General features: G+C 34.9%; 27 protein-coding genes, 3 long non-coding RNA genes, 4 other non-coding genes and 1 pseudogene across 45 annotated transcripts in view; 17 read left to right on the top strand and 18 right to left on the bottom strand.

Annotated features, from left to right (window-relative positions):
- The window catches only part of LOC103867166 (zinc finger protein 10-like), a 6,268-nt gene extending 4,333 nt beyond the window's left edge, over nucleotides 1-1,935 (bottom strand). The window contains exon 1 of the mRNA XM_033291056.1: nucleotides 1-1,935. This exon is cut by the window's left edge and continues 4,333 nt beyond it. Within this exon, the coding sequence (XP_033146947.1) occupies nucleotides 603-1,478 (876 nt within the window). The 5' untranslated portion in view covers nucleotides 1,479-1,935 and the 3' untranslated portion in view covers nucleotides 1-602.
- Nucleotides 1,936-5,385: 3,450 nt separating this feature from the next.
- LOC103867165 lies at nucleotides 5,386-6,097 on the top strand. The gene has a single exon (XM_009145204.3). The coding sequence runs from the start codon at nucleotides 5,501-5,503 to the stop codon at nucleotides 5,741-5,743; it is 243 nt and encodes an 80-aa protein (XP_009143452.1). The 5' UTR covers nucleotides 5,386-5,500; the 3' UTR covers nucleotides 5,744-6,097.
- An 862-nt stretch (nucleotides 6,098-6,959) lies between these two features.
- LOC103867164 (aldo-keto reductase family 4 member C8) lies at nucleotides 6,960-8,866 on the top strand. Its single transcript, XM_009145203.3, has 7 exons — nucleotides 6,960-7,210; nucleotides 7,297-7,347; nucleotides 7,470-7,546; nucleotides 7,641-7,728; nucleotides 7,808-8,083; nucleotides 8,171-8,413; nucleotides 8,525-8,866. Exons 1-7 carry the CDS (start codon nucleotides 7,103-7,105, stop codon nucleotides 8,609-8,611), a joined length of 930 nt encoding a protein of 309 aa, XP_009143451.1. The 5' UTR covers nucleotides 6,960-7,102; the 3' UTR covers nucleotides 8,612-8,866.
- Nucleotides 8,867-11,707: 2,841 nt separating this feature from the next.
- On the top strand, nucleotides 11,708-13,854 carry LOC103867163 (NADPH-dependent aldo-keto reductase, chloroplastic). Its single transcript, XM_009145202.3, has 7 exons — nucleotides 11,708-12,005; nucleotides 12,314-12,364; nucleotides 12,549-12,625; nucleotides 12,723-12,810; nucleotides 12,923-13,198; nucleotides 13,275-13,523; nucleotides 13,606-13,854. The coding sequence occupies exons 1-7, from the start codon at nucleotides 11,886-11,888 to the stop codon at nucleotides 13,675-13,677; spliced, it is 933 nt and encodes a 310-aa protein (XP_009143450.1). The 5' UTR covers nucleotides 11,708-11,885; the 3' UTR covers nucleotides 13,678-13,854.
- LOC117133918 lies at nucleotides 13,812-14,839 on the bottom strand. The gene is made up of 2 exons (XR_004457987.1): nucleotides 14,642-14,839; nucleotides 13,812-14,604 (listed from the first exon to the last, which is right to left on the bottom strand). It is a non-coding gene; the product is annotated as an uncharacterized LOC117133918 (long non-coding RNA).
- Nucleotides 14,583-16,860, top strand: LOC103867161 (NADPH-dependent aldo-keto reductase, chloroplastic). 2 transcript variants are annotated; one of them, XM_009145201.3, is made up of 7 exons: nucleotides 14,583-14,804; nucleotides 14,884-14,934; nucleotides 15,399-15,475; nucleotides 15,572-15,659; nucleotides 15,869-16,144; nucleotides 16,226-16,468; nucleotides 16,574-16,860. In XM_009145201.3, the coding sequence occupies exons 1-7, from the start codon at nucleotides 14,685-14,687 to the stop codon at nucleotides 16,658-16,660; spliced, it is 942 nt and encodes a 313-aa protein (XP_009143449.1). In that variant the 5' UTR covers nucleotides 14,583-14,684; the 3' UTR covers nucleotides 16,661-16,860. The 2 variants fall into 2 exon arrangements, with proteins under 2 accessions (XP_009143449.1, XP_033146945.1); XM_033291054.1 differs by having other exon boundaries at nucleotides 14,642-14,804; nucleotides 14,872-14,934.
- LOC103867773 lies at nucleotides 16,730-19,027 on the bottom strand. Its single transcript, XM_033291057.1, has one exon. The coding sequence runs from the start codon at nucleotides 18,173-18,175 to the stop codon at nucleotides 17,510-17,512; it is 666 nt and encodes a 221-aa protein (XP_033146948.1). The 5' UTR covers nucleotides 18,176-19,027; the 3' UTR covers nucleotides 16,730-17,509.
- A 244-nt stretch (nucleotides 19,028-19,271) lies between these two features.
- Nucleotides 19,272-20,962, top strand: LOC103867160 (aldo-keto reductase family 4 member C10). Its single transcript, XM_009145200.3, has 6 exons — nucleotides 19,272-19,482; nucleotides 19,588-19,638; nucleotides 19,729-19,805; nucleotides 19,893-19,980; nucleotides 20,061-20,585; nucleotides 20,669-20,962. The coding sequence occupies exons 1-6, from the start codon at nucleotides 19,363-19,365 to the stop codon at nucleotides 20,750-20,752; spliced, it is 945 nt and encodes a 314-aa protein (XP_009143448.1). The 5' UTR covers nucleotides 19,272-19,362; the 3' UTR covers nucleotides 20,753-20,962.
- Nucleotides 20,963-25,256: 4,294 nt separating this feature from the next.
- Nucleotides 25,257-34,765, bottom strand: LOC103867159. The gene has a single exon (XM_033291055.1). The coding sequence runs from the start codon at nucleotides 27,919-27,921 to the stop codon at nucleotides 27,016-27,018; it is 906 nt and encodes a 301-aa protein (XP_033146946.1). The 5' UTR covers nucleotides 27,922-34,765; the 3' UTR covers nucleotides 25,257-27,015.
- LOC103867771 (glycine-rich protein 2-like) lies at nucleotides 29,157-29,495 on the bottom strand. Its single transcript, XM_009145860.1, has one exon. It carries the CDS (start codon nucleotides 29,493-29,495, stop codon nucleotides 29,157-29,159), a length of 339 nt encoding a protein of 112 aa, XP_009144108.1.
- A 250-nt stretch (nucleotides 34,766-35,015) lies between the features above and the next one.
- On the top strand, nucleotides 35,016-37,213 carry LOC103867158 (protein RETICULATA, chloroplastic). Of its 3 annotated transcripts, none has more exons than XM_009145198.3 (7): nucleotides 35,016-35,129; nucleotides 35,302-35,941; nucleotides 36,013-36,111; nucleotides 36,178-36,398; nucleotides 36,483-36,632; nucleotides 36,700-36,764; nucleotides 36,850-37,043. In XM_009145198.3, the coding sequence occupies exons 2-7, from the start codon at nucleotides 35,399-35,401 to the stop codon at nucleotides 37,041-37,043; spliced, it is 1,272 nt and encodes a 423-aa protein (XP_009143446.1). In that variant the 5' UTR covers nucleotides 35,016-35,129; nucleotides 35,302-35,398. The 3 variants fall into 3 exon arrangements, with proteins under 3 accessions (XP_009143446.1, XP_033146944.1, XP_033146943.1); XM_033291053.1 differs by having other exon boundaries at nucleotides 35,094-35,129; nucleotides 35,289-35,941; XM_033291052.1 differs by lacking the exon at nucleotides 35,016-35,129 and having other exon boundaries at nucleotides 35,399-35,941; nucleotides 36,850-37,213.
- A 188-nt stretch (nucleotides 37,214-37,401) lies between these two features.
- On the top strand, nucleotides 37,402-38,145 carry LOC103867157 (non-specific lipid-transfer protein 1). The gene is made up of 2 exons (XM_009145197.2): nucleotides 37,402-37,787; nucleotides 37,886-38,145. The coding sequence occupies exons 1-2, from the start codon at nucleotides 37,457-37,459 to the stop codon at nucleotides 37,900-37,902; spliced, it is 348 nt and encodes a 115-aa protein (XP_009143445.1). The 5' UTR covers nucleotides 37,402-37,456; the 3' UTR covers nucleotides 37,903-38,145.
- A 1,270-nt stretch (nucleotides 38,146-39,415) lies between these two features.
- LOC103867156 (protein NRT1/ PTR FAMILY 5.6) lies at nucleotides 39,416-47,013 on the bottom strand. Its single transcript, XM_033291051.1, has 4 exons — nucleotides 41,988-47,013; nucleotides 41,645-41,862; nucleotides 41,011-41,555; nucleotides 39,416-40,307 (listed from the first exon to the last, which is right to left on the bottom strand). Exons 1-4 carry the CDS (start codon nucleotides 42,130-42,132, stop codon nucleotides 39,713-39,715), a joined length of 1,503 nt encoding a protein of 500 aa, XP_033146942.1. The 5' UTR covers nucleotides 42,133-47,013; the 3' UTR covers nucleotides 39,416-39,712.
- Nucleotides 47,014-47,396: 383 nt separating this feature from the next.
- On the bottom strand, nucleotides 47,397-50,667 carry LOC103867155 (copper transporter 4). Of its 2 annotated transcripts, none has more exons than XM_009145193.3 (2): nucleotides 49,156-50,667; nucleotides 47,397-48,329 (listed from the first exon to the last, which is right to left on the bottom strand). In XM_009145193.3, exon 2 carries the CDS (start codon nucleotides 48,109-48,111, stop codon nucleotides 47,662-47,664), a length of 450 nt encoding a protein of 149 aa, XP_009143441.1. In that variant the 5' UTR covers nucleotides 48,112-48,329; nucleotides 49,156-50,667; the 3' UTR covers nucleotides 47,397-47,661. The 2 variants fall into 2 exon arrangements, with proteins under 2 accessions (XP_009143441.1, XP_009143443.1); XM_009145195.3 differs by having other exon boundaries at nucleotides 47,397-48,304.
- Nucleotides 50,668-50,747: 80 nt separating this feature from the next.
- On the top strand, nucleotides 50,748-53,118 carry LOC103867154. Of its 2 annotated transcripts, XM_033291058.1 has the most exons (3): nucleotides 50,748-51,852; nucleotides 51,918-52,093; nucleotides 52,282-53,118. In XM_033291058.1, exons 1-3 carry the CDS (start codon nucleotides 51,532-51,534, stop codon nucleotides 52,283-52,285), a joined length of 501 nt encoding a protein of 166 aa, XP_033146949.1. In that variant the 5' UTR covers nucleotides 50,748-51,531; the 3' UTR covers nucleotides 52,286-53,118. The 2 variants fall into 2 exon arrangements, with proteins under 2 accessions (XP_033146949.1, XP_009143440.2); XM_009145192.3 differs by having other exon boundaries at nucleotides 51,918-53,118.
- Nucleotides 53,119-54,683: 1,565 nt separating this feature from the next.
- Nucleotides 54,684-57,262, top strand: LOC103867151 (phosphatidylinositol:ceramide inositolphosphotransferase 2). 3 transcript variants are annotated; one of them, XM_009145190.3, is made up of 12 exons: nucleotides 54,745-55,095; nucleotides 55,164-55,253; nucleotides 55,529-55,615; nucleotides 55,699-55,767; nucleotides 55,843-55,923; nucleotides 56,002-56,073; nucleotides 56,144-56,204; nucleotides 56,278-56,377; nucleotides 56,451-56,546; nucleotides 56,635-56,681; nucleotides 56,762-56,871; nucleotides 56,953-57,262. In XM_009145190.3, exons 1-12 carry the CDS (start codon nucleotides 55,063-55,065, stop codon nucleotides 57,025-57,027), a joined length of 921 nt encoding a protein of 306 aa, XP_009143438.1. In that variant the 5' UTR covers nucleotides 54,745-55,062; the 3' UTR covers nucleotides 57,028-57,262. The 3 variants fall into 3 exon arrangements, with proteins under 3 accessions (XP_033148768.1, XP_033148767.1, XP_009143438.1); XM_033292876.1 differs by having other exon boundaries at nucleotides 54,727-55,095; nucleotides 55,843-56,073; XM_033292877.1 differs by lacking the exons at nucleotides 56,635-56,681; nucleotides 56,953-57,262 and having other exon boundaries at nucleotides 54,684-55,095; nucleotides 55,843-56,073; nucleotides 56,451-56,634; nucleotides 56,720-56,871.
- Nucleotides 57,263-57,319: 57 nt separating this feature from the next.
- Nucleotides 57,320-59,259, bottom strand: LOC103867153. Its single transcript, XM_009145191.3, has 2 exons — nucleotides 58,006-59,259; nucleotides 57,320-57,645 (listed from the first exon to the last, which is right to left on the bottom strand). The coding sequence occupies exons 1-2, from the start codon at nucleotides 58,389-58,391 to the stop codon at nucleotides 57,399-57,401; spliced, it is 633 nt and encodes a 210-aa protein (XP_009143439.1). The 5' UTR covers nucleotides 58,392-59,259; the 3' UTR covers nucleotides 57,320-57,398.
- Nucleotides 59,260-59,504: 245 nt separating this feature from the next.
- Nucleotides 59,505-65,504, bottom strand: LOC103867150. The gene is made up of 5 exons (XM_018658832.2): nucleotides 63,825-65,504; nucleotides 63,484-63,733; nucleotides 63,088-63,243; nucleotides 62,775-62,986; nucleotides 59,505-61,106 (listed from the first exon to the last, which is right to left on the bottom strand). The coding sequence occupies exons 1-5, from the start codon at nucleotides 63,999-64,001 to the stop codon at nucleotides 60,747-60,749; spliced, it is 1,155 nt and encodes a 384-aa protein (XP_018514348.1). The 5' UTR covers nucleotides 64,002-65,504; the 3' UTR covers nucleotides 59,505-60,746.
- On the bottom strand, nucleotides 64,964-65,058 carry LOC117134521. The gene has a single exon (XR_004458706.1). It is a non-coding gene; the product is annotated as a small nucleolar RNA snoR27 (small nucleolar RNA).
- On the bottom strand, nucleotides 65,112-65,209 carry LOC117134520. The gene has a single exon (XR_004458705.1). It is a non-coding gene; the product is annotated as a small nucleolar RNA snoR27 (small nucleolar RNA).
- LOC117134519 lies at nucleotides 65,251-65,344 on the bottom strand. The gene has a single exon (XR_004458704.1). It is a non-coding gene; the product is annotated as a small nucleolar RNA snoR26 (small nucleolar RNA).
- A 258-nt stretch (nucleotides 65,505-65,762) lies between the features above and the next one.
- LOC103867148 lies at nucleotides 65,763-66,635 on the top strand. The gene has a single exon (XM_009145187.3). It carries the CDS (start codon nucleotides 65,807-65,809, stop codon nucleotides 66,497-66,499), a length of 693 nt encoding a protein of 230 aa, XP_009143435.1. The 5' UTR covers nucleotides 65,763-65,806; the 3' UTR covers nucleotides 66,500-66,635.
- On the bottom strand, nucleotides 66,538-67,452 carry LOC103867149 (protein transport protein yos1). Its single transcript, XM_009145188.3, has 2 exons — nucleotides 67,256-67,452; nucleotides 66,538-66,910 (listed from the first exon to the last, which is right to left on the bottom strand). Exon 2 carries the CDS (start codon nucleotides 66,897-66,899, stop codon nucleotides 66,663-66,665), a length of 237 nt encoding a protein of 78 aa, XP_009143436.1. The 5' UTR covers nucleotides 66,900-66,910; nucleotides 67,256-67,452; the 3' UTR covers nucleotides 66,538-66,662.
- A 14-nt stretch (nucleotides 67,453-67,466) lies between these two features.
- TRNAM-CAU lies at nucleotides 67,467-67,538 on the top strand. The gene has a single exon. It is a non-coding gene; the product is annotated as a tRNA-Met (tRNA).
- Nucleotides 67,539-67,621: 83 nt separating this feature from the next.
- Nucleotides 67,622-69,681, top strand: LOC103867770 (annotated as a pseudogene).
- A 337-nt stretch (nucleotides 69,682-70,018) lies between these two features.
- Nucleotides 70,019-72,445, bottom strand: LOC103867147 (protein SSUH2 homolog). Of its 2 annotated transcripts, none has more exons than XM_033292874.1 (7): nucleotides 72,232-72,445; nucleotides 71,970-72,158; nucleotides 71,849-71,900; nucleotides 71,452-71,774; nucleotides 71,243-71,384; nucleotides 71,029-71,154; nucleotides 70,019-70,554 (listed from the first exon to the last, which is right to left on the bottom strand). In XM_033292874.1, exons 1-7 carry the CDS (start codon nucleotides 72,254-72,256, stop codon nucleotides 70,170-70,172), a joined length of 1,242 nt encoding a protein of 413 aa, XP_033148765.1. In that variant the 5' UTR covers nucleotides 72,257-72,445; the 3' UTR covers nucleotides 70,019-70,169. The 2 variants fall into 2 exon arrangements, with proteins under 2 accessions (XP_033148765.1, XP_009143434.1); XM_009145186.3 differs by having other exon boundaries at nucleotides 72,235-72,430.
- A 611-nt stretch (nucleotides 72,446-73,056) lies between these two features.
- Nucleotides 73,057-76,796, top strand: LOC103867146 (neutral ceramidase 2). Its single transcript, XM_009145185.3, has 7 exons — nucleotides 73,057-73,664; nucleotides 73,750-73,958; nucleotides 74,261-74,569; nucleotides 74,652-75,154; nucleotides 75,221-75,346; nucleotides 75,842-75,905; nucleotides 75,986-76,796. The coding sequence occupies exons 1-7, from the start codon at nucleotides 73,360-73,362 to the stop codon at nucleotides 76,699-76,701; spliced, it is 2,232 nt and encodes a 743-aa protein (XP_009143433.1). The 5' UTR covers nucleotides 73,057-73,359; the 3' UTR covers nucleotides 76,702-76,796.
- A 109-nt stretch (nucleotides 76,797-76,905) lies between these two features.
- On the bottom strand, nucleotides 76,906-81,934 carry LOC103867142 (F-box/kelch-repeat protein At4g38940). The gene is made up of 4 exons (XM_033292875.1): nucleotides 81,385-81,934; nucleotides 81,181-81,315; nucleotides 80,944-81,080; nucleotides 76,906-80,749 (listed from the first exon to the last, which is right to left on the bottom strand). Exon 4 carries the CDS (start codon nucleotides 78,058-78,060, stop codon nucleotides 77,014-77,016), a length of 1,047 nt encoding a protein of 348 aa, XP_033148766.1. The 5' UTR covers nucleotides 78,061-80,749; nucleotides 80,944-81,080; nucleotides 81,181-81,315; nucleotides 81,385-81,934; the 3' UTR covers nucleotides 76,906-77,013.
- A 190-nt stretch (nucleotides 81,935-82,124) lies between these two features.
- On the top strand, nucleotides 82,125-86,161 carry LOC103867140 (acetyl-coenzyme A carboxylase carboxyl transferase subunit alpha, chloroplastic). 3 transcript variants are annotated; one of them, XM_009145180.3, is made up of 11 exons: nucleotides 82,125-82,374; nucleotides 82,491-82,864; nucleotides 82,944-83,126; nucleotides 83,479-83,639; nucleotides 83,738-83,852; nucleotides 83,936-84,090; nucleotides 84,167-84,218; nucleotides 84,292-84,360; nucleotides 84,439-84,516; nucleotides 84,588-85,749; nucleotides 85,831-86,161. In XM_009145180.3, exons 2-10 carry the CDS (start codon nucleotides 82,520-82,522, stop codon nucleotides 85,731-85,733), a joined length of 2,304 nt encoding a protein of 767 aa, XP_009143428.1. In that variant the 5' UTR covers nucleotides 82,125-82,374; nucleotides 82,491-82,519; the 3' UTR covers nucleotides 85,734-85,749; nucleotides 85,831-86,161. The 3 variants fall into 3 exon arrangements, with proteins under 3 accessions (XP_009143428.1, XP_033148762.1, XP_033148763.1); XM_033292871.1 differs by having other exon boundaries at nucleotides 82,143-82,374; nucleotides 82,485-82,864; XM_033292872.1 differs by lacking the exon at nucleotides 82,125-82,374 and having other exon boundaries at nucleotides 82,520-82,864; nucleotides 84,588-85,745.
- A 2,572-nt stretch (nucleotides 86,162-88,733) lies between these two features.
- On the top strand, nucleotides 88,734-92,064 carry LOC103867139 (laccase-4). The gene is made up of 6 exons (XM_033292873.1): nucleotides 88,734-88,996; nucleotides 89,594-89,745; nucleotides 89,831-90,075; nucleotides 90,246-90,374; nucleotides 90,468-91,391; nucleotides 91,702-92,064. The coding sequence occupies exons 1-6, from the start codon at nucleotides 88,901-88,903 to the stop codon at nucleotides 91,830-91,832; spliced, it is 1,677 nt and encodes a 558-aa protein (XP_033148764.1). The 5' UTR covers nucleotides 88,734-88,900; the 3' UTR covers nucleotides 91,833-92,064.
- A 3,891-nt stretch (nucleotides 92,065-95,955) lies between these two features.
- On the bottom strand, nucleotides 95,956-100,882 carry LOC117134071. Its single transcript, XR_004458189.1, has 2 exons — nucleotides 100,653-100,882; nucleotides 95,956-98,689 (listed from the first exon to the last, which is right to left on the bottom strand). It is a non-coding gene; the product is annotated as an uncharacterized LOC117134071 (long non-coding RNA).
- Nucleotides 100,883-102,543: 1,661 nt separating this feature from the next.
- Nucleotides 102,544-104,957, top strand: LOC103867138 (transcription factor DIVARICATA). 2 transcript variants are annotated; one of them, XM_009145178.3, is made up of 3 exons: nucleotides 102,550-102,657; nucleotides 102,882-103,468; nucleotides 104,216-104,957. In XM_009145178.3, the coding sequence occupies exons 2-3, from the start codon at nucleotides 103,029-103,031 to the stop codon at nucleotides 104,661-104,663; spliced, it is 888 nt and encodes a 295-aa protein (XP_009143426.1). In that variant the 5' UTR covers nucleotides 102,550-102,657; nucleotides 102,882-103,028; the 3' UTR covers nucleotides 104,664-104,957. The 2 variants fall into 2 exon arrangements, with proteins under 2 accessions (XP_009143425.1, XP_009143426.1); XM_009145177.3 differs by having other exon boundaries at nucleotides 102,544-103,468.
- Nucleotides 104,809-109,199, bottom strand: LOC103867769 (protein NRT1/ PTR FAMILY 5.5). Its single transcript, XM_033291649.1, has 3 exons — nucleotides 108,740-109,199; nucleotides 108,009-108,502; nucleotides 104,809-107,935 (listed from the first exon to the last, which is right to left on the bottom strand). The coding sequence occupies exons 1-3, from the start codon at nucleotides 109,136-109,138 to the stop codon at nucleotides 107,125-107,127; spliced, it is 1,704 nt and encodes a 567-aa protein (XP_033147540.1). The 5' UTR covers nucleotides 109,139-109,199; the 3' UTR covers nucleotides 104,809-107,124.
- Nucleotides 109,200-111,953: 2,754 nt separating this feature from the next.
- LOC117134072 lies at nucleotides 111,954-113,421 on the top strand. The gene is made up of 2 exons (XR_004458190.1): nucleotides 111,954-112,151; nucleotides 112,281-113,421. It is a non-coding gene; the product is annotated as an uncharacterized LOC117134072 (long non-coding RNA).
- On the bottom strand, nucleotides 113,264-116,637 carry LOC103867137 (glycerol-3-phosphate 2-O-acyltransferase 6). The gene is made up of 2 exons (XM_009145176.3): nucleotides 115,804-116,637; nucleotides 113,264-114,355 (listed from the first exon to the last, which is right to left on the bottom strand). Exons 1-2 carry the CDS (start codon nucleotides 116,437-116,439, stop codon nucleotides 113,486-113,488), a joined length of 1,506 nt encoding a protein of 501 aa, XP_009143424.1. The 5' UTR covers nucleotides 116,440-116,637; the 3' UTR covers nucleotides 113,264-113,485.
- Between the last annotated feature and the right edge of the window lie 2,386 nt (nucleotides 116,638-119,023).

The following is a 119,023-nucleotide window of genomic DNA, read 5'->3' as shown; positions in this document are numbered from 1 at the left end:
TATGAAGTATGAACGAATATGCTTAGTCGCTGCAGAGTACCTATATGCTAATTTTCATATTCCACACATAATCCTAGCAAAGGTTTGCTAAAGGAAAACTTAAGCATAACTTACTTGGCACATTCATCCCCCATTAATCACTCTACTGCGAATATATATCTCAGTGTCGTTAGAAATTGATAAATGAATGATCTTTTGGTATGTATATGATTCATTCGCTAGGACAATTTGCCTTGAATAATTATAATTGTAACAGTAACGTGATGATTTATGTTTCCCATAATAATGAAAGTTCTAAGAACATATTAATTAAGATAAAACTGTATAAAACAAGTTTCTCAAGCCTCTAGTTCTTTACATACAGATGCTACTTAACTCTTCCTTAAAAATTTCAGAACTGTAAATTGTTATTTTAATACAATTCTCAAAATAATAGAAACAAAGCCTCCACAATATGTATATAGCCATATATTTTGACAACACAAGTCCAAGGATAACACAAAGTAACACATACATCCATATAAAATTTTGTATTATAAATATATATTATGGTTTTCTTTACCCCTTGCGTTTTGGTAGATATTCATGGATGATCCCATCAATCAGTTTGCCTTTCGGGGATCGCCTCCTAGCCTAAGCTCAAGATCTAAATCCTCAAAATGACCACCCTTATGTTTGATCTCCTCGTTTCTTGTAATTATGGCACTCTTACAAGATAAACTTGAAATGAATATCGACGGCTGCGATGAACCCTCACGCATTCGTCTTCTCTTATGGATCATATCACCCTTCCCAGTCTCTTCATCCCCCCCTTGAGCAGTAATCGGACAATCCTTGTGGATCACCAGATTCATTCTCACTGACAGATCAGTGGTGTTTTCAAGATTAACTTTTGCTTTATCCCCGTTCTTTGGTACATCTCTGTCGATCTTTCTCTTCTTGCTTCCTTCCATGAAAGGAACTTCATAAAGATCACAACCCTTTTTACCCGGGCACGACCATGGGGAAGAAGATATAATCTTTTTAGAATTATTGGAAGGTTCTACAACAAAAGATGGCGAAGAGGAAGAAACCCTAGGAGTCAAGTATGGTAAAGAAGAAGGAGAAGATGAAAGATCAATAACACAGGAGCGTTGAGACTCAAAACGATTAGGATTGGAGTTAAAAACCAAAGTATAGCTAGAGGTTTCACGAACATCATCGCTATAATTATGAGATGGATACTCCGGAGGGGAAGAGGATTTGGAGAATAAGTATTGATCTTCAGATTGCTTTAGCCGTGCTCTGTCTCTTCGGTGAACGTTCATGTGGCCACCGAGGGCTTGAGCCGATTTAAACTCTCTCCGGCAAAAGCTACACGAGTAAGATCTCGGCGGCCACAAAGATCCGGCGGCATCGTCTTCCGCGAAGGCCAGCTCTTCCCATGATGATTCTTTGTTGCTTTTCTTTGGAATCCAGACGCCACCAGGTTTCTCCATTCTCTAGGGACAACTTGGAAGTTGACGCCAAACCCTAGAAAAAAAATTTTCTTCTTCCTTTTTTTTGGTGGTTAGAGGAACCCTAGATGATTAGTATTAGGTGGTGGGTTACGGAAAAAGATGAAGAAATTGTGTAATGACAATAATGGAGGTCAATTTGTGATAAATAAATTTAAACCAAAGCGAGTGGATTATTTTAAACGATCAAAGGGTTGTTATTTAATATATTTGATTGATCGGACCGTAGGGATTTTGTGAATACAGATGATATGAACTACTTTGGATTTTAGTAAGAGTTTGCTGACTGATCTAAAATCTTTTATGTTTGCTTATTCCAAGTGGATACCCACAAGTAACGGATATTTGTATTTTGATTTTTGCACTATATTAAATTATGTGTACCGTTCTTCGTTCATATAAAAAGTATTGTATTATATAATCTTGTGAATTAACAGTAGCTATACTAAATTACTAATCCACCGTATACTACACACCTACTTAAATGAAGTAAAATTGAAAATGAAGTAAAATTGTTCTAACTCTACTCCATTTTTGTGGAGTGATGAAAAAAAAAAAAATAGATTACTCTATTTATAGAGTAAATTTCATTATAGAATAAGATATTTAGTTGGGTTGAAATATTTCTTACTCCATGTTTACTTCTACTCCATTTTAGAAAAAAAATAGAGTGTGGATAGAAATGCTCTTATATATTTTTCTTTGCGGTGATATGATTTTTTTGTTCTATCAAAACTTATAACTAGGTGCGACCCGGCAAGCAAGTAATTAACATGTGAATTAAGAGAGAAAAAAGAAAGCTCACGAATATAATTATTATTGATAATATTAAAAAAAACTAAGCGTCCACGTTGAATACACCTTTGTCCTCTATATATATTAACAACATATTATAAAACTAGTTCATAATCGAATTTACTTATTGTGTTAGTGGTCTAAATAGTAAATGGGTTGCTTTATTGTGTTTCAGATTCAAATTTCTCTTGGTACATAGTGTATTATTCAAATAAAATTTTCTTAGTGTTGATTCCAAGCATAAAGAAGATAATGCTTATAAAGTCGTAACTCCCGTGATCTCTGAAGATCAATTAACATTTTACCAAAAAAAAGAAAAAAAAAAGATCAATTCAATAGAAAGTCACAAATAGAGGACACATAGTATTGGGAATATTGGAAAGGATTTGAGGTAGGATAATATATGTATTTGGGCTTAGGACGTGAATATGAGATAAAAGGACCAACCCACGTTTTGGGCTTTAACTACTCAAGGTCCATATAAATATAGACAACTCTCAGTGAACAAGCAATCTACTTGTGATGGCTTGTGAATGGTCTGATGGTAAACGAAGACAGGATTTCCAAGTAGCTTAGATTTTGGATTCATAGTAAATGCAGTTTTTTCAGATCTTAAGTAATCCAAAACTCAAGGCAACACATTGGCTATCAATGAAGACTACAATGGAAACTGAAAAAAATGAAGACTACAATCAGTCTTTAGGTCCAGTCAAACTGGGAATTAGTGGACACAATCACAGTCATTACCTGATAAAGCTAACATTAAACCAAAACAAATCAATCACACTCAAACATCTTGTTCAGTACCAAAAGATTATTTAATTCCCAGCTTTATCTGGTAATGACTGTGACTGTGATGGCGTAGCTTCTTGTTCGCCCGGCCGAAATTCGTAAAACTCTCTTTATTATATTTACCCCCCAAACGTCATCATTTAACAAATTTATTTGACGATTTTTGAATATTGTGTTCTTAAATAAAAAAGAAAAGGCCTCACAAGATTTGTATAAACCGAAAGGTCATGCGATACCTGCCTCTGCTATATATAAATTATTTCATTGTCGTCTGATTTGTCCAAGTATGGAAAAAGTATAGTAGATTAGAAAAGGTCTGCAACAAATGAATAATTTATAATACTGCTTTTGAAAAATCCACTAGAATAGTTATAGACAGAACAGTCAATTTTCAACTCGCTAGCAGCCTTAGCTGCAAAACATTATTTATAATTGGAAGTGGATAAAATCAATTGTATATGGATATATTTGTTGAAGATAAATCCGTTGGACCAGCCGTGGTTTCATATCAGTTCGAATGTAGTTTTCAGATTCTTCTTGTAGCCAATTTCACATTCAAAGGGATTGCTTCTCTCTTTAACCTTCAACTAGAGATTGACCCGCACGCCCGTGCGGGTGTTAATTTTTACGGTTTTATAAATTATTTGTTATTTTATCATTAGTGTTATATATTTAAGATGTGTCGTCGTATAACTAATTGTATTCAAAATATTTGGATTGAATCGGGTAATAAGATTATTTTTGGTACAAATATACACTCTTTTCAGATACATTGGTTAATTAAATATTTTTATATTTCTACACATCAAAATCAAAATCATTCAGACCCGAGAGGATCCAACTCAAGCATCATACATAAATTTATAATATCCAAGTGGCGCCTAATTTAAAAATCCAAAAAAATTAATCCCGAAAGAAACAACTTGTACCTCAATGAGTATCCGAATGTCCATACTTAACTGATTTTGCAAATAGATTAAAAAGGAAACTCTTTCTATATATTTGGCAAAAATAAGAAAAATAGAAAGAATTTTTTATTTAATAAAATAGTTATATGAAGTGAAATATTAAGTGATAATAAATGTAATACTTTTTAATTATTTTGATTTAAATTATTATCTTGTTCATATAAACTATGCCTTTGAATTATGTGTTTTGCTATGTAATTTTTCACCAATTGGAACTAAGACAAAAGAAAGTTTTAGTAAAACATATTAAACCAAACTATTAACCATATGCAAAACTCGGTTATCTTACATTTTTATTTTTTTATAATTGCACAAAGTTAATATTGATTAACTAATAAATAAAAATCTACATTATTACTTTTACGGTAAATATAATTAATGATGTGATATATTGTTAAAGTAATATAATTAATGAAATTACTAAAATAAAACTATACTTATATTTTTATACATTAATATTTGTTTTTCATAATTAGTGTTTTATATTTTAGATATGTCGTAATATAACTAATTGTATTCAAAAGATCCGGATCGAATCAGATAATATGGTTATTTTTGGTACAAATATCCAAACCCGTTTCAAATATATTGGTTATTTAGATATTTTAGGGTCATATACATCAGAACCAAACTCATCCAGACTCAAAAGGATTCAACTCAAAACCTACACATAAATTTATAATATTCAAGGAGTGAGTAATTTTAAAACAAAATAAAACGATACCCGAAAGGAACGACTCGTACCTAAGTGGATATTTAGTGTTCATGCCTAACTGATTTTATAAACTAATATAAATGATATTTTTTATGTGTTTTGCTAAATTAAGTGAAACTGAAAGAGTTTTTTTATTTAGTAAGCAATTATATTGAGTGAAAAATTAAGTGACAATGAATGTAATTCATTTTTATTATTTTGATTTAAGTTATGATTTTATTCACTAAACATGTTTTTGAATTTTGTTTTTGGCTACGTAATTTTTCACTGATTGAAAAAAAGATGTTATAGTAAAACAAATTAAAACAAACGCTTAACCTTATGCAAAACTCAGTTATTTTACTTTTTTTGATTTTATAATTGACACAAAACTAATATTAATTAACTACTAAATAAAATCTACACTATTATTATTATGGTAATATAATTAATGATGTGAAATATTGTTAAGACAATATAATTAATATGAGTGAAATATGGAAATACAATTAATGTAGTACTGCTATCTTCGTTTCCAAACAATTTTCAGTTATAGTACTATTCATGTTTCCAAACATTACTAAAGTGTACTTCAGTTTTAATAATATAGATATAATACTAAAATAGTAGTTAGCTAAATGACGTGGGAAAACTTGTGGATACCGCAACAAATCACGAAACACCATGTGGCAGTTCCGACTTCCCTATAAGACCAAACGAGTCTGTTTCTTTGGCTGCTATAGCAATAAACATAAATGGAGGGTCTAATCCCGTTTGTTTACCGAGCCGTCATGCAAATCCGTTATGGCCACGAGCGTTCTTCTTCTTACTACGTTCGTCTTCCGGGCGATTCTGGCCGGTTTGGGAGAACCGGTTTGGAAGTGTCTGGTCTCGGATTTTCCTCTAATATGGCGTCGTCGAAGACCACGAGCACGAACACCACGTTTGCTGTTTCCACTGGAGCCCAGTCACCAGTTCATCGTCAGGTTATGATGTGATGCACACGCATTCCATGGGAACCTGAAGATGCTCGTGAGGGAAAGGGTTGGTTTGTGACGTTGTGATTAATGGTTCGGCTTAATGTGTGGTATTTTTATGAATTTTATAGACTTGGACCTGTCGAATAAACCTGATGTAATAATTGGGATGTGAAGATTAATTCTCTAAGCGTGGGCTTTTAACCCGAAGGTAATCTCATGGGGTTCGTGTGTGTGTGTTTCGTTCAAAGAACTTTTAATTGTATAAAAATTATATCAATATCTTTGGTTTCTTCGTGAGAAACTATGTGAATATTTTGGTTTGTTCTTGAAAAGTTGTGTAATTGTCTTTTGCTTTGAATATTATTTAATTTACATTGTTTCTAATAAATTAAAAATTAGAACGTGGTATGTTTAGAGAATGAATCAAGTAAATTGCCAGGAATATCAAGATCTTGAAAATAAGTTTCAGTCCCTTAAAAAAATTATTCATTATACCTCAAACGCATAATACAAAGACAAGACAGTCTTGCACACAATATCAGAAAATAAATGTCATTCATATGGCACATAGTTACGAGTTTGTTGGCAGAATATTAATTAAATCTTATTATGTCTATTATAGGCAAAAAAAATTACAAGGAATATTAATATTTGTGTAGGTAAACATAATGATCATTGTTAGAGTTTCTACTAAAACTATGAAATATAAAAATATTTTGAGGCTTTTATTAAAAGTTTATTTTAATACAGTTTTTATTTGTTTATTCATTTTATTCATGAAATTATAATATTAAAATAATTATACTGGATATTATTATTTTTTTTAAAGTGTGGGATATAACAAAAAAGGTTCAAATAAAAATCTGATAAAATGTAATATATATATATATATATATATTAGCTGAATGCTAAAATATATATTGATTTAAGAACTATTTCACATAAATATATCATATATGCGTTAAAAATAATATATATGTTGTAGTTAGGTAACAAATCATACTTTTTAAGACAAAACTAAAAAAAAAATCCAGTCAATATATTAGATGATTACATTCCCAAAACAGCATGGTATTGAAAATAACCTTCCACAATACTTAAATCATAACAAAAATGTATTAACAAGTTGAACATATAACCCAATAAGGATAATAATGTTTTCATGAGAAAAGATAACGCACTACAGTGACAGGCTGACAAGCTCCATACAGAAAAAGCGTAAAGTGAAAACGTGTCATCGTTCTTACTTCTTACCATATTTTGCTTTGGAAACAACGGAGTTGCGTCTTTTTCTTTTCTTCTGCATATATTCATCAGATTCTCTCTTTTCTTTTTACTTTTTATTCAATAGGATTATTAGACCATTTGAATAAAAAAATGGCGACTCCGATTCGATCGTTCGAGCTGAACACTGGTGCCAAGTTACCTTCGGTAGGTCTCGGAACCTACGCCTTGGTCCCATCAACAATCGAACAAGCTATCAAGGTATTACACATCATCGCTTCGGTTCAAGTTTTGAGCCTTTTGTCTTTGATTTGTTTTAATATGCACTCTCTCTTTTCGATTTTTAGGTTGGGTACAGGCACATAGATTGTGCTTCGATCTACGGCAACGAGAAAGAGGTAACCAATTTTCTAATATCACATAATTTGAGTGAACCATTTGATGCTATAAGATTGTGTGGTTGAAGTGTTCTGTCTCTGCTTATTACGTTTTTCTCACGCTATGATTTCTTATGTACTAGATTGGTAGCGTGTTGAAGAAGTTAATAGATAACGGTTCCGTGAAGCGTGATGAGTTATTCATCACTTCCAAACTCTGGTTTGTCTTCTATTTACTACCAACTTCTTACTCTTGACATGATTTTTAGTTTGAACACACACATATGTTCATGTTTTTCTTTTTGGTTCGGTAGGTGTAATGATCATTTGCCTGAAGATGTACCTAAGGCACTAGACAAAACTTTGCAGGATTTACAGATTGACTACGTTGATTTATATCTGGTACATATATATATAACCTAAAAATTGGATTCTTACAGTTTGCTTCCGTTTTCAATGTGTATGTGTTTTTTTATTGAAGGTACATTGGCCAGTGAGCTTGAAGAAGGAATCACCTATGCCAACACCTGAAACACTCACAAAGCCTGACTTGCCAAGTACATGGAAAGCAATGGAAGCTCTCTATAACTCTGGAAAAGCTAGGGCAATCGGTGTTAGCAATTTCTCTTCAAAGAAGCTCCAAGATCTTCTTAACGTGGCTCAAGTAGTCCCCGCTGTTAACCAAGTGGAATGTCACCCAGTGTGGCAGCAACAAAGTCTTCATGAACTATGCAAATCCAAAGGAGTTCACTTATCCGTGAGTATACAAAACACATTCCGAATTTACTATTTTCTTTAGCCGGTGTGATTAAAGAAGATGATCTTTATTTTTTTGAGATTGTAGGGTTACTCTCCTTTGGGCTCCCAAAGAGAAGCAAGGCTAAAGGTTCTTCAGAATCAAATTGTTACCGAGGTTGCGGAGAAGCTTGGGAGGACCACCGCTCAAGTGGCTCTTCGTTGGGGACTCCAAATGGGTCATAGTGTTATACCAAAGAGTTCAAGCGAGGCTCGACTCCAGGAGAATCTTGATGTTTTTGACTGGTCCATACCTGAAGATCTGTTTGTCAAATTCTCTAACATTCCCCAGGCAAGTTTTTTCCTTTTTCTTTAAATTATTTTCTTTCTATGGAAGGTTTGAAAGTAAGATCTTAATTTTCCCTTTGTTGCTGATGGTTATCATGTCCATTAAATCTTGCAGGAGAAGTTAGTACGAGGTGTTGAATTTGCGCATGAGACGCTCGGCTTCTATAAGACCATTGATGAGCTATGGGACGGTGAAATTTAAGGAAATTCATCAAGGCGCAAGAGACCATCTAATTATATTATGTTTAAATAATCCTTCATGTTTGTTCTTGGTTAGAAACACTTTGCACATTGATGTGTAGTGTTCTCTATTTCTACTTTCATTTTCAATACTCCTTTTATGCTTAAGTTGGTGTGTAGTATGTTTTGGGGTTATTCTTTGCAAAAGATGAAACAAATAATATTATTCTCCAATCTATTCTATTAAAAAGGGAATGAGAAGATCGATGATTATGAATTTCCCTCGCAAAAGATATACGTTGACCCAAAAAAATATGTCATCTCTTTGGTTCTCGTTAATGTTTGATTTCGTTGTCTAACCGATTTTGTCATTGTGATAGAAGTTAGAACGCAAGTACCTTTACAGTCATATGCTAAAAAGGTGTTTCTTCTAAGAATTCTTGAGAGAATATTGAGAGAATGAATCAGGTAAACTGCAAGCAATATGGGAATTTGTTAAGGTAAACAGAATGATCATTGCTAGAGTTGCTAATAAGAAACATAGCAAAGACGGGTTCAAATAAAAACTTTGGTGAAAATGTATAATATTATTAATTTTAAGTGAGCATTAGAATGTATAATATTTATTTAGAAAAAAAAAACAATAACAAATCCAGTCGATGGACATTCCAAAAACAGTATAGTATAAAAAGAAAACTACATGTTTCACAATACTTTAAATCATAAGAAAATTGTGTAAGAATAAAAACTTATCTATCTTGTTTATAAGCAAAGATTTGTTAACAATTAGACAACCCAATAATTACGAAAGGATAACAATGTTTTCATGACTAGAGCATCTCTTTTTTTTTTTTTTTGGGAACACATTCATTAATAAGAAAACAGAGTTTTAGTTGGAGGCTATAAAAGCCTCTCCAACCACCAACGGTACAACAACATTCAAAGCAGTTTTAGCCAAACAATCGGCCATAACATTTCTTTCTCGTGGAATCCACACGAAGCATACATACTCAAAGGCTTCAGCCATTTTGAGAATATCTGAAACTATGCCATACAAGCCGGCTCCACTAGCTCCCGAGTTCAACGCCTTCACCAGGGTTTGTGAGTCCGATTCAATCCGTACCTTCTTCAGCTCCCTTCGTTGGCAAGTAAGCACCGCTTCCCTTACCGCTAATCCCTCAGCTATTAATGGTGAGATGACAAACGCCTTTTGCTCTGAGAATTGTATGATTTGATCCTCAGCAAATAGAACCCATCCGAGTCCTGCACAATTCCGTTGTTCCGCCCACGCTGCATCTGATCTGACGATGGCTGTGTTGACTAGAGCATCTCTAATAACCCTTTTTCTATAAAACAAGCATCTCTAACAAGCCTCTTTATTTTAAAAGGTGAACAACCTCAAAATAAGGAGATAAAAGTTTGTTACTACAACAGTCACTTTCAAATACATATTTTAAAGAATTAGTAATTTACATTTTAATTTTTAATATTATTAATAATTAATTACAATCATTAATTTTCATTAAAACAATAAACCATACTATTCAAAAAATATTAAAAAAAAATATTTTTGAGAAAATATAATAATATATAGTCAAGTATAACTATAGATAGTATACAATGTTATTAAAAAAATTAATGGATTTTTTTTTTAAATATGATGATAAGTATTAAAAAAAAAAATATATATATATACATATTATTATTCATAAAATTGGGAGACATATATAATTGTAAAAACTAAAAAAAAAATGTAAATAGTATTTTGAGGAAGTCTTCAAAATTGAAGGGAATAAGAGTGTTGAAATATAAAAATTCTCAAAAGATGAGGGCTGTTAGAGATAGGAAATTGTATCATCCGTGTTGAAAATGAGAGGATAAAAATAGAAACTATCAGGAGAGCTATAAGAATCAAAGATAATGTTACCTAGGGCTGCTGCAGAATTCGTAGAAGCTTGCCACGGTTAGAGAAAATGAGAAGAGCAATCTCAGCATCACAAAGCACAGAAAGCTCATAAGCCTTCTTAAGTAAACCGTTCCTTCTCTTTATTGTAGAAACAGCATACATCAGTTTTAAGGGGTGTCAAAATGAGCTACCTCGTTCAACTCAGCTCACCTCATAGTGAGCTCGACTTTTTCATGAACTAGCTTAACTCAGCTCATTTATTATATGAGTTTCAATATGTAAACTCGAACTCAGATCATCTTGATCATGAGTTAAATGAGCTAACTCGTAATCTAAATAAAAATAAACAAAATCGAGAGAGACCTATGTCAAATTTAGGATCAACAAAGTTTGTGAGAGAGATGATAGGGTTAACGTGGGATTATATAGAAGATTTTGATAATTCCTAAACAATATAATTTTTTTTTCTTCGAAAAAGTTATAGATAACTTTTAATTTAATTTTCATATTACTTATATGTATGTTTTACATTTTAATTTTAGAAGATAAATACGATAAATATAGAAATTATCTCTTTTTGCATAAAAAATAGAAGTTCTCCAAATATATGTATATATATATATATATATATAATTGTAAGTATAAAATGAACAAGCACATAAGCCAGCTCATGTTCATTAATTAAAAACCATTCATATAAATCGTGATTTAATTTAAGCTCAATCATTAAATTCATTTATTAAATGAATTTAAAATATAGAGATCGTGCTTATGAAAAACGAGCTGAACTAAACCAACTCATGAGTTATAGCTTATTTTGACACCCCTAGTTTAATAAAACTGTTTTATAATTTATATATTAACAAAGAAAAACTTCAATAATTTTTATTGTTTATAAGATAATATTTGATGATACAAATTATTTATAGTTTTTGCTTAATATTATTAAAGTAATATCTTATATTTGTTTCAGACATATAGTAGTTCTAATTTAATTTAAAATAAACATGTATATTTTTATTTAATATGAATATTCTAAACGAAGCAGCTGCGATATTAGCAAAGGAAAAGTATTAACTTCTAAAGTACAAATATGAGTTGTAATCGCATTAACAAATATGTTATCATTTCAGCCCTCGAGATTGGCAGAAAGATAATCTAGATGAACGAATAAGAAGTGTACAACGTAATATAAATATCTGACGTGCCGTTAATAAGAATACAAGAACGAAGTCAGTCTAGCGACGAATCTCCCGCCTTTGTCGCTTTCCCTTCTTACTTTTTTTTGTTTTGTCTTCTTTTTCTATTGATAAGTGGACGGAGTTGAGAAACGCAGTCTGCACTTGAACCGACACTATACAAGCGATTTTAATCTGAAGCCTCTCTAATAATGGCGAACGCAATCAGATACTTCGAGCTCAACACCGGCGCTAAAATCCCATCGGTGGGTCTCGGAACATGGCAAGCCTCTCCAGGACTTGTCGGCGATGCTGTCGCCGCCGCTGTTAAGGTTCGTCTTTCTTGGTAAATTAGGTTACATGGTTCATCGCATTTACTTGGCGATCTCTTTCGATTCTTAGTTGTTAATATATAAATACAAATGTTAACTTCTCCTAATAACGAACATATATGGAAATATGTTCAAGTCTTACTTTTTTATAGATATCAAAAACATACTTTTTTAGAAATATCTCAATTTCAAAAAAAATAAAAAAAGCAATATTCGTTTTTAGCATGCTTCTTGATTTACTCAATTTATTTTTTTTGTCGTAACTCTAGAACCTGAGAGGTATTTTTTATCTTAATGTTTGGTTGCAGATCGGATATCGTCATATTGATTGTGCTCAGATCTACGGCAACGAGAAAGAGGTAGAACAAACCACGTAGATTCTTGACTTAGCCAAATTGAATTATCGTGTTAGTCTTTTTCAGATGTTCAGTGAGTAAATTGATCTTACATTTAGTGATCAAGTTATTAACAGTATTTGTTTACCCTCTTGATTGTGTTGATGGCAAAAGTAATGACAAACATGTGTGTTGTTTCCCTGTGCAGATAGGGACAGTTTTGAAAAAATTGTTTGAAGACAATGTAGTGAAACGCGAGGAGTTGTTCATCACTTCCAAACTATGGTATATTGTGTTATGTCGTGTTTATTTAATACATAGTCTGTGGACTAAGTGTAGCTTTAATCATTACATTTTCAAATTGTGTATCATCAAACTATAGGTGTACTGATCATGATCCTCAGGATGTGCCAGAGACACTAAACAGAACCCTACAGGATCTACAGCTTGACTACGTCGACCTCTATTTGGTATGGGATAAGTAACATATATCAATTAGAACTTAATCCTAATCTGTATAGCACTTTTGCTCATGGATGGAAGATTTAGTGACTAACAAATTTCTTTATATTCTTCTTGAAGATGCACTGGCCTGTACGGATGAAGAAAGGTTCTGTTGGAGCTAAGCCAGAGAACCTTTTACCTGTAGATATTCCTAGCACATGGAAAGCAATGGAAACACTCTATGATTCGGGCAAGGCACTAGCCATAGGTGTAAGCAATTTCTCAACCAAAAAGTTAGCTGATCTTCTGGAGTTAGCTCGTGTCCCTCCTGCCGTTGTTCAAGTCGAATGTCATCCTTCTTGGCGACAGACTAAGCTACGAGAGTTCTGCAAATCCAAAGGAGTTCACCTCACTGTAAGCATCACTCATCTCACCAATCCATTTACTTTCTCTGCACCGTACCCTATAAATTGATTCAATATTCTTGCAGGCATACTCGCCCTTGGGTTCTCCGGGAACAACGTGGCTCAAGAGCGATGTTTTGAAGAATCCTATACTAAATACTGTTGCTGAGAAACTCGGAAAGTCTCCTGCGCAAGTTGCGCTTCGCTGGGGACTCCAAATGGGTAACAGTGTACTTCCCAAGAGTACTAATGAAGGAAGAATTAGAGAGAACTTTGAAGTGTTCGACTGGTCAATACCCGATGACTTGTTTGTCAAGTTTTCGGAGATTGAACAGGTCAGCACTTCGTTCTTTACATTTCATTACGTTAACTAGGCTTGATCTAAATTGAGAGTTATGTATTTTTGATGACATGCAGGCTAGGTTATTGACTGCTCCATTCTTTGTTCATGAGACACTGAGCCCTTACAAGTCTCTTGAAGAGTTGTAGGATGGCGAGATATGATATTTCAACAGATCCAATTGTTTTGTCAATAATGGGAGGTTACTCTCTGCCTGTTGAACTTGACATTTTATCTATAAAAATGATGCCACTCAAATAAGTTATTATCATGTTTGTTGTTATTTTGAATTATTATATTATTCAAAAAAGTTATTGATCCGATTATACAATTCGCAATATATTGTAATCATCTCAAATAGAAAATGTGATGCTTGTAGTTGGTTGTTATTAACATACCAATCAAACCCTGGTATATAGTGCCAGATTGTCTAAACGAGAAATTGAACGTGCCACTAAATTGTTATTTTGAGACGTTGATGTTGATGACCACCACCTCATATGGCCCACATGGACCCATACAACATGTAAGTTCTTAATTTATTCGAGTTGAAAATTTTCTAGGAACCGCAAAAAAATGTTATAAGATCTCTAAATTCAAAACCCTGGAAATATGTATAAAGTTTGAATATATGATCTTACAAATATTTGTTTACTTTTACAAAAACAACTTTTCTTTAGTAATTGCACTCAAAAAATCATTTTGTACGGTTAGCTAATCTTTTTTCTATTTAAGATAACATCATTGATAGTTAAAATATGAGAAAAATTTATCTAACTTAAAAATTATCTTAAAAAATTGTAACTTGCAATTTAGAAAGCGGTCGACGGTGCAAATTAAATGCATAGATTAGCTCAAAACAGCCGTCGATCATTAAATACGCTCGAGCCAATGCATGCGTGGACCCAAAAACATGTTACTTTGAACGATCGCATTCGACATAGCAACGAGGCGATCTAAATGAGCGAATAATATACGTCCATGTAATGATCAATATATGACGTGGCAATACTAAAATTCAAGAAAAATTAAGTTTTCCTACGAATCTCCCCTCCTATATAGCTCTCACTTCTCACCTACACAATTGAGAAATGCTGTGTGCGAGCGTCAAACCAAAACCAGCGATCTTAAACTCATAACCACCAAGTCTCTGACAATGTTGAACGCTATCGGATTCTTCGAGCTCAACACCGGTGCTAAGATCCCGTCTGTGGGTCTTGGAACATGGCAGGCCTCTCCTGGCGTCGTTGGTGATGCCGTCGCTGCCGCTGTTAAGGTTCATTGTATTTGCTTTCGATCTCTTTATATGCTCAGGTCTGATACTGAAGCTAAATTAATCTTAATTCTTGTTGAAGATCGGCTATCGTCATATTGATTGTGCTCAGTTGTATGGCAACGAAAAAGAGGTCGGTGCATTAGATGCATAGTTTAGTCAAGCTTATATGTTCGTGTATCAATTGAATTCCTAAAACGTACTCCCTCATTTACTAAAAGATAGATTTTCTGGATTTAGTTTTTATTCGACAAAGGTAGATTTTTAAAATTATTTTTAGTAATTGATATTAATTAGTTGTATAATTTTTAAAAATATTAATTAAAACATTTGAATTGATTAAATATCATTATATCATTGATGATAGTTATTAAAAAGTATATAATAAAAATAATTAATTATGTTAATTATAAACATATATTATTTTATTAATTTACGTGAATACTCTAAAAATTTATTTTTAGAAACATATGGAGTATATTATTGTTAGCTATCTTATGTTGAGCCTTATGTAGCCGTTAATCAAAACACATAATTAACCATTATTCAGCTATGTATAATTTACATTACATTGTGAAATCACCTCCTCCTATGCAGATTGGGACAGCTTTGAAAAAATTGTGTGAAAAAGGTATAGTGAAACGCGAGGAGTTGTTCATCACCTCCAAACTCTGGTATCTTGTGTTGTTATGTGTTTATCTGATGAATATCGTGTGCTTAAAGATGCGCTAGCTATCTAATCTTGCATTTTCAATTTGTGTACATCAAAGGTGTACTGATCATGACCCTCAAGATGTGCCAGAGGCACTGAACAGAACTATACAGGATCTGCAGCTTGACTACGTTGATCTGTATTTGGTAAGCATGCATCAGTTCAACGGATATGTTATTTGATAAGATGTTAATTAAGCCCCATGGGGGTTTACACTAAAAAATAATTAGTAATAAGTGTATTAATGTAGTTTATATATGACATCAGATCTAATATTAATTTAGATGTTGAATTCTTAACAGATATCTTAACTGAAATATTATTCGTTAAAAACTTCTGTATGTTCTTCTTGAAGATTCACTGGCCTGTACGGATGAAGAAAGGTTCTGTTGGAGTAAGTCCAGAGAACTTTTTACCTGTAGATATTCCTAGCACATGGAAATCGATGGAAGCACTCTATGATTCGGGTAAGGCTCGAGCCATAGGAGTAAGCAACTTCTCCACCAAGAAACTAGGTAATCTCTTGGATCTAGCTCGTGTTCCTCCTTCTGTTAATCAGGTCGAATGTCATCCTTCTTGGCGACAAGCTAAGCTACGAGAGTTTTGCAAATCCAAAGGAGTTCACCTCAGTGTAAGCATCACTTATCTCACCAATTTGATGTGCATATCTATGTGTGTCTTACCTTATAAATTGTTTGGATATTATTGCAAGGCATACTTCCCATTGGGTTCTCCAGGATGGTTCAAGAGCGATGTTCTGAAGAACCCAATACTGAATATGGTTGCGGAAAGGCTTGGGAAGTCTCCAGCTCAAGTTGCACTGCGTTGGGGAATCCAGTTGGGTAATAGTGTACTTCCCAAAAGTACCAATGAAGGAAGGATCAGAGAGAACTTAGATGTTTTCGACTGGTCTATACCTGATGACTTGTTTGCCAAGTTTTTTGATATTGAACAAGTAGGGCTAAAATCCACATGTCATTTTTCACAATTCATTACGCAAAAGCTTTGTTTCTCTTCTCGATCTAGAATTAAGAGTTTGTGTATTTTGGACTCAATGCAGGCTAGGCTATTGAATGCTTCCGTCTTTGCTCACGAGACACTGAGCCCTTATAAGTCTGTCGAAGAATTATGGGACGGTGAGGTATGATATTCAGCTGATTTGTTTCTTCTGTGGGAGATTTTGCCCTTTTGAACTTGTCTGTGTTCATAAATGTTCCTGAAAGACATGTCTCTATATAATTTACAATCATATTTGTTTTACTTTGAATTTTTATTTGTAAAGATAACACTGATCTAATTTTACATTTGCATATTAGTCAGCTAAATGGAATATGCGATATTTTTATATGGTTGTGACTTGTGAGTTGTGAGTATACCGATCAAACCCTACATTCACATTGCAATCCTACAATAACAAGGATTCAGTCGAAAGTGAAACAAATATTAACTTTCAGACGGCATATTCTAAATCTAGCATCGGAAAAGAGAGGGTAAATTCATAATTATTAAGAATCATAACTGATTCTTCTCTTTCTCTAACCGATTTTTGATGGAACTCAATTACCTTTACAATCATATACTGACAAAGAGATTCTTCTAGAATTATATCAGATTTATAATACCAAATACATACCTCAAGATGTGCATTGTAGAGATGAACTGGTGATATTATTAATCACATATTTTGTCTAGCCGATTTTGAGATGGAACTCAAGTACCTTTACAATCAAATCATATATAAGCTGACAAATAGATTCTTTCTTGGATTTTTTTTTTTTTTTGATTTTTTAAGTATGTCTTTGTAGTTGAGATCTTTTCGTATAGAAAATTTCAGCTTTGATTTCTTTAAACCAATATCGACATCAATGACACAGAAATTTGCAATCATGCGATTATGTGAAACTGAGACACATACATATATCTCTGCATGTAATGAAAAACAACACCGAAAAGTTAAGACACACCAGCAAGTAAAACTTCATCATCAAAATATTCTTCATCCAGTTCCAGTATACTCATCCGCCACCGTGGCAACGGCCAACTGGGTTGCTACCGTAGCAGTTACAGCTACCACAGCCTTTAAGGCTCCCATAAATCCTCCGTTTTTCTTTTTTCCCTTGCTTGAATCTGGACTTGGGCTTGCTCTTGGAGAGCCCGGGCTCATGTGGGGATGCTGCTGATGATGACCACCACCATGAGGATGTTGCCCATAACCATAGGGGTTTCCTTGACCATAGTGGTGCGGCGACGATGGCTGCCCCGCATGAGGGCTATGCAGGCTTCTCTGCCTCGTTTCCGTTGCATCAGGAGACGAAACATGCATTAGACCGTGTGTGCAAAGCGGGTGAGATTCAAAATTACAGTGCTTACACTTGTAGAACATCCCTTGGATGTAAAATCGGCAAAAATAGCACACACGCTCGGTCATGTGGGCAGGACCGGTGACCAGGGTTAGCTCATGATCAGGCGCGTGCCATGTTTTTATGAGGGTTGGAGGACACGTGGCGCAATATTCATGGAGGTCGTAGTCGCAGTCATTGCACCGGTAGGTCTTGCCGTGACCGTGAAGTTTGCAACCATTGCACGTGTATGTGCCAACTCCGTTGGCTTCGGTCAAGGGATGGTTATGCGTGAAACGCTGAATCGTGTGCGGCTTTGACATCTCACTTGCTGTTTTGGGGTTGAACCGATATCAGTTTTTGATCTTCTTGGTGTTTGTGATCGATGGAGCTGTTTGTAAATATGCAATAACCGTTGGTGTACTATTAATACAAATTTAGTTGACTTTGGTGGAGTTGACTGATCATACGAAGAAAATTTCACAGATGTTATATATTTTTCTTTTTCAAATTGTTGATATTATATATGAATTTATGTTGAAATGTTCTATTACATGCTGGTTCTCATTTGGGACGTGTCTTCAAGTTTTCAACCATAGCCATATTAGTAGTCTTGATGAATGATAATATAAACTGGGCCGGCCGGCCACTGACATATATATTTCCCATTTCTAAAATCTATATGATAGTTAAAATTTTTTGTAAGAGTATATGATAGTTAGTTTATTGACACATACAACTTAAAATGTAGTTTACAGCTTGTATTAGTGCTGTTGATGTATTATCAATGTATCATCCGTGTTCAAATTTGCACAATGCATATTGTTGAACATCTGCACTAAAAAATAAGAATTCTCTACACAAATCACAAATGAATAAAAAAGAGCAACCACTGGATGTACATTTTAAAAGAAAAATTTGAATTACAAATTTGTTTAATTCTTAAACACAACTAAACTTATGTCAAGAGAATACAGCAAGAGCTATAAGGGGGGTGGTGATTTATGGGGGTTTAAGTGATTTGCATTAAAATTACTAATCTTATGTCACCTAAACATGATTTCTTCAAAAATAAATGTTACTGAACTTATAATTTTAAAATATATTTAATTTTACTGATACATAAATTATTTAAATAGCATTTTTTAAAAAAATATTATAATTTAAAATAATTTTTTGTGGAGTTTTAGTTAAAATTATAAAAATCCAAATTACGATGACAAAAAAAATATATAAAAATTCAAATTACATAGTTGTAAATATGATTCTAGAATAGTTAAATTAAAATTATATTAATTTCTATAATTTAATCTGTATTATCTAAAATGTAATACAGTACGTCCAGAAAAAAATTATACAGATAATTTACGTGAAATATTGAAGGCCCAAGTCTTACTAACAAATTAAATTCATTACTACTTATGGTCCAACCAAAACTCTCAACTATATACTCTAACTCATTCATCTTCTCTCACCAACTTTCTCGTCACTCTCTCACCAACTCACATCCATGGCAGAGGAAATCAGGTTCTTTGAGCTCAACACAGGAGCAAAGATACCATCGGTCGGTCTCGGAACATGGCAGTCTGATCCTGGTCTTGTCGGAAACGCTGTCGAAGCCGCCGTTAAGGTTCGTGTCTCTGTGATCACTAATCATAAAGTTTTAGTCTTTATGGTTAAATATTGTTTTTGTTTTTTGTTGTTAACTCCAAATATTGTTTCTGTGACTATGCAGATCGGTTATCGCCACATCGACTGTGCTCAAATCTATGGTAACGAAAAAGAGGTAACGCCTAATCATCCTTTGTTTTGTACTTTCGTCGAGCTTCTTGGTTTTAAAGCAAGAAAGTTACTTTCTTGGTTATGATTTGTGCAGATTGGGTTAGTCTTGAAGAAACTGTTTGATGATGGAGTTGTTAAGCGTGAGGAGATCTTCATCACATCCAAACTTTGGTACTTCTGCATCACTTGTGCTTTAATTTCCTTATAGGTTTATTTCTTTTCAAGTCCGTGTAGCTTCTAACCTTTTTCATATGAAAGGTGTACTGATCATGATCCTCAAGATGTCCCAGTGGCTCTCAACAGAACTCTACAGGATCTACAGCTTGACTATGTCGATTTGTATCTCGTAAGTAACATTTCAAGAATTGTCTTGTAGTGATCCATACTGGTTCCTGAGTTGTTCCTTTTTGTGAACCTTTTTTGAAGATCCACTGGCCTGTTAGTCTCAAGAAAGGTTCTACTGACTTAAAGCCAGAGAACATTTTACCAACTGATATTCCTAACACATGGAAAGCCATGGAAGCACTCTTTGATGCGGGAAAGGCCAGAGCTATTGGTGTAAGCAACTTCTCGACAAAGAAGCTAGCTGATCTCTTGGAGGTGGCTCGTGTCCCTCCCGCTGTTAACCAGGTGGAGTGTCACCCTTCTTGGCAACAGACTGTGCTCAGGGACTTCTGCAAATCTAAAGGCGTTCACCTCTCGGGATACTCTCCGTTGGGTTCTCCAGGGACAACGTGGCTCACGAGCGATGTTCTGAAGAACCTGATTCTAGTCACGGTTGCTGAGAAGCTAGGCAAGACTCCTGCACAAGTTGCACTGCGCTGGGGTCTCCAAATGGGTCAAAGTGTACTTCCAAAGAGCACAAATGAAGACAGGATCAGACAGAACTTCGATGTTTTCAGCTGGTCCATACCAGACGACACGTTATCCAAGTTTTCCGAGATTGAACAGGCAAGTAGATTGCATTCCAAATAGGTCAAAACAAGCTCTCTGTTTTGCTCATAAGGCTCAGGGTTGTGTTTCGAATGTTGCAGGGAAGGTTGGTGAGAGGCATGTCATTTGTTCATGAGACGAGTCCTTATAAGAGTCTTGAACAACTTTGGGACGGTGAGATATGAGACTCATGAGGAGTGGATCATGTGCCATATCATTCACGGAGTTGTCAGTTTATAATAAGTACCACAACTTGTTTCGTACGGAGTGGTATACAACATTTTACTAATAAGCTCGCTTTAAGTGGTCCTACATTTTTCAAAATCTTCGTAAAAAAGACACTGCTGCTCCAGTTAGATTGGATTTGGAATCGATTATAACGAACTTAAGACGCATGTTATTGTAATATGAAGCGTATAACTAAAGATGCTAGACACGTACAATTTGTAAACTTAAGCGCAGAGAAAGGATCAAAGGCTAACATAAACAGTAAAGAAATCAAACATAGTGGCATCAGGCATGAGTGACGTTATTTGAGAGAATAAATGGTGTTTATACGCAATTCTCAAGCTAATTTTGTTTGGCGACTTGCTACTTGTGTATGAAGTTTTTTAGACAATTTCAAACAAATAACAGTTTATGCTTAATTGTGTTTACAAATATATAAACTTACGTTCACTTGTTTTCCATAAGGATTAACATTAACTCCGTCATCAGACAGTCTGAGAACGTGCTAGGGCAGCTTTTTATTGACATTGGCTAGTTGACTGACCATAATTAATGATATTTTTGGCTAGTTGACCATACCATAATTACATTTAGTCATTTGTTTCGTTGAAAAAAAATTGGTTGATTTTACCATTACAGTTAACATATTTTGCAGTTCTGTGAATTTTACACGAATAGTAGGAGAAATAGGCGAACTAGAGAACCTTGTACAAATTGATTGCATGGGGTTGGAAGGTTATTTTTGGCAAAAAGCTATATATGTTCTTATATTGTTATAAAGTTGCGAAATGTATTGTCTAATTTTTGTCTACCCGCCCACAAAATAACTAGATTGATTTATATTCTAAAATTGACAACTGAGTTATATACTTTGTAGAAATAAGTTTCTTAGCTAATGAACAAGTTTGAGATAAACTATTACAGCGTTATATACAACTGAGTTATATACTTTGTAAGAATTTGACAACTGAGTTATATTCCCAATGAGACCACTGTATATATTAGACGATCTTGACGCCTCCACTTCGTGAAATCCGGGTTCACTGTCGTCTGATCGTCAGCGGTGATTGTCTGATCTGGTGCCGGTGCTGACCCATCAACGTATCCGGCGAGATCATATCCATCGAGTAGAGCATGAACCTGGAGACTCCAAGTCATGTAATTGGTGGAAGTGAGTTTGTTAACATTAATCATGTTAACATTCAGAAGAGTTTTGGTGGTATCGATTGCATCGAAGTTGAAGGCTGCAGCCATGGCGTTTTGAAGAGATGAATCAAGGAGAGAAGAAGAAGAAGAAGATGATGGCGGCGGTTAAAAAAAAAAATTAGGGTAATCGTTTATGCTCTGATACCATGTTATGAAATGTATTTCTCATATTACTTTGTACAATACAAAATGAGTTTATATACAAAGGATACGTAGGGCAACACATAACTATTTCCTAATACAGGGGAATTATAATCTTAGAGAATATTCTGATGAGATATGTGATATCTCTTACAGTAATAATCTCCTAGATGGTAATATAATGAAACTTGTGTAGATTTAAGGCTTGAACTTGTAGGAAAAGAAAAATATAATTGAAAGTTCTGATTAGTCCCTTGGGTAATTGAGCATCCTCATGTACAAGAAGTTATGGGGCTAGCACTGGAACTAGGAAAATTTATATTCCTGGTGATGTAAGTGAACTTCCAGAAGCTTTCTTCTTATGTTTGACATAATCCATGGGGATCATAAACTAATTTTTGTATGTTTGATGTCCTGTGATAGAGATATAAAGCTCGTAAACAGAACGATCATGATTACATGATGGGTGGAGAGCCATGTATAGGAGGAGATAAGCAGAGTCTAGTTTCAGTTGGCCAGTCGCACATATTCTTGTGTACATGATCATTTTCTGATCAAATCCATGACCGGTTCGTGTCAATGAAACCCATAAGTATCTTAATCATTTTGAATATTTTGTTCTTATATCTGATTGAGAATTTGATAACATTCATCTTTTCTACAGTCTAGGAGATTGAAGCTGATGTGTCCAAGTGTTTCAGAGTCATAGACAAAGGTTTATTAGAGTCGGGTACAAATTCTGGTCGACTTTGAAAGAGATAAAGCGCTATCTCTTTTAGTGCAATCCGTCAAAGTAAAGAAATTTGATCCTTCAGTCATAATGAAAATTTTCAAAAAGGTATATTTTCCCTTCTATTCATTCTATATATGTATCCATATGTTAACCGATTGGTATAAAGGAATAATGCAATGTTAACTGATTGGTATATATGTATTTGTTAACTGATAGCGCTATCTCATATATATATGTATCCATGTTAACTGATTGGTATATATGTTAAATGATTGGTATAAAGGAAGAATGATATGTTAACTGATATGGTATAAAGGAAGAATGATATGTTAACTGATTGGTATATATGTATTTGTTAACTGATTGGTATATATGTATCCATGTTAACTGATTGGTATAAAGCGCTATCTCATATATATATATATATATATATATATATATATATATATATATATATATATATATGTATCCATGTTAACTAATTGGTATATATGATAACTAATATGTATATATGTTAACTGATTGGTATAAAGCGCTATCTTATATATATATATATATATATATATATATATATATATATATATATGTATCTATGTTAACTGATTGGTATAAAGCGATATCTCATATATATGCATCCATATTAATTGATTGGTATAAAGCGCTATCTCATATAGGTGGTTGATTGGTATAAAGGAACAATGCAAAGTTCAAAAGCCAGTATCCAACTCCTAGGAGATTGCTCTGATTCTTCAAGGACGAGATCTCTATTGTTTAAGGTGTTAGCAGACGCGTGTGTGGAGTTAGAAGCATGATTGTTTTGGTTCATCAAACAGACAAGACATCCTTGGAGGATTCGATGTGGGTTGTTGTTCTTAAGAACAATGTGGAGATGCGTCTTGATCTGGAGCTGAATCCTGGAAAACTTGAACCGGTAGCTTCTGCATCTGTAAGCCGTGATCTTCACAAAAAATTATGTATACGAGGCTGGACAAACTTCGAGTACGTGTAATCCTGATCCCAAGGTTAGTGTCTCTGATCAATGATAATTATAGTCAGCTGCCAAGTTTTAAAATATGTTCAGTTTCTAACTGTAAAGGGTTGCTTGTATGTGCAGTATGTGCCTAAAACAGACGGAGAGATGCCTTCTGAAGAAAATCATAAAAGACTTAAGGTAATGCAGTAGTTATGTTTCTGTTATATATATATATAATCCTTATTGATTCCATTTGTTTCAGATTGGAGATGTTTGGCTTCACTGAAGTCAAAGTTCTAGTAGATGGTAATTGCCAGATATTTCAGTTTATTAATCTCCATAAGCACACTCATTTCATTCTGGAAGAACTAGTCTTCACTGCGCAGTAATCATCTCCCAAAGCGGCAAGAAACCCAACTGCAAAGTCGCGATCTTCTTTTAAACGGAAAATTACCATTAGATGGATAACATGGAGATGTAGAGACAAAACAAAATCATCCAAACCCTTTTGCCCTTCTTGAATTCCAAACCAAAATAAAATTAATTGAATATACAAATTGGACCGGTTAGATTCACTTGGACTTAAACCAAACTAGTTTAGGCTCCATCAAGCTCATCATCTTCGTCATTATCGTTGCTCTGCAAAAAAATTTCATTTGTGTTCTTCTCTAAAAACCGTACAAGAAACACACATGTACTATTTTGCATTAGCAAATTCAAAACTTCAAAATCATGTCTCTCTTTTTCTTCATTTTTCTTTATAAACTCCATTTTCTGGTTAGTATGAAATGAATGCATGCGTAATGAAGACATCAAAGCATATCCTTTAAACAAACATGTCAACTAAAATCCTTACAAATGTATCAAACCAAGCTTTAACTAGCACAAACTAGTGCTATATGTCTTTCATTAATGTCTATAAACCTCCTCATATCCACAAACATCAAACTTGTCAAGTAAAATCCCTAAAAACGTATCAGACCAGAATTTTCTTTTCAAGTCTATGTAGCTTCTAACCTCTTCATATGAAAGGTGTACTTATCATGATCCTCAAGATGTCTCAGACGCTCTAAACAGAACTCTACAGGATCTACAGCTTGATTATGTCGATTTGTATCTCGTAAGTAACATATCCAAAAACCTTGCCTTTTTCCTTTTGTAGTGATCCATACTGGTTCCTGATTTGTTTCTTTTAGATGTTACTGCATCTGTTGTGAATCTTAGAACTAGTGTCAGATACCGTGTTAAAACATCTAAATCTCTTTCTTGTGACTTCTTGTGGAACCATTCTGACTTTACAAACAGTTTTTGTTGTGAACTATTTTGAAGATCCACTGGCCTGTTAGCCTCAAGAAAGGTTCTACTGGTTTTAAGCCAGAGAACATTTTACCAACTGATATTCCTAGCACATGAAAAGCAATGGAAGCACTCTTGATGCGGGAAAAGCCAGAGCTATTGGTGTAAGCAACTTCTCCACAAAGAAACTCGGAGATCTCTTGGAGCTGGCTCGTTTCCCTCCAGCTGTTAACCAGGTGGAGTGTAACCCTTCTTGGCAACAAACTGTGCTCATGGATTTCTGCAAATCTAAAGGCGTTCACCTCTCTGTATGTTGTAGAACAAACATGTCCATATCCTTTTCATAAAAGCTGGCAACGTCAGAAATTTTTTTAAACATTAGTTGATGTCTTTATTTGTAGGGATACTCTCTGTTGGGTTCTCCAGGGACAACCTAGCTCACGAGTGATGTTCTGAATAACCCGATTCTAGGCATGGTTGTTGAGAAGCTAGGCAAGACGCCTGCACAAGTTGCATTACGTTGGGGGTCTCCAAATGGGCCAAAGTGTTCTTCCAAAGAGCACACATGAAGACAGGATCAAACAGAACTTCAACGTTTTCGATTGGTCCATTCCCCATGACATGTTATCCAAGTTTTCCGTGATTGAACATGCAAGTAGATTGCATTCCAAATAGGTCAAAGAATCTTTTTCTTTATTTTGCTCCTAAGTCTCAAGGTTATCTAAAATTGAAAGATGTTGTGTTTCCAATGCTGCAGGGAAGGTTGGTGAGAGGCATGTCGTTTGTTCATGAGACGAGTCCTTATAACTATAAGAGTCTTGAACAACTTTGGGACGTTGAGATATGAGACTCCAGCAGTGGATCATGTGCCATATCATTCAGGGATTTTTCTAAGATATATCAGTTTATTATTAGTACTACAACTTGTTTCTTATGGAGAGGTACAACATTTTACTCATACACTCTCTCAAGTGGGTTCCTCATACTATTTCAAATCCATTATTACGAACTTAAGAGGCACGTTATTGTAATGTGTTGCGTATAACTAAAGATGATAAACACTTAGCAAAGAAAGAATCAAAGACAAACATAAACGATAGAGAATAATATGGATTGTTTGGGATTATATCGTCTTATATATTTTACGAACGGAACAAGTATATAACTGTTTCTTTTAAATATGGTTTTTCTATTTAATTTATAGAACAAAAGATACAAGCTGATAAAAAAAAAAGAACGAAAGATACAAAATCATTGAAATGAATACTTCTAATAAGTTTAGTTTCTATGAAAAATCAAAAATGTATATTGTGCATCACGTACAACGTTATGCAAGAGTCCAAGTTTTTACGCCATTCCCAAAGCATATTACTGCCATTCCCACACAATCTTTGTTCGGCAACTTGACTACTTGCTTGGGTATTAAATTTTGTTTTGACCATATCAAACAAGAGCAATAATCTCAAATGATTTTGATTCTCAAACAAATAGTTATAGTAGTTTCTGCTTAGTTGGGGTTACAGAATTATAAACTTTCGTTTCCTAGTTCTCCAATATTAACTTTAACTCGGTCATTAAAAATCCTGAGAACGTGGTAGAGCAGCTTTGTTGACTTTGGGTAGTTGACTGACAATAACTAGTTACCATATTATGGTCAATTTGGCATCCATTGTGTATATATGACTTTTGAGTTAATTTACACATGGGATATCAAATAATTGTACACAATCAAAAACTTTCCATTTAGCAAACAAGTAAGATTATAAAATGCGGGATCAAAGTTGAATGATTGACATTGGTTTGCAATTTTATTTAATAGAAAGGAAACAAAGATTACATTCTTGCGGTTTTCTTTGAAAATAATTCAAAACTCAAAAAAGGAGACCTTCAAGGGAAACCCCAAACAGTGCATTAGAAACCACACCAATTGTTAGCTTGGAGGCAATAGTAAACATTTTCCAGCCCTTGCTAGGACTTTGTTTTTGACCCGATCCGGCCTCTGGTACTTGACCCGGATTCATATTGAACCCGTTCATGAAACCAAAATTATTAAAATTATGAGGATGATAAGGTTGTTGACCCATATGTCCAAACGCATGAGGGTAACCAAAATGCGGTTGTTGACCCATCGGTCCAAACCCATAAGGGTAACCCATATGCGGTTGTTGCCATGGCGCGGACCATGATGGTTGTCCTCCTTGTGGCTTGAGCCCTTTACTCTTAGTACCCGATGCTTCGGTATTGTCAGGAGGTGACGTGTTGCACACGGCTAATATACACTCCATATGAATATCAAACCTACATAACTCACACCTATACCTCCAAGATTGACACGGGTTGTAACACACCATGCACGGGCTAGCTCCTCCGAGACGAAACTCCAAGTGATGAGCAGGGTGAAGCACGTGCCTTACGTGCTGAGGAAGTTGCGTGCAGAGAGGGTGCACGTCAAACTCACACAGCTTGCATCTATAGAACAACCCTTCCACCGACTCGTTGCAGATGTCGCATGCGCGTTCGTTCTGGCGCGTGGACTGTTGTTTACGGACGACGAGGCTGAGCTCATGCTGGGGATGAATGAAGGTTGGTAGGGTGAGGGGACATGTGGCGCAGTAATCATGGAGATCGTAGTTGCATGGTTCGCATCGATAGGTTTTGCCTGAGCCGTAGGTTTTGCAGCCGTCGCAGATGAAGTCACCGGCGCTGTTAAACTCGGTTAGTGGATGAATATGCGTGAAATGCTGAACGGTGCGGCGTTTTGGTGTTCTTGGAGCCATCTTTTACTGGTTTTGGTGTTTGATGTTGGAATATAACAAAGACTTGTTTGAATATTAAACTGAGAGTTGTACATGTATAGTCATGTTTACTTTTGTGACAGAGTGTGCCACCGTTTGTTAGTTGACTTTCGACAAGTTGACTGACCAAAGTTCGGTGGAACAGATCTCTTCTTTTGTGGGTTTTGTTTTGTTTTTTTTCTGTGTAATGTGCATTTTAGTTTATACAAAGATAGGTGAGTCAGAAACACACACAAATGACGTATTACTTATAGTACCTACATGATTAGCGATGTTTCATCATGTACTAATGATTTATAGTTAGTGAAATTAGTTCCACTGGTTTGAAACTGTTATTCGAGTTAAGCTTGACTTTTTTGGGATATATTTTCAACAATTGATTCTAAATTTCTAATACAAAAAAATGCATAAGACAAAAAGAGAAGATAACTTGGCTTCTCTTCTAATTAATTAAATCTGTTTAAACTGAGAAGAGACAATACTTTATCAAACATGTCAAGCATGATTATGCTTTAAATGGAAGTTTGGTCAAGATATATATATAGGGTCCAACAACGACAACACGATCGGGAAGAATATACAGTACGTAGTAGACTTTATATAAAATGCTGTAACAGATCAGGATACCCCTTATTAAAAGGCTACCTAGAACTTTAACTTGTTTAATTAGAACAAAACTAATTAAGCACATACAGTTTCAAACGTCCAAAACAACCAAAACTTTATTAGCTTAAAGCTTGTCAAGTATCAACTAGTATAAGTCTATAACAATATACTTATGTAAAAACTAAGGCTGGCTCTGTTGATAGTAAATGTTCTAACTACCTTAATTGGGGATGCTAGAGTTTATGCATAGATGTTATAATCTGTTCAAAATAGTCAATAATTTACGGTGTTCGATGTTATAGTTCTGCTTTAAAACATGTATCATCAACTACATCATATATAGTGCTAACAGTATTAACATGTTACATAAAATCATGAAAACATAATACTAATGGTCACATATATTATATATAGAGCGGTGTAGCAAAATAGGACATCAGTCCAACTTCACAAGAATTACAAATAATATACATAAGCAATAATCAACAAGTCTAATATACAATACTCCATTCAAATTTTATATGCTACACAAAAGTAATAATTTGCAAAATAAACACTATGAATTTTCAGAGCAATTAACTTCTTTCTAAAGTGATATAAAACACCGAAGCTCAGCAACCTCCTCCGCCTCCGCCTCCTCCACCGCCACCTCCACCTCCATCACCGCCACCACCACCACCACCACCACCGCCACCAAAACCTCCATCACCGCCGCCAAAACCTCCACCACCACCAAACCAGCTGCTGCCACCTCCACCGCTACTCCAAAATCCTACATGACCCCCAGAATAACCACGACCTCTTAGACCTCCCTCATCCTCTCCGCCTCCGCCATGATCCTCCCCTCCTCCGGCCCCTCTGTCATCACGACCCCCAGCTAAGGCCACGATAAATATCAAAACACCAACACAAGAAGCAATAGCTATGATTATTATTACCCAAGGCTCCATCTTAAGCAATGGTTATCCCAATATACGTATTACGTACGTATATATAGTTTGTTAATGCTGAAGTTTTCTTGTAGACAAATAACGTGTAAAGTTTTATTGACTTTTGACTTTTACCTATTCATAATTTCGTAAGTTTACTTATTAAAAATTTTCATTACGGACGTAAAGCTATATTAAAAAAATATGTTTTACGTGTTCAAAGTTGTTTTCTGATACATATGGTAAATGTTCAAAAGTTTTTTGCTGCCAGCTATGTTAAATCTTGTACTAAAAACAATACAGAATTATAAATAGTTATATACATGCTATTTGTCTAAAGATTTAAATGGGTGGACTTGGTCGACTTGGCTTGAATTCAGATCAACGTTTTTTTTTTTACGTTCAAACAATGTGAAATATTCACACGGTATTGACCAGATCCAATCATGAGAAGAAGAGTGCAAGCACATACGCACATATCAGTTTCAATCCGATATAGTTCTGGTTTGGAATTATGTAACTCGGTTTAGGAGAAAAAAAAAATAAGAAGGAAAACAGCAGAATAACTAGTACGTGCAGTTTAGGTGGGATCCATTCCGGCGTCCAGCGCTCTAAGCCATCAGAAACTAATACGGTCAAGTTGTCCGAGCACAACTCTAATCTCCTCCTCTGTTGCGGAGAGTATTTCACTACCATGTTTTTTTTCTATGAATGGAGAAAATTTCTTGGATTATTTTCCGAGCTTTAGTTTCAGTTTACTCACCGGTTTGTTACCTTGTGGAGCGGTCTGTACGAGGTCTGAAAGTGCAATCGAGACTACTTCGGTTTTTTTTCGTTGGTGAAGATTGTCTCTCAACGTCACTTGTGACTATCTCTCAGCTGTCTGACTTTGTCGTGAAAGCTTTCCTAACGCATTCAAGCACCGTCTCGAATTCCCTATCATCTTCGGTTGAAGACTTATTTCGTTTAGCTTATTTATGTGTTGCATTTTATGCTTATGGACAAAGAGGATGGATAATTCCCTCTTTCTATTGTATGGAAGAAGACTAAGTTTTTAATGAAATTAAGTTTGTGTTTCAAAAAAAAAACTAGTACGTGCAGGTTTGATCAAGACGACGATAAAACGTTTATCTGGACTGAATAGAGCGTTTTGTGACTCATTGATCTGATTGTTAAATGGTGGATATAGTCTTCCAGTGGTTGGTTCATGAAATGTCTAGAATTTATTATAGCTTACACTATAGTGAAATGTTTGAAAATTTAATGTTTGCTAGTTACACCACTTAACCAATCAGGTACTATAATATTTTGCTAACTTAGTTGTTTAGAAAATTGGACAGTCAAAATCTTTTCGGTTTGAGGTAAAATTGTTTGGTACCGTTGATTTTGTAGCGTTTGTTGTTGACCTTCTTTCTTTGTTGGAAAATAATTTGTTGAGCTAAAATCAAATTGCCCTCTTGAATACAATATTGTAACCAAATCTATACTACCAAATATTTGATGGAATATAGTTTTCACTCACAAAATATTTGATGAAATATAGTTTGGTTCTAATCGGTGACCATTAAATGAATAATCTATATATAATAGCAAACCTATTTTTGTTCTACAATGACATCATCTTTTTTTATAGGAAAATAAAATTTAAATCCAATGGTCAGAATTTACTGTTTTTTTTTATCGAAAGGACATAAAATACTTTTGATAATGTCATCAAAAAATCTATACTTGACAACTCTTTATTGAACAGTCATGTAATCTAAAGAACACATCCTTTGAAACATATAACTGCTCATGTCACAACTCTATAGGAAGAGTTTCATTTGATGTACCTTTTCATGATCTATATATATAAATTTTTACAGTGGGCCGGGGAAGTTTTTATAAACCTTTTGGTTAAACTGGATAATCCTTGAATAGAAAAAGAATTGCTAAAAAAAAGATCTAACTTCAGGAGAAATAAAAGGGGACTTGATAAGTAGACGTTTTATTTTCTCCTACACAACTCAAACTAAAGGTTCGTAAATATTTGTTTTTATACATGTTCGTTCTTTTGTTCACTTGATCCTGCAGTTTCAAAACCTAGCGGTATAAGTTTTGATAAATAGAAGAGTGTACTTATCAAGAGTGAAGTTGTCTTCTCTGGTTTCTAGAGTGAGCCGTTGGCGATGGCGGAGGTTGGATCTGGGATGGTGGTTCTCTCTCCTCACTTCCTATCCGTATTCTTCAGTTATTGCTTCGATTGAGGAGGGATACGTGGATGCTCGGTCACGTGGATACGTAAATTGAAATCTACTAATAATAACAATCCTGATTAATTCCAAAGATTGTGAATTTCATTTATATTGAAAGGTTATGTGTTTTCAACAATTAAAAGTCGTGTCCTTTTATATTGAAAAGTTGTGACTCTTCATATAAGTATTATTTCAAAAAAAATAACCTTTAAATTGAAAAGATGTGACACTTCAATTTTTTTTTGAAAATCTATAAATAGGCTATATACATGCTTTCTCAAAGCATAATTTTCACTAATCAAATAAAATGGATGAAAGGTTGTGTTTTCAAAAACACATGATTCATGTCCAATTTTCATACACGAATTTCAGTCATGTCACTATAATGTCTTCTTCTTTCTTTCTCTGGTCCTCTGAGCCATGAACCAACCGTATTACGAGGGTTCATAATTTATTTATTGAAACGTTCGGGATTGTACGAGACATCGTACATCGTCCGACGGTCTCGTCGTCTCGGCACTTTAACGTACGAGCTCGTAATCTCATTAATATGGCATCGTAATGATACTGATACACTCGAACGAGTATTAAATAATTATATGAACCACTAAGATCTTACAATGCAATAGTTACGTGCCGCCTGCTGTTTTCTTATTTTTCATTAAGAAACTTTCTGAAAATTGATATTCAATCGAAAATTATAATAAGAAACGTAGCACACTACAGTTCCACGTTTTGGTGTCAAACCCATTAACCAACGAAACAGCATTAGTTTCAATGATCAACAAGTCAACATTGGGCGGTGACTTCGCCGCAAGGGAGAAGAAAAAAAAAGTTATGGAGCATCTTCCCCTTCATCCATGTCTGTCAAATAGGTGGTGACTCATCACTTGATTGTATCTTAAAAACAAACTGTCGTGCCCCAAAGTGTTCCAAGGGTTGGATCCCAGGGCAAGTGGCAACCCATCAAGTATCACACCTTTTCCGTGATTCACAGCGTCTACTTCTCAAAAGCCATTATAAAAAACAGTGATAAAAATCACCGTATTGATTCCAATTATCAACAACTTAATAGTGAAGTTGTGACTTCGAAGGGAGAAGAAGAGAGATGTTTAACGTGGCGGCCAATATGCATTATAATTTACTTATTTTATTTTTTGGTTTAAAAATGATTTGATAATTCTGTTATTTAGCTTAAAACATGTGCACATTATGTAACCGATCTTCACTATAAGTTAACAGTTCCCATATTAAGCTTCAATAATTAAGATTTAGACAAGATACCAAAAACATACTTTAACGATTTTAAGATATAGAAGAGAGACTAAAAGATTAGAAAATGAGATGGACGAAGAATATAAATGAGACCATGAAAACAATAATACGAGAAGGGATAAAGAAACCAAGTATATTAAAAAAAAGTTTCTGCTATAAAAAAGTTCAATATATAAGATCATGAAAAGTACATCATTTGCTATTCTAGAAGATATGCGTTGTTTGAGAATGAGACTTTTGAGAGAGGAGTTGCAATTAAAACCAAGAGAATGATTTTAAAACCCGAAAAGAATCATAAAGCCTTTATTATTAGTCTTATTATTCTCAGACCTAAACCCACTGTACGGAATGCCAGCGGCTAAGTAAAAAGCGTCCATGAGGAACATCTGAATCTTGACTCGACCGACTCTATCGATGAAATAAACGGTGAACCAGTGGCTGCGACCTTAGCTGCTTGGCCTGCTTCGAAGGCAGAGTCATAGACATTTGTCATATTGGCAGGTTTGTCGGATAAGTTGACGATTTGAGAGAGGAGGAGGTTGCTTGTATAGAAGACGACGTCCACTAGGAACCAATTGGCTGAGGCTGCGAAGAGGTCACGGCCGTGGAGGCTGAAGAAACGTCGAGAAAACAGATTGTAGGAGGAGTAAGAAGAAGTAGACGGTGGTGGGTGTGGTGTCTCCGATGATGAATCTTCAGCTACTTGAGATACTTTGTATATGGACATGACTTTTTGCAGGTCTTTTTCTGCTTGGAAAGCATTCTTCTCAACTAATGCTGTATATCGCAATATCGCATGCGACTTTAAAATTTTAGTGACTGACCTTTGATTGGATTATTTAGTAGAAACAATTGAAAATTTTGTAAAGATCTATTACTCGTAATTCTTTGTAAACCATACAAAATGTACCATTTTTATTTTTAGCTAGTGGAGAAGGTTAAGATTTATAGTCAAATTTTTGTTAGAAGTTACATAGCAACCTTAAGAAGAGAGAGTATTATGTCAAAGCTAATAAAATGTAACTTATTATCAATACCAACTATAAATAATTGAGATGTCTTCTATTTGAAAATCCAATAAATGCAATCAATAATTTTTAAAAATGTAAATCTATAATTTATCAACATACAGTAGTTAGCTTTTATATAATTTTTGTTTTCTATTATAAAAATTGTCAGTGCATGTTGTATAAGAACTCTTCTGAAGATTCAAAGCAATATTCTTGATGCTAACATGAGTCGACACACATTTGTTATGCTATCCAATCTATTTGATATTCTTTCAAAAGAAACAAAGCATGTAAAAATATATAAGAATAATAGTTATTTTTGGCAAACATAGAAATATAAATTTTTCAAAAAGAATACTGACTACTACTAATATTTCCTTTTTATTAGTAAAATTATTTTGATGTCATGAAAAAATAATTGAAATTTATTCAAAAATTGGTTGGAACTATATAATTGTAAATTTTTATTTGAACTTGTAAAATGCTATAGGACTCTTAGCTCCCTATCATTAGATCTTATAATAAGAGGATTCATGTTATATAAAGAGAAAATATTTAATAACTTCTTAAATAATTAGTATATTTAAAAACAGTTAGTTGTTCATCTTGGCACAATACATATCATATGACACAATGATTTACAAATATAGTTGCATACAATCTAAGTTTATAATATAAGTACTTTTTCGAAACCAATTGTTATAAAAATTATTTTATAAAATATATTTTTATAAAATGAGTTCCCGTGCGATATCGCACGGGTTCGTTGCCTAGTAAAAATAAAAGAAAAATAATGACAACCAACAAGAAAAATATTTGTTATTTATTTGTTCTTTTCTGAAGTTAAGATTTTTTTGTATAAAAATATCTTTAGAAAATTGGGTAAATTTTTTAGAAATTCTAAGGGAATTTTTATTTATCAAATACTTATCTCGTATTCGCATTACCGTACAAACTAACTAGTAACTACATTAGAAAGGACAGACAAGGGTTTCAGTTCCACACGTGTATAGAAGTTACCGCACGTGCAATGGACTAAAAAGAAACAAATACAGTGACCCTAATCACTCTTGCAGTCACCACCACTCTCCGTCTCTTTGGTGCTCTATTTCTCCTCTCTCTCTGGCCAATACAAGGTAAAGAGTTTCATTCTTACCGACGAAAGATTCCATTTTTTTGAAAATTTTCTTTATATGTTTTAGTCTCTTCATTTCCCCCATCATTCTCTCGATCTTGTCTAGATTTCCAGATTAAAAAAGGACAAAGCTTTCGTGTGTTCTTGATACATTTTTTGGTTTTGTTTTGCAGAAGCTTGTCCGAAAGAGTCTTTGATTGGTCGTTACTCTCCTCTGTCGGTTTTAATTCGTCGACTTATCTCCGTTCGAGGTTGTTACAGAAGAGTAGAATGGCGGGGTGTGCAATGAATTGTCAGTTCTCGAGTGCCGTGAAGCTACGAAACGACGTCGCTTCGTTGAGGATTCGCAGTCGAGACTTTGCGTTTGGTGGTTCGGTTAAGGAACTGAAAGTCCCTGTTTTGAGGATTAATAAGAAGCAAAGGTCGAGGCTTTTGATGGTTAACATGTCTCACTCTAACGTTGAGCCGTTATCTAGTGTTGCTGACTCTACTGAACCAACGGAAGAAGAAGGTGGTAGCATCTTAGGTAAAGGCGACAATGCTGGAAGCTTAGGAACTGATGAACCGGCGAAGCTTGTAAGTGATGGTGGTGGTGGTGGCGGTGGTAATGGTGGGTTAAACAACGGTGGTGGAGGAGGAGGTGATGACGGTGGAGAGGATTATGAAGAGAAAGAGTTTGGACCGCTTTTGAAATTTGAAGAGGTGATGAGAGAGACGGAAGCTAGAGGAGCCACGCTTCCTTCTGATATGTTGGAGGCTGCTAAGACCTTTGGGATACGCAAGTTGATTCTCCTTAGGTACTTGGACTTGCAGGTAGGTGTACTTTTTGTTATTGTTCTTTTAAGAGAAGTGTTTTGAGTTTTTTTTTTTTTTTTGGAGTTTAGAGTTCAGCTGGTCTGCTTGGGTTTGCTATAAGATCATGGTCAATGCTTCGCAACAGAATGTTGGCTGATCCTTCTTTCCTCTTCAAAATAGGGACTGAGGTTAGTGAGCTTTCATCTTTCATTTAGTTTATCATTGTACACTCACATTTGATATGCTGTTTTCAGATAGTCATTGACTCTTGTTGTGCCACTGTTGCTGAAGTTCAAAAGAGAGGCAAAGATTTCTGGGCTGAGTTTGAGTTGTATGTTGCTGATCTTCTCGTTGGAGTTGTGGTTAACGTTGCTCTTGTCGGTATGTTGGCGCCTTTTGTCCGTTTTGGCCAGCCATCTGCGTCCAGTGGCTTCTTAGGACCCATGCTTAATGCTTATAATGCGCTTCCTAGCAGGTATAACCATTCAAGAAAAATACTCAACCGTCTCTCATCTTGTAACTCGGTTGCTGAAGTTTGTGTGTGTTTGAACTGATGCAGCGTGTTTGAAGCTGAGAGACCAGGATGTAGTTTCTCTGCTCAACAGAGACTTGCTACGTACTTCTACAAGGGTATAATGTATGGTGCAGTTGGGTTTGGATGTGGCATTGTAGGTCAAGGCATTGCCAATCTCATCATGACTGCTAAACGGTAACACACACCTCTTTGTCACTTTGGTTTTGGACGTGGCTTACGTTTGTCACTCTCTGTCTCTCAGGAGCATAAATAAATCAGAAGAAGACATCCCAGTACCACCTCTCATCAAGAGTGCAGCTCTCTGGGGTATATCTTTGCTTTTCTACCTTATTTCACTTTCATGTTACTAAACCATTAATCTCCATGACAATGGTAATATCATTGCTTACAGGTGTATTCTTGAGTGTTTCTTCGAATACTCGTTATCAGATCATCAATGGTCTAGAGAGAGTGGTTGAAGCATCGCCTTTCGCCAAGAAAGTGCCTCCTGTGGCTTTGGCGTTTACTGTTGGTGTAAGGTTTGCTAATAACATCTACGGTGGGATGCAGTTTGTGGATTGGGCGAGATTGAGCGGTTGCCAGTGATAAAAAGACCAAGACAAAACTTCTTTATGTATGTCTAATCTTATGAAACCTTATATTGTTGTAGCCCACTCGGTTTGGTTCCTATATGTTTACAGAACTCGCTAGGCGGTAGTTGAGCTGTAAAAGTAATGAATAAAATGATTAGAGGCAGAGAAATGTGGTCAGTGAAATGTTTTTAGAGAGTACAAAAATTAAACGACTTAGACATAAGACACATGGTGAAATCTGATTTAAAGTAACAAAAACCAAATGATTACATAATGGGAAAAGTTTAAAGATTCATTCTAAAGTGTACACGTTACTAAAAACACAACCACCGCACTAAACATGTTACTACTATATAAGAATCATCAAAGCACTAATCTAAGACACAAAGAGAACAAGAAACACTTGACAAAGTAAGAAGTAGAAGCATGAAGTGGTGTAAGTTTATATCCGTGGCTTTGATGAGTCTTCTGATCACATTGGCTTCCGTTGAGGCGGCTGGTGAGTGTGGTCGCATGCCCATTGGTCAAGCTGCGGCTAGCTTGAGTCCGTGTTTGGCTGCTACAAAGAACCCCAGGGGTAAGGTTCCACCGGTTTGTTGTGCCAAAGTGGGTGCTCTCATTAGAACCAACCCTCGTTGTCTTTGTGCTGTCATGCTCTCTCCTTTGGCCAAGAAAGCTGGAATCAATCCTGGAGTCGCAATCGCTATTCCTAAACGCTGTAACATCCGCAACCGCCCGTCTGGCAAGCGATGTGGACGTATGGATTTAATCTTCTAAAACTCATGATGAGTAATGTAAATATATGTACTATTGACTTAACTTACCTTTTTTATTGACTATGTTTTTTTGTTGCAGGTTACATTGTTCCATGAAGAATTTAGCGTTGGTTGGGATCTTATAAGATCAAAGTGATGAGAAGTGGTTAAGATTAAAAATAAATGTTTTCACTTGCCTTTGTAGAAAACTGTGAACTATTATATCCTTAATAACCTATGCTGTGGGACGTCTTCCTAATTGCCTTTTGGGGTATAACTTAATGAATGCTTTTCATCATAAAAATAATATTTTAATTCTTATGTAATATCCTTCCACAAACCTGTGTTGAAATCTTGTCATTGTTACAAGCCTGTTGAAGAAGCAACTCCAACTAGACTTCCACAAAATCTAGTCTAATAATCAATTTTGAATCATTTGGCCTGAAGGATACATATAACCAGTTAGCATCTGGAGGAAAAATAAATACTTAATAGGCGAGTGCAAAAGGTAACATAAATCGTCTAAATTTGTATTCACCAATTGTTTAAATTTTGTAACTCTCGATGAAGTTTATTAATAACCAGCAGAATCAATCAGAAGCTACAACAATTATTTTTTCAGAACCAAGATTACATAAATTCAGTAGACCGGTCAATCAAATGTGCATGCACTTATATATATATATTCTCATGTTTGTATCTGGTCAGAGACCGTGTGAAAGATGTCACATCGGTTCAGCTTAATAAAACAATTGGAATTCAAATCCAGTTACAAAATTTATCATAAATTATTTGGCGTCAAAACTTCAAAGGTTACGTTTTGTTCAAGTTTTATCCATGACTAAATCTTTGTACAACAAAAGCAAACTATATCTTTGAATGTAAACATATAAATATTTAAAAGTCAAAACTAAACACCTTATCTGTTTACAGGAAAGCATCAAATACAAAAATATGTGTTATATATATTATCGAGACTTAATACTTAGCGTAGAGATTTCAATCGTTGCTCTCAACCCAAGCCTCAACGTGTGTTGTGTAACATGGAGTTTATAGCAATAATCGTCATAACCTTATTTGTTGTCATTTTTGCTTTGGGGGTTCTTACGGCCATTTGCAATGGATGTGCGACTGAAGGAGGTGGTGGTGGGGATATTGAAGGCGGAGGTGGTGGTGGTGGCGACAGTGACTGTGGAGGCGGAGATGGTGATGGAGGTGGAGGTGGTGGCTGTGGAGGCGGAGATGGTGGTGGAGGCGGTGGCTGTGGCGGAGGTGGTGGTGGTGGTGGAGGTGGAGACTGACTAAGACACATGCAATCGTAACCAGTTCTTAGTTAGACTTCTTCTTTGTCTTTGGTTTTGATGTTTTTTGTTTGCTTCTTACGAGTCCGACCTAAGTGTTACAGGACATAATTTTTTTATTTCGCTAGAAAAACAAGGTTTCAAGGCTTTGATCTTTCACGGGTGTTTGTTGTAAAACTAGTGTTTGTGGCTATCAAAATTTTATTTATTTTTAAAATATTTATGTTCTTAAATAAACATCGGGAGGGTCACCTATTACTTGTTTTAATTAAGCAAGCTATGATTGGAAGAAGTCTGTAATTTGTGATGATCATTATTGCGAAGGCACAAAGAAGAAAAGATATGTTTGAACTATTATGAAAATTAATTATTTAGGCATCGGACACGGACGAGTCAGCTAAAACTTGGCTTGACTGCACACTTTTGTAAGGAAATCTCTTTGCCACAATCATAAAGACACACATATTGGCAGCGGCTAGACCAGCTAGCAACCAGTAGAACCAATCCAATCGACTACTGTTCAAGGTCTTACCGAACCAACGCTTGTCCGAGAAATCCTCCGCTAGTGAATCAACAACCGTGATCAGTAGATTGTTAAGGAAGCTACCTGCTCCTAGCACGCTTAGTTAAAACGCTATACCTAAGCTTCTCATAGAATCCGGGACTTGGTCGTAGAAGTACTCTTGAAGTCCAACCAGTGTGAACCCCTCTGCAACGCCAAGGACTATGAACTGAGGAGCAAGCCAAAACACACTCATGGGTCTGTTCTGTTCGGTAAGGAGGTCAAGTCGTTTTTTCTCAACTAGAGCTGCAATGATCATTGTGATGACAGCGAAAAACATACCGATCCCGACCCTTTGGAGAATATTGATGCCTCTTTGGTTCTGTGTGTTGCGTCTTAGGAAAGGAACAAGGAGTTTATCATAGACGGTGACGTACATGATCAATGTGATAGCTGTGAGACAGTAAATGGATGCTGGAGGGATTGTGAAGCTGTTTTTGCCGGATACGTGTCTGTCCATGACGGTTGCTTGTTTGATGAAAAAAGTCGAAGCTTGTGCAGCACAAATGCCAAAGACCAACACGGAGAGCCATATGGGGATCATGTTGATGATCAGCTTTGTCTCCTCTACTTTTGTTAACGTTGCCAGCCTCCATGGACTCTGTTTCTGGAGTGCTTGAGGAGTGTTGTCTTCTATTATTGCTGCCTTGTCAAGAAATCTGCAATTTAAAAGAAAAAAATCCACACAAGAATCAGTTTAGATGTATAATCATGGACATATTACCAAAGTGTTAATTGTATAATGGTAGTCGGGGACGGCTTACGTAGGGGACAAGCAGCGGTACGAGAGGACCAATCCGTGTTTTCTCATCTTTAATAGTTTTTTATTATAAATTTGAAAATTTTACGCAAATAGCAAAAACGTTTTTTTCTTAAGCCATAAGCCGGCAAGGATCAATCATTCCAGAACCAGATGATCAAATGAGAGCGTAAAAACTACAAAGAGAAATAAATTAAATACCAAAACTAAAACCAAATGCCAAGTTGAAGGAAGCATCATTTTTCAATAGCTAAAGGTCTACATTTTTAATATATGTATTTAATACAAAAAAAAGAAATAAAAGGAGTTCAAAATGCATTTTATATGAATATTTATTTGTATTATCATCATAAATTTTATATAATATTTTTAAAAATAATAATTAAAAAATTATAAATAAATATTAATTTTTGAAGATAAATTTTTTTTTGCTCTGTTTGCTCTAGAGCCCATAAAATTATCAAACCGGTAATGGTAGTAAGTAGTAACATGAGGATTGGTTCTTTTGTGATTCTAGATTTAGAAAAGATTGTGGACCCAAGACTGAACTTTCGCTCTTAACAAAAAGAAAAACATGGACATTTTGGGTTATTTCTACTCACTTGACATGCGTTGTGTGGGAGAGAAGCCGTCCATTGTTTAACTCTGCCTTGGAAACTTCGTGAAGGAGAGAAGGATCAGAGGGATAAGGAAGCTTTCTTTTGGCAAAGGCGGCAACAAAGACCTGCAACATTGGCGTCAAAGGGCTACCCAAAGGCTTCCGGTAACGATAGAATGGTTTCCCTACGAGGAATATGAGAAGTGATATAGTCATAACTGCAGTGAGTATGATGCTAGCAACACCCCAACCAACCCGGTCTTCAATAAAGACAATAACAATCACAGCCGTTAGAATGCCGGCACATAGACCAGCGCTCCACCAGTTAAAATAAGACATCTTCATCTTTCTTTCTTCAGCATGACCCTCGTCGAACTGGTCAGCACCAAAGCTCTCAAGGGAAGGTTTATGACCTCCAGTACCTATGGAGATCAAGTATATGGCAATGAAGAAGGCTATCTCGTGTGCTTTCCTAGGTTCAAGGCATACTTCTTGATGACAAGGTTTCAATCCCGGTATGAACCAGGACAATGTTAAAAGGACCAAACCCTGCTCTCACAAAGAAACAAGAGAAAATAATTTAAAGTTGTTTTGGAATCTTTTTAAGTTAAAATTGCTTTAGGAAGAACATATATTACCATAAGGTAAATGGTGGTTGCAACCAAGACAGTGGTGTAACGGCCAAGATAAGCATCTGCTACAAAACCTCCTAGAAGAGGCATCAAAGTAGTGACACCAGCCCAGTAGTTCGCATTTCTTATAGCCGTCTTTAGGTCTTGGTGGAGAATTGTTGTTAGGTAGACCACTAAGTTCGTAGCTAACCCGTAGTAACTCAATCTCTCGCTGAACTCGATTGCTACACAGCGAAGAAGGAACAAAATACCTTAATAAAATATTTAAATTGTGGGCTACTATACCTTACTTTCATATATAGTATATGCTATAATTTCTGTATAAGAATCTTAGTGAAAGTTTTGTTACCAATGATGAAGAATGCAGCTCTCCAAGCGCCAGTTCGAGCCCGGAGAGGAACATGTCCTTTGCTGTCAAAAGAAGAATCAAGGACCCATTTCTGTTGATCATCGTACGAATCTTGATTTTCTGAACCAATCTTTTTATGCTCCATATATTTGAATTTAACAAACAAAAAATAGACTACAAGATATAATTAATTTTTGAGGAGTGTGTGTGTGTTTAAATGAGAAGCAAGCTTGGTCCTCTTTATATAATCTTAAGTTGGCTGAGTTGAGTCATCATCCTCTACAGTTTTTTTTCTAGATTATGTGTTATTCACTCAACTTGCGATACAGATAGATGAACGAGACTTCTACGGTCATATATTGCAATATTTTCGATTTGATTGCTTGTCCAACAACTTGGTAAATGTATAAAACTTATATATTTTTAACATCCTTATTTTTGAAAGATATATATGTTTAACATCTTAATATCATCATATCCAAACATAAAGTGAACCCCAGGGTTTCAGGCGGACACAAGACACATAACAAAGGAAGATTCCCTTATTACGGGTTATCGAAATATCTATCCCCCTAGGCCACCACCACCTACAATCTAATCATTTTTCGAAAGGCTAAAAATGAAGAATATGGAATCAAAGTAAAACCTAACTAAATTCGGTTCTCCTTTTAAAATTTCTTGTTTAAAACACTTGATATTCTTCCTCTTGTCACAATCATCTCTCCAAGCCAATACTACCGTTTTCTTTAAACCCTAGATGCGCGCCTAGTCTCTAAACACCACTACTATCTGAGATACTTAATTAGGTTCCTTTAAAAAATAATTAAAAATCAACAACGAATATTTAAGCCAATAAGTTCAAACCCTTAGTCACTTGGAGCTCTACTTGTCAAACCATTTACTTTACTATTTTCATTTACTTTACTATTTTCAGTTTCAACACCTACTTAGCCAAAGTTTACATGATCGCTTAACTTTACTACCCTACTACACTCATGAAAAAAACAATAATCTCAGCTAAGCATTAATCATACAAGAAAAAAATCAGAAAAAATATATTAAAGATTGTACTATGCTTATTGCTATAAACAGGAGCAACAGTTCAAAACATGTTACAAGACAAACTTTCTACAGTGATTTGAGTGACTTTTCTAGGAAAAAATATTCTTAGGTCATAAGACCAATGAATGTTTGATTGTGTAGATTTGTAATAGTTGATGAAACCCAAACATATCTTCCAATTCCTTACAACAGCATTCTTTTTTACTAAACAATAAACTTCTATTATTAAGAGTCAGAGTCAACTCCTATCTTGTATCAAAATGGATCAACCTTTCGCCATAGTGTTGTAACCACTATCGACAGAATCATCAACAAGCAATAACAACAATAAAAATTAATGAAAAGATAAAGACATAATCTTCTAGCAAGACTTGGCGCAGTTGACTATGTAAATAGTCGACCTCTTAAAGCAAATCAGTTTGGCGTGGTACCACATCAACACGATCATATTTCTAATGAATGGTATTTTCCAACTTAGCAAGAAAACGTGTTTTTCTAGGGAAGTAGGACAACACTTATAATGAGGTTACTACTTTCACATGGTTCTCATTTGTAACAAGATAAAGATAATATTTTCAAACGATTTGAGATTTGATGGAAAATATTAACCTCCACTGAGCATTCTTCTATATACAAGCGTTGCTCCTCATAAAAACGTTTATGATACAGTCTTTTATTGTTATGCACTGCTAAAACAGTAGACGTGGGTCTTATGCCAGCAAAAATGGCTGGAAATGATATGAAATACAATCCATATGGTTGGTGAGTCAGAAGATTTATACCGTCAAGATCTAAAGATGACAAAACTGAACATCAGTAAAATGGCTAACCAATCAGAAGCACACCAGAGTACCTGACGGACTAGTAACAGTTTTTCCTTACCTGGAATCAAATGTTTGCAACAATTGATTGATTTGAAGATAAACGCACCGCTAACATTGGCGAGACGGAATTGAGGACCATATGCCATTATCAATAGAGTTTTTTTTACAACCAATAGATTTAATTCGTTTCATTATCATATAGGTTTCTTCCATTCAGTATGTGTGACCCATGTTGAGCGATAATAACAAAAAAAAAAGAGCTTCAGTCAATATCATGTGAACAAAACAAGATAGTGCTTTTAAAAAAAAACAAGCCACAAGCTTGCTTTTGTCATTTTTCAGGATGAATGTATTTGTTCTCTATTGCATAATCATATCCATGAACGAAAATAACAATATCTTAATATTGGAAAAGCAATTTTCAGGCGATGTAACTACATATCTAACACACCCAGGGCAATATTTATCACAATCTCTTTCCATGTTCCAAACGCAACTAGCCAACTACCAACACAAACATATTGGTAGGAATTTGACGTCATTGGAACACCACACTTCCATCATAGAATACTGCCAAAAGTCTGATTAACCATATTAAAGATAAACTGGATTACTAGATATATATCTCCACATACTTTTCTCTGTGTGTTTCTAAAGTTTACCTTAATATTACTTTAATTCATTACTATATATACAAAGTTAGTGTTTCCATAATAAAAAATTTGGCAAAAATGAGGTCATGATGATGACAGTGATCTTTGGCGTTGATGACGTTGCAGAGAGTGGAATTGATGACGATGAAAATGATATGGGTAGTTGGGTTACACAGTCTTTAATTTCTAGTTTGGGAGATTTTAGTTATATTTAACCACTGCGAAGAGTTATATTTAAAAGTTCATATTTAGGTCTGAACTTTTAATTCGATATATAAAATGTTTGAGATAAGAACAAATGTCTGTGGTTTTGTAAAACCATCTCCAATGGTAATCTATTTTTTTTTTTTCTAAAATAAATAATTTTATCATAGAGTTAGATTTTTTACAATAATTTATTTTATAATATAGTAATTCTATAAAGTGAAATATAGATACATGTTATTTTTTACTCTATTTTAGAGTAAAAAATAATATTTTGTTATAGAGTAAACTATTGAAACAAATCTAATTTTATAATAAAATTATTTTATTTTAGAATTAAATATAACGAATCTTCTAAAATACGGTTAGAGATGCCTTAAGACCATCTCCACTATATTTTTCTATTTGTACCATTAAAATAGAAAAACTCTATAATAGAGATGAGATATACGCTCGTATGTATTCTTATAAAATAGCAATCTTTAAATGTAAAGTGAAAAATAAAAAAATGTTATTTCTTCATCTATAAATAGAGAAAGAAATAGAGTAAATAGAGGTGGGTTTGAACAATTCACTTCTAAATAATATTATAGAGGTGAAAATAACAATTGTTGAGAGATACTCTAAGTTACACCAGATGTATTCCCGCTATCAAAATAAGTCCCTCTTTTCAAGGTTGAAGTTTCTACTCAGAAAACATGTTGACACATATATCCACGACACACGCGGTATACTTTGTGATTGTATATTTTACGTTTTGCATCCCACATTTAGCATGTGAAAGCGTATGTAAGATAAATTGTGATACCATTATGTGTATTCTACGGACTAAAGTTACACACGCAAAACATGTGAAGTTCATGAAAAAAAAGAGAAAAAATGAAGAGCAAATATATCTTAGGATACATTTAGTATGTTTTCATATGTGTTTTTAAGAAGATTATATTATATGAGTAATAACATTATGTTAATGTTAACACTATATATTTCGATTTTATTTTCATATTAAACACAACTCAATAGCATATTTATTTATGTTACATAACTCTTCTCTTATGTAACACTATATGCAAAGACACCTCTGTCAATGTATATACGAGGAAAAAAGGAGACCAAAACAAAATGGTACTTTAAACTTAGACCATCCGCAACGGTGTTACTCTTGATTCGATAACCGAGGTAAGTTTTTTAAATTTTTTTATTTTTTTATTTTTTTTTTAGCTAAAAAAAAGAAGTCAATCGCGTGATTTTACGTGGCGGTAGAATCTGTGCACAGTAACAAGTAACAAGTCTAATCCTTAATTAAGGATTAATTTGACACAAACTCTTAAATTTAGTGAACCTCATACATTATTATAATATTTTTTTGCTAAGAATTTTTTACTAAAGATCTCTATTGGACTTGCTCTTACATTGCAAACAAATTTTCACACACTATAACCACTCTTCTTACATAAGAGAAGAGTTAGGCTACCGTTTGGTCTAACACCAAAACCGAAATCTTATTTTTAATAATAGTTTTGGTCAAATATAAATGCCAAGAAAAAAAGTTTTATATATATACCAAGAACATTTTTCATCCGTCTTTTACAAAAAAAAACATTTTTCACCCATCTAACATGAGAACCAAAGAATATCTCTAATCAACAAAACAGCACATGGGACAATTTAGAAAGTAACCATGTATGAGATAATTGAAAGGCGCTAGTCTTCTTGATCAAAATAGAGGTCAAAGAAGATGGGAGGAAAGTAATCATACCTCAAAGATAAGAGACATCCACTGATTTAGATAAGGTACCTCTTACAACAGAATAGTTAAGACCGTCTCTTTGTGCGATATGACATTCATGTGTTGACATTTAAATATGATAACTATACAACAATCTCAGTGGCTCAGATGTTTTTGGAAAATTATATAATTTCCTATCCAGCACTATCGAATCTCTTACAGTGAAAACCAACTATACATCTGGAAACTTAACCTGCACAACTGACGACAGAGTCATATTGAAGATAAGTATAGTCATTTGGCAACGGTTATGATATCGATCAATGATATCCATGGCACAAAACTGATACTAGAATAGATCTGTTTCAATGAATTCAACTCCAATACAAAATAAAATAAAACATATTGACTAACATTTTACAGAGCATTGCATGAAACAAAATTTATACTGAACCTACTCTGTTTCTTTTTTTGTATAAACTTTTGATTCCAAATATATATTTTTTATCAGTTATATTTTTGGTAATTTGTTTGGATTATATCTCCGGTTTATCCAGTTTTTAAGGTTTTTTATTTAAATTTTATCTACCAGATTTTTTTTGGGGAGGGGGGGGGGGGGGGGGGGGGGGGACTGTTCAACAAAACCAACTTGTTTAGTATTTCACCGTTTTGTTGGTTCATATAATTCCCGAGTGAGCAGTGAGCAAACATAACCCACACCAAAATTGTCTTTATGAAAAAGTAGATGGTATAAAATAAGCATTTTGTTTTCTATTATTATAGACAAAATCACTCGGATCAAAAGGCAGAAGACATCTTAAGTAATATATTAGAGAGATGAATTAATTTAGTTATCATCAATTGATTTTAGGTTGAAAACTTATCAGACTCAATATCTATAATACGTACAAAATAGTCGGAGAAATGACGAAATAAAAAGACACATGACTTATTTGAATTTGGTGGTGATATATACATTCCACGAAAGAGTATTATTGACTTTTGTATAATTCGTTGAAGTTATCACAAAATAAATCAAATGAAAACCAAATAACAAACGGGCCACTCACCCAATTCAACGTTGTATCATAAACAACTCTCTTCTTTCATTCATTCGAAAGAACACACAAATCAAATAAATAAAGAAACAAATGACTTCAGTTCTCGTTGGGTTAGGTTAAAACCCAAAAAATGCGGGATTCTTACCCGTCAACCCGACCCACATTCCGAAACGCCCGGCCACGAAAAACGACAAAACCAAAAGCATGCCCCAAAATAGCTGAGATGAAAACACCACCATTGAACGAAACAACGGCTAGGATCACAAGGTAGCTGAAGCCAGACTTGACCGCATACATACCCGTACGAAAGGCCACCTTAGCAACCTTATCAGCCTCCGGTTTGATGGAAGCCGCAGCGTCAGAGCACCGGGTAAACCACTCAGCTAAGAACGCCAAAGAGAAGACAAATATAAGCGCAAGAGCATACATCGAACGGCTAGAGCCAGGCCATCCATGGAAAAGCACTTCGCAGTTATAACTCCAATAGAAAGTTGGGTGTATCAGTGACGGTCTGTGGGGGGTCTGCACCTGCGTTTGCGTTGTGGTTGTGTTCCATGCCTCTACTACGACGTTGCTTTTACTTGTCAACATCTCCTTTAATTTGGGGGTAAAAGGAGAACTGGGAAGTCGTTGTCTTAGTGGAAATAGGGGTGTCTCTAGTCTCTCCTATAAAAAGTGTTTCTTCTTGAGGCAAAAGATCGGGTCCTACGAATTATATGCTATGTTCTTGTTATGAAGCAAACTCAAGATTTGCTTGTCGGATTTTTCTTTCAAAAAGCTAGCCCTGTCCATCAATAAAGTATATGGCCCTGTAATTGTATATTTGTAACCAAAATTCGATTTTAGCTTACAAACAAACATATTAATGCAAGATATATATATCGTATGCTAAGTAGCTTATTACGTAAAGTATCTTTTGTACGTCAAATATCTTCTTTTTTTTTTCTAAATTTTTTCCTTATACGTACATAAATGTATTTTATTTTCAAAGTAAGAATAAGTTTATCACAAGCCATTACAAAAAGAACAACTGAAATTTCTTAGAGAACTCTTACAAAAAAATTGGGGATATACAAAATAGTTAATTTTAAGCATTTTGAGTTAACTTTTAGTATGTTCTAATGATATTAAGAGAAAGAGTTGAAAACAAAGTAGTTACTTTTTTGACAATTTTATGCATGTTCTAACCACACAACTTCTTCTGAAGAAGCTTAAAAACAAAAAGAAAAAAGAATTATAATAATCAAAAAGAAAATTAAACTTATTGTGTAAGCACAAGGACATGGTGAGTCTAATATTAGGATTTAAATTTAGATTTTGCCGATGCATTAGAGGAGATTAGCTTTTTTTCAATAGGAAGGGGTTTGTTAATTACCATTGAAGTCTAATGGTTCTTGATGATGATAAATAAAATAAAATGTTACCATTAGTTTTAAATTAAATTATAGTGTTTTGAAACTAAAGATATGCAATGAGAAAGTAGAAACTTTTTACCGATATTAGACATAACCAAACCCAATTAAAAATCCGATAGTAGATATTAGACATAACCAAATCCAAAAAAATCTCATCCAGCGTGTGAGTGAAGATCCTCTCCTTCACTTGACATTGGTGGGATGTTTCAAATATTCTTACCTCAGCGTTCTCAAACATAACATTGGCGGATGTGGTGAATGTAACTATCCGTCTTAGGATGAACAAGAACAGACGTGAGAAGCGGCGGCCGAGGAAAATAACTTATGAGAAATGCTTTAGGGTTGTAGGGTAATAAGTAGATCTCAATGGGCCGATTATAGGTTGATAGTAATGAATGGGCTGGACCCGCTTTGCATACCTTGGCATGTTTTAAATTTGGGCTTATTAAAGAATGGTGTGACTAAACATTTCATATACCATTATACTTATTTATGAACAATTAATTTTTTCTACCCTATCGTCCTTATATGCTTTAACATTAATGAATCTTCTTCGGTGAAACTCATTTTCTCAACGTTTGAATCAAAGTAGCACGTATTAGAATTTTGTTCTTCATGAAAAACATGAATCAATTAATCTACAACATCATTATTTAATTTTCTTTAACTATCTAATCTATTAATTTAGAGTTCTATTTTTATCTACTATTAAAAAATTGTCATTTTGAACTAAAATAAAATCATACATATCTAATTAATTATTAATTCCCAACAAAAAGAATGACTATATATTGATATATTAGGTAATTTTCTCTTTAATGCATTTGTTCAACGTAGTTTATTTTTAACGGGTTTACCCGCGCAATAATGAAAGACATCGAATTACTGAACCCAAATAATTATGGAGTCAATGGAATTATTACTGTGTAACAATAGGTTGGTGACTACAATATATATAAAATCCATGCCTAAATTAACATTAAACTTACTGAAATTGTATTTATTAATATGTACTCTCATCAGACACAGAATCCGTTTGGACTTGAGTGGTGGTTTTAAAGTTCTTTGCTTCTGTCCGAATCTACACACTAAATAACAATCTTCTTCTTCTTCCTTCGCCCTCTGCTTTTTGATTTCGCGCCACCAGTCTCTCTCTCTTTGTCGCGCAACTTTCTCATGGAATATCTCTGATCCGCCTGAGTTTTTTTCTTGGTAAGTGGTCCCCGCTCTACTCTATTTCTCGTGAGAAACATGTAAAAGGGAAAGTGTGAGTTTCTCTTTCACACTTTTGATGATCCATTTGGTAGCAATCGTTGTTGACTCTCCCAAGGCTTTTAGACCATCTCCAATGGTTTCCCTTATTTTTTCCCTCAAAATGATGTAAACTCAAATTAAGATTGTGATTTGCTCCAATGATTTCCCTCATTTTCTCCCTTAATTTTTATTATATTCATTTTTCAACTTTTTATTTATTGCAAATAACACCTTTTATTTTATAATATTTTAGACTATACTCATTTATTTTTAAATTCTACAATTTAACCAAACTTTAACTTATAAAAAAAAATATTTATTATATTAAGAAAGTTACATAACAACATACAAAGTAATAGTAAAATTTTACTTAAACAATACTATTATTATATTTTTTCCACTTTGTATTAGTTATGTATCTCGATGGTATTGTTTTCTATTTTATTTTCTTTTAATTATATATTATAATTTATAAAATTATAAGTATATTTTAATAACTAATTATTAGTAATTATATTTTTAAAAGTTTAATCAGTATATACATATTGGATATAAAGTTATAAAAATTATGTTTAATGTTAATGTTTTGTTTATGCACAAAATAAAGATTGTCAAAAGTAAAGGACTATTATGTAAATAAAAAAGCTTAACATTAAAATGAGGTTGTGAATAGTGTTCCCTCAAATTTGAGGGAATACTGTTCATATTCTCATTTTTTTTCCTTCAAAATGAAATACTATTGGAGATGGATTTCCCTCATTTTTTGATATTTTCCCTCATTTTGATGCACCATTGGAGATGCTCTTACACTTACATCTGAGAGCTTTGTTTTGTGGTATATCCTCCAAGCTTTGTTCAACTCAATTTTGTCACTCTAATTCATTGATTTCTCTAGTGAATTTCAGTGCATAACTAATCTTATTTTCCCCCCCATTTTTATGTTTTATAGTTGCAGAGTGTTGATTCTAAAGGTGGATGAAGAAGAATCATCTAAGATTTAGCACTAGTGAATGCAATATAGAGCCATTGCTTTGAGGTTGCAAAGATGGTGAGGCAACAAAGAGCCTCTACGGTTCATGAGGATAGATATCATCGACGCAAAGATGAGCTGGTGAAGCGTGATATGTTGGATCCACCAAGCTATCTTCGACGAAGAAGAACTCAAGATATCCGTGGAAAGGCCTTGAGTTTTTGGTGTTTTGGATTGGAAACAGTTTGAACATTCCAAGGTGGATTCTACTTCACAAGGAACCGAAGGAACTTTGTGTAGTTATGACACTGATCCAATGGAAGCTTCTACAAGCTCCTTGGAGCTAGATTTATACATACCGTCATCGGTAAAATGAAGACTAACTCGGACTCAGCAACGCGCAAATCAGAATCTGTTTTGTTCGGTGTTGAGACAAACGAAGAGGTTGCAGCTATTGTTCAGACAAGAAACAGAGTTCAGAAGCAGAGTATAACTAGTGTTATACTCCCGAGTGGAGCTCACACACTTCCTAAAGACGGTAACACCACCCCTTTGACGTTGATTAAGCGGTGGGAGTCCGGTGGATCATGCGACTGCGGTGACTTGGACATAGGTTGCAAACTCCGTGTCTTGTCTAATGATCATCGTACAAAGTCTCAAACTTTCTCTAGTTTTCAACTGTTTGATCATCAGGTAACTAGTTATGTTCAATGTATTGATGGTCTGAATCATTGTTAACATTCTTTAAATTCTTACAGGAAAAAACTGAACCAGCCTTCAAGATGGTGACACGCGACAATGAACTCCACTCTGCTGAGTTCGGTTCAACGGTCTTTATATTGGAAGCGTTCTTTATCTCGTTGGCAGTAAGAAATTATCAGAACTGGTGTGAAGAGGAGGAAGAAGTGGTTTTGAAGAGACAAACATCGAACAAGTACGCATCAAACCCACCGGTTTCTCCGATCGGTCGGGTATAGTGGAAATCATCTGGTTGAGCTGGCTAGAATTTAATACAACTGTAGTTACGATTTTATATAACATAACATAATAGTTTATAGTTTGCACTGCAGTGTATAAAAATAGTGAAAATGCATTTTTGTACCTTCAACATCTTCAAATCAGCTAATAAAAAACAAACCATCAAATCATTATTGGTTAATTTAAGCTTATATCTAGTTATTAATGGACTAATACTACATGGATCTAAGTATGAATCTACCTCTTATATCAGTCTAAAGGTAAGAAAATTAACTATTTGTTATGTGGTTTGCTTGAATGTTAACAACATATGAGGGTTGCTGCTTCGAATTGAAGATTATAAGATACATTCATTGTTAAATAACTTTGGTGTTGAAAATTATGATAGATTTTTCTTACTTCCCATTTCAATACATATGATGATTTAAGGAAGTTTTGTCGTTGTTTTCACAAATCCAATTTTTTTTTTTTATCAATTGTATTTTTATTATTTTATATTAATATTTAAATAAATTAGTTATCTGTGCATTGAGTTAAATGTCATATAATATGAACCGAAAGAGTATTTAACATGATATAAAAATTCTTTTAAGAAAACATTATTTAAAATTAGTATCTAATAAAATAATTGTAACTAGTGGACTTATACTACATTCATTTTGATAAATAATTTTGAGTTGAAAATTATGATACTTTTTATTTAACGTGATGAACATTCTAAAGAAATCATTATTTAAAAAATAGAAAGAATAGTTTTTTTTTCTTAGCATTTTACCAAAAAAAAAAATAGTTTTTTTTTTTGGTTTAGTTGAGGATAATAGACATCTAGACAGACAACTCGACTGATGTGAGGATACAACCGTATTTGACAGACATGCTTCACTGCTTTACCCAACTACACACAGTCCCACATGCTCCTTCCTCCAAAATCATGTCCCACCACGTGTAGTGTTAATCCTAAATTAATAATTTTAAACCTTTGTATTATGATGCAAATTGGCCACTACTAGCTCTACTCACCCGACATCACCTTTGGAGGTTTAAAACAAAGCGTCAATAACGGTTGGTGGGTTCTTCTTCTTCATGTCGTGACCATTGACTCCTTTTTAGTTTTATTGAGAAAATCCATTTCTGATAATTTTGAGGGTAGGACTTGTTTCCTATTAAGAATATACTCTGTCTCCAATTGGTTTAAAACATCTCAAGCCCCATTTTATTTCTATAGTAAAAATACTTCAATGTACTTTAACTTTCACTCTACATATAATAGAATAAACAATAAATTTACTCTATAAATAATTAATCTTACTTTTTGTTAATTACTATATTTTTCACTCAAAAAATAGAGCAGTAACCACTTAAAAAATTAATCATGATTAGTTTGTTATTGACGCATTTTAAAGAATTCCAATCTCACTAAATATTAATATCTCTAATTTTTTCTAAAAATATGTATAAAATAATAATTTTAATTTTTTTGTTCTTTTTTTATTGGGTAATTGTCAATAATAGCATCTTTTGAAGTTTATGTCTCAAAAATGACACTAGAAGGAGAAAGTCACAAAAATGACATTCATTAAAGGGTAAAATATCTCTAATACCTTTGGTTTAAAAATAAATAAACAAATAAAAATAAATAAAATAAAAATAAAAAAGGGCAATTGTCAATAATAGCACCTTTTGAAGTTTATGTCACAAAAATAGCATTAGAAGGAGAAAGTCACAAAAATGACATTCATTAAAGGGTAAAATATCCCTAATACCCTTGGTTTAAAATTAAATAAACAAACAAAAATAAATATAAATAAATAAAATAAAAATAAAAAAAAAAAAAGAAATTTTTTTTATAGTTTCAGATTATATTTTTCAGATTCAAAATTTTTATAATTTTTTTTGAATTTTTTTTTCGAAATTTTTTTTTTTATTTTTTTTTAATTTTCTTTTTATAATTTAAAAATACTTTTTGAAACTGTTTTTAAAATTTTTATTTTTATTTTAGTATTTATTTTTTATAAAATTTTAAACCCTAATTCCAAAACCTCACCCCCTTAACTCTAAACCCTAAGGTTTGGATTAATTAACCCAAGGGGTATAAGTGTATATTTACCTCTTTAATGAAAGTATTTTTGTGACTTTGAGCCTTGAGTGCTACTTTGGGAACAAAAACTTGGTTTGGTGCTATCTTAGTCTTTTTCTCTAAAAAAAATGAAAAAATAAATTTTTTTTATAGTTTCAGATTATATGTTTTCAGATTCGAAATTTTTATAATTTTCTTTTGAAATTTTTTTTTTGAAATTTTTTTATTTTTTTTTCAAATTTTCTTTTTATAATTTAAAAATACTTTTTGAAACTGTTTTTAAAATTTTTATTTTTTATTTTAGTATTTATTTTTTGTAAAATTTTAAACCCTAATTTCAAAACCCCATCCCTTAACTCTAAATCCTAAGGTTTGGATTAATTAACCTAAAGCGTATAAGTGTATATTTACCTCTTTAACGAAACCTATTTTTGTGACTTTGTGACTTGAGTGCTACTTTGGGAACAAAAACTTGATTAATTAATTTTTTGTTCTTTTTTTATTCTGTGCATGTATTTTTTTTGTTCAAAATGATTTTAATTTGTCTAAAATTGAAAATTTCAGGTCAACCGTTTCTCCGTGGCCCCTTTTTAAATCTTAGATTCTGCTAAAGGAAATCTCTTTTCTTCTTCGATCTCTCTCTCTCTCTCTCTCTCTGTTAATTCTTGTTCACTCGCTGCATCTCTCGTTCTTGAATCTTCGATTGACCTTCTCGATCGTTGACCCCTGAATACACTTTTCCGGCGAGACTAATAAAAGAACTTTACACAAAGATTTGAGTTTTTTTTTTCCGGTGGAGTGTTTTGTTTTTGAGCTAAATGATTGAGACACGACAAGAAGAATAAGATATGACTCTTTACATTCGTCGTGAATCTTCCAAGGTTCGTTATTTTACTTCTGTGTCTTTCACATTTTACTGGCTGATTCGTTTTGTTTTTTTTTTTATTAGCTGTGGAAGAGGTTTTGGTCGGAGATAGCAACGGAGATTGGTCTTCTCGCTGAGAACTGGAAGTACCTTCTCGCTGGCATTATCTGTCAGGTGAGCTTCTCATCTTTTGTTCTCATCAGTTTGTAATGATCAGATTGAAAACTTTACTTTTTATGGTGAGTGTTAATAATGACTCTTTGTTTCTACTTTGTTGGAGTATGATTAATGGGTTTTTTTTTGTTATAAATGGTAACTTTTGGAGAAAGCTTTCCTTTTTCAGCAGAAACAGTGTTCTTAAGGATTGTTTTCTTTACCAAATTAGTTAGTGCTTGGATTATACATGTTTCTTGAGTTTGTGTTGTTTTGACACTCTATGTTGTGTGCAGTACATTCATGGTTTAGCTGCTAAAGGAGTTCACTACATTCATCGCCCTGGACCCACTCTCCAGGATCTTGGCTACTTTCTTCTTCCGGTTTGCCCCTGACATGTCTGCTGTACATGCTCATTTATTGAATCAGAGTAATGTGTTATAGCTTTGGTTATTCCATTGTACAGGAGCTTGGTCAAGAGAGAAGCTACATAAGTGAAACCGTCTTCACTAGTGTTTTTGTTTCTTTCTTCCTGGTGAGTCTTTCAGCATTCATAGTTTCTTCACTGGACTTTCGATATTGATACTTCTTGAGCCTTTTATTTTTTCAGTGGACTTTCCATCCATTCATCCTGAAAAGCAAAAAGATATACACTGTCTTGATATGGTGCAGAGTTCTAGCCTTCTTAGTTGTAAGTGTTTTAAGTTTGCTGAGGTTACTTTTTCTTGTCAGTTTTGAAGTTTGTCGATGTTTCTATTTTTTTTTTCAGGCATGTCAGTTTCTCCGTGTTATAACTTTCTATTCCACTCAGCTTCCTGGTCCAAACTATCACTGTCGCGAGGTAAAAGCAACTGAGATCCTCATGTGTGTGTCTTATGAGTTAAGCTTATGTGTTCCTACTTTTGCAACAGGGCTCTAAAGTTTCCACGTTGCCATGGCCCAAAAGCGCTCTTGAGGTTCTCGAGATTAACCGTGAGTCTGCATTATCCACACGCATCTTCTTTGTTTTGCTTGTGTTCTCATGTGATGATGTTAATCTTATCAGCTCATGGGGTGATGTACGGATGTGGAGACCTGATCTTCTCATCGCATATGATATTCACGCTTGTCTTTGTCCTCACTTACCAGAAGTACGGCACTAAAAGGTATAAAACTTCTTCAACTCTTTAAAAGCTTACTTTGTAAAAAGACATCTCCGCATCACTCCTTCTGTCTCAGGTTCATAAAGCTGTTTGGATGGCTCATTGCTTTCGTGCAGAGCCTCTTGATCATTGCCTCCCGTAAACATTACACTGTCGATGTTGTTGTTGCCTGGTATGGTTTTGCCATCAAGCAACAAATTAACCGCAACTGGATACAAAGATAATGACTTATTGTTGTTTTTGATTCTTTCTCCGTTTAGGTACACTGTTAACTTGGTTGTGTTTTGTCTGGACAAGAAACTACCAGGTTTGATCATATCTTGTCTTGTGGTCTTGTTTTGGCAGAGAGACTCGGTTTCTCATATCTTCTTCTTTTACGTACATCAGAGTTACCAGATCGGACCACGGTGTTGCTCCCAGTAATCTCTAAAGAGAGAACTAAAGAAGAGAACCACAAGCTGTTGTTGAATGGGAACGGTGTTGATCCTGCTGATTGGGTAAGCGCATCTGAACCTGTCTTGTCTGAACCAGTCACATAGTTTGATCTTTAATGCTCTTTTTCTTTCGGTTGTGTTTAGAGACCAAGGGCTCAAGTGAACGGGAAGATAGATAGCAACGGAGTTCACACTGATAACTCATTGAACGGCGCATGAAAACTCGCACCAGACTTGGAGCAAGAACTATATATATGAATACAGCTAAGCAATGGCGTCATGAAGACATGATGGTCATTGCTCATGAAGAGAACTCTTATAGAGAGATGTTAGGGCTATGCTACTCTGTACATTTTTCAGTTCCTTGTCCCCCAAGCAATGACTTGTTGGATCACGTTGTTTTTTATTTTTGTTGTCAATTTTATTATTATAAGAAACGTTGCTTTTTATTATCCTCTCCAGATTTAATCATTCATTTTTTTTTTTTTGATAGTTTTTGTTTGTTTACATATATACAAAGAATCAAAAACTCTTGATAGTAAAAATATGTTGTTTGAATGCAAAGAAAGAGCGTAATGTATAGTGAAGTTTCAAGAAGAAGATGAAACATGGAAATGGAAGAGCCATGACACGACGAAGCCAAAGACCATACAAGCTAACACTATATTCACCACTCTCTGTGGCTGCCACCTGTTCTCTATCGCCATTGCTGCTGCTACGGCCGCAGTCTCCTCACCGCCTCCACCGTTTCTCACCTCTCTTTCGTCCACTGTTGACGTAACCATCTCGTTTGCACCGCCCACGTTTTTGGCTACCGATTGACAAATCTCGCAGATTCTGTTTCAGTAATAATATGTTAATCTTCCTATAACCTAACAAAGTTTTGGTGTTTAAGTCGTCACGGCAACATGTGCATATAACACATCAACACCAAAAAATTACGTGCTTAATTATAAAACATTATTTTTAAATAGAAATCAATAAAACGTCCAAAAAAAAGTATAACTAAAGAGTGAAAAAGTTAATAAAACCCCGTAATTTATTGCAGAAAGAATCATAACAAGATCTTGAACACGTTAATAACAAAATCTTAAGATTTTGTTTTTTTTTTTCTTAAAAGTAATTAAGAACTCAATTAAACAAAAGTAGAACCACTAAACCAAAAAAATAAAGAGGAGATAAAAGTAGGTTACTAACTTGTCGCCTTTGATCTTGAACCAAGTTTCGGCACATTGTCTATGAGCAATAGCCAAATCTTCCTTACACGAACACCCTAACTCCATCGCACCTCCACCGCTCGTTTCCACCACCCCTAAATGACATATCCTACAGTCTTTCTCCGGCGGCGCCGTCGCATCATCACCCCCATCCTCATCCATCTCCGAGGAACTCATCACGGACGACACTTTCCTCGACTCTCCTCCTTCGTATTCGTACGGTCCTACTCCCGTGGTCGAATAGAAGTATGAGTAACATGACGTCATGTCCTCCCCGTCTGAATAATATACGCTGACGTCACTTCCACCGAACGAGCGGCGGTGATAACCGTACGCCGCTCCTTGTTCTAAATCGATCTCTGTCATTATACTAAGCTGGAAGATGATGTGGTTTTTTCTTTAATGCCACGGTAATAGAAATGAAATGATTTAAAGAAATGGGTTTAGGTGGATTTGGTGATTTTCTCCAACTTAAAAACTTTTAAAATGATTTAATTTGTGAGAAACTGTGTAACGAATTTGAAAGAGGAGTAAGTGATGGGGGTGGTGGAGCAGGAACAAGCTTGAGAACAGAGTGATGATGTCACTATGTTATGAAGGAAGAAGATATTGTTCTTGGATCAAGAATCAACTGTTATATATAACAAAACGAAATAGTGACAGATTAAAGAGAGATAAATAAAAAAAAAGAGAAAAGGGAACAAGTTTCTACCCAAGTTTAAGGGATGTTGGTTCCGAGTAGAGAGATTTTGTACAACGTTTAAGCGACGTGATCTTCATCTTTGCTATGTGCACCGCATCCAACGGCTGATATTTCGGGATCGAAGGATTATCTGCTTCCAAAAATTAATTTCATGGTTGAAGACCCCATTATATCCTCGATTCTTTTTGAAAAACAAGCAAAAATAGAAACAATACAGGGGTGGTTATGTCATTACGTTATAGAATATATCCAGTTTTGGATTTACTTTGACCCATTCCTTCTTCCGACCAATCTAATCACGGCCTGATCTCTTTGGATTGAATTGTACTTTGTACCATCTACGGTTTACAATTGGGTCTATGTACATTGTAGGAGTTGTTGTCTTCTTTATTAGTCTAATTGAGTTGTTTAAGCAACTAAGTTAGATAAAGTTAAATTTAATATAATTACATTAATCTCAACACCAGGTGCATATTTTCACTCTCAGACTCTCTTGATTTTTGTTATTTTTCAGGCAATTAATGTCATCTTCAATACATACTTTCTCCACAAGTGTTTTTTCACACAGCATTGTCATTATATGTGGAAGCTATACATATACCACTTAAATCTTGTATGAGTTAGCAGTGGAACATCCAAAAAAGCTACAATGTATTAGACTATCCAAAAAACAGATCTAATAATTAGATTAAGTTTTTCTTTTATGGGGAAGAAAGATATTTCAAACAAGTAAGGAATAACGATATTTCATAAAGCCATACAGATTAAAATTAAGAAAGAAATGGGAATCTCATTTTCCACGTCAAAATGTTGAGCCACCAAAGGAATAAAAGAAAGAAAGAAACAAAAAGAGTAAAAACGAATTTTGACGGGAATTAATTTAAGTAAACAACATATTATTAAGTTGGTGGGTCTGGTTCTAGTGGACAAGACATACCTATTCTTGTTTTCATTTGAATTATTTTTTTGGATTTTTGTTCTATAAAAATGTCGACATATACTTTAAATTAGTACATTATCTTACGTGAGAGTTAAGTAGTAAACTAAAAGAATCAAACTTTTAACTATTTGTTGTTCGTATTAGAGGTAGTCAAAACGGTATTTAGACGGTGGTTGCTCATAGACTATGGTAATTATTTATGCGTTGGAGTTAAGCATGTGTGTTATATTAAGTGGAGTGGAGGTAGACGGTTTTGGGTGGTCCTATGCAGATTTAAACGAGATCTTAGACAGTTCTAAATGGTTTCTTTTCTTTTTGACTCTTTATGGTTTGTTCGTTAATGAACATAGAAAGCGACAACACAAGTAGCTGTTCAGTCTGAGCAGTTCATGCTCAAACTGGAAAAGTTGTTTATAAAAGACCAGAAACTGGACGTATCTAGTTGTTAAGTCCTTTTTTTTGGTCAGCAGAAACATATGACTGGTGAGTTGGTGAGCCAATTCAGGTGGACAGCTTAAATGATTTACAAAAATGTTTACAAAAATGTTTTATGAGTTTTAACTTTTATATAAGAAATGATATTATGTTGTTCATCAGTAGTTATGGTCTAACTTGAGTTACAAGTAGTTTTCATTCATTTCTCTCTCTAAGCTCTATAAAATTATGCTAGGTCTAGCATATACTCTTATTCGTTTCAAAATAGATGATGTTTTAGGGAATTTTTGATATTTTAAAATAGAAGATGTTTTTATATTTCATTGTATCCTTTAACTTTATCAAAAACTATGAATCTTTTGATAGCAAAAGTATACACTCAGTAACATTTTTGAATATAGGGCAGAAGACACAAAAGGGGGTTCTTCTGCTTTACATTGTAAGCCATCAAAAACGTGGAGAAGCTGTAGTAATTGGCTTGATTCAGATAGTTTAAGTTGTAAAGAACATCTTAAAGAAAAAAAAAACTCATATTCACTTAACATGAGACTAGTTAGGAGCCAAATAAATAAATGAAGGATTGCATTCTTTAATTTCAAAACTGTGTGATCTACATTACTGTTAAAGCTTTCTAGAAGCCTGCTTAGGCTAACTGAAAGGAACAGTTTGATGGTTGTGGCAGGCAAGGGTCTGGCATTCCTTGACAAGCAATATCGAAATCGACAAGCACTTCCGAGAATGGAAAGTTCTCGCTCAGAAAATCTATATCAAACAAATCAACTTCTGCTTCGGAGCCAGATGAAGAAGTCGAAACAAAATCTCCAGAAGCAGGTGGGGATAAGTTCATTGTTGCTTCAGCGTCATCGAAGTTGAGACGTCCTTTCACATGATCTCTTTTACTCGACATCTTTGCATTAGACTTGATTGGGGAGAAAGAAGAAACCATATGGCTCCTTTCCACAGTGTAAGAAGGATTTTGCTTGTGAGGACTGACTGTGATTCTTATTAGAGCCCAAAAGAAGGAGCCCAATGCAATCTTCAGAAGCCCAAAGAAGTGACAACAAGTTCAAGTGTTTAGGGTTCTAGAGTTTCATATAAATATGACTGTTATGAGAATGTGTTTTGTAACCTTGCTGCTCATAGAAGCAGCCTCCATTTAAACACTTTATGAAATCAAACCTTTGTTTTAGTTCTTGAAGACAAACACAAAGCTTCTCTCTTTCTTTATATCTTTGCACAATAAAGCTCTTTGAGCTATGTCTTTATCTCTTTAGTTTGTGTCTCAATAAGTTCTTCTAAGACACAAATCTTTCTTATTCTCAAATGTTATCATGGTATCAGAGCTTCAGTCGGTTCTCATGGGTTATCCTATCATCTTCTAGCTTCTGCACACTCTGTCTAGCCATCCCAACTTTCCACCAAACTCTATTAAAAAAAAAAAAGAAAAAAGAAGGAGTTCAAGGTCGAAGCTTTCATCAGATCAGAGTCTCCTATTCATGTTGAAGTCCGAGACAAGACCAGACTGGTTCCTTGTTTGAAGAAACGTCATGTTGTCACCAGATGCGAGCTGCCTCTTGTCTTTGTTCCTGCAACGGACGAATACACTTGCAACAAGATGTTCTCGTTGAAGTTTCAGACAGGTCTCAAACTAGTTAGAGAAGAATGAAGACTTATTCAGCTTCCTCACCACTTATTCACGGTATTATCTCTGTTTCTTTTCTTGAGACAGAACAGTGGATGAGAAAATATATATGTCGTGTGCTGGATTGAGTTGATGCTGGTTTAGATTCTGGTTAAGATAGGTTTGGAACAGACAAGTTGAAAGAGATAGGCTTGTTTGGATTTGTTATGTGTGGAGTTGGATGCAAGTCTCTGTCTTTAATACTAATGCACACAAGGTGCTCGGTGAAATACCAATGAGACAGTCAGATTGTTTAGTGGCAGAGTTTTTTGGTAGTATACTGATGGGAAGCAGAGATTGAGTATAGTTTTATTGGTAGGTATGGAAAGAGAGTTTTTCATGAGACACATTAGAAGAATGAAACAGGTAAAGTAAACCTAGATTCATAGTGAGACAAATAGGCCATAATTATACCTCTGAGTGAGATCAACTAAGCTCTCCAAGTTCAAGAGAAACCTCTGAGTGAAGCCATGTGATACTCTCCAAGTATAGGTCTGAATAGATCTCACACTAATGTTTGTCTACAATGGTGAGTAGAGCCATTTGCCAACACCTCAAGCATCCTACTTCATCTACTTATGCTCATCTCAAGCCATCTCCATCTGTGCTTTCAAACTCAGCGTAGCTGCTCTATCCACGCTAAGTTTGCGGGGGAGTATTAGAGCCCAAAAGAAGGAGCCCAATGCAATCTTCAGAAGCCCAAAGAAGTGACAACAAGTTCAAGTGTTTAGGGTTCTAGAGTTTCATATAAATATGACTGTTATGAGAATGTGTTTTGTAACCTTGCTGCTCATAGAAGCAGCCTCCATTTAAACACTTTATGAAATCAAACCTTTGTTTTAGTTCTTGAAGACAAACACAAAGCTTCTCTCTTTCTTTATATCTTTGCACAATAAAGCTCTTTGAGCTATGTCTTTATCTCTTTAGTTTGTGTCTCAATAAGTTCTTCTAAGACACAAATCTTTCTTATTCTCAAATGTTATCAATTCTCTCCTTAGTGACGATTGTGCAGTTTGTAGGAGTGATAGATACATCACTCTGAGGAGATACTTGACTTTGTGGTGTACTCAGACAAGATGGATTGGTCGGAGGTGACAAGTCTGAACTGTCAAACAAACACTTTGCCACACTTGATGTGATAACAGATGACTCATTAGCTACATTGTTATCCACCTTAGCAGCTCGTGGTATCTTTTTTCTTCCTGTAATAAAGACACAACACGACGTTTAAGGACAAGCAATGGAGACTTAAAAAAAAAATCAGCATTCAAATGAAAAGAACAAGACTTTGCAGTAGACCGACCTTTATTAGAATCTGTAGGAGCAGCTTCTAGAGAAACCTCAGGACTCTTTCGCTTTTTGGTAATAGATTGACTAGAGGGAGCTGTGAAATTCCCAACTCTTTTGTTTCCTGGCAATGATGCTGACATAAGGTTAGGCGTGTTATGCCCTGAGCCGCCTGAAAATAAGAAATATATCATTTTCCATTAGAAAAAATATAAAATCAGGATACAACAAGCAAGATCAGGTTATTTTATATAATTTCTTTGGATACAAATGAACCAAGTGTGAGACTTTGGCACAATAAAGAAGAAACCTTACTTGTACATAAATTGCAAAACCATAACGGATACTAACAAAACAATCAGCTCAAGCAGCTTCAGTCTCTAAACCAGACCGTGTGGCAGTAGTATAGTACCTGAAGGAGAGACGCTGATGTTGTTTGGTTGAGAAGTAGAGGCAACCATTTGAGTAGCCGCGTGAGCTGCCGTCGTAATCGCTGGAGGTGGAAGAGCAGATGCGGTGGAGTTGTAAGCGTTCATGACATTTTGCATCCCATGTAATAGATTCTGAACACGAGTCTTCTCTTGATCCACAGTGACTTTGTGCTCCTTGAGGCTGATGTAATCATTCAAGATATCACCCAGTGGTATCAAACTGCACGGAGCCTAATAAACAGAGAGAATCTTATAAGAAAACCATTAAGAATCAAAAATATAAAAAAAAATGAAAATTTTCAGATGAGTATTATTATTTTACTTCACGGAGTGGAGATTTGGAGATGAGAGAAGAAGCTTCGGATCTGAAGATGGATCGCGTCTCTAAGAAACGATTGTCGCAAAGGTATCGATCCACGAGGAAGGCGACTTGCACTGGAGTCACTTTACCCTTGCCTACTACACGCTCTGAGCTCTTGGATCTGTTCGACCTCGCCATTTTTCTCCGATTTAATCTTCGAAGTGAAGCGATTTAGCAAAGAGAACAAAACAAAACGGGAGTGGAGATAATCTGGAATTAATATATATATAGAGAGAGAGAAGAGAAGAGACGATGAGATTATAAGAAGAAGTAAACGAAGGAGCGGGAGGGGAGCGGGAACATTTTCGAGCGCCACTGGTTACGTTGGTTTAATTTCGCATTTTTGCGTCTGGTTCTCGCGGTAAAAATCCGATTTTTTTTTGTCCTAAGGGTCAAAATTAGAGTACTGAACCGTCCGGTTTACTAATCGGGCCGGTTTGTCTACACAAATAAATCCTAGTGGTTTCTATATGGATATCGTTGGATTAATAATGTCAAGCTGTCTACGAATATGATAAAATAACGTTTGTTTTCTCAATGGCAGATTGTGATTTCATTAGCTATACATCTAGAATTGGTGTATATTATTTTTATTGTTTTCCACTGAATGATGCTTATATTTTTAATTTCGAATTGTTTTTTTATATTTTTTTTATTGTGAATTGGTATTTTATAAAGCCTATTATTTTGAGTGATAAATGTATAATTTTGAAATGTTAGCGGTTTAATTATGTGAATTATGAAGGTAATAATAGTCATGTGAACATTAATAGGGCCTAATAAATGTATAATTATGATATGTTAACGGTTTAATAGTCCCATTTACAGCATCACAGCTCGTTTCTGCTCAATATTATTCACCATTACATTGACTGATATATTTTTCATCCGTATACACAGTATTCACCATCACAATGTTTATGAATGTGTGGTTTCTAAAACAATATTCATTGGTTCGCCTTATCATTTGTGTAAAAATTTCTGACATTGGACATCTAGTTAACCCATAGTTATCTTAATGTGTTTTTTTCTAAGTTCAAAAAAAAGTTCATCAATAATCCCAAAGTTATCTTAATGTATCATGAACAGATCAACTGAATATCAGATCTCAGCGTTTCTGTTAGTATCTGCAACTCCTATTTTGGAGATTTTAAGATAGATAACGCAGTTTTTCAATTAACATCATCGATCTGATTCTAACATCAACCAAAAGCTATCACCATTACATGTTTATCAAAAAAAGCAAAAGCTGGATCTCGGTTCTTTTTATTGTTTCTTCAAACTCCTTGAAGGAGATTTGCAGATAGATAACGCAGTTTAATAAACTAATATATCATCGATCCAATCCGTAAATGAATATCAAAATCAAGATTTGAGAAGAGGACAGGAGAATCTCAGAATCGAAAACCCCATTTTTATCTTCACTAGCAATCAAAGTGCAAGGATAACAATTTTTCATGGAATTCATCACCGATTGCTCCACGACGCTCGAACTAGAAAAGAATCAAAACAAGCCTCTAGAAAAAATCTATCTAAACGAATCTTAACCATCAGTCAAGGCTTGGAGAAATATTTATACATGGCGCCGACAAGAAAACAAGACAAAACCTACTTCTCTGTTTGGTAACGAATATATCTTAATCGATAGTACGGACAGGGCTAAAACCTTTGATACTCTTAACTGCGTGCCGTTTTACCTAACATACGTTCTGTTCTGAAACACCCGAGCATGGGCCTTACTAAACGATCATGGGCCTTTGTACCAATGGAAGTAACTCTCTGAACCACCACACAAAACAGAAACGTGTCAAAACTGCTTCTGTCTAAATCTTGGCCACCATGCAAATACTAACAATGACGCGTCGTCGTTACAAACTTCTCGATGTTTCCAAACATTCCATTTGAGTTTATCCATATCTTCGTTATATACACAACCTTATCAAATGCTAACCACACATTTGCGTTTCGCAACCGCAAGAACCAAACTGATAAATAACAAAACCTGTAGGAAACCTTTTCTTGGCAAAGCTTACATAATGGGAATGGTTTTTGGCAAAATCTCCGTGGAGACACCCAAATACACCGTGGTCAAATCCTGCGACGGTTACGAGATCCGTGAGTATCCACCCGCCGTTGCGGCCGAGATCACTTACGATCCTTCTGAGTTCAAAGACAACAGAGACGGGGGGTTCACGGTCTTGGCCAAGTACATAGGCGTGTTCGGCAAACCGGAGAACCAGAAGCCTGAGAAGATCGCCATGACAGCTCCGGTGATCACCAAGGAAGGGGAGAAGATCGCCATGACAGCTCCGGTTGTGACCAAGGAAGAAGGTAGTGAGAAGAAGACGGTGACGATGCAGTTTCTGTTGCCGGAAGTGTACAAGAAGGCGGAGGACGCGCCGCGTCCGACTGATGAGAGGGTGGTGATTAAGGAGGAAGGAGGGAGGAAGTACGGCGTGGTCACGTTCAGTGGAACCGCGGCGGAGAGTGTGGTGAGTGAGAAGGTTAAGAAGCTGAGGAGTGATCTCGAGAGAGATGGGTTTAAGATCACCGGAGATTATGTCCTTGCTAGGTATAATCCTCCTTGGACGTTACCTCCTTTCAAGACCAACGAAGTCATGATCCCTGTTGAATGAAGAAACTCTATCCAAAGTCTTTTCAGAACAATAATGTATACAGGTTTTGAATTTTAATGAATTAACGACAAAGTACTTGTTCCGACAAGGGTTAACAAAAAAAAAAAAAGAAGAAGAGAAGTGTGTTTGGGTTGAATTATTAGAATCTAATTTTATTTTGTTATTAACCGGAGAAGAGCTTAAAAACGATGACGATTAAGTTGAAGAGCATGAGAGGAAGCCTCATGTAGTGGCAGGCGTGGATGAGACCAACGATTTGGCCTTTGAGGGAGTTTCTTTTGCCTGTTTGGTGAAGCTCTGTGAGTGTCCATCCTCTTGGAGCTAAGAAACGGTCTTCGTTGAGGATAGCTAGTGCGTTTGCGAATAGCAACAACCCTTCCATCAGTGTCCAGAACCCCATGATGTATTTCTCTGTAATACACAACACCAAATGGTTGAGAAAGATCAAGAATCATGGGGGTAAAGAGAGAGAGATAATCTCTTCAACAAGCAACATAATCACCTAGAGAGAGCTCCAAATTCAATCAATCTGTTGCATTTTAGATCATACAGATTACATTTTTTCAATCATACATAAATTGACTCAGATTCAATCTTAACTATACTAATCTCTCAATTTAAAGGATTTCTAGTTAAATTCGAGCTAACTCATCGATTGATTGATCTACCCGTAACCTCAGATCCCAAGACTAGAGATTTCAAAGCAAAGATCGACGTTTCCACCACGAAAACTAAGAGAGAGAGAGAGATACTTACATGTGTGTTGAAATCCACGGCGTCGAGAATCGAATTGAAGCGAGATTGATTGAAAGGTTATAGATCACCAAACCTGCAAATATGATTAAAAACCAGTACCGGTTTTTTCGAGGGTTGACCCGACTAGAAGATGTTCGGGTCAGGACCCGATTTATGACTCTGTTTAGCATTTTGTATTTTAATAATTGTATGATCAATAAGTAACTAACAAATCAGAGTGGCGCAGCGGAAGCGTGGTGGGCCCATAACCCACAGGTCCCAGGATCGAAACCTGGCTCTGATAATTTGTTTTACTTTTTTCAAATATCCCGAAAACCCTGACAAACTAAAAAAAGGTTGTTTCTTCTTCTTCCTCCACTCTCCAGTTTCAATTTCAAACATTGACATGGAGACGGACCAAATCTACAAGCTCGATGTCGGAAATCTTCTCGCTTTCAATCCAAGTCACCGCTTCCCTCCTCCTCCTACTTCAAGGTTCGTATTTATCTTCTTGTAGCTCTTGTTAAACTCTTCCTTTTCCAGTTTAATGATTGTTTTGTATCTTGATTTAATAGATTTTATGTTCTTATTTGATTGAAAAACTTCAATTTGCTGAATTAAGAGAGCAAAGTAGGCAGTTTTATTGTAAAGCTTGTTTCTCTTTTTTGCTCTGTTACAATCTTCTGTAATTAGGGAACAGTGCTGAGTTACTTGTTTAATGTTGTTTTATGTAAGATAGGGAGGAGCTTGTGAAGGGAGGGAACAAAACTAGTTCAGGCAATAGCTGATACTCTTTTCAACTTATCTTCTACTGAGACTAGTGATGGTCCCCTTGTCCAGTTGCCTCCTCCTTCCACCAAACTTCCTAGACAGAAACATGTAACCTCCTCTCTCTCTCTCTTGCGTTTTGCTTGTCACTTCATATTTTGAATGTACTACTATAATCATATCCTAACGTTCTCCTCTCTTTCTCTCTCTCCTAGCTTCCAAGGCCTAAGCCTCCTACAAAGTGGGAAGAGTTTGCTCTCAAGAAAGGTAAAAGCTGATTTAGAGAGTTTACTTTTTGTGGATTTCAAGTTTTATTCTATTCAGATTTAATGGGTTAACAACCTCTTTGTTCTACAGTTTGATGATAAATTTGTTTTTGGTTCTGTTTCTTAGGTATACAGAAGCGCAAGAAGGACAAGATTGTATACGACGAAACAACTGATAAGTTTAAGCGTCGCCATGGTTACGACCGTGTTAACGATGATAACGATATCCCCATTATTGAAGCAAAGGCATTAGATGGTAAGTCCTGCGCTAAAAAAAGAACAATTTCTTATCTTTTGCTTTAGATTATGTTGTTAGTTTCTTGATGAAACCAAGTTCGCTTAACTGCAGAACCAGGAGAAGACCCTTTTGCCAAGAGACTAGATGATAAAAAGAAGAGAGTTGGAAAGCAAGAAAAGAATCGATTACAGAACTTGAAGACTGCTGCAAAAGCTGGTGCTTTACCGAGGTAATATTAACAACTTCTTTTATTGGTTAGTAAGCATCATACAACATGTTACATGGTTTTGATAACTAGATATCAAAAATGGTTTTACTTGCAGCCATGTCCAACTTGCTGTAACTGCATCGCCCATATCAGGCACCAAAACTCAGCCACAGAAAATTGGAAAGGATGCACTTGGTGATGTAGCAGGTTTAGCTGCTACATCAACCGCTAGTGGTGGTAAATTCGATAAAAAAAATTGCCTGGTGAAAAACCTCCTAAGAAGCAAGGCAAACACCACAAGGTTAGTCATCACTCATCAGTCATCTTCACCTTCCCTTTTAGTCAATTTGTATTTTCTAATTTGTGGGGATTTTTTTGCAGTATTTACCGGTTGTACCAAGGTACGGAATGGTTGACGAAGAAAAAGAACAGACTAATAAAGTACTTGGCAAGTTATTATCTAAGCATTCACATGAGATCCTCAATGTTGGAAAGGTATAATCGAAAAAACTTCTCATCTCTCTCTCTCTCTGGTTTTGGTCTCTTGCCTCTGATATTATTTGTATATGTGAGTTAGGCGATAAACATGTACAACGACAAGAAGGAGAAGAAGAAGTCAGGGAGATCAGATAAGTTGAAAGCTAAGAAAGATATTACCAAGAAGAAGCCTTATGCCAACAAAGCCAAGTGAAGAGACTCCCACCTTGTTTTATTTACTGCTCTCCCTATCTCATAACAAGATGTTACAAGATTTTATTTCGTATACCAGAACACAATTTAGAACTATAAGTTTGTAGAAAGCAATCTATCTTGTAGGCATTTGGATTCTGTTAGTTTGGTCTTTTCGAGTTGGTTAGTTTGGAATTCATTTAGTTTGGTTTGCCTGTAAATTGAACCGGAAAAATTGGTTTGATTTCCGGTTAGTTTAGTTTCAAAATTTATACTGAATTTAACCAAAATTTTTGAATTGATTAAATTCCGGTTTAAAAGGTCGTCGAAAGGATCTTGGAGACCCACCACTAGTTAAATATTTTTTTAAATTAGGTTAAGTTTAGTTAGTTTGATTTGAATTTTTATATTAGTTTGGTAAAGAAAAATATTTTAAAAGAAAATGTGGACTAACGGTTTACTGAACCGAAGATTATTTTTCTTTAATTGCTGAATTGAACCGAGAACCAAACCAGAAGCCTACTCTTGTTACAAAAAGGTTCCAGTGAGAGGAGAATTAATACGGACAAGTCCCGTTGATGTCCTCTTGTTCTTCACTTTTTCACTTCTTAGGATTAGTTAAGACTATCATCATGTACACATTTTCAAACTATCATATATATGTATAAACCACACATTGCATTGCATGCTAATGATGCTATGTTTTGTGTACATGCAATCTCTTTCCTTATTCCGTGTTTCTTACATTCAAAGTAGAGAAGTTCAAAAGACCAACTCTGTGTGTTTTCAAACTTTTAACCACTCAAGACAAGGACACAACCCCCAGCAGAACCTAGCTGGGTAATAATCTTTCATGTAAATCTCTTTACCAAAACCGATAATGTAAAAGTTGAAGGCTTTCCCACGATCTTCCATCGTGACGCGTGTCACAGGCACAACAGATATGGCGTGCCTCTCGCAGACAACATTCGCCGTTGGTGGAACTTCAGCTCTCAACGAGATGACTTCTGAGGAGAACTTGTTTAGGAAGTATGAGTCTGCAAAGTAAGCTGGTGTGCACTGGTAAGCTTGTGTGTTGCAAAGCTGAACACCTTCTGCTCTGTGAAACACTTCTTCTGGTACAGAGCCAGCTCCTCTCGTTGCACTCACCTTTCGCTTTGACAGTGTCTTCCTGTCGAAACGCAAAAATAAAAATCAAGTCTTTTAGTAGGCTTGGGCAAAAAATAACCAGAACTGGAAAAGAAATACTAAAACCGTGGAATAACCGAACAGTTCCTATATTTCTATATCTAAAATAACTGCACCGAAAACCGAACCAATATCTAAAGATATTTTTAACATACCTAAATATATATTAAAAAGCTATTATCAGTATCCAAAAGTATTTGAATACTTTAATCCTAAATATCTAAAATAATCCAAATTATTCTATCCGAATCATCCTAATTACTCAATATTTTATCCGACGTACCCAATATTTTACCAAATTACCCGAAATAACCGAACCGAACAAACGGAAACCAATTTTTTCCGGGTATTAGACCCAAACTACCCAACTAAAACCCGAACCAATACCCGAAATGCCTATGTTTATCTTTTAGTTTGCCACTCAGACCAAATTTCATTTACTGATAAAAGACCTTACCATTTTACAACTGCAATGCTGCTTGTCAGAAGAGAGCCAGAACCGTCACAAGTCTCGCATTTGACTAACCCACGAGATTGGCAATTCGGACAAGGAAGCTTTCCCCCACCATTACATTCTCCACATCTGTGAGAAAAAAAAAAGAAGGTTTACAGTTTGCATATGCACTCATCAGACAGACTGAAAGTTTCGAGTTCTTGAAATGAGACTTTACATTGAGTCAGATCCATCTTTATGAGCAATCAAACCTCTTCCATAACACTTAGAACACTTCATCACCTGATTCTCCTTGTAAAACCCAGGCTCTCCATCAGCATTACACGTTGGACACACTACTTCTCCTCTTCCTCCGCAACCTATTAATCAAAATCCCCTCTTCAGCATCATCCTAACAATCACTAAAGACATAAGAAAGAGTCTTACCAGTGCACTTGTCAACAGTCTCAGAATGAGGAACCGGGACTCGAGTCTCTTTGTAAGGAACAAAGAGAGTTGGAAACTGCGACCTCAGGTCTATTTGCCATAACTCAGGAGCAGATCCATGTTTGAAGTTCCCACCGTTGAAAGGCACTGTCTGTGTTAAAGCTTCCCTCTCTTCGATAAAAGTGTCGAGAGTTCCCACATAGACATTGCAGTCTTCAACCGCACGGATCTTCCACGTGCGAGCTGGACGGCTTCCCCAACAGCAACGGTGGCCGATGTGATCAATAAGCAGCTCTCTTATCTCAATCTCATCAAGCACCTGCCTGAGATAAATGTAAAAGGTTTAATCTTTGAATCCTAACAAGAGCAATGAGACTAAAAGTATAAACCTTTGTACCTTTGCAGTTCATGACCTGCTCCAGACGCACTCGGGTAGCCAATAGCTTCCGCTGTGAAACAGAGCCGACAAAAAGGATGAAACTTTCACACTTTTAAGGGTCAAAGTCGGAGAGACTTACGAGTGGGCAACGAGACGGGGGTGGTTAGAACGGGAGGGTAGAGAGGCGGAGGATCGGAAACAGCGGAAGCGGAACGGACTTCCTCGACGGTGACGCCAGCTCCGGCGAAAGAGACGTTGTTACGAGCAGAGGAGATGTTTCTCTGAAGGTATTGGTATGAATCCCATCTCTCAGATTCCTTAGTTTTATCTGATCCAATAATAAATGATGAGAGGATTCAAAAACAGAGGAGGAGAAAGTTTGGTTCTTTATTGAATTGAATTACCTGAAAGCAGAGGCTTCTCCATTGATCACGAGTCTCTCTCTTTGTGCTTATCAGAAACCGATAGAAGAGAAGAAAGAAAGATTTTTTTTTTTTTCTTAGAGAGTAAGGAAACGCCAAAGTCAATTCCGATCCTATTATTTTTTGTTACTTTCTTTCTCGTGATCATTACACGAAACAGGGACGGAAGAGATTTACTTGTCGGGTTGAGTCTGGTCGGATCCGGATAAGATCGGGTCATTAAGTTTGTTTCCGTGTGAAACGGTTGAAGATTTCACCCACCTCTGATTTTGCAAGTACGTGTATCAGAGAATGATTATTGCACTTGCCACTTATGTATGGTCAATGACTGAACGTCTTTAAGAGTTTATTACCAAGACAAGCAAAGAGTTTTAACACGTTCACATGGATGTATGCAGCTCCAAGAGGAATCACATGGGTTGATGGGTGCGTATCAACAATTAAAACATGTTATTATTCAATTCAAACAATTTATAAAAACCAATACTAGTATTTGTAACCTCTGCAGTAACTATGTTCATCTCCTTTTCCCATAGTACAAAATTTAATGTGATAGTTATGTAGTATTTTGGATGCATTTTAGAGCAAGGTCATTGGTGGAGATTTTAATAGATTTAGGAGAATAATTGAAAAAGTGGACAGAAACAAGAAACGGGTTCTCCGAGGAAATCTCGCTAACCATGTTGTGCCAGATTTTAAGTGGCTTGGCTTGATTTTCAAATAACATTAAAATAAAATTAATCTATTGTCAAGAACCTCATTTCGAGGATGTATGCGTAAAAAAACTAATATCATCATCATCAAACCATAGATAATTAGTCAGTCATAAACACGATCTATTAAACTAATATGAAACCATAATACAAGATTAGTATAAATAGAGAAACAAATAAGGTTTGACAGAGTGTGAAGTTTCACTACCGACATCCACTCGCTTCCACATTTGAAATTTTTATTCACCTTCTCTCTCTCTCCCACTCACGCTTTTGCAAAGTTTCAATCTTTCATGGCGTATTCTCTCTCACAATCACTTCTCGTGTGAAATCTATCTCCTCTTAAAGATCTATCACTACTCTCCCTTCTTCTTATTCCTCCTCTCTCCAAACCATGGCTGTCTCAGTTCCATTGTCGTTTCAGTTTCTACTGTCTCTTCTCTTAACTAGAGCCGTTCTTTCGTCTTCCGAGTACTTAATCGGCGTGGGAAGCTATGACATCACCGGTCCAGCCGCTGACGTCAACATGATGGGATACGCTAACTCCGAGCAAATCGCCTCAGGGATCCATTTCCGTCTGCGAGCTCGTGCCTTCATCGTCGCTGAGCCTCAAGGTAACCGCGTCGCGTTTGTGAATCTTGACGCGTGTATGGCGTCTCAGATCGTTACCATCAAAGTTCTTGAGCGACTCAAGGCAAGGTAACGACCAATAAGCATAGTGTTTAGTAGAGTTTGAATCTACGAGAATGTTGTAATAATGTTACAAAGTCTTGTTCGTTTGTAGATATGGTGATCTTTACACAGAGAAGAACGTAGCAATAAGTGGGATCCACACTCATGCTGGACCAGGAGGGTATCTTCAGTACGTCACTTACATTGTCACGTCCCTTGGATTCGTTCGTCAGTCTTTTGACGTTCTTGTTGATGGCATTGAGCAAGCCATCATGCAAGCTCACCAAAGTCTACGTCCTGGTTCTGTTTTTGTCAACAAAGGTACTTTCTTTGTCTTATAGTGTTCTAAAAATTGGTATAGTGGCTTGTAACAATCTGCCTAGTTGACAAATCGAATCTAAACGAAACTATTTTTCTAAAACATTTTTTTTTTTTAAATCGGTCTTGACATTAAAAAAAATCGATCTAGACATTTAAAAAGTCTGTTCCGCCTAATCAATAATCTCATATAAACCGCTTAACTACCGCATAGCGATTTTTTTTTAAAATTGGCTTCTTTAATGTGCTTTCAGACAAAGTTCTTGCTTTAGTTAAATCACTTTATGTGTGTGTGTGAATATTAGGGGACCTTTTGGATGCTGGTGTGAACCGAAGTCCTAGTTCTTATCTGAACAACCCTGCAGCTGAGAGGAGTAAATATAAGTACAACGTCGACAAAGAAATGACGCTTCTCAAGTTTGTCGATTCAAAGTTGGGACCTATTGGTAGCTTTAACTGGTTTGCTACTCATGGGACTTCCATGAGCAGGACTAACTCTTTGATTAGTGGAGATAACAAAGGCGCAGCAGCGCGTTTCATGGAGGACTGGTTCCAGAGTGGACAGAAGATCCCTAGACGAGTATCAACCATTGTCTCTGATCTGAGCCAAAACCGTGAGTCTTTGAGTTACTTACCTAATGTATTCTATGACAAGACTGATAAGGATGAATATTATGTTTTGTTTTCTACTTTCAGACAGCAGGCTTTTGGACATTGCAGCTTCTTATAAGTCATCTAGAGGACAGACTCTTGATGCTAAAGTCCGAGTAAGAAAGGCGTCATTCGTCTCCGCCTTCTGTCAATCAAACTGTGGTGATGTCAGTCCAAATGTTCTTGGTACGTTTTGCATCGACACTGGACTGCCTTGTGACTTCAATCACAGTACATGCAACGGAAAGAACGAGCTGTGCTATGGCCGTGGTCCTGGGTACCCTGATGAGTTTGAGAGTACACGTATCATTGGAGAAAGGCAGTTCAAAATGGCGGTGGGACTATTCAACAAAGCTACTGAGAAGTTAGAGGGGAAGATTGGTTACCAACATGAGTATGTAGATTTCTCAAACCTTGAAGTCACGGTTCCTAAAGCAGGTGGTGGTTCAGAGACGGTGAAGACATGTCCAGCTGCAATGGGGTTTGGTTTTGCTGCTGGAACAACTGATGGTCCTGGCGCTTTTGATTTCAAACAAGGAGATGATAAGGTAACTAATAAGCTTCTTAACTCTGAATCTTTCTTTCTCTAACTAAAAATTCTCTTTTCGTTAAAGGGTAAAGCGTTTTGGAGATTAGTGAGGAACGTGTTAACAACTCCTGGTCCGGACCAGATTCAATGTCAGAAACCAAAACCTATTTTACTTGACACTGGTGAGATGAAGACACCATATGACTGGGCGGTGAGTGGCTATATTCTATGTTTTATGTAATAAGCATTTGAAATCAGGCCGTCTCAAATTATTGTCTTGTTCAAAAAATATTAATGATATATTAGTGGTATATCTAAAAATCTTAAGTTCTATATCATAATTTATGTATATATTTTTTTGAAAACTTTTTAATCGTTTTAATTTTTAGACTCGGACTCTATTAACCGTTCCATTTGCACATGCTATTAGACAGCCATGTTTGAAACTATAGACTATTGATGGTTTGTTACTTGCCTGAACCATGCAGCCTTCGATTCTTCCGGTTCAGATGTTTCGCATTGGTCAACATAAATAGTAATGATATATTAGTAGTATACATATCTAAAGATTTTAAAATGTATAAAAATCTTAATATTTTTTTATTTTTAGACTCAGACTTTGTTAGCTTAATTTGCACATGCTATTAGACCGTCATGTTTGAAACTATAGACTATTGATGGTTTGTTACATGCCTGAACCATGCAGCCTTCAATTCTTCCGGTTCAGATATTTCGCATTGGTCAACTAATCATCCTCAGTGTCCCTGGAGGTATGTCAGTGAGACTCTCTTTTGTTCTCATAATAAACCTTCTTTAGTCCCCTAATGAAGCTTATAATCGTATCACACAGAGTTCACCACAATGGCTGGAAGGCGTCTCCGTGATGCTGTGAAGTCATTTCTCATCTCTTTAGACAGCAAGCAGTTTGGCAACAACCTCCATGTGGTAATCGCAGGTCTCACCAACACGTATTCCCAGTACATTGCAACTTTCGAGGAGTACGAGGTTCAAAGATACGAGGGAGCTTCAACGCTATACGGCCCACACACACTCACCGCTTATATCCAAGAGTTCAAGAAACTAGCCACAGCTTTGGTCAACGGTCAAACACTCCCAAGTGGGCCCCAACCACCAGACCTTCTAGACAACCAGATCAGTTTACTTTCTCCTGTGGTCGTAGACTCCACTCCTATAGGAGTCAGCTTTGGTGATGTTAAATCCGACGTGCCTCCCAAGTCAACGTTCGTGAGAGGCCAACAAGTCAACGCAACGTTTTGGTCGGGATGTCCAAGAAACGACCTGATGACGGAAGGATCTTTCGCTGTTGTGGAGACGCTGCGTGGAGAGAAGTGGGTGCCAGTGTACGATGACGATGACTTCAGTGTGAAGTTTAAGTGGTCGAGACCGGGGAAGCTTAGCCCTGAGAGCCAAGCAACGGTTGAGTGGAGGATACCGGAGTCTGCGGTGGCTGGAGTTTATAGATTAAGACATTACGGAGCTTCTAAGTCGCTTGTTGGATCCATTACAAGCTTCTCTGGTTCTTCTAGCGCCTTTGTAGTTGTATGACATTTTACCTAACGTAACATATCAGTGCATGATTATATCATTTATAAAATAAAAAAAGTGATGAAAAGAAATTTCAAATCACAATAAGTTAACCACACTGGGTGGACTACTCGTATATGGACTACAACACTAAATTTGTGTGGCTAAACATATATGAGATGATGCTTCCATGAATTACACTTTCCCTTGAGGAATTAGTATGAGCCTCTTCGTAGTTTTAAAATACCCAAACTAAAAAAAAAAAAAAGCACAGTCTTAAGTAATATGAAGGAGAGCTTCATGCATCAAAACATAGCATCTAGAGAACATGCATCAAAACGTAGCAACTAGAGATTCTATTAAGCAAAAATCACCGACAATTACAACATCGGACCACTCGACTTTACCCCAAATCTCACCATCTTGACGTCTTTCCAATGCAATCTCCGCACACCAATGCTCTTCTATTCTACAAATCCTTTTCTGATACAAGAAAAGCAAGCTCCCACCGTAATTCACAACGCGTGGCCACCAAACTAAACTTTTGTTAGTGGGCAACAATGTTTTAACACCTTTCACCTCACTCCAACACCTAAGTTTTGTGTCATAGGCTTTTAACTTGTTGTAAAGACAATCATAGGAGTAGAACACATCATCAATGACACACACGCTCTTCCACTTGTTGAACTTCAGCATCCACTCCGTTTCCCATTTAGTTTCCTTGGTACCATCGTAAACAATGCTATTAACATAACCATCCGGTCCATTCAACACATGGCGTAGTTCGATGCGTGGCTTTGTCATCTCAGGCTCCCACGTTTGTGTCAACGTATTGAACACAGCCGTGACCTTGTTGTAATAATTAGTATATCCAAACACGTAGATCTTCCCATCCATCACGTGAGCGAGAGGAGTGCCAATCATGCGTTTAGGCATGGTTGGTAAGGGCTGCACCGTGTGATATCTGCAGTCTATGCTTAACGCATTCCGTTCACTACGGTCATAAAGGCTAAACCCACCGAACACATGTATCCTTGAACCGTCCACTACAAAGCTTGCTTCGTGAGGCATAGCAGGAAGCGACGAGACAAGGACCAAGCGGTGACCCCCGTCGGGTTTTCGGCGGAGATTATATACACGGGTTTCGGAATTCTCACCGAAGCTCTGGAGAATAACATACAGACAATGTTCATTGCAGCCCGACAAGGATCTTCTCGCCTTGTAAAGTTCAGGCGACGTAACAAGTGATCTGAAACGCCTGCAGACGGCAGAGATGGACGGATGAAAGCGTGTGGAGACACGCGCTATGATGTCAACTACAACTTCGTCTGGGAGTGACATGATCAGACATGTCGGCTCTGGCTTGGTCGGGGAAGACATCTCCAGATCAATCTCTGAGACAAGAAAAAAACACAAAACCCTAAGTGTATTAGGTCTTGCTAGGGATGAGCAAAATATCTATCTGAACTCCGATACCGAATTGAACCGAAACATATTAAATATCCGAATTAATCCATAATTTTAATATCCGAAAAATTAGAACCGATTCAAACCGTGATATTAATATAACTATAAGGTGGATATCTTCTGATATCCTAAATTATTTAGGATATCAGAAGATATCCACCTTATAGTTATATATTTAAATATATTAATTATTCAAAATATGCTAAAGTATCCAAATATTATCCCAAAAAGTAAAAAATAAATATTTAAAAATAACCTAAAGTACTCAAAACAAACACCTAAAATATCTACTTGTTATTCATCCAAATATCTCAATCAAACTAATTTCTATACTAACCTTTAGTCCTACGTTGTTCAAATTATAACCTTTACCCATTGACACATTAGGCGCCACAAGCCCTGCGTGGACGTTGTAACGATAGATGGTGCCGTCTTGGACAATGCATATCAGTATCTGATCATCAGACCAGGACACTCCAATAAGACGTCCAGGCGGAGCCACCTTGGAGAGAGGGTGGTCAATTGACCCATGTGAAACCTATAAATATTAAGTTTTATGTGCATCTACAATGTTGCTGCTGTGGTAAATTGGTTAAAATATCTAAGTTTGACCCACATGTCATGGGTTCAACTCTCATGTATGTTTTTTTTATCTATAATAATTGAATTATGACCTATGTGGAACATAGGTTTAGCTCCGCCACTGAGTCGTCCACCAGGGTGATTCCAAACAGTCTCAGAGAGGAGTACACCAGCTGAGTTAAAGATACAGAGCTTTCTTAGTGCAGATTCAGCATATAGTTGAACAATCTTGGAGTCATCTCGAATGACTGCAATTGGTCCACCGAACGACGCTCAAGCGACCTTGTTGCGGCTCAAGTCCACTGGTGTGTACTGAACCATTATTTTGACAAATAAATAAATAAAAAATGTAAGAAACAAAAAACTCCGCCGGTACTTGAACTCGGGTCTTTCGGATGAAAGCCGAATACGACGGATTGTTGAAACCTCCGAAGTTGGTGTCACAACAAGGTTACAACAAGTCCACTTTCATCCCACGTTGGAGGTTACAACAATCCGTCGTAATCTTTCATCCGAGAATCCCAGCTTCAGAGTTTTTTTGTTTTTCACATTTTTCGAAACACAACATTTTTTTATTTATTTACTAGGATCGGCCCGCCCTACGGGCGGGATATGCTTTACTTGTGATCTACTTTTTGTATGATTTTGTAATTTGTTTTTAGATTTGCATTTGAAAAAAATGTGTAGATAATGATTTTTTTCTTTTAGAAAATTTTAGGTGAGAGATTTATATGTGATAAGATATATTTTGCTTGTTTATAATAGTTGTTTCTGTCGTCTAAAAAAATAACTTTATAATATATGTTAATTAAATTTCATCTACTTAATTAAGTTATTTGATATATAATGTGTATTGAATTTGATGATAGTATATAAATATCTTTTATTTGTAATTCAATAAAAACATCAGAAGAGTGAAATTTTTTATAAAAAAAAAGCAAGATGAATTCATTTTTTAAAAGATGTTTTGTTTATGTTTATATAAGACACCGCCTGAGTTCACCACCTCGCTTCAGATTCTTGACCTCCCAGAAACGCAATAACCTACACTCAACCGTGGGAGGAACACCTGCCGGACTTTTATCATGGGGAGTCAACTGGAGAGTTGCATGTCATGGGAGGATCATAATTACAGGAACCACTAACGACATCTTTTATCGAGACCATTTGCTTGAGAAAAAGAAGAAGTAAATTTGGCCTACACTTCCTGTTTAGTTTCATCAACTTTTCTTTCCAATTTTCTTTATTTTTATTTTGTCTAGCTTATGTTTCGACTTCTTAAATCCAAACTCTTTTCGAAATATTATTATTTTTGTTTCTACTTTTCTTTTATTTTATTTTGTTTTAAATTACTAAATCCAGTCATCTCTTTGAGAACAATCTTTTGAACATGCTTGAATACTTGTCAACAATTTTTAAAAACTCATGTTCATTGAATTGGAAGATATTTTTTTGCCAAATCTTTAACAGTCTAATATTTTCATATTTATCAAGACGTTCGCTTCATCGTCAAAATTAATAACCAAATTTATATATATTGTACATAATTATATTTAAGTGTATATATCTACTAATGGAAAATTGCATCATGTGAACGTCCGAAATACAAAAGTATCAACAAATTCAGTACTCCAAATAAAGAGAAACTAATAAACATCATAACGTTATGAGTTATATTCATCAGTTTTTTATCTTTTACAATTTTACCTCAGGTAACCGTTCTCACTCAACGAATGATTAAGGGTATCCTCTCCATTTAAGTATCCAAGATATTTTTGCTCAAAAAAAAAGTATCCAAGATATAAAATAAACATCAAACATAATATAACAACCATCATTAAAATCCATAATATTAAATCAATAAGTCTCAACAATATTAAATCCATAAGTCTCAACGCAAAAGACATATAGCTAGCATCAATACAACCTAAATCCACTTGGGACTCAGCTTACTCATAAAAGTCTCATTTCAATACATTATGATTGGTCTTCCTCGTAGTCAACCACCAGCATACCAAATCTGCAATGATCAGATTGAAGGATTAGAGAATAGAGACTAAGATGAATAAAAAAAAAAAATCACCCCAAACGACATGGCGAATAACTATGTTTACATCACTTCATCGACAAACATTGAAAGAGCTCTAAGTAATTCAAATAACACAGCAATTATGTAATTCCACAGAAAATAAAAGACTAAACATATGAATATACCTATGCAAGTCTTAGCTTAGGATATGGTAGAAGCTGGTCTGCAGAGGATGGGAAAAGGAGGTTTTCCTCCAAAATCCATGGCCTTGGCTTGATACTCCATGAGAGGACCATCGGGATGCTTACAAATCGGTTGTATTCTAAGTAAGTAAACAACACACACAACCATCCTATATGTGAGTATAACAACAAAATTAAAACACACAAAATGCTTATATTTGAATTGATGAGTACTCTCACCTTCTCCTCGTTGAGCTTCTTAACACATAAGGAGACAATAGACTCCAAATATTCCCTTGTGGTCATGTCGATCCAAGGTTCTTCCAGATCAGTAAGGGGGAAGATGGACCTGAAGGGATCTTCTTCAAAAAAACCCTAAAAATGAAACAGATAAACTATTCAACTTTATAAAATTGGATAAACAAAGAAGGGTCATAACGTTACCCGATTCTTTCAGGCCTGGATCTTAAAGTCGCGGAACACTTTGTACTCCTCGTCATCGGAGAAGATTTTACGGTCCTCAGTTTCCTCTTCATCATCGCCGGGATAAAGAGAGTATGAGACTGAGATAAGAAGTACTTACATATTTATACAGATCCACACCGCCCATGAGATACGAACGGCGCAGCAAAGAGTCTGTAGTGGACGATTGAATTAAATTGGAATAAAGACGGATCCATAACTCCGGCCGTTTCAATCAAGAGAAAGGTATAGCAGACGTCATACATCGCCGCTGCAGAAAGAGAGGAACGAAAGGATTTCACGTGATTGAGCAATTAGGGTTAGAGGTCGCGTAATATCTATTGGGCCGCAGCGAACGATAGACATAGAGCGCAAGACGTAAGAAATAAGGAAAACCCAATACGATTCTCAGATAAATGAAACACATAGTTTCGTTCGCACGCGACACGTGTCGCGATGAGAGGCATCGACTTATCTAGCTGGCCGCTGACGTGGCGCGTCCTGGAGAGAGGAAACTCTCTTTTATATATAAAGATTTGATAAAATAATGGTCCAATACACACCACCGGCCTATAACCTACCCCCAACAAATCCACCGGAACATATCCAGAAAATTAAAATAAAAAAGGATAAATAACTTAAACCTCACACGGACCAGGCATCACGTGCACACGTGCCAAAGAACGAAGATCCAAACTTTATAGTGGTTTAACGACCCAACCGGATCACTTCTGGCAAATTGGTAATAATCCGAAGCTGTTGTGTTCTTCTCTTCCCTTCGTCCCAATCAAATCTGCATAAGAATTATCGACACAAAACTCCACGCGCTCTCTCACGCTCACACACTCGCCTACACTTGTTTCCTTCATCTAAAATCAACAACGATCTCCTCGATGCTCTCTCTCCCTTCCCCCTTCTGATTCCATCGTTCTTTGGATCTCTCTGGCTTCGTTGTCTCTTGTCCGTTTGAAGGTGAGTTTTTTCATTACCTGAGTTGGGTTTATGTTTTTTCTTGATAAAGTTTAGACCTTTAGGATTGGGAGAATGAGGGTAGTGAAAACGAATCTGACCCCATTTGATCTCTACAGGATTGAGATCTGTTTTTTGAGTAATTGAGATGGCTTCAATGTCTCATTCATCCATAGCATTGGGTGGAGCTTCCGCTTCTGCTTCGGATTACTTGCGTAGTTCGGCCAACGGTGTCACTGGCGTCTCATTAAGAGCCCTTGGGAGGAGAACAATGGTTACAGCTACTACAAGGAGTAGTAACAACCTCTACGTGACAGCTCGGCTCAAGAAAGGCAAGAAGTTCGATCACCCCTGGCCAGCTAACCCTGACCCCAACGTCAAAGGAGGAGTCTTGTCTTACCTCTCCGAGTTTAAACCTTTGGGGAATGCGCAAAAGCCTGTCACTTTGGATTTCGAGAGACCGCTTGTTGAACTCGAGAAGAAGATTGTAGATGTAAGAATCAATTACTAACAGTTGTTTTGGTTTTTCTCTTTTCTTTTAACATTGGTTTTTTGTTTTGTGTGTGATGCAGGTGAGGAAGATGGCGGAAGAAACCGGTTTGGACTTTACTGAGCAGATTATCACTTTGGAGACTAAGTATAGACAGGCGTTGAAAGATCTTTACACGCATCTTACTCCTATACAGCGTGTGAACATTGCTCGCCATCCCAACCGTCCTACTTTCCTTGATCATATACATAACATCACTGACAAGGTCTGGCTCTCTTATTACCATGGTCTTAACCAAAACGATTTTTTTAAAATCCGATTTATAAGACTCAAATCGATTCGGTTTAAATCATTCTAAATTACTTTGTTTATTTTGTTTTGTATATCTGATTTTAATAGTTCATAAAAAATAATTTTATAATTAAACTCAAAACTAAAATATCTTATAGAAATGTAAAATATATTAAAAATAAAATCAATAAGCCTCAAATAATCCGCCTAGTGGCTAGTCTTCTGCCGCCTAGCTAATTTTTTGAACATTGCTTATTACTATGCTATTTTTTGTCATATAAAGTTTATGTAAGTTAATGATTGAGAGACCCTACTCTTGTTTTCAGTTTATGGAGCTTCATGGAGACCGGGCGGGTTATGATGACCCTGCAATTGTGACTGGTATTGGAACCATAGATGGCAAAAGATATATGTTCATCGGTCACCAGAAAGGTAGAAACACCAAAGAGAATATAATGCGTAACTTTGGGATGCCTACTCCTCATGGGTAAGAGAAGTTACCTGGTTTGTTGTTAAATAGAGTTGTTAAGAGTCAGTCAACAACACTCTGATCAAATCTTCTGTAATGCCAAAAAAAAAAAACAGTTACAGGAAGGCACTGCGGATGATGTATTACGCAGACCATCACGGTTTCCCCATTGTTACATTCATTGACACTCCTGGCGCCTATGCAGACCTTAAATCAGAGGAAAAAGGACAGGTACATGAAATGTCTTTTTTTTTATGTTTTGAGGTGTATTGGTTTATCTCCAGCACAACATCTTATGCTTCTCTGTATAATAGGGTGAAGCGATTGCCAACAATCTAAGGACGATGTTTGGTCTGAAAGTGCCAATTCTTTCTATTGTCATTGGCGAAGGTGGTTCTGGTGGTGCCTTAGCCATTGGCTGTGCTAATAAAATGTTGATGCTCGAAAACGCAGTTTTCTATGTTGCCAGGTAAAATGTAGATATGGTGATATGATATTATTATTACAGGTTGATTGAGTCTGTCTGGTTGTTTTGGCTTTCATAGTCCAGAGGCCTGTGCAGCGATCTTGTGGCAGACTTCCAAGGCTGCTCCTGAGGTCTGTACACTCTTCTGCTTCTCGTTTCTTGTAATATTTGATGTTACATTTGGATAAATCTCTTTGTACACAGGCTGCTGAAAAGCTTAGGATTACCTCCAAGGAGCTGGTCAATCTTAATGTAGCCGATGGAATCATACCTGTAAGTAACTAAACCTATCTCTTGCATCTATTTTCTTGATTTGGATCAGTGAGTTACTCTCTCTTACTTGTTGTACAGGAACCTCTTGGTGGAGCCCATGCTGATCCTTCATGGACATCGCAGCAGATAAAGATTGCTATCAATGAAAACATGAATGTAAGCATAGTTTACTTGCCTCACACGCTTAACAGAACAGTTTCTAACCTTTTGGTTTTGTGCTTCTTCAGGAATTTGGGAAAATGAGTGGGGAGGAGCTGCTGAAGCACAGGATGGCTAAGTACCGAAAGATCGGAGTGTTCATTGAGGGTGAACCAGTGGAGCCTGAGAAGAAAATCAACATGAAGAGGAGAGACGCTGTGGCCTCCACCAGCCGGAACCTAGAGGGCGAGGTTGAGAAGCTGAGGGAGCAGATTCTGAAAGCCAAGGAAGCCTCTCCAGAGTCTGAGGTGGAGCTTTCGAGTGAAGTTCTTAACGAGATGATTGAGAAACTTAAATCGGATATCGACGAAGAGTACACTAAAGCCGCAAAGGCAATGGGGTTGGAGGAGAGGCTAGCCGCGACGCGGGAGGAGTTCTCCAAAGCCAATGCGGAGGAGCATCTTATGCACCCGGTGCTCATCGAGAGAATCGAGAAGCTTAAAGAAGAATTCAATGCACGTTTGAGCGAAGCTCCTAACTACGAGAGTGTAAAAGCTAAGCTGGACATGTTGAAAGACTTCTCCAGAGCCAAGGCGGCCTCAGAAGCCGCTTCGGTTAAAAAGGAGATCAATAAAAGGTTTCAGGAAGCTGTGGAGCGTCCTGAGGTCAGAGAGAAGGTTGAAGCGGTTAAAGCCGAGGTTGCTAGCTCAGGGGCGTCTTCTTTTGAAGAGTTGAGCGATGAGCTGAAAGAGAAAGTTTTGAAGACGAAGAGGGAGGTTGAAGCAGAGATGGCTGTTGTGTTGAAGTCAATGGGTCTGGAGCTGGAGGCTGTGAAACCGAATCTGAAGGAGGTAGTAGCTGAGTCTCCTAACGAAAACATTCAAGAGAAGCTTGAGAAGCTGAACCGAGAGATCAACGAGAAGATTGAGGAGGTGGTGAGGACGCCGGAGATCAAGAGCATGGTCGAGTTGCTGAAAGTGGAGACCGCAAAGGCGAGCCGGATGCCTGATCAGGGGAGTCAGAAGATCGAGGCGCTTGAGATGCAGATCAAGCAGAAGATAGCTGATGCTTTGAGCATGTCGGGACTGCAGGAGAAACAAGAGGAGCTGGAGAAGGAGCTTGCAGCTGCACGTGAGCTAGCTGGAGAGGAGTCAGATGAGAGTGTGAAGGATGATGATGATGAAGATGGTTCAGGATCCGGGAGATCAGAGATAATTAACCCTAGCTTCGCCTGAAGCAGAGATTGTGTATGTAAGTCGATAAACATAAAGGCTTTTGAATCATTGACAAAACCAAACCAAATACTAACTAACGCAAAGACAAAACTCGCAGGATCTTGAAGCTCTTTTGGATTTCCATTGGTAAGACTGTAAGAGGCTTTTCTTAGAGAACTGTCGAAGATCTCAGCTTATAGCAAAGAGAAAAAAGAAAATCTCTTGTGGAGAGGAACAACTTGGAAGCTTTGCTTTCTTTAGTTTAGCTTCTGGTTCGGACCAAACATTTGCAGACAGTGACATTTGTCTTTGGATTCATCTGTATTTGTTATGTCTTGTTTCGTTAGAACCACTAGTTTTGTCTTTCTTAAGTCTCACATGAACAATACATCACACTTTTCACTCTTCTGTTCAAACATTTGATATATTTAAAAGATTTGTCTAAAGGATACAGTGTTGCACTCTTGTAGAATAAACCAACATCAAGAGAATTAAACCGGTTACTAAACCCGTTTCTACATTTAACTTGTCAATGTAACACCTGTGGCTCGCACGTGCGCGCGGGATCAAGTTGGAACACGTGTAGAGAAGAAAACAATCCCGGGCCAAGACTACGTTACTATAGCCCAGCCCAACCACTTAATCATCTTACGAAATAATTCAGGCAACTTACTGGATTCGAACCAGCCTCCTCTCGTATCACCTAACCTCCTCGGTTCTCTTTCTTCTATCCGGTCCGATGTGATATTAATCCATATACCGGCTATAAAAACCACAGTATCAATGGTAAACCGACACCAGAACCAAGGCTATGTGGCCCAGTCGTTTCTTCAAATGGGTAGAAAATAATATCGTTTTGTGAGTTAAGACTTTTATTATTAGTTTGGACTTTGGCCGATATCTACTCCGGTTATTAAAATAGTATGGATTCTGACACAGTATCTATCCCGGTTATTTTTTAAAATTGTTAACCAAGCAATGTGGCTACACTTTTTGGTCAAAGGCGATAAGACATACAATTAGATGCTAATTGATATTTTCTAAAATTTCTATTGTTATTATGTTGTCGTTTGGACGGCAATGATCTTTCAAAGATTGTTGAGAAAATGACAATAACAAATTAAGTAACTTCAACTTGGAGGATACTTACATTTCACCGGTTTTAACCATGACAACTCATCAAGTCATCTGTCGGAGTCGGACAAAGTGCTTAACTGCAACATCTCCGGTACGACAAAAAAAACATAATAATAAGCAATTCGACCACAAAATGTAATAAAATAAGAACATATCTTAGGTTCCTACTATCTCCATTCCACACATGTCCAATATTGTGTATGAGCTAAACGGCAAAAGTGAAACGCATTTCTCATGTAACCTTAGCTTTGAAACAAACCCAAGCAAGAGAGAGAGGCTGTCTTTGTTGGGTCATTGTTTACAACGACGTGAAAGCCATTTCACAACTAGTTTACTGTCTTAGTTTCTAAGCATTCTAATTTCCACCTCATTTCACACAGCTTCTAAGCCACTTTTTAACATTATTTTTAATATTATGCGCGACTATATTGAAACCACTATCCAAATTCGAGTATAACAAATCAATCTAACTTTATGGGATTTTTTTTCTTTCTATTTTCCATTTCTTATAAAACACAAGTATTTGCCTTGAACCGGCAATTAGATTATTTGAGAATCCATTCCCATGTTAATTATCGAATAAATACACGGTCAAGAGTTTTTTTCGTTTTTTATCTGATTTAGAGTTAGACTATATATCTCTATTATAACATTTTAAATACTCACCGCCACAAAATAAAAATACTTAATTAAAGTGTGAAGCAGAATTGCAAAAAGTAGAAAATGTTTTATGTATACTCGAAGGAACAGAGATGTACGATCTTTAAATGGATTCATATATAAGACCATCTATCGAAATTAGTGTATATTTTTTGTTGTAGTCGTTTAAAATGTTACTTCGAGTTCAGACGTGTACTTCTCACCAAAGTATGACACAATCTATAGACATTAAGTCTATATTTTCTCTTTTCACAATTTTGAAATTTCGCTCTTGACAACAATATGAGTCTACATTATCTATAGATCATATAAAATAAAGATCAAGAGCTTTCTCTTGCTTATATAAGACAAATAAAGCCTAGGAAATCAATATCATAATTCATATGTCATATATGCTGATGAATCGTTAATGCCATTAATTATCATTTTCAGATGAACATTAGTCAACTATAAGTACGTATCATTAGTCCATCGATCTGTCGCAAATATATATATATATATATATATATATATAATAACTCCTGAATGTTCACCTAAGGTTTTTCATTCTTCTATCTAATTCTGTAGACAAATCGGCATATACTACTTGGTACGGATGCTCTATATATATTATAAACACAGTGCGCAAGCTGATTACAGTGATACCGTTTATCTACGTACGCGTATATCCTTTTATGCAAAAACAATGGAATGATCTCCAGAATTATAAGCATTTGGTGTTCAAAAAAAAAAAAAAATCTCCAGAATTATAAGAGTAGTCCGTAAAAATCAAATAAATTAGTGAGGAATTGAGCAGACAAGTTAACGTAACTACGTAATATGATCACAGTTATATTACAAACTTATGCACACAGTTAAGTGATAAATACTTAAAAGTTAAAACAGTACAAAAAAACACTTAAAATAGTATAAACATACCCGGTAAAATAATTGAGCATAATCGAGACCAAGAAAAATTATATTAATATGTTTTATTGGCATAATTAGCTAAATAATCATGTTAATCCAGAAGAATTCAAACATAAAATTCGAATTAGTAATACATGTAGTTTTGTCGAAATTAATCAAAATTTAAAATAAAGCATATGGTAAACGAGATTTGACAACTAATTTGGTACGAAAAGAAAATTAATTTTCTTTTGTTTGGTCAGGGAGATTGGTTGTGGCAAGAATGGGAATCTTAACTATAAAGAGTTGGATTTTGGGTCGACCTACCACCTAAAACGACGTTGCCTCCTTCTCTCGTTTCTAAACTCTTTCTCCTCTCGCTTTTATAAGCTTGCGTTGGCCAGTCGCTCATCTCAAACACAAAGACAAGAATATTAAACACACAGAAGAAGAAGAAGAAGAAGAAGAAGAGAAAGGACGAGAGAAACTGAGGAGAGATAGATATGAAGTCTCATATGGTTTGGTTTCTGTTTCTTGTGTCCTTCTTGTCTATGTTCCCAGCTCCATCGGAGAGCATGGTTCGCCATTACAAATTTAACGTGAGTGTATATCTATCCACTTGCATAGATGTATATTTACATACATATTATGTGTTCGTGTACGTGCCATGCCGATCTCTTACGCTACATAGGAAGTAGTCGTAAGATGTCCATATATATGCACACTCGTTATCGGTACTTACTTATACGCATAAGTTATATTTCGTACATGCTTACGTAGTGATATATATGGTTTATGGCTTCACATAATTAGAACATATATATGTAATTTGTACTGATGTAAAAAAAAGAAGTAATTTGTACTTCATGTAGGATATTTAGACCTAAATTTTCTGTAAATATATATTTTAATTTCTTATGAGCCTTTTACTGGCACACATTACCATTTCAAAGTTATGTACGTCAGGTGTTTTCCCCTTTTTAAACATGACAATCATTTTATATAAAAGGGCTATATAATGTTTTGACGTACATGTGAATGAAGTGAAGTATGTTTGTATCTATTTTTGGTTACAACTTACAATCAGATAATGATTATAGTTATTGGTTTGCTTTTCTTTTATTTACCTTTTTCCCTTTTGCCTAACTTTGCAATATAATTATTACTGATTATATTTGTGTTTGAAAATCACACAGGTTGTGATGAAAAACATTACTAGACTATGCTCAAGCAAGCCAACCGTGACCGTGAACGGTAGATATCCAGGTCCCACAATCTACGCACGAGAAGACGACACGTTGCTCATCAAAGTCGTTAATCACGTCAAGTACAACGTCTCCATCCACTGGTAAGCTCCTACTTAATCTTCAAATGAATCATCATTAGTAAGTTTATTAGTTAATTGATTGGTGATTGTGGACGACCGAGAACAGGCACGGTGTGAGACAAGTGAGAACAGGATGGGCCGATGGGCCAGCTTACATCACCCAGTGCCCACTCCAGCCAGGTCAAGTCTACACATACAACTACACCTTGACCGGCCAACGCGGGACTCTCTGGTGGCACGCTCACATCCTGTGGCTTCGAGCCACGGTTCACGGCGCAATTGTTATCCTCCCCAAACGTGGTGTTCCCTATCCGTTCCCCAAACCCGACCACGAGAAAGTTATCGTTCTAGGTAGCTTAATCATTCTATTTTAGAAAGTTCGGATATATTGAATCTAATTCTCATGTGGCTTGCACTTCACCGTGTTAATTAAAAACCTATAAAGCTGAATGCGGTTATCTAATGTGGCAATGAATATATGTTAATTTGGCATGGCTAACTAATGCTCATCATAATGGCAGCTGAATGGTGGAAATCAGATACTGAAAACGTTATTAACGAGGCGCTTAAGTCTGGATTAGCCCCTAATGTCTCTGACGCTCACATGATCAACGGACACTCTGGCCCCGTAAATAATTGTCCATCTCAGGGTAATTAATTTCTTAGTTACAATTATTAATTTTTTTAGTAATCCTAATAGTTACCAAAAAGCTGATTATGAAACCCTCATTCTGCTCTCGAAGGTTACAAACTGTCAGTAACAAATGGCAAAACCTATCTGCTACGACTAGTCAATGCTGCACTTAATGAAGAGCTCTTTTTTAAAGTCGCTGGCCATCTTTTCACGGTGGTGGAAGTGGACGCTGTCTACGTCAAACCGTTCAAGACCGACACCGTCCTTATAGCACCCGGTCAAACCACCAACGTCCTCCTAACCACCTCAAAATCTGCCGGCAAATACCTTGTAACCGCATCTCCCTTCATGGACTCCCCCATCGCGGTGGACAATGTTACCGCCACCGCCACTGTCCATTACTCCGGAACACTATCCTCCTCCCCAACAACACTCACTCTCCCTCCGCCGCAAAACGCTACTACCATCGCCAACAATTTTACAAACTCTCTTCGTAGTCTCAACTCTAAGAAGTACCCTGCCCTAGTCCCGACCACCATCGACCACCACCTATTTTTCACCGTCGGCCTCGGATTAAACCCGTGCCCCACTTGTAAGGCTGGGAACGGAAGCCGTGTGGTGGCCAGCATCAACAATGTAACATTCACTATGCCCAAAACCGCTTTGCTTCCAGCTCATTACTTTAACATTAGCGGCGTTTTCACGACGGATTTTCCCAAGAACCCACCGCATGTTTTCAACTACAGCGGAGGATCAGTCACGAACATGGCCACGGAAACAGGGACGAGGCTTTACAAGCTACCTTACAACGCCACGGTGCAGCTTGTTCTCCAGGATACCGGCGTCATAGCCCCAGAGAACCATCCTATTCATCTACATGGCTTTAACTTCTTTGAAGTTGGTCGTGGATTAGGTAACTTCAACGCCAAGAAAGATCCAAGCAACTTCAATTTGGTCGATCCGGTTGAGAGGAACACAATCGGAGTTCCATCTGGTGGATGGGTTGTCATCAGATTCAGAGCGGATAATCCCGGTAAGTTCACAAAATTCAAAGTAAAAATAAGTTAATTAAATGATTCTAATCTAGTGTTTATAGAAGTTGTAGTAGTCATGGGTTTAGGTCTAACTCATCATATGTCCCTTGCCAAATTCAGATAGCAGTTGTGCAAGCTATGTTAGTGTATAACTTGATTTGCGGACATATGTTATTTTAAAAATGAAACAAATAAAAATCTTATGGCAAGAAGTCAAATACTATTATATAATCTCTTTTTTTTTTTGAAACTACTATTATATAATCTCCTCATTATAAAAGTAATGGATTGATAGTTTGTAACGTATAGGGGTTTGGTTCATGCATTGTCACTTGGAGGTACACACGACGTGGGGATTAAAGATGGCTTTCTTGGTGGAGAACGGCAAAGGACCCAATCAGTCGATTTTGCCACCGCCTAAGGATCTTCCCAAGTGTTGATTCTTCAACTAAACAAGGCCACGTTTAAGAAGACCAGCGAGTGGTGAACCAATGCGTGGATTTGGTTAGCAAATTATATTTTTTGAGCAAAGTTAAAGGTTCGATTTTTTTGCTCAAGCAAAGTTTGAATAAAAGAGGAAGGAAAAGAAAAGAGATTGTATTACAACAATATTTTTTATCATTATATCCAACATCCATTTATATTATTATATCATTATTCTCTCCAACACAACTCTTATATGACCCATGAGTTTATTATATTCTTTTGGTCCAACAACTTTATTTTTAAACAAAATTTATATAGATGGTATATGAATCAACAACGTATTTTATTACACATTTACCTTTTTTATTTCGTCCTTAGATCACCGGACCTTGAAAATATATGAGTTTATGCTCTCGCCACTTATAATTTTCGACCAAACAAACTTAATCGGTTTAAGAAATTGGAATCTGATGTTATATATGTTAGTAAAACATTGAAAAGCTCACAGATGTGCAAATTAATACCCCTTGAGGAAAAAATCTCGCACCAAATTGAATATTAGATATTAGATATATCTCCCCCATCAAGAAAATAACTTTATTACATAGGTAGCCCGTAGCCATGTGGGGTTAGGACAAAGTTAAGTGCATGATAATACGAGGATTAACAATAAATTGATTGATTAAGGGGTGGGGATAAATTAAAGAACAGAAACAAAACTATTTGCCTATCTTGAATTGTTTTAGCATAACTATATGGTTATCTAAATTGACCTCTTGAAACACATGAGCTTTTGACCTTGACTTTGAGCCACCCTCTTTGGAGAAGCGAGTTTATTTATTTATTTTTGTCGGCTATATTTCTCCTTTATAAACCGACGTTTTATCATCTCAATTATTCGGTTTATTTCTTAATTACTTTTCTCTTTCGATTATGCTGCCATGAAACTGGAGTTTTTAATATACATATTAGGTTAGGTAGCTAGCTTTTCTTTTCTGTTACTTTTAAATCTTTTAAAAAAATTTGGGAGTTCTAAGTTTTAAAACTCCTTAGACAAGCATATAATAACTGATTATATTTGTGATTAATTTCAGTTGGAATAAATATCATTTTAGCGATTAAAGAGACCATGTAATTAAAGATATATAAATGACAAAACCTTCATAACAATTTAGATCAGTAAAACTGCACATACTAATTAAATATGTTAAAATCAATAAAATTTAGTTTCAAAAAGTCAATAAAATCCTTTATATATTAAAGGAGAAGCATTGTAATAAATGCATTCACACTATAATAGACACGTGGCAGACTCACAATGATTTGATAATAAATATGTTAACGCATTCACACTATATTCATAAATGTGTTCACACTACATACTTTGTATTTTTTTAATATAAAACTCATGTGCATGGTTCAAATAAAACTTTAGATTTTTCGGTTCGAATCAAAACAAATAACGAATCAAAAGCTAAACTATATATATATATATATATTATTTTTATTGTTTACGGATAAAGTTGGGCAAAATATTTATAAATTTTGATTCAATTCGTTATCCGTTTTGATTTGAACCAAAAAATATGGACATCCGTAACTCTACGAAGCAAATCAATTACTAAAATACAATTTAAAAAAAAAGCAAATCACAAATACTAATATTTTTAGGAACGGATATCAAATTCGATCTGTTATATGCATATATATACATATATGTACAGAATTATATATATATATATATATATATATAGCTTATATAAGTTTATCAATATTTTTATGGATTAAATTTATTATTTTAGGTATTAAAATTTAAAAAGTTAATAACATTTTATTTTTGTAATAAAATGTTATTATTAAAATTTTCCATTATTTTTTAAATTTTATTTAATGTACGGATCAAATCAGATATTCTTTAAAATTATAAATTATTTCAAATATCAGAGTCAAGGCCTTTTTAATTTTTAATTTTTAATTAATTTTAATTTTATCTTTTATGTATTATTTAGAACAAAAATATCATTTAATATTAATTAACAATATATTTATATATTTGTTATTTATTTTTATATACTTTTACATACACATACATGTGCACCTTGATGTGAGCACTTTATAAATATTTACCACTACTGAAGTATCTATTTTTTTTTGGAAGTTGAAACATTTTTTTTCTTAATGTTTCTTTCACTACCGACCAAATTATAGTAAAATGATTTGTCTTAATAATTTTTTTTTCTTTTTCTTGAACTATTATCCATTTACAAACTATGAAACCATTGGTTCGACATAACGATTATCTAAAATTTATAACATGAAAATAAATAAATAATAATAGTTTTTGGATTTTACCGGAAAAACTAAAAAACAAACATTCTAACAGAATAAACCAAAATAAATATTAATTTAAAATAATGGTTATATTTTAGGATATTAAATACCAAAAAATAACTTAAAGCTGAACCGATATCCAGATTAAACAGATTTAATGTGTTTTTATTAAAAATAACAAAACTAATAATCACATCCCGCACAAGGCGCGAGTTATTACCTAGTTTTATAAATAATTTTGTTGCCATAGCTCAAAAGTTCTCTCGGAGAATTCCAAAATGAGCACATCAAGAATATTTCTTTGGCTAAAGAATATATATAGACTTAAACAAGACTATATTGAGAATGAGAAATATTTTATTGTAACATTCAGTGAAATATAACATACATACATACATTCATATATATTCTACATGAAGAAAATGTATTTTATTTTTAATCATAATCTTAAATTTAAACAAATGATAATATAATTCAATGGTTATTGTTTTGTTGGTAAAGACTAGGACATAGACGGACTTCTGTAGAATTTATCTTTTCATTTCACTGTTGGAAATTTCAAAAAACGGCATGTCGGTATGACTGATTTGTATTTCCTGAAATTATATAGTTTCTCTATGGTTTTCCAGAGATATATATACTACAGCAAAAAGTTCAAACGAAATATAAATTCCCATTGACAACAAAACTATCAGCGCCCTGTCATTTTCTTGGCACCTCCAAAATTCATAAATTTATAACGTAAAGTATGGGTTCCAACTTATAATAAAAGTCTATGAAATATTTTTATATATAACTAGAAGTAATAAATTTATTAAAGATATCAAATGATTTGTGCAAAGCCACTAATGTACAAAAGCGTGTGGAGCGCATTATGAGTGGAAGCCTTACTGGCACGCTCGCACTCTTCTGTTGTCGCTCCGGTGGGTCAAACTATGCGCCAGTGCTCCCTATTTACTCCCAACTTCGTGTCGTTCTTTTTGTTGCCCATCATTTAATTATTTCTAATACTTTATACAATTACGAAACGTACCTCAATTGTTTTGCTGTCACAAATACAACCAACTTTAAAAAATAATAATTTCATGACCATATCCGAATTCTATATTACGTAATGTTAAAAGATGATTTTAATAATATATTGTTATTATGTAGTAAATAAATACGTATTTGTCTACCAACATTTTCAAATTAATAGAATATTTTCAGATTACATATATATATGGTCTTATATTAATCTTTTATTTTATTATTAATTAGCTTATATATGTTTATTGTCCATTTTTTATGTATAGTGAAATCATGAGAGACTGAATAAGTTAATGTTGCTAATTACAGAAAACAAAAACTTAAGCTTCCAGAGTTTAACATGAAAAGTGTAAAAATATTTTTTGTGTTTCATCACATTTCATTCTTTTTTTTTTTGACGACTCATCACATTTCATTTATTAAAAATAAAATTATAACTAAAGTACAACTATTGTTGATTAAATTATCATCATTTTCTGGAATATATAAAATCCGTAAAACCAAAGAATATATTAATCAAATAAAAAGTGTAGGGACAATTTTTTATTTTCTTGCGTAAGATTTATAGGGTTTTCATTTTATATGATCTACAGTTGTACTAAGAGCATCTTCAATGTAAAACTCCATTTTTTCCTCCAAAATAGAATAAAAGTAAAAATAGAGTAAAATTACTTCAACCCTACTCTATTTTCCACTTCATAATAGAGTGATGAACAAACAAAAAATAGAGTTGGGTTGGAGCATTTCTTATTTCATATTCATTTTTATTCTATTTTATAAAAAAAAATAAAGTAGGAATGGAAATGTCCTAATCAATACAGTCAAATATCATCGCAATGGTGACAAGAGGATGAGCTAAACCATTAAGAAATATATTATAACTGGAATCATACCACCAAAATACAGGAAAGAAACCTAGCTAGAAAGCTCGGAGATCTGTATTAAAGATAGAACTAAAAGTATAGTTATAGTGTACATTTACTTGCCTGCATCGCTAAATATATCAAAGCAAAATAAATTATTCGGGAGAAAAGTGTCCTCATTCGGAAATAAGAGATGCTTTCCCTTTGAGGAAACTCTACGATAATAATATTCATAACAAAACCAGTCATTGTCTAGCACCACTCCTATTTAAAAACCAACGTATAATAACTTTACTGAATATTTTATTGCCCTGTTAATATTTAAAAAATATATAATCGTGTGTTGGGTGTGAGTGGTGGACAAACAACTCTGACATTTTACTTAAACAACTCTGATATAAAGAGTTGTAGATGTGGAGAACATCAAATTATTATCTAATTTAATGATGTTTTTTTATCGAAAACCTCTGGCGCTTCTTATTAAAATTAAATATATTGTGAAGGAAAAGCTCATTGCTTGCTTATCGTCGGTCCATTCGCATGAATGGTAAAGTGAGAAAAAAAAACATGAATCTGAGTCCAATTTGCCATAATTCGAAAAGTTAAAGAAAAATAAAAACATGAATCTGAGTCCAGTTTGCCATAATTCGAAAAGTTAGAAGTCTAACTTGGGATTCCTTTTCCTTCCTTTTAACGTATGTTTATATGTACATAGAGTTATCTTAAATTCTTAATTACTTCATCCCTGCTGGCCTCTCTAGATGATATCGAATTTGCATGAAACTTCTAGACTAAAAACCATTGATGTGATCTTATTAGCATTAGAGGATATATATATTACATAACGGACGAAATTATTTTGAAGTCTACGTTGTATTGAACAATAATATTTATTTTATTTTAGTAAATAGGCATGTACGATCATATATACCAAAACATAAGTTTGTACTTTGTAGTCAAACATATTTTTCTCACAGAAAAAGTATACAAACTCCAACATAAAACGTATATCAAATTTTCGACTAATACGTTGAATCCTCAACTACTATATACCGCTAATTAACTACTAATTAATAAAAAACACCTTTTGATAATTATTGTGTCTGTTATGGCGTGGTCACTTAAGCTACCTAACCCATTTATATATAATATAATTCGCGACTGGTTATTTGTTATAAGAAATTAATTAGTGACACAGAAAAGCATGAGTTGTCCCATGAAACTATGAGTTACAATTGCAGGGTCAATGAAAATTTCAGTATATATATATATATATAATTTACGTTATGTATATCATTGCACTTCTAAGTGTCTCAATTAATGCATAAATATTATAAACTATAAATAAATATTTGTATTTGGATGAAGTAGTAAAAGGTAAACTAAAATAGGATAAAATGAGAAGAATACATTTTTGTCAGAAAATTCTTTATATTAATCATTCGAAATGAATAATTACAAACCTTAAAAATATCAATATAAATCTCACAACTCAATATCAAAAAAAAAATTAAACAAAAAAATATTAGAATATCCGACTGCTGAAAACTCTTCTTAAATTCTTTACAATCAAAACGTTAATATTTTATTTAATGAAAATTGAAAAATACATGTGCAATAAAAGCTCTTTTCTGTGTTATTTGTTCTTTTCAATTCATTAGTTCTAAAATATTTCTGGAGATGTTCGTATATATCTCTGTTTTATTCTTACTATAAGAAAGTGTCCTCCCCCCCCCCCACCCTCTCTCACAAGCCTTTATGCTATCAAATCTGAGTGTGTCTTATCAAAATTTTATTGTGTGACTTGTGTCCTCAGTCCTCAATGCTAGGGCTACTCGAGTGAGACGAAGGTTTTGACATAACGTTTTTTTTTCATATAAATCCTTTAATTATGCCATCTTAAGAAACAAAAACAAACAAAAAACACAAACCACAGTAAAATCATATGTAATCTCAAATTCTGATAAAACTCGTATTCAAACTGCGACAAAGTTTTTTTGTAAATTTGAACAAATTAATAAATTGTTAAAACCTAATTTGATTTCTTAAGTCAATCTTCTAATAAATTGGGATTATTTTTATCTCATAGACCGTAATTGATAAACCTTCATTTAGAATTTTTTAGATGTTAGAATATCATCATGACTATCCAACGTTAATAAATTAAGGTTCGATCTCTCGCTAAACTCCATTATGACGAGTTTGTTACCTTTAGGCACGCAGTTATAACACTAAAGTGGGTGTTATTCAATCAGTGATTACAAATGTTATTAATGTTTTGCAATCCATCAAATTTTAAAATTTTAAAATAGTTTAAGTTGTCTAAAATCTCTATAGTATGCCTTGGATTTTGAGTTCACTCATTATTCATGAGACTCTACCAGAGATAATTTAAAATCGATTGAAAATATAAAGAATTTAAAAATCTTTAAAAGTTGAATGATATTAAATTTTAAAAGATGAATTCAAATCATTTATTGAATATCACTAGATTTTAAAATAGAATTTAAAAGCATCATTCGAATAACAGTAGATTGTGTTTAGATTTAAACTATACTAAAATACATGATTGAATAACACCCCCTAAACATTTATTATTCGATTTGATTACTTCCTTGGTGTTAGAAAAAAATTGGTTGTGGTTAAACCTAGGGGTTTTCAATCCGGATATCGGTTCGGTTTCGGTTCGGTTTTTTTCGGTTTTCGGTATTTCGGTTAGTAAAATATAACTACCATTCTAAATCCATATTTACTTCGGTTCGGTTCGGTTTATATACTGTCGGTTTTCGGTTTATTCGGTTTTATACCAAAAACATAATTATTTTTTTGAGATCATATTATATAAATTTTAGAGTCATATTGTCAACACCGTCATTTATTAAAAATATATTACATGTTCAAATAAATGAACAAAAAAGTAAAAATACTTCTATCATCAAATAAAATAATCAAATCTATAACTAAAATCAAAGCTTGAAATTTTGAAAATAAAAATATGAAACAAAACAGAAACATGAAAGAAAAGTTTTTCCACTCTTCCATATTTAGTGTTCATTAAAGTCATGCTTTTTCAATTGAAAATTTTCCATTAATTATTGTACATCAAATTTATAATCTTCATATTAATTTAGTGAAGACTGAAATAAATCAAAAAGATCAAAAAAGACTTAGAAAATAAGATGTCTGAATTGTGATGTATTGTTATTTAGTTATAGTTCAAGTGTTTTACAAATTAAGGTTTTTTATTACTATAAAATTATGATAACAGTTATTAACATAAATTTAACTTATGTAACAAATAGATTTTCATGTATTGTTATAAAATAGATACATATTTACATGTTTCTACTTTTAATCGGTTTTGTTCGGTTTATTCGGTTTAATCGGTTATATACCAAACCATATCCAAATCCTACGGTTTTTATAAAATTATATCCATTCGGTTTATACAGTATACTAGTATACCTCCCGTGCTCCGCACGGATCAATTTACTATCTTAAAAATTACTTGATTATGTTAAAATTTTAACTCACAATAAATAAAATATTTTATTACCAGTATCTGCATTTAAACAAAACAATTGAAAGAGGTAAACTGAGAGTATTATAAACATGTATCCAATGTTTTTCACAAAATAACTAAAATACTTAAATATAAAAACTTGATAAATTTCTAAATTAATTATAAAAATGATTTAAAATTAAATTATTTCTGAGAACACGACTTTGAGTCACTTTGACAACTTAAATGGTCAATAAATAGTTTACAGCATTAAAAATTTTAGGCTATATATATTTTGATTAAAGGATAAAAAGTAAACAAATTATTTTTTTACCTGGAATTCTAAATGGTCAAACGTTTTGCATTTTACCCATTTAACCCATTCGTCTTCAACCTTCCCGACTTTACCTAGAAACAGTTCTGATCCAAAAAAGAAATATTTGATTTCTCGTTCTTCTTCAAATAACTTTGAATTCTCAAACATGTCTGCAGCATACTATAATAATTTCAAAACCAAACAATACAAAATATTTATGCTATTCTTTTACTTTGATTTTGCAGAATGAGTTTCATATGAATTCGTTGCATACCACCAAGGATACCTGCAAATTCTAGAAATCATGCAACAAAATCCTTAACGTTCACTAACCTCTCCAAAATCATTGATGCGCTTTCAAACTGGACTACCACAATGCAATTGATGCTCCGAAAGAAGTTCCAAGACGACTGTTGTGCTTTCAAAGTTTGTTTGAAAAAATGAAAACTGAAAATTTAGAATAGATAAAAGGATCAGTTGTGCTTTCAAGGTTCGTTAAATTTATGATATAAACAGGTTATACTTATATTAAAGAGAGGGAGATCGTGGATTCAAAACAAAATGAAAAAGATAGAGATCGTAGGTGTATTCAAACAACGGTTTAGAGACAGATGTTAGTGATGCTTTTTTAATTTTGTTTTTCTAATTAATTTTAAAGCACAAGCCATGTGTCAGAATTTAATTGGTCATGTGACTTGTGCTTTAGTATATAAGGGATACCAAAACCAAACCATATTGTCTATTTCGGTTCGGTTCGGTTCGGTTTTACCATATTGAACAGCCCTAGTTAAACCTATAACTTAAGCACTCATCATCGTATAATAAAATATCTTCGCTGATAGTTCTCCAAGATATAGTCTGGCATATAGTAGACCATAAGAAATTATTACCATTTCTTATGTAATTAGTTATTTAACCAAAAGATTTCATAGTAAAACTCATGGTAATGTCTAAACTATATAACCATCATATAAATTTTAAAATGGCTAATATAAAAGCATCAAGAAATAGATTTTCTATATTGACTAATAAACAATGACCACTACGTTTTCATTATTACTTTATTAGCAGGATTATATTAGTAATTCGCTTTTTTATGCCAATTGGTGTAAGTTTTTGAAAGCTTTATATAGTTTGTTTAAGTATTTTGGATCGAGACTAAACTTGTGTGTCTATCTTTGTATACAAGCATAGTTTGTAGTAGAATAATGCTGTTTTCCTGTTCCCTAGCATCCTAATTTCAAAATATACATTAAACCACATTCTTCAATTTTCTATGTTATCATAACTGTGGTCCAGAAATATATTGTTACGAAATTATGAAACAGAAAAATAAAATAAGGCACCTCAATATATATACAATCAAACAACTCACATGTGCCCAAAAGGTTCAATGTCAACACTATGGAAAACTACTTAAATACTTACTTTTTAACCGACCTGAAATCTTGCTAGCCAATGAAGGTTGCTCCTCGTTTGTGTGTCTCGTCTGAGTCTGTGATTGGTTCTTCTATTTGGCCTATAATTAGGCAACATCTAAGCCGCAAAATATATCTCCCAATTATGCGAGTCATATTATTATTTTTATCCAAAAAAACAAATGCTTAACCAATAGGATTAGAAATGTATCAATCAACGGTCCTGAAAGCATACTAATAAATAAATAAAAAGCTTCTTGAGAACAAATGAGATCTGTACACGTGTGAGCCACATATTGGAAGAAGACAAATGTCTTTTTTTTTGTCAAAGGAAGACACATGTCTTTTACCTATATTTATGTGAAGGCCTATTACAAACTATACAAAAGTACTCTGAAAATAGATATTAAGAAGAATGTTGGATATCATATCTCATTTTGAAATCCTTTTATAACATATTTGGAAGATATCAAACAAGGAGAAATTCAATTACTCATAACACTTACATGTATCCCCAACGCAAAATACAAAAACAGACAGTACGGCATGTAAAGTTCGACAACAATTGTTTTCGTCGTTCACACATATACAAAATTACATGTTTACTTCGCAAAGTTTTAGTTGAATCTGTAATTTTGACGACAAAAAAACTCATTTTGAAGTGATACCTTTTTAATTTCAATTGAATTGTACTATTTTTTTTTTCTTTTTGCTAATTGAATTATACTAATAGCTAATACAATGTTGATGTGGAATACTTACCAAAGAAGATTACATAAAATGTTTCTATTTCATGATTTATACATCAACGGTAACATCGTTTTATATACGACTTGTGCATCATAAAATTCATATCTATTTGTGTTAAATATTCCAAAAAAAAAAAGAATTTCATCAAACTTTCATTTGTTACAGTTTACACGCATGTTTGAGAAATACATTTATCCTAGAGCATTGCCATTAGCTATAGTTTTAGTTTAAGTAACTTCAAACTATTCTAACTAAGTTATTTTATCATAATAATGAAAATTGCTAAAATATTTTTCCTGTAAATTGAATTATTTTTTATCCCAATAACGTTTAGTACTCCATTAGGTAGTCAAGCAATTAAAAAAAGTTGCAAAAACTAGTAGATCTTGATATAAATATAATAATTAAAAAGGCTCAGAAAACTTTGTATGGGAAATAGCCATAGACAATCACAGCTCAACAGCTTTTTAACTCACCTCTCACTCTCAGATCATTCCTGTTTCGTACATCTCTCTTCTCTCTCTCTCTCTTCCCTTCTCAACTTGCGAGTTTGGGAGAAAGAACAACAGTTTTGTTCACTTTCTAAGCTTTAATGTTCTCAACCCACCTGAGTTTCTCCATTGCCCTCATGTGAGATCCTCTGTTTTTCTTCATTTATTTTTCTTCTCTGGATTCGGATCTACCAATAAGAAACTGATTTTGGTAAAAGGTGTTTATCGTTCAGACAACAACACTCATAAACAGAATCTTTTTCTTCTTCTTGTCCTTAGAGTCTGGAAAAAGCATCTATTCTTGTTCTCCTTTAGATTCTCTTATCTTATTAGATGCTTATCACATCTCTCTTTCTCTTTCAGATTCCTTTTGAAAAAAATGCCATCTTCATAGATCAAAGTCCCCAACTCTCTCTCTCTCTCCTTCTCTCTGAGTTCCACCATTGATACACAATCAAAATCTCTGTTCTTTGTTCTTTAAATTTCAATCAAGAGCCGTTGAAAAAGAAGATGAGCAGAGGACTCGAAGTTATGTCACCAGCAACATACTTAGAGACATCAAACTGGTTGTTCCAAGAGAACACAGCAACCAAGTGGACAGCTGAAGAAAACAAGAAGTTCGAAAACGCTTTAGCCTTTTACGACAAAGACACTCCCGACAGATGGTTCAAAGTCGCCGCTATGCTCCCCGGCAAAACAGTCGGAGATGTGATCAAACAGTACAGAGAGCTAGAGGAAGATGTCAGCGACATCGAAGCTGGTCTTATCCCGATCCCTGGTTACGCCTCTGATTCATTCACGCTAGATTGGGGAGGCTACGACGCTGGAAGCAATGGATTTAACATGAACGGGTATTACTTCGCCGCCGCCGGAGGAAAGAGAGGATCCGCCGCGAGAGCAGCGGAGCATGAAAGGAAGAAAGGTGTTCCATGGACAGAAGAAGAACACAGGTACACAATACGTCAATGCTTTTCTCTCTAGATTTGGACTATGCACATACGTCCGTTTTTTTTCTTGGAAACGTGTTTATGTATATACGTATAAAGATACGCATTATAACATATAATTATTTATATTCTATAGTTAATCAAGACAATACAGTCATCCACCAACACACAAAATGCGTCTTTACGTATTGGTTTAGAGACAGAGAGACAGGCATACACGTCCATTACATAGTAGATGCATGTTTAGATTCCATTAGTTTTACTTTTACAAAGTAGTTATTTAAGTGTTACTTTTGTTTTTATAAACTCTAGAACGACTTTTAGGACATGACTTTGAATTTAAATAGATTACAAAATAACATCTTTTTACATCTATAGTATGACTTTTCAAACCAATTTTTAATGAATTTAAACGACATTTATATTACAAATTTAATTTTTGAACATTTTTTCATGTTTTGAGATTATGAATCCATGGGTAAAAACTATATACAGAGCAGATGAAATCTTGCTTCTTTCTTGTATGCATTTAATATGTGAAATGATTTAGTTGGATCTTGGTGCGGTTAAAATTGTATTATACACTCACACACATTGCATCATACATATTAATGGCGCATTAACCATTGATATCTATGCTTGGAGTGGTATTATGTTAGAGATCATATGATACTGTAATGTGTTATGCAGTATTAAAAAAAAAAGAATGGTATCATGTGTTAACATCGGTGCGATGTAATGAATACGCAGACAATTTCTGATGGGTCTGAAGAAGTATGGAAAAGGCGATTGGAGAAACATAGCTCGAAACTTCGTGACCACACGGACGCCGACACAAGTCGCCAGTCACGCTCAGAAGTATTTTATAAGGCAAGTCAACGGCGGCAAAGACAAACGCCGATCAAGCATACATGATATCACCACCGTCAACATCCCAGACACTCTTAATGCGGCAGCCGCCGATACCGCAAATGCACCATGCTCACCACCGTCACTAGGAGGAAGCCAGCAGGATGCGTCGGATCAGTGGGAAGGTCAAACGATATACGATGAAACAGCAGCTGCGTTTTACAATCAAAACGCGTTTCAAGAAACGCTCCTTGGAATGTCGTCGACGCCATACATGGCAAAACTGCAGGAGCAAAGTTTTCTTAACGCATCGCAGTTTGAATCGTACAATGCGTATCTCCAAATGTAGCACAAGGTGAAGATCTCGGAGAGGTTAAGAGTTAATAATAATCTTAATAATTTTTTACTCTTTTTGTTTTTGTTGATTCGCGTGCATATACTAAAAAGATAGCTCCTCTTATTTTTCTTTTCGAGATATTTGTTGTTTATTTGTGTGGTTGATTCAACGAACATTTCATCAAATTAACTAGGTTTTGGTTATTTTTATTGCTGAGTGATCAGCTTTGCCTTCCGTGTAATCGTGTCTGTGTGATTTGGAACTCTTGTGAGATCAAATTGCTTATTACAATTTTCTTTGTTGTGTCATGTAAACTTTACAATCTTTGTCCCTTATTGATGATTTTTTTTTCATTAATAAATAATTATAGTTGTTGTGTTTTATTAGATATTTTGCAATTAACAAACTGTGCTAGATTAAAGTTAGCGGCTAATTAAAGTCTCCTTGTGAAGGTAATATTGGTATAGGGTCAAATGTTCTACGTCATTTTCGACGGGATTCTAAATAATATATATAAAACAAATGAGTCACTCTTCTTATCATCAATTAGTTTTATGTTAAAAGTCTATTTAATTTAATATGATATCAGAGTTCGATCGAACAAATTCAATCCGATACATTATTGATCCAGTCCAAAATAGACGCACTGATACTCAAAGAACCATCATTTCGAGGGACGTATTAAAGACAAATGTTTCACATCGGAAGTTGAAAAGATCCTAAATATAGATAAATCAATTTTTTTATCACCAATTAATTTTATATTGAAATCACATGTAACTTAACAACAGATACTAAAATTAGATAGAATGCATACATATAAGCCTAAAGAGAATAAATCAACCAATGTTAAGCTCGTAACACAATATATTTCTGCAGGACAAAATTTATCATCATGTAATCTAATTATTATTTTTGGAAAGCATGTATTTTTCAACGAGATAAAACACAGTTTCAAATGGGTGCGATAGTTTGGAACCAATTATATTTAGGAATATGAAGCTAAAAAGTATATATGTAAAGTGGGTTTTACATTATTTAATCTAAGAAATTTTACTTGTTGTGTTGACAAATCTCTACTCGAAACATGGCTTTGTGTTGGTTTTTAATTAATCTGTTTACCCAATTATTTTATTCAAAATGACTTTCTAAGTTCGAAGTTGACAAGAGAATGAGAATCTATAGCTAGCCTAAAGAAAAAGCAATAATGATTAATATGCTTTTGTTCCACACAAGTTGCCAATTTTATAGTTTTATCATGGGACTTAATGTGAATTATGAATTATCATAAGACTTTTTAACGTATAGTAGGCAGTAGAGTGGATTAGTACATGCCTTCTATATTTTATTTTAAATTCATTTTGGAATTCTAGTACATATATTTCAATATGATATTTACTTTTTTTGCTATACATAGTTTTTGAACTGATTATATCCGTTTATTTTTTTTGTGATCAGGTATCTGTCAACACTCAACACTATAAACTTCCAACTAATAATTAATTAGGAATGCGTATATTTCTTTACATTACTCTCTATCCCATCGTGGAAATCCTAGTAATAAATTATTGTGCATATTCAACGACCAATATATCGCTATTAGAAACCTAATGTGTAACAAACAGAAAGATTGATGCAGTTTAATTACTTTTTAAACATCAGGAAATTTTCAAATTATTGGTGAATTTGTTCTTTAATTGATGTTTGGTGGGTTCCATTTTGATGCGTTCGGGAGCAATAAGTATTCATATATGATTGAAAATTTGACTATGAAGCAAGACAGTTGATTCCTAATTATATTTGTAATCTCACTTCCATAATGTTAGATTTGATTTGATTTTCCACATGTAAAGCAATAACCTACTTTATTTTGTTTCTTAAAAGTCATTGAGGGTTTATTAGATTAATTCTGAAGTTAGTCTTGTCACACTCGTAGATAAACCAACAATGTTAGCACGTTTATCTATGTGCCCAAGAGGTTTAGTTATGCCTATTCAGTATTGTTTGTATTCTTACTAGAGACAAGAGACTGGTTGAGAACATGGTATGAAGATATGACTGGTGTGGCATAGAATATGGTCTTGAGAACTTCTGATTCTTTTGGATATTTCATAGTGATGACACCTCAAATCAAGAAGACATAAGGCATGTGATCACTCAGTGGCGGACGGAGGTGATGAGGTACGGGGGCATGCGCCCCCATCTAATTTTGAATTTTCTTCAGTAATTGCTTATAGTTTAACAAATGCACCCTAACCCTATAACTATAATATAATGAAACAAAATGATATGCCCTCATCTAAATATGATCCTGCATCCGATCACTTGTCAACTATTAACACATCATGCCGTTTACTTTACACAAGAATGAACAACATAGCTTGCCGTTTGTTTTTACAAAGCCACAACATAGTCACCTCATCTAAGGCCTATCAGGACATACAAATGAAAATCAGAATCACACAAAAATCTATCACCTATCGATCATTTCTTGTGCTCCCCCATCCTTCTTGTAGCACTTTGTGTACCTATTAGTTACAGAGAAATACAACAAGAGGTTGAACATGCTCAAAGCTGATAGCACCCAATAATAATTATCCAACCGGCTCTTGTCTATTGTGTCTTGAAACCATTTGCCTCCACTTACTCTACCCACCACACTAACAAGAGAAATATTGCTCATGATCCCAACCCCACACACACCCACGTTAAACAAAACCATGTATTGACTCAACTCTTCAGGGACTGTTTCTTCTAGGTAAAGCGCAAAGCTATTTTCATAGATCCCTGTAATTGAACCGAGAAGAACGTACTGTGGAAGCAGCCAGAAAACACTCATGGAGACGGTCTCTTGAGTTCTAACCACTTTGAGCCTCTTGGACTCAACATGTGCCGCAATGGCGCAGCAGAATACCGATAGGATGATGGAGACTGGTATACCATATGGCGTTTTGGTTTGTTTTGGTGCTTGGGCGTTACGTTTTGCTGCCATGACGCATAGTTCTCGAGATCCTAGCCTTGCAGCCTCGCTAAAGAGTAAGAGGAGTGGGAGAGGGAGGTTCCATGATCCGAACTTGGAGTCCAAATGGTTTGCTTGTTCGAGGAAGAAAGTGTTACCAAGAGAGAAAACGATCCCGGAGATAAGAGATGTCGTGAACAAAGGAAACGTGCGTATCACGCTTTTGGTTTGCTCCACTTCTGTAACCCTACAAAGTCTCCATCTGTTTCCCCTCTGCTGTTCCAAGGGCTCGGTTTGGAGTATCATCGCAGCTCTGTCCAAGCACCTGAGTTTGACAAACCAAGAATCAAGAACTATACACATAAACAACACAAGAGCTAAGTATTTAAATATTAAACCTCAAGCTACTTGTGTGGGACTTCATATCAAGATCACACTCGGTATCTTCATAAAGCTGGTTTGAGTTGTTTTGATATCCACTAGACATTTTGGAAGCAGAAGCCGCAAAGACCCGGAACACTGTTGTCAAAGGACTCCCACTAGGTCCTTCCCGTTTGTATGAACAAGCACCAGAGAGAAAGATCAGCATTGCTAAGACCTCGCAGCCAGCAGGGACCGCGAATCTTACAAACCACGGACTTATCTGAGGAAGTGCAGTAGAAGCAAGTAAAGGGAATACAAAGTTCCCAACGTTTCCAATGACAAAGCTGGTGAGCATGGCTGGATTCCCATTGTTCCCACTGTCTTCTAGTTGGTCCTCTGTGAAAACTCCCAACGAGATTGACCGTCCAAATATACCAACGGATATGACCGTTAGGGCAACGTAGAATAGCCCCTTTTGTGCTCCACCAGAGAGTATTGGTGATGCTGATATTGCCAAGAACCCGAAACCCTAAACACCAAAGAGCATAAGAGCAAAACTATTAAACAAAGCTATTGGTTTTAAAGAGGAGGTATGATTGGATCTGAAATTTATGGGGTCATAAACATTTTTAGGTTAATTTTAATAAAATTTTATTTTTGACAATTTGGAGGTCATGCAACAATGTATAATAGATATTTAAAATTTGGGGATAAAAACATCCGGATTTACCCTGATCTGGTCTTAAAAGAAGGTTTAAATTCTTACAAAACTGAATGCTAAGGTAGAGAGGCAGAGCATCCAAAAGTGACCAATAAATGCATCAACTAAGAACTGCATGCCAAGATGAGCAACAGCTGATACACCAGCAAACACATTGACTATTGCAGCTGCATCCGTGAACTTGAGCTTCATCTCCTTTGTCAAGTATATCATTAGCATCCAGAGGGTAAACCACGCAACAGTAAAAGCCCATGATAGAACTGAATGGTGGAAAAACAAAATCAATAAACCAACATATACAAGGATTTTGTTAAAAGGCATCGAGTATCGAAACCAACATGATGAACATAGTTTGACTATAAATGATAAATGATTAATATAGAATCTTGTGTGAATGTTTGAATGTGTTACTCCATTGTCAAACAAGATCACAAAAAAGAACATATCAACTTACCAATAACTCGTAGAAAAGACGCCATTAGTACTACATCAGCTAACTTCTCATGGAAACAAGATCAATGACTAACAACAGAAGGCTAATGGAGGCAAAGACGTGCTGATCTGTTTTATAATTTTAAGAGACGGGCTTAAACATTGTTTATTATCATCTGATTAAACTAGTGGGAGTCATAACAATCCACAAGGCTGGTTTTATTGATTATGTTATTTATTATTCAAAAATATGAAGATACATTATTGTAGTAGAATAAGGCTTTTATCTGCCAGTTCATATAAAGCTATAACCAAAACATACTTGATGGCCAAACAAAAAAAAATCAATAATTATAAAAAGGAAAAATAAAACAAAGTTTACAACTCTTTCTTGAGAAAGAATAGGACATCTTTCTCGTCTCTCACCAATGGAACCCTAAATATCTGGATATCATTGGATCACTCGAACTCAAACGTGTACCTCAAGCATGATCTCCTCTGCATGCACGAGAAGCATAAAAACCAAGGAAGTATAGTAAGAGCCTTGACGCAGAAAAATCTCTGTTGACTCTTCTCTCGTGGTCTACTGGTCTACGACGACAAGATCAACATCCATTGAAGGACAGAGAAGGAGCACAGAAGCGCCGGTAAAAAGAACGACGCTGAATCGCTCTGATTCAAGTTGACTCCCTCGTGTATGATTTAGTCTTGTCGATCAAATAGTTTTTCTTAATGGGCCTTAGCCCAGATTAGACCCAATGTTGAAAGCCTAGGTTACCACAATTTTCAGCGTGATCTCATGTTGAAATATGGTTCAGTGCAAGATGATTAGTTTCGTATGCATCTCAAGTGTCTTTTTTTTTTCTTTTGAAAGAATTTTAAATTTATTCACTTCAAAAACTTTTGTACAAACTAATGCTATTTTTTATTTACAAAAGGAACAAATTTTTTGAATTTTAGAATGGAATTTGAAAGAAACCGAAGTTCATCTCCTCCCAAACTAGATTGTCATGGCCTTCTCGTGCTTACTCCCCACTGTTCTTTTCAAAGATGAAATTCTGTTTCGAACCAACTTATCCAGATAGAGGATCATCAGATTAGAGGGCTTTGGAGGCTCCCCAACTCGACGAGCATTCCTCTCAAACCATATAACATAGGCCACTGCTTATCTGAACAAAAAGCTCAAGGATCTCTCATGCTGCCCCGACACCAGCTTTTGAATCAGAGGAGCAGGGCCGTGCTTGATAGGAAACAGATCAAGCATTTGCTTTGGGGGCGGTTAGACTAAATATTATTTTGGGGCCAATTATTTGAAAATCGTCATTGGTTCAGTAGTTGAGTGTGCTGATAAAGATGGCCAGGTAATGAATTCGAATCAGCTTAGTACCATTTTTTGTATTATTTTTGTCTTTATCACTTATTTTAGGTTAAAATTTTTATATTAAAACAAACTAAAGGGCCAAAATTTTTTTTATGCTTCTAACCTAGAAAAAGACAGGCACGGCCCTGCAGAAGAGTCCATTGATTCTGATAGCCAGGACTGTCCAAGTCTTTTATGATTCTTGGAAACATTCAAAGAACAAGTTTTTTTAGTTTCTACAGCCGAGTTACATAGCCAACAAGTAGAAACAGATTGAGAGTTCCACCTGAGGATCCGGTCTCCGGTTGATAATCTGTTATGCATTGCAAACCATGTAATGAACGAGTACTTAGGAGTAGCTTCAGGAAACCAAATTCCTTTATGCCATGGACTCTTTGGTGACTGAGATCGAGATGAAAAAAAGCATCTCAAGTCTCAACTATTATTAAAAGAGTTTAAGAGATAAATCATCCACATATAGGGTTGAACATTTTAATTTAACGGCATGTGAAATCACTACTACTGATCTTACTTCTTTTTCGTGATTAAAAAATTATAGATCTCTCAACCCATACTTTTTCTATAATAAAATCTTAATCATGTAATATCGTTTCAAAAACAGATTCCTCCTATTGCGACTTTCAAGATATATACTAAATTACTAATTAATCTAGTTAACAATTGGAAAATCAATTCGGCGTCCTTGATTACAAATTTGATTTCTTATTATCTACTACATCCGCGAATCAGAAATTGTTCCATAAAATCAAAAGATAATAAATCAAAGTCAAGATCGAAAACTTGTTGAAACCAGTTGGGTTGAAAACTTCCAAATAAATTTAAATTTGGGGAGTTAATATTCGCAGAAAGGAGAGGTTGTTATCGACGCCCAACGGTTGTTCAAATATTTAAGTGGGTGCCTAAGTAGATACCCTCGTGATGAAAATTAATGGTAGAGTCATAATGATATGACAATAGTAGACCCAACAATGGTCATAGTTTTTTATTATCTATTCATTATTCCATTTATAGATATAGCGACTTGAGAGTAGAATATGCTGCTAGTATATTGGATATGAAACCCGTGATTAACTAGATGTACTTGCACATACATACAACTTGATATAAGCAAATATCGAACTAGCTAGTGATCTGCACCTAACTAGATTGGTCATTTAAATTGATATGCATTTTCTTGGTAGACTAAATAGATTACTACTTGGTAGATATCAGTCAAGTAAATGATATGGGCTAGAGTACTGGCAACGTAAATTCATTGAACACAATCGACAGGTTTGTCAATTTAGACTGGGTTTTAAACTTAACATGAAACCGAAACTAAAGTTAGAGAATGGACATAACTGTAAAATTGGGGTATGTTGTTACTTTTCTTTATCCAAAAGTTAGCAATGATTAAAAAAATTGTTAAAGTGATCTTGATAAATCTAAACATCTAAACAGAACTTGAAAGAAGATTCACAAATACGTTTTGACGCTAAATTTGAAACCAAACTGGTGTAAAACATTAGTTCCGGTTTTGTGATCTGGCATAAGAGTTTCTATTAGAGTCAAAACATAAACCACATTTCTAAAGACGGGCTTGCTAAAACAATTATGATCATGATCTTGAATCCTTAGATTTCTACCCGGTCTGGGTTTTTCATAGTTTTTTTTTTTTTGGTAAAAAAAAGTGTTTTCAACTATTTGCCGAGAACCTAAGCATTGTAAATAGTCTCTCCCAATGCGAATTGGGCCCGGGTGGCGGAAGTTACAGCTGCAACCCCTTTACCACAGGAAAATCGTTTAAATTTTTTTTGGAAAATCATAGTACTACCGGGCCGACAGAGAGTCGAACCTACGACCTCTGTCAGTCGTCTGTGAGAAGGGAGACCACTGGGATACCAGCCCTTCTCGGTTTTTCATAGTTACCACAATTATATCTCACCAGCCAAAGATCTCATAGACAAAAGAGTTACAGTCATAACTGGTCCACCATAGAACACTACAACTGCCAAACTCCATCTCAATTTATATATATATATATAGCATGTTATTGATTTAACTTCAAAGTAAACTAAAAATCGAGCATCACATTCAAAGGTGTAAGAGGAACCTCACTGGGGTTTCTCAACATAAGTTTCTAAAAATACATATAGATGTATATACATATTTGTCCAAAAAAAATGTATGTACATATAAATTTTATAGATACTCATAATTAAATATTAATATTTATATATACATAAATATATATATATATATATATATATGTAACTTTAGAATCTCATGTTGCGAAACCCCCATTGAAGGTGTTTTAACAAAGACTTTTCATGGTGTTTTTCCATGTGGTGCAACAACTTTCTCATCTGTCAAAAGTCAATACAAATCTTCTTTTGTGAAACAGATGAATTATTTTGGTCGCTTTAATATGAGTAGTTAATTTGTGAATTCAATGCACTGATGCATATTCCTGCATATGATCATGATCGGGTACATTAGCTACTAATACTATATATAAAAATAAAAGTAGATTTAATTTTAACGTTAATTGTTATGACATGATATGACATCCAGAGGTACATTTGATCTTCAGTGGTTATGACGACAGTACATTGGATCTTTAGTGGTTATGACTTTTGCTATACTACATATACGAAATGTATGTCACATACTGTCATAGTTAGAAAACCTGTGTACACTATAATTCTTATAACAAAATAATGTTCACACTATTAACAAATATTATATACAAGTATACAACCAACTGACCAAGCAAATGGACCAAGCATTGTTTTTCTTTTAAATCCTTATTGTACTAAAGTAAAACTTGGAAATATTACAAAGAGAAACTTGCGAAGAAAATATCTTGGAAACATAGAAGACAAAAGAAACAAACTTTATCCTTTTCCCTTTAAGTAGTAATAGCTAACCACCAGCCAAAAGAAAAATATTCAAATCTTTGTATTATTTCTTCATCTTCTCTTTTATCCAATCAATAATTATATCTTCTCCTTCTTCATTGGAACCCTACCGTCAGTGCCAGCTAGCATTGCGTACTTATCCTTTCTTGTGAAATTTGTGCACTCAAACCCTAAGGTTCCTGCCAAAACCCTCTGTATGTAATTCGCCACCTCTATCGGCGACTTGCCTCCTTTACATGTCAGCTCAGCCGGCAGCTGCTTAAGGAAAGTGATCTCGAACGTGGGAATGGGATTCATAAACGCGAAGTAAGGATCAAGAAGCTTGTAGCCACGTGTGGTTGTACCATTAAACATGCTTTGTTTGGTGTTGATAGCCACAGGGACGATCCGGTCCGTGAGCTCGGCGAACATGGCGCTAAACCGAAGCAGGAAAGGCTCACGGCACGTGGTTCCCTCGGGACATATCACAAGATCGCCTTCCTCCAAGAGACGCTTGATGTTCGCTGCGTCTTTATCGCGCTGACGAGTCAACGCAACGGTTTTGATTGGAGAGATTAGCTCAGAGAATTTACTGATACTGTAGGTTACGCAGCTGATTTTCCGACCGAGCACCACAGCTGTCACCACAGGGTCGAGTACAGTCCGGTGGTTGCATACCAATAGGTGGCCTGGTTGGCCAGGCTTAGGCGGCGGAGGAGGGTGGCCGTTGACGACTAGTTTGATCCCTGTGAGCTTGTAGTTATAACGTGCAATGCGTTCGGGTAGTGGAATATTCGTGTAGACACGGATAAGAGAGACTAGAAAACCGATGGGAAGCCAAAGGAGAGTTAACAGAGAAACTAATGGCGTTGGACGTTGGACTAATCTGCCCTCGTGGAATATTATGGTGCTTAAGAGTTTGTTTCTTGGTAATGGTTCGCATTTTGTACGTGGCACCATGTAACCCTCCTGCAGTCAGTAATCACAAATTTTGTTATATTAATTGAAGCACAAAAGTAGTTGTGATTCGTACGTAATTGTCTAGTAATTAGTAGCATGCACTTTTCATTTTTTTCCCTATCATATATGAGATGGAGATGCGACACCGAAGTAGTCACGAGAGAGACATGCGTACTATCAAATTTATTAGTGGCTAGAAAACATATATCAAGATTACATGGTACGTAACTTATGTAATTTTAGTGTTAATTTATATAACTAATTAGGATAATTGATTAGCAGTTTACAAAATGAAAGGAGAGTCAAGAATAACAAAACAAAACATTATCAGGCTTTTACATGAAGACAATTAAAAACAAAACAAAAAACGATGGTTAGTATATGAAGAACCCAAGTTATTATTTTTATCACAGTTTCCAAATTCACTTGAAAGGTTTCAAACAAAAAAAATTGTTTTTTCTTAAATGGGCATTAGGTAGATAAGAAAGTTAATAAGTAATGACTACAGCCTTTTTATTTGCAACAAAGAAAAACCTTTTTATTTTCCAAAAACATTTAATTGGTGATGATACTTCTCTTTTTGAAATATCATTTAATTTAGCATGACAAAAAGATAATTTGCTAGGATGCAACTAGGATTTAGTATGTAGAAGTTATTGCTGTTCATATCTCCACTATAAAAGTAAAAATTTCATGAAAAACAAAAAAAAAAGTTTTAATCATATTTTTTTCTTACAGCTTACAAAATAGAAGATTGTATATTGAACCGGAATCCTGTAATCATTTTTTATTTATTTCTTACACCTTTAAAATTTTAATATAAAATTATAAATAAAAACTTAAGACATAGATTGATCCTAAGGGTATGATTAACCCCAGTCTCTTAGCCAGGATTCTCAATTCATGATTTGACACTTTTTTATACTTTTCGGCTAAGAGACGGTTCTTATATCTCTTATTTAAGAGACGATTCTTAATTTTTCTTAATTAAAATCTAAGAAAATGTAAGAACCGTCTCTTAGCCGAAGATAACAACATCAGTTAAAAGACTGGAGTTAATCATGGTCTAGATAGCTAATCATTCACATATTATTAGTCAGCGTAAAAGAACATGTTATCTAGAAAAATAACAAAAGAACATGTTATCTAGAAAAATAACATACATTTGTTGACAAATAACTTGTTTACGGTTATTTATCTAATTTTATTTTCACAAAGTGCTACTACACATTTAAAATATAGATGATATGATTGGCCAAAAATCATTAGGAAGAATAGTAAGCAATAAACATCACAGGACAACACAATAACTACTACACCAAAAAAGTTGCACGTACGTCCAACGACATATTATACTCATAATGTCGTGAATATAGTATTTAATGAGTTAGATAGTAATAAAAAGAAATGAAAATGACATATCATACAGAAAAAGAAGAGAGGATGGCGTGAATAACCTTGCAAATTGTCATGAAATCGTGGTCTGTCTTACTATCGCCAAGCCCCAAATCAGGTAAACTAGACGCAACGCCACCGAACTCTCTCAAAACGGCATCGCGTTTGTGTTGACCGACAAGAACACCGGGTCTTCTGACAAAACCGGTTGCCCGACCGGATTTGGAAACCTCGAGTTCTGTTCCAAGAACTTTATCGACACCTAGGAATGTCTTCGCGAACGGTTCGACCATGATCCGTGGACTCGCTGTTACTATGTAACGTTTCCCGAACGTGTTGAAGATACTCCACGAGTCTGGCCTCACATCCTCGGCGTAGAACCTTGGAAGTACGGAACGGACCACGAGCTCGACGTCTCGGATCTTGAGACCCGCGAAGGTGATAAAGATGAAAACGTTGATGGCTAGAGTCTCGGAAATTGAGAGGTACATGAGGTAAACAAACGGTACGGATGCGAGTAAGATCAAGGCTCGGAGTAAGCTCCCTGCTTCGAGGGCCACGAGAAAATAATAAGGAAATGCACTACGAGAGATTAGTAAGGTCCCGTCAAGATCAGCGGCAACGGTTTGGTTCGACCGGTCCTTAATCTCGTAACTTGATATTGGCTCGAAACGACGCCGCTTCTCGTGAGCCCCCATCAGGGAATAAGCTGGAGAGAGCAGAAAAAGAAGAGAACAGAGAGAGAGAGTAAAGGGTGATTTAGAAGTTGAGAATGGATTGTGAATACTTTTTAGGGGTGTTGTTTATATAAAGAGAGGCGAGAGAGAATGGGCATGATTTTGTTGTTGTGGTGGTTTGATGTTAGTATGCCAAAGAATTTTGGTTTTGATTTTTCAACGGTAAAAGAAAAAAAACTATCTACATTAGATAAAAAAAAATATTTGTGTAACTGATGTAAACTAAATAGGAGTGGGTACGAATGCCATCATAATTTTCAGTATTTATAATTTGATTCGTATTTTACGTATATTTAATTTTTTGATATGTTTTTATTCAAAAAATATGGATATATGGTTTTTCGGATATCCAAAGAAAAATTACAGGGTATTTACGGATATCTCATTCATTTTATTCAGTAAAAGTAAATTAATAAAAACAATACAAATTGTTTAAAAATATATATTTTACATAATATTAAATAAAATTAAATATTAGTGAAACTAAATGTTTCATAAATTTTTAAAATTGATTAAATTTTTAAAAGACACAAAATTTTAGAAAATTATAGTTTTTATAAATATTTTATATTCCTTTCTTAATTTAATACTTTTATAAGTAATTTTATAAATAAATTGTTTGTTAAAATAATAATTACATTATACATTTAAAACTATATTCGACTCTTAATTTTATCAATAATTTTAATTTTTTTTATACTTTTGACGGATATTGATTTTTAATATTTTTTGCTCCAAATATTTACGGATATCTGCATTTTCAGATCAAAACCTAGGGGCGGACAGAGAGTTTACCTAACGAACATACTCTCGGCTGTTTTCTAATTATCCTTAAGTAATTCAGTTTAATAATATGTTTAATTTTTTCTAATTTTGGTGAACAAAAATGAAAAATGCTCCGAATTATAATTTTTTTTTTGTCAAACTTTATCTTGTGCCCCTAACTAAAACACTAGATTCATTTTGATCAAACAAATAAAATCAAATTGATGGATAAAATGCTCAGCCCTAAAATTAAATAGTTGATTTTCTGAATACGTAAGGGAGTGGTTTGAAGAAAATATGGACCACAAGAGTGGATAACAAATTGATTAATTAGGGATAAATAGTTAAGTGTGACGTATGATATTGAGAGAAATGGAGTTAAGGTTGGTGAAGACTGAAGAGTGCAGACCGATACCAATCTATTGATTAGCCAAAAAATTTGGGGAACTTTACGTCGTTGAAGGCGGCCCCACGTGTTGCCGCTTTATCGTTAGAACATTCACTTCTCTATAGGATATGATTGGTAAAGTAAAAGTGTAAAACTAATTCTCGTGAATGGTGAACTTTTTTTTAGTACGGTGAACTTTTTTTTAAGAAAGATAAAAAATTAAATATTTTTCTTCTTTTTTTATCACTGTTCAAAGCTTAAGTAAATTAAAAGAGGAAAAGTATAAAACAAATCTATTCTATGCCACTGGTGGTATGTTAATTTTTTTAAAGTTTGAAATATTTGTTTGCTGAATATGCAATTATTTTATAATAATTTTTGTATGTTTTGTATTATGAACTATTTTTCGATAGGTCACTAATTTTTCTACTACTTAAATTCAAACATTTTCTAAAGTTTTATCACCAAATGTTTTTTAATATCGTGTGAATAAGATAAAAAAAAATTAAGGAAAGGTCATGTGAAGTTTTAGGGTTAGTATATAAATCTTTGGAACTTCCAAAAAAATTAACATATCACCTGTGAAACATAATGAAACTCACAAACGAATGAGCACGTGAAAAATATTAGTTGTTGACAATTAGAACGTTACAAAATTACAATTGTATTCAAATAACTGTAATCTTATATATTAAAACAGAAGTCATGAATTCTTTTCATGTGTGATTTTTTTTATTTGGACCATTTCTAAAAAATATCATATTTTACATAATTTCATTATTATATCTTTTAATATATAATAAAATATATTAACAAAATCTTTTTAAAAATCTTCTTAGAATTTTCTTAGAATCTTTTTAATGTTCTAACAAAATCTTTTTAAAATCTTCTTAGAATCTTTTTAAATTTACATTCAAAAATTAGTTAGTTTTAATTTAAATTATCATAAAATATAATCTTATATATTAAGACAGAAGTCATGACTTCTTTTCATGTGTGATTTTTTTAGTTTGGACCATTCCTAAAAAATATCATATTTTACATAAGTTCATTATTAGATCTTTTAAAATATAATAAAATATATTAAAAAAATATTTTTAAAAATCTTCTTAGAATCTTCTTAGAATCTTTTTAATGTTCTAACAAAATCTTTTTAAAATTTTTTTAGAATTTTTTAAAATTTACTTTCAAAAATTAGTTAGTTTTAATTTAAATTATCATAAAATATAATTAGAAATTTAAATTGAATATAGTTTTGGTTTATAAACGAAAATATTTATATTAAAAAAAAAAATTTCATGTTTATATATATATTTTATGTTTTAAAAATTCAGGACATGACAACTATATAAGTTTTAGTTTTGGTTCAGTAAGACAAATATATAATAAGCA

Source organism: Brassica rapa, chromosome A05 (assembly GCF_000309985.2).
Source record: "Brassica rapa cultivar Chiifu-401-42 chromosome A05, CAAS_Brap_v3.01, whole genome shotgun sequence".
In the NCBI taxonomy this organism is placed as follows: domain Eukaryota; kingdom Viridiplantae; phylum Streptophyta; class Magnoliopsida; order Brassicales; family Brassicaceae; genus Brassica; species Brassica rapa.
Note: the sequence above shows the minus strand (reverse complement) of the source record. Positions and strands in the feature narration are given on the sequence as shown.

Coding starts and splice junctions, on each gene's coding strand:
- LOC103867165 (XM_009145204.3), top strand. CDS start 5,501: ATGGAGGGTCTAATCCCGTTTGTTTACCGAGCCGTCATGCAAATCCGT.
- LOC103867164 (XM_009145203.3), top strand. CDS start 7,103: ATGGCGACTCCGATTCGATCGTTCGAGCTGAACACTGGTGCCAAGTTA. Junction 7,547..7,640: donor TTCATCACTTCCAAACTCTG/GTTTGTCTTCTA, acceptor TTGGTTCGGTAG/GTGTAATGATCATTTGCCTG. Junction 7,729..7,807: donor ACTACGTTGATTTATATCTG/GTACATATATAT, acceptor TTTTTATTGAAG/GTACATTGGCCAGTGAGCTT.
- LOC103867163 (XM_009145202.3), top strand. CDS start 11,886: ATGGCGAACGCAATCAGATACTTCGAGCTCAACACCGGCGCTAAAATC. Junction 12,365..12,548: donor TCTACGGCAACGAGAAAGAG/GTAGAACAAACC, acceptor TTCCCTGTGCAG/ATAGGGACAGTTTTGAAAAA. Junction 13,199..13,274: donor CCAAAGGAGTTCACCTCACT/GTAAGCATCACT, acceptor ATATTCTTGCAG/GCATACTCGCCCTTGGGTTC.
- LOC103867161 (XM_033291054.1), top strand. CDS start 14,685: ATGTTGAACGCTATCGGATTCTTCGAGCTCAACACCGGTGCTAAGATC. Junction 14,935..15,398: donor TGTATGGCAACGAAAAAGAG/GTCGGTGCATTA, acceptor CCTCCTATGCAG/ATTGGGACAGCTTTGAAAAA. Junction 15,476..15,571: donor TTCATCACCTCCAAACTCTG/GTATCTTGTGTT, acceptor TGTACATCAAAG/GTGTACTGATCATGACCCTC.
- LOC103867773 (XM_033291057.1), bottom strand. CDS start 18,175: ATGTCAAAGCCGCACACGATTCAGCGTTTCACGCATAACCATCCCTTG.
- LOC103867160 (XM_009145200.3), top strand. CDS start 19,363: ATGGCAGAGGAAATCAGGTTCTTTGAGCTCAACACAGGAGCAAAGATA. Junction 19,483..19,587: donor CTGTCGAAGCCGCCGTTAAG/GTTCGTGTCTCT, acceptor GTGACTATGCAG/ATCGGTTATCGCCACATCGA. Junction 19,981..20,060: donor ACTATGTCGATTTGTATCTC/GTAAGTAACATT, acceptor CCTTTTTTGAAG/ATCCACTGGCCTGTTAGTCT.
- LOC103867159 (XM_033291055.1), bottom strand. CDS start 27,921: ATGGCTCCAAGAACACCAAAACGCCGCACCGTTCAGCATTTCACGCAT.
- LOC103867771 (XM_009145860.1), bottom strand. CDS start 29,495: ATGGAGCCTTGGGTAATAATAATCATAGCTATTGCTTCTTGTGTTGGT.
- LOC103867158 (XM_033291052.1), top strand. CDS start 35,399: ATGGCGGGGTGTGCAATGAATTGTCAGTTCTCGAGTGCCGTGAAGCTA. Junction 35,942..36,012: donor TTAGGTACTTGGACTTGCAG/GTAGGTGTACTT, acceptor TTTGGAGTTTAG/AGTTCAGCTGGTCTGCTTGG. Junction 36,633..36,699: donor CTCATCATGACTGCTAAACG/GTAACACACACC, acceptor TCTGTCTCTCAG/GAGCATAAATAAATCAGAAG.
- LOC103867157 (XM_009145197.2), top strand. CDS start 37,457: ATGAAGTGGTGTAAGTTTATATCCGTGGCTTTGATGAGTCTTCTGATC.
- LOC103867156 (XM_033291051.1), bottom strand. CDS start 42,132: ATGGAGCATAAAAAGATTGGTTCAGAAAATCAAGATTCGTACGATGAT. Junction 41,863..41,987: donor AGCTGCATTCTTCATCATTG/GTAACAAAACTT, acceptor TTCGCTGTGTAG/CAATCGAGTTCAGCGAGAGA. Junction 41,556..41,644: donor CAACCACCATTTACCTTATG/GTAATATATGTT, acceptor TTGTGAGAGCAG/GGTTTGGTCCTTTTAACATT.
- LOC103867155 (XM_009145193.3), bottom strand. CDS start 48,111: ATGTTGACAAGTAAAAGCAACGTCGTAGTAGAGGCATGGAACACAACC.
- LOC103867154 (XM_009145192.3), top strand. CDS start 51,532: ATGAAGACTAACTCGGACTCAGCAACGCGCAAATCAGAATCTGTTTTG. Junction 51,853..51,917: donor TTCAACTGTTTGATCATCAG/GTAACTAGTTAT, acceptor AAATTCTTACAG/GAAAAAACTGAACCAGCCTT.
- LOC103867151 (XM_033292876.1), top strand. CDS start 55,063: ATGACTCTTTACATTCGTCGTGAATCTTCCAAG. Junction 56,547..56,634: donor GTCGATGTTGTTGTTGCCTG/GTATGGTTTTGC, acceptor TTCTCCGTTTAG/GTACACTGTTAACTTGGTTG. Junction 56,872..56,952: donor GTGTTGATCCTGCTGATTGG/GTAAGCGCATCT, acceptor GGTTGTGTTTAG/AGACCAAGGGCTCAAGTGAA.
- LOC103867153 (XM_009145191.3), bottom strand. CDS start 58,391: ATGACAGAGATCGATTTAGAACAAGGAGCGGCGTACGGTTATCACCGC. Junction 57,646..58,005: donor TTCAAGATCAAAGGCGACAA/GTTAGTAACCTA, acceptor TTACTGAAACAG/AATCTGCGAGATTTGTCAAT.
- LOC103867150 (XM_018658832.2), bottom strand. CDS start 64,001: ATGGCGAGGTCGAACAGATCCAAGAGCTCAGAGCGTGTAGTAGGCAAG. Junction 62,987..63,087: donor TCCTACAGATTCTAATAAAG/GTCGGTCTACTG, acceptor TCTTTATTACAG/GAAGAAAAAAGATACCACGA. Junction 61,107..62,774: donor GCACAATCGTCACTAAGGAG/AGAATTGATAAC, acceptor TGGGCTCTAATA/AGAATCACAGTCAGTCCTCA.
- LOC103867148 (XM_009145187.3), top strand. CDS start 65,807: ATGCTAACCACACATTTGCGTTTCGCAACCGCAAGAACCAAACTGATA.
- LOC103867149 (XM_009145188.3), bottom strand. CDS start 66,899: ATGGGGTTCTGGACACTGATGGAAGGGTTGTTGCTATTCGCAAACGCA.
- LOC103867147 (XM_033292874.1), bottom strand. CDS start 72,256: ATGGAGAAGCCTCTGCTTTCAGGTA. Junction 71,901..71,969: donor CCCCGTCTCGTTGCCCACTC/GTAAGTCTCTCC, acceptor TCTGTTTCACAG/CGGAAGCTATTGGCTACCCG. Junction 71,155..71,242: donor AAAGATGGATCTGACTCAAT/GTAAAGTCTCAT, acceptor TTTTTCTCACAG/ATGTGGAGAATGTAATGGTG.
- LOC103867146 (XM_009145185.3), top strand. CDS start 73,360: ATGGCTGTCTCAGTTCCATTGTCGTTTCAGTTTCTACTGTCTCTTCTC. Junction 75,155..75,220: donor TCAAACAAGGAGATGATAAG/GTAACTAATAAG, acceptor TTTTCGTTAAAG/GGTAAAGCGTTTTGGAGATT. Junction 75,906..75,985: donor CATCCTCAGTGTCCCTGGAG/GTATGTCAGTGA, acceptor CGTATCACACAG/AGTTCACCACAATGGCTGGA.
- LOC103867142 (XM_033292875.1), bottom strand. CDS start 78,060: ATGTCTTCCCCGACCAAGCCAGAGCCGACATGTCTGATCATGTCACTC.
- LOC103867140 (XM_009145180.3), top strand. CDS start 82,520: ATGGCTTCAATGTCTCATTCATCCATAGCATTGGGTGGAGCTTCCGCT. Junction 83,853..83,935: donor AATCAGAGGAAAAAGGACAG/GTACATGAAATG, acceptor TCTGTATAATAG/GGTGAAGCGATTGCCAACAA. Junction 84,219..84,291: donor CTTCCAAGGCTGCTCCTGAG/GTCTGTACACTC, acceptor CTTTGTACACAG/GCTGCTGAAAAGCTTAGGAT.
- LOC103867139 (XM_033292873.1), top strand. CDS start 88,901: ATGAAGTCTCATATGGTTTGGTTTCTGTTTCTTGTGTCCTTCTTGTCT. Junction 90,076..90,245: donor CGAGAAAGTTATCGTTCTAG/GTAGCTTAATCA, acceptor TCATAATGGCAG/CTGAATGGTGGAAATCAGAT. Junction 91,392..91,701: donor ATTCAGAGCGGATAATCCCG/GTAAGTTCACAA, acceptor TGTAACGTATAG/GGGTTTGGTTCATGCATTGT.
- LOC103867138 (XM_009145177.3), top strand. CDS start 103,029: ATGAGCAGAGGACTCGAAGTTATGTCACCAGCAACATACTTAGAGACA. Junction 103,469..104,215: donor TGGACAGAAGAAGAACACAG/GTACACAATACG, acceptor ATGAATACGCAG/ACAATTTCTGATGGGTCTGA.
- LOC103867769 (XM_033291649.1), bottom strand. CDS start 109,138: ATGTTCTTTTTTGTGATCTTGTTTGACAATGGAGTAACACATTCAAAC. Junction 108,503..108,739: donor CTACCTTAGCATTCAGTTTT/GTAAGAATTTAA, acceptor TTTGGTGTTTAG/GGTTTCGGGTTCTTGGCAAT. Junction 107,936..108,008: donor TCCCACACAAGTAGCTTGAG/GTTTAATATTTA, acceptor TGTCAAACTCAG/GTGCTTGGACAGAGCTGCGA.
- LOC103867137 (XM_009145176.3), bottom strand. CDS start 116,439: ATGGGGGCTCACGAGAAGCGGCGTCGTTTCGAGCCAATATCAAGTTAC. Junction 114,356..115,803: donor ATTTCATGACAATTTGCAAG/GTTATTCACGCC, acceptor TACTGACTGCAG/GAGGGTTACATGGTGCCACG.